Below are 141136 nucleotides of genomic sequence, written 5' to 3' on the forward strand. Positions count from 1 at the left end.
ACTAGTAATAACCCAGACTGTGTGGCCACCGGGCCTCTTGGGGCCATGGAGGCACATACCCAGGGAGAGAGAAACCCAAAACTGTGGACACAGAAACAAGACCAAGCGTGGGGAGTCAGCGGTGCTCCTCCACTGGTCACCCGGCAGAGGAGCTGAGGACCAAGCATGGGTCTGATTGATTTTAAAGGAGGCAGAGCCGAGGGCCAATGGGGTGCTCCATCCCATCAGAGCACTTCCAGGGGAGGGTACTGGAGGAAGTGAAAGGTGTGGACACGCAGTGGAGACATTTGAGCAGAAATGGAGGAGAGGCTGAAGATTTGGAAAAGCAAATTTCCCTGAAGCCCCACTGTCTGCAGAGGGGCATCCCCTCCCCTCTCCCCTCTCTCTTCCCTTCCTCTCCTCTCCCTCCTCCCTCTCTCCTCCACTTCCCTCCACTGCCCGCCCCCAAAAGCCTTCCCACACCTGCTCCTGGGGAGGTTGCCTCAGATCTGGTGCCAGTTCTCAGGACACCCACCAGCAGAAACCCGGGAGCAAGTGCCAGACCAGATGGGATGGAAGGAGCTGAGATTCGCTGAAGTGTCTGACACAGGTGCCTTGGCCTGGGATTCCCATGTTGGGATTCACAGACCTGCAGGTGCAGGTAATAAGTTACCAGGTTGACTACCTGAGGCCTGAACAAGGACTGTGTAGAGTCAATGAGGTCAAGCTCTTTGAGGCGCTGGCCTGCTGTTTGGGACAGAAGTCAAAGGCTCGGGGACACAGAAGTATGGAAATGGATCCGTTCTTTGGGAGTGACTCATAGCTTCACCCCTGAGGGGGCCCAGAGGACAAGAAGATTGCAGGGAAGTCCTTACAGAGCCCTGGGGGGTGGTCCTCTGCAGCCTGGAGGGGATGCTGGGGGGCACAGGGCTGGCACCAAATTCTGATCTCAGCAGGAATAATGGAATCCCAGAGGGGGAGCAGTGCCCCCGCCCCACCAGCCACCAGGGACCAGGCCAGCCGAACCCCTTGAGAAGGCGCATGGAGAGCAAGGCAACAGCATCTTGATGCACTGGCATGTGTGCTGCTGGCTCCTTGCTCACAGGGTCCCCGAACACGAAGGAGATGCCTGCAAAACGCCGTGTGACCTGTTGAGAAGCCCTGGTCGGCCAACAAGGAACCCAACTGGTGACTCCTTCCCAGATCCCAGACCTAAGCCAGTTTCCTACACGCTGTTCACACCTCTCATAGGGAGACACTTCACCAGGAGTTGCCCTGTGTTGGGAGTGTCATCTGTGTCCTGCTCGGATCCCAGTCTGAGGACAATGCCTTCGGGGGCCTTCCATTCCCATGGGGACAGTAGTGGTTCCACAGGCCATGATAACAATAAATACATTAGGAAGCCCTCCTTATCCAAGGACAAGGGGGCAAAGAAAAGCCACCCCAAGACAGTCCAGGTAAAACAGAAACCCGAATTCAAAGTACACAGTGAAAGCTTCAGCTTGATCATAGACTCTGTCTTGATAAAATAAAAATGATGAGCATAGGTCACCTTTACCTTGTACTTACCAAGAGGTAAATCATGCAAAATCATAGCTGCGCCCCGCCAAGATTTCATACCAAGCTGATTAGAGTTGCCGCCTTCCCCAGTGGTGGGCTTTCCCACCTCAGCCTGGAACTCCCTGATCGGCGCTAGTGGGCGGCCGGCATGACGAGACCCACGGCCCTCGCGCGGGAAGGTGACCTTGCCTGAAACGACTCTTCATCTTTCACCAATAACTTCCTCATCCCGTCCGTTTCTGCCGACAAAAGCCTTCCATTCTGTACAACTTCTCGGAGCTCCCTTGCATTTGTCAGGTGGGATGCAGCCCGGATCGTGAATCCTCCAACAAAGCCCATTAGACCTTCAAATTCACTCGGTTGACTTTTTGTTCTTTTATCGTCCTAAAATCCTTGTGATGTCGTAGGTGATAGGAGATATTTGGTGTATGACCCTGGTTCCTGGCACAAAGCTCCGAGATCTCCTGAGGGTTCCTGGGTGATAGGAGGGTCTCTTGTTCTAACAAGGTGGCTCAGGATGGCCCCCGGATGGCCTTACCTGCCCGCCCAGAACTGAGACCAAACCAAATCAGCAAGCAACTGGCATCTGGGCACCTGGCAGGAGAGCCCTGAGAGGCCGGATCCCTGGTTAGAAAGAAGGGTGCTTAGACAGGCTCCAGGCCATCCCTCTGGGTTGGTGGGGAGAAGAATGGGCGGGTGGAAGAGCTTGTCTGAGATGGGGCCCCAAAAGCCTCCTCACCCAGGAAGGCAATCATGCAGGGCAGGATGTAGCTGCCAGGACGGCTCCAGCGGAGGGAACAGCTCTGAGGAAACCAAGGCCAAGGAGACAAAGCCACGGGGCTGGCGGAGGCCAGGGGACTGCCTCGGCCTTGAAAATCCTGGAATATGAACCATTTCCACATTGGGGTCAAGAGGAATGTCATAATCATTTCATTTGAGACAAAGACATTTGGCGAACAGAAGTCTGCTGTCCCCAACATCACACACACGGCAGGCTCCGCACCTGGTAAGCTCCTTCTGGACGCAGCCCTCCTGGGGAACAGCTATGCAGTCCGCAGAAGTTACAAAACAAGGCCCTGATGCCAGTGGAGAGGGAACAAAGGGCAGCCAGCTTCTAGAAGAGAGCTGCTGGAAAAGCTGGTAAGCGGGACTTCCATTCAGGCGAACGCAGCCTGCAGCCGCACAGAGCGATCCCAGCCTCCACGGCCCCCGCCCGGCCCGAAGGGTCAGAGGACTGGGTGAGGGGCAGCCGCAGCCCCGGAAAATGAGCACAGAATCTAAGGAGCAGAAAAACCCAGAAAGGAAGACACTCAAATCCTATGGATACATCTGCCCGATTCGACGGACCTGATTTCGAGGTTCTGCTCATCAAGGACTCCGACCAAGAAAACCGAGGCGAGCCAGTGAATGACTGAAAACACGCCTCTGGTGGGGGACCTATTTCCAGAATAACGATCTTTACAATCCAAAACGTAAGACAAGCCATTTAAAAACCGGAACAGTATTTGAACAGACATTTCACAAAGCATGACATGTAAACACCCCAAAAGCACGTGCATGACCACTCAGTATCACTCGCGTTAAGCTCGAAAGGGCAGGGGGGACGCGACTGACAAAACCTGAATAAAGATGTGTGGAGTGAGGGAATTCCATCAAATCATATCAATGTGGGATTTCCCGATTTTGCTTACACGGTGGTCTTGTACGAGGATGTTCCTATTTTCATAAAATATACCCTGAAACACTTGGGCGTGTCTTACCCTCAAATGATTCTGAAGAACGTACCATCTACCGTAGCCCGCCTCCCCCGTGGTTCTACCCAGTTCTGCAGCAGTTACTGCAGTTGAGAGAAAAACCCTCTGAATTCTGAGCTTAACACCAGCTTAGATTCCTTTCTTTCTTTTTTAAAATATTTTATTTATTTATTCATGAGAGACACACAGAGAGAGAGACAGAGACACAGGCAGAGGGAGAAGCAGGCTCCATGCAGGGAACCCGATGCAGGACTCGATCCCAGGACCCTGGGATCACGCCCTGAGCCAAAGGCAGACACTCAACCACTGAGCCACCCAGGCATTCCTTAGATTTCTTTCGAAGTCAGCATGACTGTATGTACATTTTGTTCAAACTAAAAGCCTGATTTACGGCCCGCAGCCCACGCATCGTGCACTTGCTCTGTGAATAAGCTAAAGGAAAACCATCTTGTCCTTGAGATACCTATCGATGCTCCTGCTCCCGCATTCCTTTACGATAAAACTCGTGATTAGGGATCCCTGGGTGGCGCAGTGGTTTAGCGCTTGCCTTTGGCCCAGGGCGCGATCCTGGAGACCCGGATCGAATCCCACGTCAGGCTCCCTGTTCATGGAGCCTGCTTCTCTCCCTGCCTGTGTCTCTGTCTCTCTCTCTCTGTGTGACTATCATAAATAAATAAAAATTAAAAAAAATAAAAAATAAAAAAAAACTCGTGATTCCTGCCTATATGCTAAACTATGAATTTTGAGAGTTTACAGGATGAAGAAAAAAAGAAAAGCACATAACCCTGTAAAAACTGTTCATTCTCATTTCTTCTGTGCAAAGAGCGTGTTCCCTAGGCAGCTGTCCTAACCTGGGCTCGAAGAAAACTCTTCTTTCTTTCTTTTAGAGATTCTAAAAGGTTTGCTCACCTTGTGTAGACACAGCCAAACACCATCCAGAAGCAGATGACATATCATTGGAAGGTCAAAAGTAGCCTCACCCCAGGTCACAGGATGTACATCATTCACCTCGCTTCGCCCCGTCGCACGGGCATCTTATTCTCTCCCGCCGTCACAAGAAGGGTGAGCTCAGTGCAGTAAGATATTACGTGCGACAGAGACCACATTCATGCAACTTTCCTCATGCTATGTTGTTATAATTGTTCCACGTGGTTATTAGTTACTATTGCTAATCTCTTACGGTGCCTGAGTCATAAGTTAAGCTTTCTTACGTGTATGTACGTATAGAACAGAGTCTAGACAGACTTCTAGTCTTCACCAAGGGTCCTGAGATGGTACTTTTGGAACACGCCAAGGCCGTACCTTGTCAGTTGAGTTGGGGATGGGTTTGACCGTGTGGGTTTCCAGAATATATGTATGTTCCTGGTTCGTAGTAACTTCTACACGTAACTCAGTTCTTGCCACCTGCTCTGGAATAGCTCCCAGAAATACTCCTGCCACCCGTTTTGGTGACTTGCCCAGCCTTCCGACACGTAAGTATGGTGAAGTAAGTAAGTATGGTCAGACCTCCATCTCCCTTTGTCCCTTGGGGTCAGCCCCACATCTGTGGGAGTGGAGGAACGAGGTTTGAGGAGCACAGCACCAGGCTCTATTCTGTGCATATTACTTCAATCATCAGACACATAAAGTTGGACGCTCTCCTGTCCGGAACGTGATGATGCAGCATGTACAATATTGGTGCAAATCACACACAAGAGGATTTTATCAGACTGTATGTTGGTGGCGCACAATCCTGAGGCAGTTTCATGAGCCCCGAGATGTGGGATGTGAAGGTCAATGCTTTATCCCCCTCGATGGTCAGTAATTATAATCCACACTAAAGGAACAGCTGTGATGACCTCACCAATCTCCCTATGAGAAATCCTTTTTTTTAAAGATGTTATTTATTTATTCATGAGAGACACAGAGAGAGAGAGAGAGAGAGGCAGAGACACAGGCAGAGGGAGAAGCAGGCTCCACGCAGGGAGCCTGATGTGGGACTCGATCCCGGGTCTCCAGGGTCATGCCCCAGGCTGAAGGCAGCGCTAAACCCCTGAGCCACCCAGGGATCCCCTCCCTATGGGAAATCTTGCAAAATTATTGTCATAGGAAGAGGCAAGAGTATGCTGACAAAAAAAAGTACAAGTGTTAGAATATCAATATTCTAATAGTTTTCTACATGTGCTATCTGTGGATTTGCCAGCTTTTTTTTTTTTAGTGTGAAATTTTTTTTGGAATTTTTTATTCTAAAAGAGTGTCTTAATGCAATTTGATATTCATAATGCTCTGTCCGTTTTTGTATGGAGGCCTGGATTGTAACGCATTGTTCTTAAAGGGGGCCCATGTTTTGGGACCTAATGACCAGATGCAGAGTATGGTGCTGGGCACGTCAACTACAGAGAACATTCTGCGTGAACTGAAGACACCGCCCTCCAAGTGACTCTGGGGATGGAGGAGGATGGGTGATGTGAAGCTGGGGAGATGGGAGACGTGGGAAGGGGCTCTTCCAGAAGTGTGTGGCTTCACAGTGGTGCTGGGAGAGCCAGGAGGGACCCAGACAGTGTGGGTGTGGACTAGGCATCAGCCCTCCACCCATCGGGGGACCTGAAGGGTGTGCACCCCAGAGCAGAGCCATGCCTTGGGTAGCCCTGTCCCTCAACCATCTGCAGGGACCCCTGAAATCCACGCTAGGATGTTGAAGCCAAAGGAATGGGCAGGAGCGCCCCCTCCAATGTCAGCTGATGGTTTCTTGCCCAAGCCTGAAGTTTATTTTTTTAAGACTTCCTTTCTTCTTTCCTTCCTTCCTTCCTTCCTTCCTTCCTTCCTTCCTTCCTTCCCTCCCTCCCTCCCTCTCTCCTTCCTTCCTTCCTTCCTTCGAGAGAGAGAGAGAGAGAGAGAAGAGAGAGAGAGCTGGGGAGAGGAGCAGAGGGATAAGCAGACTCCACACTGAGCATAGAGCCTTACGTGAGGTTCCGTTCCACAACCCCGAGATCATGACCTGAACTGAAATCAAGAGTCAGATACTCAACCAACTAAGCCCCCCCCAAGGTGCCCCACTCAAAGTCTACCTACCATGCTGTGTTCTGTGCACGTTAAAGACAGAATTACTTTCTGGGTGTCTTTGTAGCTCTCTTGAGGCAGATTTGAGAGAAGCTTTAGTGAGTAGTTACTCTACCAGCGCAGCCAGAAGGCCACTCCCATGAGCCACCTCCTGCAGAGTTGGGGGTCCGTGACCTCTTTCTTTATCCCAGGAGAAAACAGGGCTGCACAACCACAGCCGAATAACCTGGAGACTTCCAGCTTAAGGAACCCACAGAGGATCATCCGTAAACAAAGGATGAGGAAGAAATTTATTCATATCATACACTACTTAACAACTAAAAAGAAAGAATAATAATGGATTAGCGTAAACTAGCCAAATAACAGAGCGTTTTTGTGATACGATCTCCTACTATTCCTGCTTCCTTCACCTCACTCTGGCAGCTCTGATTGTTTACTTTCCTCTTCTTCAAAACTAACAATGCCTAAGGGGAGAAAAGAACCATGAGTATATTCCAGAATTTTCTCTTTTGAAATTCTGTGTGCTAACAAATCTTTTGCAATGAATAATATTATAAATACTAAGCACTTATGGGGCCAAAAAAAAACAACGTTAAATTTTATCTTATACAGACTTTCATAGTTTTTCTTTGGTACCAGAGTTAGGAGTTCGTTGGGCAGTCAGGGAGTCAGGGCCAGGGTCCCCAACAAGAAAATACGGAGTCAGGACAGCTAAGATAAAACAGCACCGACATCCTATTTTGTAGCTAAGACGGGACCAGACTAGCATTCTGCTCTGTAGCCTTTGCAGAAGTGACTTCTGCAAAAGTCCTAAAATAAGACAATTAACCACAGATCATTTGTCAATATCACAGGTAAGAGGCAATTAAGACCTAAGCCCCCAAACGTAGCAAAATAATAATAATAATAATAATAATAATAATAATAATTAATAATAATAATTAAAATTAAAATTTAAAAAAACCATAAGCACATGGACATTAGCTTAGGTAGGTACGACTCAGCACACCCTGATGTTTGAGATAGCTCCTCAAAAGAGCTCATGAACACCCCTCAACTTAGGAACTCCAAGGGCAGCTCTCTCGGGTCCCCTTCCCTCTCCGGGAGCTTTATACTCTTGTTCAATAAACTTTGCTTTGCTGCCCAGCACTCTTCGTCTCATCTACCCCTTCATTCTCTGAAGTGATGTGACCAAGAACCCCGGTGCTAAGGGGTCACAAATCCTGCGACACCAGCAATAAACTAAACAGAAGCTTTCTCCGAAGAAACTGCTGAGGATATTCGCGTGAGAGTGAGCTCAGTAAGCACCTTTGCCTGCACACGCTGTCCAAATAGGACCAGCTTTACAAACGCGAGGCGTCACCGTGCGGCCCTTGCGTCAACGAAAAGAAAGGCAGGGACTGGCTACGTTCTGATAAGACACTATCTCAAAAGTATCATGAAATTCAGAGTTATTTTTTTCTTGTGAAGCAAACTCTGTAGCTCTCACTGCTGGCGATGAAAAGAGATCAGTAGGGTGAACCTCAGACTATATATTCCTATATAGGAATCCTGTTAAATCTTGAGTTTTTGTGATTCTCATGCGATGTTTGCTACCCAGGCCCACTGTTTACTTAGGCCCGTTTTTCATTTAAGGCACTCTGACATGTTGGCACCTGCCTGGAAGGTGCCAGTAGCACTGTCCCTCCCCTCTGCCCACTGCCCTGCCCAGCCCCCAAGTCTCCAGACAGAGCCAAGTGTCCCCCAAGGACACAGCCCAGGAGCTAAAGGAAACGCCCCTTTGCCCAGGGCTGACTCACGAGTCCGCAGCTCAGGTGCCAGCTGGTCCTGAGGGCATGGACTCGGCCCAGTTTCCCAGCCAGGCCCCAGAGACTCTCATCCTCAGTACTGCTCCCGCCTGTCCCCTCCTTCTGTTCTCACCCCTATGGCTTCTAGGTGGGTAAGGCCTCACCTCCTGAGGGAGCCCCTGCCTCCTGCCTGCCTGGCCCCAGGGCACCCATCCCCACTGTCCCCCCTCACTGCCTTCAGGGTCAAGTCCAATGCCATGGTGAGCCCTCAAAGAAAAGTCCATCAGAAAGAGGTTTATCTCCTCACTTTCTTGGCCAAGTGACCTGCCCTGCTCCCCATACGCCCCCTGTCCTCAGACTTGCACTCTCCCTGGGGGGATTTCCCTCTGGTTGCTCCCTTCTCACCACTCCAGCCTTACAACTCGCCTGAGGTATGTCCTCTCAGAAATACCTCTGCTGCTGCCCCAGTTGCTCCTTGCACCTTCCTGTACACAGCAGTCAGCAACAGTCACACAGCAGGCACACAGCAGGCACATAGCGCTCACACAGCAGGTCACCAGGCACGCACGTAGTGGGCACACAGCAGGCACACAGTAGGCACACAGCAGGCACATAGCGCTCACACAGCAGGTACACAGTGGGTACATGGTGGTCACCAGGCACACACGTAGTGGGCACACAGCAGGCACACTGTACTCACACAGCAGGCACACAGCAGTCATACAGTGGCCACACAGCAGGCACACAGCAGGCACATAGCGCTCACACAGCAGGTACACAGTGGGCACATAGTGGTCACCAGGCACGCACGTAGTGGGCACACAGCAGGCACACAGTAGGCACACAGCAGGCACATAGCGCTCACACAGCAGGTACACAGTGGCCACACAGCAGGCACATAGTAGTCACACAGCAAACACACAGCAGGCACACTGTACTTACACAGGAGGCACATAGTGGGCACACAGTAGGCACACAGCAGGAACACAGTGGGCACACAGTAGGCACACCGCAGTCAAGTCACTGATTCTCCACTCACTTCCCATCAGGCCCTTGGTGCCTCCCAATTCCCCCCAGCCAGGCAAGCACAGCTCCACCTGTCGGAAGTGCTCCGCCTCCGCCAACGTCTCCACGTATGGAGCATTCGTGTGCCATTTAAATGCTCTTCAGATGCAGGCATCCTCCACCCTCACGGATCTCAGGGCACATGATACAGAAGCAGGATGCAGGGAGATGAGAAAGAGGCCATCCTCTTTCTTTCCCAGGTGCTAACGGGAAAGCCTGGTGTCTGGCCCCTTCGCTCTCAGCCACAGGCCACCCAGCTCCCGGCACGAGTTTCTGCGCTGCACCACTAGGGTAGTCAGAACCACTGGCCAACAAAACCCTAATTCTATGTGCACCTAAAGCATTTAGATTGAAACCTGTTTTACAGGAGTTAATTATTTCGGATATTATCTTCAAAACAATGCTGAGTACGAACATTCAAACAAGAGATTTGCTCTTAATTTGCAATAGAGACAAACCAAGTGGCACGGGGTCCCTGACCCAGCAACCACTGTCTGGAGCCAGCTGTTCCCAGACCGCTGGTTCCCTCACCACCAAGATACCAGCCTTAAACCAGACGTAAGAAACTGGGGTTCAATAAGAAAGCCCTCTCTGAACTTCCTTGTGGTGCCCACAGCACTTGGAAGGTTTTAGAAGATTCTAGGAACCTGAAGCCCCAAGCAGACAGAAGGTCAATCCCTGGCCTGTGACCTGCAGATGCAGAGGCTTCTAGATTAATGGTACATTCAAGCCCACTTAACAAGGGCTGATTCCCAGCACCGCTGGCCTCTAACCTCTAATCATACTCCTGTGATCTGACCATGGTAAAATCAGGTTAAAAAAAAAAAAAGGCATGTTATAAATCTCTAGTGAGACTCTGCAGCCTGAGGCTGTTCTTTTGATAAAAATGGAAATAATTAGCACATGACAGGAAGAGAGAGGCCACGCGGGGCAGCAAGCTGTCCCCGCTACAGTCAAGGGGTTTGTCGGAGGGCCTGAGACAGCAACATCCCCACAGCCCCATGCAAGTCCTCAGCCAGCCCCTGAGATCTCGTCCCAGTCCCTGGGGTGGTCCAAGGAGGCCGAGGACAAAGGCAGGAGAATCCAAGAGCCCTTCCCAGTGCGCACCTGCCTCCTGCCCCGGCCTGTGCGTGCTCACCCTGGTCGGTGGTGTCATATCGGTAATCGTCCCGGCCGTACTCCCGGCTGTCCTCCCTGGTGGAATCTCCGTCATCCTCCCCAGGCCTCAAGGAGTCAGTCTCCCCTTCGGAAATGTCTGCCAGAGCCTGGCCCTCCTCCATGAGCTCCCCGTCACCTGCGATGAAGCCACGGGAACCGCTATCACGTAGCCCGCAGGCCTGTGTCTCCGGCGGCTGCTTCCTCACTGCCAGTGCCCCTCTCTCCTGCTGATAGGCCTCCCTCCGGGGACCACCTTCCCTGCTTGAAGTCACCCAGTCCAGCCCAGATCTGGAGATCTGTCCCCTGGCTCGGCGACGGGTTCAGGTGGGGCAGCTCTACTGCATAAAGTCAAAGAGCATTGCTCTCCAAAGGGAAGGAATGCCCACACGCAGAGACCGGAGAGCGGAGGCCTGACCCTGCCCTGCCTGGGGCTGTCTCCACCCCGACCCCTCCAGCTGGAGGAACCCCAATAAGTTAGCATTATTTCACTTGAGCCAGTTTGAGTTGGCTTTCAATCACTCACAATGCAAGGACTCCTGCCCAGTGTAACCTTCTTCAACATCCCATGGAGCCTGGGCTACGTCTCAGGAGGCCCAGTGGGATGGGGATGGAGAGCCACCGCCACGTCTTAGGAAGGACTTGTCACCAGGCTGCTCTCAGCCCTGGCCCCAACTTACACCCGCAGCCCATCACTGACCAAGGTGGGCGGGCTTTTAGCTGCAGGGCTTCCCATGGGACCAATAAGGTTGTCCATCAACCAGTCAGTCCCACTGCCCACCCCTCCTTACACCCCCCCCGGGAGGCTCTGACCCCCTCCCTAGCCCCCCCCCCACCGACCCTGACAATATCCTGCACACAAAACAGGCCCAGAGTCTAATTCCCAGAGCCCTACCTACTAGCGGCCCACAAAGAGAAGATGCCCAGCACCCCACCCCAGAAGTGCCCCGTACCCCAGAAGCGCCCATACCCTCAGCTCCTGGAGCCTCTTCTGGGCCAGGCGCCTCTGCAGGTGGATGCTCCTCAGGGAGGGTCGGGGTCCACAGAGCCAGTTCCGTGATTTTGGTGGCTTTCCATTTTGGAACCAGAGTCATCATCATCGTCTCTTCCTCCTCCTCCTCTTCTCCTCTTTCCTATTTTAAGTTTAAAAATGTCAAATTACCAACATGTGTGTAGACTCGGCATGGGATGTTCACAGCGAGGGGACATTCGGGCACTGTGACAGCCCAGTTGTCAGCTGTCCCTGGTGTGATCTGGGCTTGAAGGTGCGTCTTGGGAGCACCTAGAGGAGGCGCGGACAGGCATCGCAGCGCGGCACCCATGCGCTCCTGCTCACGCCGTGAACAGCTTCCAGGCTTGACATCCCCAGCCTTCTGGAGCCATTAAGCAGTGACCAAGGCTGCGTGTGGCTTTCAGTTGCTCAGTCACGTATTCCAGGTCTGAAGAAAGGGCTGAAAGCATCCTAGGATGGCCATGTAGCATGGAAGGGCCTGAAAACTAATGCCCTAGAATCAACGATTATGGGGGGAAGACGAGATCCCACAAAAGCAGAGTGAGAGTCGATCACCTCTAACTGGGGGATCTTTTGTAAGAGTCTAACTTCGGCAACAGCCAGCAGCCGGCACGTGCCCATTTGGCCCAGTGTAGGGGCCTAATCCCCAATCTCATAACTATCCCAAAATTCCAAAGATCTGAACATCAATCCCACAAATAAGGAAGATGTCACTGTCACGTTGAGGATCATATGTCCGACAGTGACAGAGACCCACCTATTACTTCCACTGAGTCACTTAGAAATAGATGACTCGGTTTCAAAGTTTCTGAGCTCTGTCCCCCACGAGGGGACACCAGTGCCCTAGGATCGCAGCAGAGCCCCCGGGGGCTTGTGGAAACACAGGTCTGAGCGCCTGCATTGGGATATGGGGGGGGGGGCCCTATCACCCGCGCTTCTAGCCAGGGCCACGGTGCTGCCGATGCCACAAGCCCAGGACCACACATGGAGAACCGCCCCCTGACCACCTGCTATCTCATGTTCTCTGTGCGTGTGACCCTCGGTTTATCTGCGTAGCACGACCCCGGTTGTCCTCCCGGAAAGCACCAGTGCGGCCTCAGACCTAGGTCCTCAGGGTGTGCGGTGGTTCGCAGGCTCATTCCTGAACGGGAGCAGTGCTGGGGGCTTATGGCCATATTCCCCCCTTAGGTGTCAGGATGTTCTTTCTACTCTCTCCCCTGCATCCCGAAACACTCACTTCTAAGAACTTGGTCCAGGTCAGACTAAAACTGTCCACTACTCTGCTGTTTTAGCTCTTGTCACTTCACAAATCACAATAGCAGCTCAATCTCTAACGAGACCCTAATGGCCAGATTTGGGGGGTGGGGTGGGGGAAGTGTAATAAGTTTAGCCAGCAGGTTGCTTCAGGGCCCAGTAGGGGCGTGCCAGCCCCAGGGAGAGCCCAGCAAGGACTCCCTAGGCGCTGTCACAATCTAACTACGTAGCAGTCTACTGTGTCTGTGGTTCCCAACTATGTGTGCGGAGCCCTCCCGAGGGGGAATGCGGGGAGCAGTCACCTGAGCGGGGGAGACCCATCAAATTCCTCCAGATGCATGGCCTCTGGGAGCCCCTCTCACTCAGACTACACGTCCCGGGATCCGGGCAGAAACGATCCTGGGGGGTGGGGTGGGCCTATTTTTAGCGACAGAGTCAAGCATTTGGCCACTTCAAATTGGGTAGCTAGCTGAGAAACCGACCCTCGCCACAATCCACGGCAGCTGGTCCGAAGGGACGGTGCAGACAAGTGGGTGGCATAAGGCCAGGGGACAGGCCACCGGGAGCCCACGGGGCATTCTGGCCACGGCAGAGGAGGAGGACCTCGGGGAATCACAGGCTGTTTCGGGGAACAGAGGGCCCCAGGCAGAGCGACCAAAGGAATGCAAGAGGACGGGGAGCAGGAAAAGAGGGGCGGAGGGCAGGCCTGGGCCTGGGGGTGTCCTGGGAGGAGGTGCCCAGGGAGGCCCGGGGGAGGCAGAGGGTGCTGAGCTATTTCACTCCATCGCCTGCAGATCGGGTCCCTTCATACTAACCGGGAAGCATCGAGCGAGTATTCACATTGACGTCACATGCTGGAACAAAAAGGCAAAAAAAAAAAAAAAACAAAAAAAAAAAACATGCACAGCACAAGCCGCACACCTAAAGTGCTGTCGCCAAACAAACCTGGTGGCACCACGGCCGCCGATTCCGGAGCTGGATGCCGCCCAGAGCAGGGCCGACTCGGGGCCAGCTGGCTCCTCTTGGCCAAAGCTACGCGTAGGCTCCAGCAGCAACCGTGAACGATACCGTTTAGTTCTGGAAATCCAGGTCTAAACTACGGCACGCGCACACAGGAGGACAGCAGGAAGGCTGCCGAGAGCCGTGTGACCTCGGATCGGGGGCTCGACATCCCAGGCAGCCCTCCGACCCACGGATACAGGGAACCGCCTGTCGCCCCGCCACTCACCACGTCCGTTAGGCGGTACTCCCCATGCTGTTCACATCCGACATCAAACACGTACTTTCCAGGGCCGACAGGCTACGAGCAAAGAGAAGCCAAGCAGCGCTTCACTCCTTGCGTTCCCCACCCCAACGGAGCACGCAAAATGCTGCGGAGATGTCACCTCCAGAAACACCTGCCCAGGGTCAGGGAGGGGGACACCCCATGTGTGTTAAAGAAAGCTTTTAGGAACCAACGGCTGATGGAATTGCCAAGTATAGGGCCTGTTTGGTTTGTTATTTAAGCTTTAGTTTTATCTCAATAAAAAGGATGCGTTCATTACAAAAATGTCACCCACAGGCTCACAAGCTAGAGACAGGAGCGCTAATAACACTGTGACATGGTCTTGGGGCGCCCGGATGGCTCGGTCGGTTAAGTGTCCGACTCGTGATTCTGGCTCAGGTCGTGATCTCGGGGTCATGGGATCGGGCCCCACCCGCCCTGGCTCCGTGCTCACGGGAAGTCTGCTTGAGATTCTCTCTTTCTCCCTCTGCCCCTCACCACCACACTCTAAATAAATACACAAAGAAGTAAGATATTTGTTTAAAAAAATATTGTGACATATTCTTTAAAACCTTATTCCTTATTTCTAGTATATAGATTTTTCTAAATAAAAGTTTGACCATGGGACACCTGGGTGGCTCAGCGGTTGGGCCTCTGCCTTCAGGGCCATGACCCTGAGGTCCCGGGATCGAGTCCCACATCGGGCTCCCTGCAGGGAGCCTGCTTCTCCCTCTGCCTGTGTCTCTGCCTCTCTCTGTGTCCCTCATGAGTAAACAAATAAAATCTTAAAAAAAAAAGGTTGGACCATAATTACGTACACTGACTCATACACTCTATTTTTACTTAGAAATGTGGCATAAATGAATTCCCATATTTGCAAATCGTCGTACATGATACCAATCTGTCAGCCTGGTATTTTCTCTCATTTAAGAGTTATAATCTATTTTACCCATTTACTATCATTAATATTCGGTGTGCTGGTGTTATTCTTTCACCAAGACCCCTGCAGGAGACACATTCGGAGTCACCTCTTACGTACACTTGTGAGATTTTCCTCAGGGAAGTTTTCACAAGTGGAATTTCTGGCACATACACAGACACACGATGTGTACATATATACTCACAAAATATATAGACTCACTATTTTTTTATGTATTGATGACAATGAGGCTCTAATAATTCTCCTTCCCACAACATCACTTAAGAGCCCCTTGCATTCAAACCCTTGTTTTTCCTGGGCATTAACATTTTGTCCTATCTTTACATTTTTTAAAAAATATGAAGAACAGGATCTCATCATTAAGTCACATCTTTAAGCTATTAAATCATCGATCGACGCAAGTGCTTTATACATTTATACGTAATGTTACAAATATCCTAATCCCATTGGTCATTTATGTCTTAAATTTTCTTTATAATGTGTTCTAATCTACAAGGTATTATTTTTATCTAAAAATAATAACCCAAATAACCCAATATGATATTTTAGATAAAAAAATATAGATTTTTTTTATCTAAAAAAAACAACGCAAATCTATTGGGTTTTCCTTTACGCTACTGTTTAGAAAGTCCTCTTTCAAAAAAAAATAATAATAATAAATAAATAACATTGAAAAAAAAAAGAAAGTCCTCTTTCCTCATTTTAAAGTTGATGAGCATTTTATCTGTAATTTTTTTTTTTTACATCTAAACCTTTACTCCCTCTAGTGCATGTCTTCATCTAATGATGGACAACAAATTCTGACTTTGTTTTTCTCCCAAAATGGCTATCAAGTTGTCCGAACATCACTCCTCGAGTTCTCCCCTTTTCAGGAGCTGAGTCGCCGTATGCACGTGAATCTGCCCCTAGACTTTCTAATCTGCTACACTGATCTGTATTTCTCCATCCTGGTATCTCAGTTTTAATTATCAAGCTTTATTTAAAATGTCTTTTAACAACTTGACCGTAAGGATTTGAAAAGGCAATTCCCTGAGGAAGAAAGTCAAACCAGTAGCACAAGTGTGTAAAGATGCTGGACTTCACTAGGAATCAGGAAATGCACATTAAAACCAGGACTTTTTTTTTTTTATCCATTGGATTTGCAAAAACATTAAAGACTGGTGATGTCCAACGTTGCAGAATGTATGACAGAGGCTCTCGGAGTCTATTGGCCAGAATGTGAACTGGCACGGCTTCTTAGGGCAGTTGGCAATAGCAATCATGATTCAAAATGTCAATATTTGTAGACTCAGCAATTGTGATATCTAACCTATGTAAATATTCCAAATGCGCAAAAAGATAGGTGTCTCTGTGTTTTCATGTCCTGATGTAACGTGATCCCGTTTACATAGTGACAAGCCCCGTGCTGCATGTAAGTGTGCGCAGACGTGCTGCACAGAAGAACGTGGCCGGGTCACACGCCACGGCAGGGAAGAAGCAGGGGGAGAAGGGAAGGCTGGAGCTCAGGTGGGCGGTGGAGGGCCGGGTGCCTGGAGACAGCCGACCCTTCAACAGCGCTGGTCTACACTGCACGGGTCCACTTATAGGCAGATTTTTTTTTTCAATAAATACAGACCAGTGCTGTGAATTTCTCTTCCTTATGATTTTTCTTTTTTTTCATGATTTTTAAAAGATTTTATTAATTTATTTGACAGAGAGAGAGCATGAGCTGGGGAGGTGGGCAGACAGAGAGGGAGAAGTAGGCTCCCCGCTGAGCAGGGAGCCTGATGCAGGACTCGATCCCAGGACCCTGGGATCATGACCTGAGCCGAAGGGAGACGCCTAAACCCCTGAGCTCCCAGGTGCTCGGCTTCCTTATGATTTTCTTAGTGACATTTCCTTTCCTCTAGCTTACTTTATTATAAGAGTTCAGCATATAATACATATACAAAGTATGTGGCTTATTTTATTGTAAGAATAACGTGTGTAATACCCATAACATACAGAGCATGTGTGAATCGACTCTTTATGTGATCGGTAAGGCCTCCAGGCGACGGCCCACCGTCAGCAGTTAAGTTTCAGGGGAGTCAAAGTCCCATGTGGATCTTTGCCCGGGGTCGGCGCCCCTGACCCCTGCCTTCTTCACGGGTCAACTGTACCTGCGTGTCATGTGCATAGCTTTCACTAACTCGCAGAACTAGGTTAGTGTAGGCTCGCCGCCTTCATCGATGCTTCCAGATTCGCTTTTGCCAAATTCTCTTTCCCTCCACACAACTCCCCAGGAGAATTTTGCTGGGAATTACACATGCAATTTATAGATTCGGGTCGGCGGGGGATGTGCTGCTTTACAAAGACTTGAGAGTAGAATCTGTTAATTGGGGCATGAATTCTACGTAAGTGGAAACTGAGTTTTAAGAGAGTCTGAGGCGACTTCATTAAATCAGTTCAAAATTCGCTATGCCAACTTGGGTTGTTTTTTTTAAAATATTTATTTATTTATTTATTTATTTATTTATTTAAGAGAGAGAGTGAGAGCAGAAAAGGGGCAGAGGGAGAGACAGCTGAGCACACGACCCTGAGGTCACAACCTGAGCCGAAACCAGGAGTCGGAGGCTTAACCCACTGAGCTACCCAGGCACCCCCCTCCATGTCACCTCCTAAAGCCTCTAATTTGCTCGGCAAACTCTTCAGGGGAAGTTTCTGCCCAACCCCAGCTCGAAGCCACGAGGAGCGCCAGCGTGGTGGGGCCGAGTTATGAGGGCTTCTCTGCATCCCGGCAGGGCTTGGCACAGCCGTAGAGCCCGCCACACAGAAATGACCAATCGTGGGCACCGCGGACTGGACACCGTGACACCCAAGCCCACGCCCAGGGTGGGTGGGCAGGCCTGCAGCAAGAAGCTCGTGGGTCGGCCTCCCCAGGGCCCCAGCCCCATGCCTCCCAGGGCAAAGAAAGTCCAAACACACACATGGTCAACCGCAGATGTTTCACGGCCGATCTATCTACGACGAGGAGCACATATGAGAGGCAGGATGCCCCCACGTTATAGCAACGGGATGGATGGCAGCCCAGGGAGGGTGGGGATGTCACTGACATGCGGAGAAGAGAAGCAAGTGCCCTACACCCCACCCTTTGCCAGCATCAGAGGCCTGGGGAGACGCATGGCTGCCCACCCTCTGTATTTGGGGGGGGGGTTCTCTGGATTTTTGGTATTCCTCATTCACATATTTACATAGACTGGGGGGAGAGGCTATTGTGCATTTCATTGGCACACATTGTTTCCCGCTGACTTACGTTTTTGTTCAAGAACTTGCCCTGGTATCTGTGGTTCAAGTGAATGAGCTCAGCTGCTCCCTCTTGCTGCCCGTTCACCCAGGTACCTACATACTTGCTGCCCGTCTCTGCGTAGAAATAGGTGCCTTGCCCGTGCCTGGTTAAGACAGAGAGGAGAGTGCATTTTGCTCCGACACAGTGGAAAACCTTCCAGATCTGTAAGAAAGCTATTTAAATGGAGGATGTCTACACTTGGCTTCTCTGTCTTTGCCCCACCAGAGCACGCTCCTGCTCTGTGTGCCCACACATGGGAGGGGCACTGCCCACAGGACAGTGACTGCCTCTTTGCACATCAGCCAGGCCACGGGGGTGGGGGGTCAGAGGCGGTGCTCCTGGGAGCTGTGGCCCTGTCCCCAGGAGGGTTCTTCGGTGGGCTCGTTGCCATGGGGGCTCTTGAACCAAGGACCACGTATTGTCCCAGCAAGTCTGCACCTGCCTGGCAGTGTCACCTCTGGCATGCTCACCTTCAAGCCATGAAGGGCTGCAGCTGCCTGGCAAAGCTGGCTAGTGGGCTTTTGTCATGATTGTGCTTCATGCTAAGGCATCATCCTATTCCCATTACATAAATAGGTCTACAGAACGGAAGAGAGAACGCAAACCTTTGGTGAGCAAACCACTCTCCAGTGTAGGTATCATTATTGACGTAGTAGTACACACCATAGCCATGCCTTAGGTCATCGGCCCACTCGCCTGGAAGGGACGACACAAAAGCAGGCCCGGGTGAGAGGCACGGGATGGCCTTCATCTGCTGCCTCCTCCCTCTGTGACTCCCCTCTGTCCCCCTGCCCCTCTGGCTCCATGGCATGGCATTGGTGGGGGGAGGGCTGGTTAAGGGAAGCTGAGTCAGGAGCTCACCGGGGGCAGGTCCGGGCAGGTGTATGCAGGTGGGCCACAGTCACCTGTGTGCGCCACCAGCGGGCGTCACAGTTGGCCACGGGCAGAGCTTGGATTCAGATCAGGCTTTTGTCTCCCTACCCCACACCCTTGCTGCTTGCATGTGTTTAGCAATCCAGTAACAACTTCGAAGCTTGATGATCCCTCCTCAGCCTCTTGCCAACAGCTCACACTATTTCCCACTTCATCACCTGGCTCCCGCACACCTTTCCGGCCTGGGTGCCCCGGGTGTCCCACCTGCACACCAGCTCCACGCATGTGGATGCCGCACGGTTCCCAACCACGGCCTCTGCTTGGACTCCTCCCTGACTGTCCCTGCCTACGCGCCTCCACGCAGGGTCCTGCTAATCTCCTGCCAACTTCCTAAGAAACACTGGAATTGGCAAAGGTACCATAAAATTCCTAACACCTCTACCGTAATGACAACAGCAATCTGGTTAGTGAATGTTGTCAATTCTTGAAGGTTGATCCCTGTACCAGGAGACTTAGGGCATCCTCCAATCTTACAGCTCCCAAGTGAAAGAAACTTGATAGAGGTCTCCAAAGTTGACGACTATCCTTAAAAAATCACATGGCACCGCTAAGAACAAGTTATTACTCTGAATCACACTTTTCTAGACTGTGAATAATTTTTAAAAACTAATTTTGATATGTCTTTGATCAAAGACAGAAGACAGGATTCTCTATTTTCTCCGTAGAAAGGGACATCGCAAAATTGTTGTCAGAGACACTCCATTACGAGCTAGAAAGGTAAGGAAGAGGCGTGCTGCAGGCACGTCAGACATGGATTTTTAACACTTCTGTTCAGGAGAAATCCTCATACACTTCTGTTCAGGTCGGTTGGCTGTGGTCCGGGTTGGTTTTCCTCCAGGGGCACACGGTCCCCTTACAAAGCTCCCCACGGGTGTTCACCCCACCATGGTCCCCAGGGCTTCCAGGGCTCCCCGGTCTAGAGCTCTGGGGATGAAAGACCATGTAAAATGAAATGCTCTGCGGCATCTGGGTGGCTCCGTCAGTTAAGCATCTGACTCTTGTTTTCTTTTTTAAAGATTTTATTTATTCATTCATGAGAGACACAGAGAGAGAAGCAGAGACACAGGCAGAGGGAGAAGCAGGCTCCATGCAGGGAGCCCGATGAGGAACTCGATCCTAGGACCCCGGAGTCACGCCCTGAGCCGAAGGCAGAGGGACTCTCTCTCCCTCTGCCCTCTCACCCCCGCTCATGCACATGGGCTCTCTCTCTCTTTCTCAAACGAATAAGTAAGTAAATAAATAAAATCTTTAAAAAATAAAAAATAAAAATAAAATGAAATGCTCTTTCGAGAAGCTCTCTTCCACTAAAATGCAGGTTAGTCACTGTCTGCCCTGCTGGCTCCCTCCGCTGCTGGGTCAGCTATAGACATGGAGAGACAGGAGCTGACACTGGTGGGGAATCACCCCGGTGATGGTTCCCAACAGCGACGGGCTTTGCACTGGCCGCCTCCACTGGGACACGTAATAACCGCATCACATTTTTACGGAGACAACACCCAAAACCAGAGGGATCCACGCACATTGCCCAAGGCCGCACAGCAGGACCGAAACAAAAATCTCGGTTTCTCTGGCTCCAACTTCATGCCCTCTTCACAAGCACCCCCAAGGGCCAAGTGTTCATGCCTTCCTTTGGCTCCTGCCCTCGAGAGCTTCCAGAATAGCCAGCTTCAAGCCATCCTATTATCTTATTTCTCCACAATTTCCTTACTCAACATCTTCATCTCCATTCACCCCTTGCAGCTGGCAACAGGGCCAATGCGGGAGAGGGGTGCTGGAGAGTGGTGCTCCCTCTCCTTTCCCAGGCCTCACCGACCCTCCGTCCCCACACCTCGCCATCTGCAGAGGTGGTCCACACACCCCTCCGAAGCCTGGCCCCCTCCGCTCCCCTCCAACCTCATCCCCTGCTCCGCCAAGCACCCCTGCCTCCCTGCCTCTGCCCAAGGGGCCCTCACAGCAGGGGTGTCCGCTCATCCCTGGGCTCCCCCACCGGGCCCGCCTCCTGTCTGGGAGATCACCAATGCGCCCCACACCTCGGGCTGGGGCCGAGCGCACTAGCTACCCTGCAGGAAACCACTCTGCACGTCCCTTAGGATGGCAGCCGAGCAACACAGGACTTTGAAGAAGTCAGCCACATGTCAACTTAGAGCTTTAGCTCCGGTTCACCTCAGGAGCTAAAATTAACATTGTGGCTTCTGACCCGGGAGAAGAAACCTCTGAGTAGTGACCACACCCTGCACCCTTTAAGATACAGAGCCACTCGGAGACGCGAAAACTCACGGCTGTTTCCAAAGCTGTGTGTTGGCTAACCTGCATGTTAAAAACTCCTTCCACCCCTTGTTCTGAGCATCCTTTTTATTTTTTTTTAAGATTTTATTTATTCATTCATGAGAGACACAGAAAGAGAGAGAGAGAGAGGCAGAGACACAGGCAGAGGGAGAAGCAGGCTCCATGCAAGGAGCCTGACATGGGACTCGATCCTGGGACTCCAGGGTCACACCCTGGGTGGAAGGCAGATGCTAAACCGCTGAGCCACCCGGGCTGCCCCTGCATCCTTTATATATATGCACATGTTGTTCGGCTTGTATTGACATCTAGACTAAGATAAAACATGGCAACGATGAGATTAGGGTCATAACAGTCTGGAAGGCATTAAATCAAACCCTAAATTAAATTGTCTGAAGTTCATTTAAAAAGCAGATGGTGCTCCTTCTGGAATAATTGCTCTGAGAACTATGAAACGGAGCCGCAACTCTCTCTCTTAACAGGAACGGCATTGGCACCCTCCCCCGGGGCCTCGGACCCTGGCAGTACATCTGGTTTGCAATTCCTTGGTTCCACTTCCATTTAGCAACCAGAGAGGCAGCTCCGCCTTGCACCCGAAGGACACGTCCTCATCAGGAAGCTACGCTACCACGGCGCTGCCCGGGGAAGCCCGTCCTGAGCGCTCGCCACCTGCCAGGCACGGTGCCCAGGGTACCTTCCTCATCTGCGGGCCAGAGAGCCAGGCCAGCGAGCGGGGAAGCTCCCTGCAGGAGGGCCCACCTCTTGTCACCACAGCTCCAGGGTTGCGGTCACAGATCTCCTGGGAAATCTGACCCAAACTGGATAAGTCTCAGGAAAAGTCCAGAACACAGAACCCTGCATGGTTTCTCAGGCCTCACACCCACTTCCCACTTGTCTCTCCTCCCAGGTTCACCCCTCATGGGGATCAGACCAGCACGGCAGTCACACCAGGCGATGACGGTATGCGGGGACAGCAGGGAGCATTCTCGGAAATCAGGGAACAACGATCCTCCTGAGACGTGACACTGGCAGGCAAGAAATCGTGGCAGGCAGAGGAATGCCAGCTTAACGAGGCCGAACATCTCCCCCAGCAAGAAGCCTTCAACGAAGGAACCCCCAAGTCTAAAGAAACCACGCATGTTCATCAAGAGAGGGGTGGGTCAGAGAGAGAAACAGCAAAATCAGCTTCAAGGGCAGGAGCATCACAGAGCACCTGTTTCCGGACCCCACGAGGGTCTGCCCTCCCCCAGGGCGTCCTTGCTTTTGCTGTTCAGCACGTGGGCTCACGAGGGAGAGTCATATTCCCCCCCCCCCGGGGCCAATTCGTGGGTCTCAGGGCTTTCTGGTTTCTGCGTCAGCCCTGAGAACACAGGAGCACAGCCCGTGTTTGCAGAGTGACTGACCAACCTGGAGAACTTGGAGCTCCCTCGAACGGCCCAGCATCCACAGACAAGTTCGGTCCCCAAACAAGGCTCTACGGCCCAGAAATCTGTTCTGTGAGCACGTTTTACCTTCGTATCTTGATCCATCTGGGTATATAAAAGTGCCGTGACCGTGCTTTTTATTTTTAACGTACTCTCCGATGTACCGAGCACCACTTTTAAATCTGTAGATCCCCTGAAACACATTGATTATATACGATTCATATCATTCCTGATACGTGCTCAGCCCTGCGGTGCTCGCCGCTGGCGCACTGACTGGAATAAGCTACCTCCCGGCAGCACCAGTTCTGACCTGGCCGTGTCTTTTACCGTGCTCGTAGTTCCCTTCATACGTGTCCCCGTTGGGCAGTCTTGCCTTCCCGTGTCCGTGTCGTTCGCCTGCCTCATTCCGTTCCCCGTCGTATTCCTGGGCAGAGGAGACAAGGATAATTACAGCTACTGTGTATTCGTCACTAAGGATGTCTTAAGCATCTTTACATAAAAGAGTATTTCATTGAATCCCTCCCAATCCCCAGCCCCATATTACAGGTGAGGTAGGCAACCACACCTGGGCGACATGAAGCATTGGTCCAAGGGGACACACCTAGTGCCTGTCACTGGTGGGAGTCTCACTCGCTGTCTCCGGTATCTGAGCTGGTAATTTATCATGATAATCCTTCACATTGTAAATGAGGCCAACAAATTGTGGAAAACGAGAGGCATTCCAAATTGTGTCCTTTATGGGGACGGATGTGAAGTAATACATGCAGGGGGAATAGGTCTCAGGCCACACAAATACCTCCCTGTTGCTGCCGCCAGTAATCCAGGAATTTCGAATGAAAAAACAAAAAAAAAAAACCAAAAAACAAAAAAACCCCACCCAACTCTTCCTTCAAGGATTCCTGGATTCCTGGGTGCCTGCGATGTCAGGACAGCTTTCAGCCTCAGGAGGTGTCAGGGGGAGGGGAAGCCACATGGGGAAACTGAGTCACTGGGGCTCAGTTGTCTCAAGAGTCCCCAACTCCACTTAGCTCATCTCCTTATCAAGTTTAAACTCTTTATCAGGGCAGCTCAGGTGGTTCAGCAGTTTAGCGCTGCCTTCAGCCCAGGGTATGATCCTGGAGACCCGGGATCGAGTCCCATGTTGGGGTCCCTGCATGGAGCCTGTCTCTGCCTCTCTCTGTCTCTCTCTCTGTGTCTCTCTCTCTGTCTCTCATGAATAAATAAATAAATTCTTTAAAAAAATAAATAAAAAAGTAATAAACTCTTTATCAAGAGAGTTTCAAACACTCATGGACTAATACGGTAAGATAGAAATAATTACATATCTTAAAAGTAAGTCAATAAAAAAAAAGAACCTAACACAAGCTTGTAATTCACCTGTTTTCTCCTTACCCTTCACAAAACAAACATTCCTCAAGCACCTCGTCGTGAGCGCAGAGTGCACGGAATAAATAATAAAAGGGCCGGGGCACAGAGTAATGATTTCACGTGGAGTTGGATCTGCAAAGACGTATTGCAACACAGGCTCAAACACGCTACTAGGACTTTGGAAACAAATGCTTCTGGGGTCCGCCCTTGCCTCGCACGATCTAGCCCAGAAATCCTTGCTCAGAGCAGAAGGTAAAAACGTGTGGCTTTACAGATCTAAATCACAATGTATAAAAGCTTCCCCCCACCCTTGCTCAGAAGCCCTCCCAGTGCACCCAATGCTGAGCCACTGGGGTGACTGAATAGAAGGGAACCCTTTAAAATGACCCCAGCTGTGGATTTATGGGCAACAAAAAAGTTACGAATCACTAGGGCCATCCTAGGAGACAAACTTGAAGTCTTCCTGGGCAGATGTTGTAAGTCGGGTTCCCCCGGAAGCAGACCCTGAGCAAGTGATTTTTTTTTAAAGTGCTCCCCGGGAAATCAATAAACGGGAGGGGGAAACAGATATGGAAGAGGAGCATGAGAATGTCTGGAGACGTCCCAGACTCAGCCTCGTTGCACAGGGGATTCTGGGGTGTAAATCACTGCAGTTTGTCCTGCTTTTTAAGCACGAGCGGCTGGCTGTCCTGAGAGCACGCAGATCCCGGGCTTCTGGCTCTGCCTGCCTGCCGGGCGGCTCTGCTTCGTAGAGGTGCTTGTCTTGAGCAGTAACTAGGGCAGAAGCTGGGAGACCAGTGCACAGAGCTGCCAAGAAGGTCCCAGAAGGCACCGACCCATGGGTCACAGCAAGAGGTGACAGATTTTTCAGTTAACTCGGAAACCATAAAATAATAATAATAATAATAATAATAATAATTCGGAAACCATCTCAACTCTGTATCCTGAACACACACACACCATGGCTGGGGTTCCCAACTGTCAGCCAAGAAATGGCACCCTCTGGGCTAGAGTGGATTCATCTGTGATTACATGTTTATGTGCACACGGCGCCCAGCTCACTCCACTGGATAAGGTGCACCCGGCACCGCCTCGCCACTGTCTGTCTACACCAGGGGATGAGTCCTACGACTTGGCTCAGCTCCCAGAGAAGCATTAGTCTTTCCAGGCCTCTAGGGCATGCCTTGGGGAAGCGTTCGCTGAGACCTTCTCAGCATCTCTTGAAGGCTGGCCAAGCAGCTGTCCGTCCACCCTGAGCCCGAGGAGCTGAGCTCCACTGCAGGAATGACTGTTCATCACGGCCCGGCAGGAGGGGTGGCGGCCAGCCACAGACACCGGGCAGGGAGCGGCAGCAGCGGATGCTCCACCTGGCGGGCATGGCAGGCGGAGGACGCTCCAGAGGCTGCCTCGGAACACGGGAGGGCGGATGGGGAGGAGACAGGAGGGGAGGCAGCGGCGACAAGGGATGTGGCGAGAAGATGTCAGTTGTTCTCCTTTCACCGCCAGCTTCCAGGACTGGGCGCTGCTTTGGCCGCACTGGCCTCCGGGGGTGCGCCCGGGGAGCCCCCACCCCTCACCCAGCTCTCACCCCAATATCATTCTCTCCCTCCTCCTCCAGCTCCTCCGAGCCCAGGTCCGACATGGCCTCGCCCGGGTCTGGGTCCTCGCCGCCACCAGCGCGTCTCTGTAGATCCCCACCGCCTGCACCGCCGCGTCCGCCGTCGCCATGGAGACGCGGCCTGCCCCGCCCCCTCCTCCGGCGCGGGGCGGAGCCACTGGCCGCGTCCGGGTGCTGCCATAGCAACAGGAGGGGCCCTCGGCCTATCGCCGCCCGGGGAGAGGGAGGGGACGGAACTTGAGATGAGAGGGGGCGTGGCCTGGAGCGGGAAAGCGCGGGGCGGAGCCACTGGCCGCGTCCGGGTGCTGTCATAGCAACGGGAGGGGCTCCACCAATCGCCGCCCGGGAAGAGGGAGGGGGCGGGACTCGGGAATGGAGAGGGGGCGTGGCCTGGAGCGCGATGGCGCGGGGCGGAGCCACTGGCCGCGTCCGAGTGCTGCCATAGCAACGGGAGGGGCTCCACCAATCGCCGCCCGGGGAGAGGGAGGGGGCGGGGCTCGGGGCGGACTTGGTACCCACCAGCTCTCTGACCTGGACACCCTGGGCTGGCCGGGATCCCGCCGTCGGCTGCTGGGTGATGCTGTAACGAGGAGGCACCTTTGGGTCAGGGCCGTAAAGAGGGGGTGCACAGAAGACGCACAGAGGCCAGCTCTGGACAGGGCCTCCCCTCTGCCCGCCGCTGAGTGCTGCCCCGCTCGACCCCTCCCTTGGCCTCTTGGGTCCCTCCGTGGGCCCTGCCCTCTCCTCCTCGCCTTTCTGGGCTCTCCTGACCAGTGTTGACAGTCCAGAGAAACGGGTCCGCTGACAGCCTTCCTCTTGTTTATAAACATCCCCTCCTGTCGCAGGGAGTCAGCTCTAACCTCTTAGCAGAGGCGCGTCCACACTGATTCGCTTCAGGGTTTGACACCCCTCCTCCACCTCAAACATGATGAGTCCAGTCTCCTCTATGTCTCAAGGAGGAAAGGACTTGAACTCCACGCATCATCCACCTGCTTGTCATCCACCCACCATCCATCCAGCTAGCCATCAGCCCCCACAGCACCTAGAAAAGGGTTTTTCACACAGTAGATGCTCAGCCAAGCCAGTGAGATCCAGTCCATCTGGGCCTTTAGATCCTCGGTGAGATGAAAACATGGTCGAGGTCTTTCTTCATCAATGGTACTTAAAAGAATCTCTATTTTGTTTGTGTCAATAAGGACCACTCAAATGAACAAGCAAAGGCCATTTATTCAGAGCTTGCTATAGCCGGGGAGTCAGCTGCCATCACTTGCATTTTGGCAGAGATTCACAGGTGGGCAGAGCTTGCAGTGGAAGAGAGGGGAGGCGCCAGGTGTGCCCCACCTGGGGGCTGTTGGCCCAGCTAACTAGAAGTGGGACATGCTAGGTGATTGGCTAGCAGGCTGAACCTTCTCTGGTTGGTCTTAAGCTGGAAGTGGAGACCACTCAGCTATTAATCAAGTCCTGGCCAGTTGTCATGGGGGTTATTGTTTGCTCCTAGGGCAGTTGTTTGATCCTGGATCAGACCGACTTCCTACAAGTCTGATGTACAGCACATCGGCTCCCTGGGCGGTTCCTATAGATAATGGGTTGGTTTCCTAGGCTGTGGCTTGTGGGTCAGAGTTCTGTTTTTCTATATGGTTTGGCCATTGGACATTTGTATACCCGATTTCTAATGTGTTTTTGAAAATCACACAAATAACTGTGTCTTCTCAAATCTACATATTGTTGGTTTTTTTTATTTTAAAACCTTGAACAATAACAATAACCCAATCATCTTATTTCCTTAAACGTAATATTTAAGTATTCAAAAAATTGACCTAAATGGGAGGGAAACAGGTCTTAAAGTCATCATTGTTCAATGAAAACATTACTGTCCTAGAGCCAGAATGCCTAAGTTCTAATTCTGGGCCCCATGGGTTTGGTGACCTCTGGCAATTCATCTGCCCTCTGAGCTTCGGATTCCTATTTTGTTTTTTGTTTGTGTTTTTGTTTTGTTTTGTTTTGATTCCTATTTTGTAAATTGGGGAGAATAAACTCTTCCGATCTCAAAGAGCTGCCATAGGAATCAAAGATAATATTTTATCAATGCATTATTATGATAGCTACCTAATGTCAACAATAAAAATATTACAAAGAAATCACGTATCATTAATAGAAAGTTCCTCCCATCCCCATCCCAAGGTGTGTTGTTTGTTGTTGCCCTGGAGGTAAGGGGAGGAGTAGCCAAGGAAATAAGAGTTTGATCTTGCCAACCACCTTACAGATGCCAAACCCGAGGAAGCCCCCCAGATCTTCCTGAGCACTCATACTCTGCAACCTTTCCCTCGGAAACAATGACGTAGTGGATGGTAATGATCTTAACCAAATCTCAGGCCCAAATCTTAGGCATCACTTAAAAAAAAGAAAAGAAAGGAAAAGAAAAAAGAAAAGAAAAGAAAAGAAAAGAAAAGAAAAGAAAAAAGAGAAAGAAAGAAAGAAAGAAAGAAAGAAAGAAAGAAAGAAAGAGAAAATACAAGCAAATTAACACCCAAGAACCTACAACTAGCATTATTCGTTAGATGCAAAGAAAAAAGATCATAAGGAACAAAACTTAACGGTTTTTCTTGTGGGGAAGAGTGAGGTCTTTGGGACACGGGTGATCATGATCTTCCTTATACTTCTTTATAAATGTCGCCACCTTCACTACAACTAAACATGTCTTTAAAATATTCTTGACATTTTATTATAGAGATCAGAAATCTGGAACAGTGATGATAATTCAAGTATGTCTTAGCTTTTTTCTTTTTTTTTTTTTGCACGTGAGGATGACTTGGTCTATCAATGACAGTAACTAAGGTTTGCTAAGTTCTGACTGTGTGCTGCAGTGTTTTAAGAGCTTCATATGGATCGTGTTGTTGCATCCCGTCACCCCCCCCCACACACACACACACACTGTACAGCTAAGGGAGAGAAGCCCCAGGGGGGTGAGGTCATTGCTCAGGTTCATAGAATCAGCGGGGTCAAAGCCATTGCTGTTCCCCGGGACACCCCACTGCCTTCCAAATCTCTGACTCCAAGGAGCAGCTGCGGTGTCCAGGGGGTGGCCTTAAAAGCACCTACCAAGCAGAGAACCACTGGCTCAGTGAGCTCTATTTTTTTTTCTTTTTTAAGATTTTACTTATTCATCAGAGACGCAGAGACACAGGCAGAGGGAGGAGCAGGGTCCCTGCGGGGAGCCCGATGGGGGACCGGATCCCAGGACCCCGGGCCACGCCCTGGGCCGAGGGCAGCTGCTCCACCGCTGAGCCCCCGCGCCCTCCCCCCGCCCCCGAGCTCTAGGCTGAGGAAGCCAGAAGCGGCTCAAGCAAAGCCTGGCGTGGACCCCACGCTAGCCGGCGCCGGGTGCCCGGCCCCACCGGGCCCTACCTGACCGCTGCCCCACGCAGGCTGGTCTCCCCTCCCATCTCCACTGTCCAGATAAGGCAAGAACGGGGACAACGGGCGGCCCCGGCCCTCGCAGCAGCACAGACCTGCCCCGAACCCCTCCCCTTGGAGAGCTCAGGGCAGGCGCTCCCGGCCGCGCGGCCGGTCCCAGGAGGGCTGCACCACGCAGCGGGCCCGGAGCCCGACGCACCTGGGCCCCCACTCCCGGGAGACCGAGCGCCGGGGGGCACAGCCGCCTCTCAAACTCCGAAGGCTTCCTCCGCCTCTCCTCGGAGGCTTGAGGGGCCAAGCGTGGGCGCCCTCCCCACGTGCCCAGAAAGGCTTTTCTTTCCCGCAAAGAGGGAGGAGACCTCTTCACCCCCGAAGGACCTCTAGAGGGACACGATGCCCATCACTCACCTGCAAGGTCTCCCATCATGCCCAGCGAGCCCTCCCGTCACCCCCAGCGAGCCCTCCCGTCATCCACCAGCGAGCCCTCCCATCACCCCCAGCGAGCCCTCCCATCACCCCCAGGGAGCCCTCCCATCATCCACCAGCGAGCCCTCCCATCACCCCCAGGGAGCCCTCCCATCACCCCCAGGGAGCCCTCCCATTACCCCCAGCGAGCCCTCCCATCATCCACCAGCGAGCCCTCCCATCATCCACCAGCGAGCCCTCCCGTCATCCACCAGCGGGCCCTTCCCATCACCCCTAGCGGGCCCTCCCATCATCCACCAGCGGGCCCTTCCCATCACCCCTAGCGGGCCCTCCCATCATCCACCAGCGAGCCCTCCCGTCATCCACCAGCGGGCCCTTCCCATCACCCCTAGCGGGCCCTCCCATCATCCACCAGCGGGCCCTTCCCATCACCCCTAGCGGGCCCTCCCATCATCCACCAGCGAGCCCTCCCGTCATCCACCAGCGGGCCCTTCCCATCACCCCTAGCGGGCCCTCCCATCATCCACCAGCGAGCCCTCCCGTCATCCACCAGCGGGCCCTTCCCATCACCCCTAGCGGGCCCTCCCATCATCCACCAGCGAGCCCTCCCGTCATCCACCAGCGGGCCCTTCCCATCACCCCTAGCGGGCCCTCCCATCATCCACCAGCGAGCCCTCCCGTCATCCACCAGCGGGCCCTTCCCATCACCCCTAGCGGGCCCTCCCATCATCCACCAGCAAGCCCTCCCATAATCCACCAGGGGAGCTCTCCCATCACGCCCAGCGGCCCTTCCCATCCGCCCCCAGGAGGGATTTTCCATCCGCCCCCGGTGCACGCCTGCGCAGAGGCAGCCCTCGGAGAAGGCGGGAGCGCCGAGGCGGTGGGGCGTCGGGTGAGTGCGGGCGGGGGGGGGGGGCCTACGGTTCCACCAGTTCGTGTCCCCGGAAAGGACTTATCGTCGCGCCTTCCCCGAGTGTGAGTGACGGAGACCCGCCGCCCTCCTACGAGAAGGCTGAGTGGAGGGAGCCCGGGCCGGGCTGGCCAGGCCGCTGAGGGCCCGCCTGCAGCTCGGGATGGCTGGGGGGGGGGGGGGCCTGCCCCACTGCACCCCTCCCTGACCGCCTGCCGCAGGGGGCTGGGGGTGGCAGTTGCCATGGCGACCAGCGGCGTCCGAGCCTGTCCCTGGGGAGCCCCGGAGAGGGAGAGGGCGCCCGGGCCTGATCTGCCTCGTTGGGGCGGGGCGACGGCTCGGCTCAGCAGCGGGTGAGGGACGCGAGCGCCGGCGCCGCCGCACGTGCAGGCGGCCGAGCAGGTGGACGTTTCGAAGCAGCGCCGCGGCCTCCGTGGGTGGAGCTGTGACGGCGGCGGGCGGGCTGGCCTCCGGGCGGGCTGGCCTCCGGGCGGCTTTCCTCCCCCGAATCCGCGGGCGCGCGTTTACGGTGGAGGGAGAGAGGCCGCCCCGCGGGGCTGCGGCGTGCGGACGGCGGTGGAGCCCTCGGCGGGGCCCGCTCCCCGGTGCACCTTCCGCCAGGCCTCGGGGGCGCTGTGGACTCAGGGATCCTCCGCCTCTTCAGTCGCCAGGTCTTCCTGAAGGCGCCCCGGCTGCAGACGTGCTTCGGCCAGGCGGCCGCTTGTGAGCGTCGGTGTGGTGAAGACTCGGGCTCGTGGGCGCCACGAACGCGGGCGGGCAGCCTGCGCGGGACCAGTGTGAAGCTGCGCCTCCCGCGCTCGAGGCGGCCAACACAGGAAGCCGCCGGCCGCGCACACGCCTGTTCTGCGGTGGACGGGAGGTGCACGGGGGGGGGGGGGGGCACGGGAGCTGGACAGGAGGTGGACGCGAGGTGCACGGCAGGTGCACGGAAGGTGGACAGGAGGTGGACACGAGGTGCATGCGAGGTGCACGCGAGGTGCACAGGTGGTGGACGCCAGGTGGATGGGAGGTGTACACCAGGTGCACGTGAGGTGGACGCGAGGTGCACAAGAGGTGGACGCAAGGTGCACGGGAGGTGGACGCGAGGTGCACGCGAGGTGCATGAGAGGTTGACGGGAGGTGCACGGGAGGTGGACGAGAGGTGGACGCCAGGTGCATGCGAGGTGCACGCGAGGTGGACGGGAGATTGATGTGAGGTGGACGGGAGGTATACGCAAGGTGGACGCGAGGTGGATGCGAGGTGGACATGAGGTACACGAGGTGCATGAGAGGTGGACGGGAAGTGGATGGGAGGGGCATGAGAGGTTGACAGGAGGTGCATCGGAGGTGGATGCGAGGTGGACGCAAAGTGCATGGGAGGTGGATGCGAGGTGCACGGGAGGTGGACGCGAGGTACATGCGACGTGCACGGGAGGTAGACGGGAGGTGGATGCGAGGTGTATGGCAGGTGGACACGAGGTGCACAGGAGGTGCATGGGAGGTGTACACCAGGTGCACGTGAGGTGGACGTGAGGTGCACAGGAGGTGGATGCGAGGTGCACGGGAGGTGGACGTGAGGTGGCCGCGAAGTGCATCGGAGGTGGACGCGAGGTGCATGGGAGGTGGATGCAAGGTACATGCGAGGTGCACAGGAGGTGGACGGGAGGTGGATGCGAGGTGCACGACAGGTGGACGTGAGGTGCATAGGAGGTGCACAGCAGGCGGACATGAGGTGCACGGGAGGTGGACGCGAGGTGCACGTGAGGTGGACACGAGGTGCATGCGAGGTGCACGTGAGGTGGAGGCGAGCTGCATGCGAGGTGCACGGGAGGACGCCACCAGTCCTCATCCACCCCGGACGTGAAACCGTCCTGTATATGGCACAACCAGCCAGGCAGGGAGGCCAGTGGCAGTCGGCCCCGCGGGGACTGGGTGCCTGGGAATCCGGTGGCTCCATTTGATGTTGGCCCACAGCCGGGCAGCTCAAGGGGAGAGCCTGCAGCCCCTCCCTGCACCGCACAGAGGAAGCGTCCAGTCAACAGACGCTGCTCACATTGCACCCCACGGATCACTTTGCCTCAGCACAGTGATTTTAGGCGACGCTTGGGAAAGACAAAAAAGTGGAGCGTGTCCATTTTTTAATTCCTTTTTCATCTGCTTTAGGGTCTTCTTTTCTTTATTCTTCTTAAGTCAGATTGGATTTTCTGGAGGTTCTGTGAATACACGGGTTAAGTAGTTGTCACCGCGTGCTGAACCCCTGGGTTGTGTACTAGGGACTCTGAGGAAATGAGAAAAATTTCAGACCCGTTTGGGACAAAGTCAGCATTAGTCCACACTATTAAAAAATGTACCTAGGGGATCCCTGGGTGGCTCAGCGGTTTAGTGCCTGCCTTTGGCCTAGGGCGCAATCCTGCAGTCCCGGGATCGAGTCCCACGTTGAGCTCCTGGCATGGAGCCTGCTTCTCCCTCCTCCTGTGTCTCTGCCTCTCTCTCTCTCTCTCTCTCTCTCTCTCTCTCTCTCTCTCTCTCTCTATCATAAATAAATAAATAAATCTTTAAAAAAAAAAAGGATCTAAATCCTGATCCCCTGTGGCTCTCTCTTGGTCCCTTACTCTAGATGGGATGTCGTTCTTCCCTACCAGTGGGGATGTGAGGCTGGATCTCCTGCTGGTACAGAAGACCTTGCAGGGTCGGTGGTGGTGGAGGGAGATGCCTCCGAAGCGGTACAAGGGCCTGCACCTTCCAGCGCCTGAGGACGCATCAGGTTCTCTGACGCAGCTGCAGGGCAGGAGCCTGCCAGCCGAGTGACATTTCCCAGGGTAAGGCTTGCCCTGTGCACCTTGCAGGAAGGTCGTGAGGATCAAATGAGTTCACGAGAATGAAATGCTCTGGAAAAGCCACATGCTGTAGAAATGGAACATGTACACTTACCTTGGGGTTTTAAATCCTTGACCTTCGTGTCCCCGGAAAGGACTTATCGTCGCGCCTTCCCCGAGTGTGAGTGACGGATCTCACACAAAATAGCGCTGGATCTGCACAGAATGCATGTTTCCCTGTGTCTGTGATGCAGCAGAGACCCACGATGAACACCCGTGAGCCCACTCCCCAAAACCAAGAAGCGAATGAAGGGATGACCAGCATCACTGGGCACACCTGAGTGCAAAGAGCTCTGTCCCCACCTCACATCCACTGTGCAGCACTCAGCCTCGTGGGGGTGGAGGGTTACTGGGCCAGCAGGAGAAGCAGGGAGACTAAATGTGTGCTTCCCGTGTTGCCCCCTAGGATGGCCAGCCCACGCCGCTCTCCAGCCGAGTGACTGATGCCCCCAATCCCTCGCCTGCTGTAAGTTGTTTTTCTTGTCTAATTCGATGGGCAAACAGCATCTCGTGGTGCCTTTACTTTGTATTTCCCGGATCGTTTGTGAGGATGAGCACTTTTCCCCACATCTTACTCTTCCCCTACGTTAACCGTATATAATTACTTAGATCATTTTTCCTTAGGACACCGTCCTAGCTCAGCGAATGCCGTTGTCTTTCTGAAATGCGACTCTCAGTTTCTCTACCTGGTGCACAGTTCTCCTTGCACACCTCACCCGATGTAACCCCCTAGGGGGACGCTTTCCTATGTGCTTCGAGCCCCTGGTACGTCCCCTTCTCTCTGCTTCTGCTGCACTCCTGGAGCACTTGTGACTTGTGCTTCCGTGTCCCCACGTGCCCCAGGGCCTTGGCCCCGCGGCCCAGCACAGAGCCTGACCCCAAGTTAAGGCTCAGGTTAGTAAACATTACTAAGTGCTTTTGGCAAAATTGGTAAAACGCAGTGAAGTATAAAGAAGAAGATGAAGAAGACCCATAACCTCATCTCCCGGGAGGGCTGCTCTTGGTGTTCAGACGTGAATCCTTCCAGGCCTATTTTTTTAAAAGATTTTTTATTTATTCATGAGAGACACAGGCAGAGGGAGAAGCAGGCTCCCTGCAGGGAGCGCGATGTGGGACTCGATCCCGGGACTCCAGGATTACACCCTAGGCTGAAGGCAGACACTCAACCACTGGGCCACCCGAGCGTCCCCCTTCCAGGTCTTCTAAATGCATACGTGCTTGTATTTAAATGGAATGGTTTCGTCTATCGCTTGCCATTAGGAGGTACTATCACACGGTGGACACGCCAGAACTTCTTCAGAAGTGTTCAAAAAAGGGGGGAGGGGTTAAATGATCGAACTGTATTTCATCTTGAGAATATGTCAGAACTATCTTGATTCAATCCAGTTTGATGAAAGAACAAATGGAAGTGTTTAATGCAGACTTGAAGGATGTAGTGAGTGTCATTTAAGGAGATTGTGCTCCTTTACGTTATTAAGAGGATACCGTTTCAGGGTCTTTTCTGGGTACGTCATTCACCCCTACTGTTTGATGGCCACAGAAGCACTTCCTCAGCTCTAGGTGCCTGCCGCTCCTCTCCTTATGGCTCTGGTAGCCCAGGTTGTGTGTGTCTGTCTGTCTCTCCTCCCCCGACCTGGTTTTTAATGACCGGCTGCTAGGGCAAGCCTCCAAGCAGTTGGGGACTAAATAGAGTAGTCGGGAGAGCTGCAGGAATCTTCCCTCCTCCACAAGGAACAGAGCCCGGAAGGTTTTAAGCGGGGCTGGTGGTTGAAGGCTTCCTAGGACTGGCGTCCACACCATCCAAACACTGAAACTTGGCACTCAGAACCAGGCTGGCACCCACTTTGGGCCACAATGGGCCCAGGGCTGCCACCTCCGGGCATGGCGACCACCCATGAGCTCACTGCGATTTGTTTCTGGCACTGGGTGCAGAGTGTCGGTGTAGGGACCCTAAAAGGTTCCCCACTGAAGAAGAATAGAAAGGTAAAAATCCACATTTACTGAGCAAGGTCAGTTAGGTGAAGATAGCTCCATCTCACCAGTGCGTTGCTTTGACTAGTTCCTTAGTACGTTTGAAGTATTGTTTGATTCTCAGAAGTTACAATTCCCCCACAATATATGATTCTTTTTCTAAAAGAGTTTTTACATTGTTTAAGTTGAAACTAGAGAACTTGTAACATGTTTAAGGCTTTTGGGGGGGACTTTTGTGGCTGGAAGCTCTCTGTGGTTTCGTACCAACTAGATGGACAGTGAGCTCCCTGAGGATGGCACCCGGCCGGGTTCTCTTGGTAACACGGTCGGTGTCTTATGGAACCGAGTGCTCAGCGACACTATGTTAGAGGAGACGCTGAGGCATAAAGAGTTTCAGGAACATTCCAGGGTGACATACTGAGAAAGTGCTGCAAGGACCTCAGGCAGCACCCTTGCAGGGAGACTGTGGGCACAGGCAGCCAAGCCACTCGGGTCCCCGCCCCCGACCTGGTAGCGCCTGTCCCCTCGCAGACGCTCCTGAGTTTGCCAGCAGGAGGGGGGCAGTGATGTGATCCATAGGAACTTTGTAGGCACATTTGGGTTTAAAACCTGTTAGCTTTATGCCACGTAACCAAACCTTAACGGGATTTATATTAAGGGTAGAGGGCGGGAAATCAAACTCCATTTTTATTTTTTTAAAGGTGTTTTATTTTTTAAAACATTTTATTTATTTATGAAAGACATGGAGAGAGAGGCAGAGACACAGGCAGAGGGAGAAGCAGGCTCCATGCAGAAAGCCTGATGTGGGACTCGATCCCAGGACCCCAGGGTCACGACCTGAGCTGAAGGCAGATGCCCAGCCACTGAGCCACCCAGGCGTCCCTCAAGTTCTCTTTTTAGGAGAAAATGACAGACCAACCACCTACGCTGCAGAAAGGAACTCTGTAGTTCCCTTTCACCCTGGTGCCCAGGGCTTGACCACAAGTCATTACACATTCACGTCCACCTGCTGTGCCTTCCTTGGAGCAGCCACCGCACACCTGGGACCAGGGACTCAGCAGCCAGGGTTTATCAGGTGGCTCCTGTGTGCCAGGCTCGATTCTAGGTGACAAGCGTTCACCCCATGGACAAACAGGTAAAAAAATCTCTGCCCTCGCAGAGCCCCCATCCCAGCACGTCCCGAATGATGCTTAATGCTCTTATGCTTTCTAAGCTGCGGCATTTCCAGGCTCTGAAGTCCAGACTCGCCGAGCTCCTTCCAGGGAGGCCCTCCCGGGTGTCTATTCCTCTCCCGGATGCACCTGGCCTCGCCTCCTGGTGCCCTGCAGACACCGGGCTCTCGGACACAAGGTCCTTGCTTTAAACCTTACTTCTCGTTGCAATCCCAGCTCCAAGCACGGGGCTTCTTTTGCACACAGGAGGTTCTTTCTCATGAACAACCGAACCTTCCAGAAGGTGTCTGAGTTGCCCCTTTCTCAACACGAGGGGGAAGGAGTGACTCCTCCATGCAAATCTGGGTGCAGGGGTGGGGGGCAAAACCTGACCCTTCAGGTTGGGGTCACCCACCTTTGTCCTCTATCGGTGTCACTCGGGCCACAGACACACCCACTCCGTCGCACACACAGATGGGCACTGATAGAAATTAATGATCTCATTACCCTCCTCCTGACGGCCAGCAGCACCTGCTGCCCTCCAGGCTGTGTTCCCTGCAGATTCCCTTAAACCTCTTCATTTTTCTCAAACACCAGAGGTTGGTCCCTCTTCACTTTGAGCAGCTGACCTTACCTTCTGCGCCAAAGGAACGTAGATAAGAACCCTCAGCTCATGCCCACTCACCTACAGAATGACCTGTGTCTACGTCTGTCCTTTTCATTGTCCCTTCTCCATCCCGGGGCTCATTTCTCTGGTGTGGCCTTCTTGTCTTTCTGCCTCTGGAGGGACGTGTGTCCTTCGAGCTGACAGCCCTCTTTCCCGTGCACACCGACCTGGTCCTCTCTCTGGCGCCTCCCCAGAGAGATGCCTGGTTCCAGGTCTGGGGCACATGTGTGAGACGAGCTCAGAACATCCTGTCTCACTGGAAAGCGAGGATGTTAATAAAGCACCAGGTGGAGGCAGAAGGTCTCAGGAACCAATTAGAGGAGGCTCCAGGGTGGTGCGGTTGGTTGAGCGTCTGACTCTTGGTGTCAGATCAGGATCTCAGGGTCGGGAGACGAGCCCCGCTTCAGACTCTGTGCTCAGCGCAGAGTCTGTTTAGGCTTCTGTCTCCCGCTGCCCCTGCCCCCTGCTCTCTCTTTCCCTCAAATAAATAAATCTCTAAAAAGAAAAGAAAAAGAGGCTCTTACCTGCCAGATGGGCAAGTGACATTAGTGCATATAACAAAAAAGGCAAAACAACATGAAAGGAAACTGATAACTTTTGAAAAATGCTAAAAAATCAAGATATTATTTTAGCAAGTGGCAGATGAAGGAATCCCGCCTTCATCCTGCCTTCCCTGCCTGCACCGCACCTCACAGGCAGCTAATTAGTTAGCTAAGTAATTGGTAAGAGGTTTGTCTCTGTGGGGGTGTGCTACGAATAAATAAGGAGAACTCGCGGAATTAGGGCAGCACTTCTGTGACATCGCTTCACAACTTCTGGGATTTTAACTTCCAGTGAGGAATGGACTTCGGCACGAGACCTCTCCATCGCCCCTGCCGTGTCCTCGCTGCCCAAATCTAACCGCGCCTCGAGATCTCACGGCCGAGTTCAGGAAGGGCGGGGTGGGGTGGGGGGAGGAACATGCTAGATCCCATCGGGAAGACGGAGCCAGCAACGCACAGAGTGTGGGAAACCGCAGGACAAATGGCCCGGCCTCTGCAACCACGGGAACAAAGTGGCAGGGGCAGAGAGGCGCAGGGCAGGTGTCCAGATGGGGAGAGCTGGGGGACACATCAGGGCAATACGTGTGCGATCTGCTTGGATCCCCATTTAGAAACAAACCGTATAGAGGGCAAGAACATTCGTAGGACAGTCGGGGAGGCCGAGAGCAGAGGCTGGGTATTTGATGCTCTTCCGGGATTATTCGTGTTGGGGCGAGCCGTGATGATTGGGTTGTGGTGATGTTTAAAACCACGTCTTTTAGAGATACATTCCGAAAATTTACAGACAAAATAACGTTCGCGATTCCTGGGGCAGGAAGGGGGTCGAACGGAGGAACCGTGCTTGGCCACATACTGGTAGTTGACGAGATTGAGTGACAGGTACCTGGGGCTCCGTCCTAGTGTTCTCTCAACTTCTGCACCTGCTTGAAAATGCCCAGACGTTTAAGGCCTGCTTCCTGCTCCCCAGCTTTATGCCCCCCTTCTGCCCTCCTCAGGCTCGGCCAACCTTCCTGAAAGGCTCGTCTGCTCATGCTGCCTCCTCTTCCTCACTCCCTACTCAGTCCTCCCCCACAGCGGCCTGCCCACCCCCGTGGAAGCTTCAGTCCCCCCTTTCTAGGCAAAGCCTGTGAACCCTGACTGCTGTGCAGCCTGACTCTGCAGCCCCCTCCATCCTCTCCCGGAAACCACCCTCCTTGGGCCCTTGGACATGGCCCTGTTGTGGCCTCTCCCACTACTCTGTCCGTGGCTTCCAGCCTCTCCTCCCTCTGCCCGGCCCCTAAGTGTGGGCACCCCTGGCTTCAGTGTCTGCCTCCTGCCTGGGCCAGCTTCTCCCTGCGTCCATGGCTGTCCATACCCTGCTGCCTCCCTCATCAGCCTGGGTTTCTTCCAGAAACTCTAAACCACACCTCCAGCTCCAGTCAGCATCTCCACTGGGAGGTCCCCTGGGAACAAATGCTCCAAAGCGCAAATAAATTCCTCTCCCACCTGCCCCCCCAAGTCTGTATGTTCTGTGTCCCTCTCCATGGAGACTATTAATTCCGTACCTGCCCAAGCCTGACACCTGAGGGCCAGCCCTGGCTCCTTTGTCTCCTTGCCCCCTTGCTCTGGCCTCCTAGACCTTTCTCCAGCCCGTGCTCTCCGGCAACCATATCCCCGTGGGCCTGGGTAGACACTGCTTCCTAGACCAGCCTCCTGCCTTGCTTCCTGGGCTCTCGTGCGTGCTTGCTTCCCTCTGCAGGGACCGCGTCCCTTCTCTTGGCCAACCCCTTGTGTGCTCCTGAGATGTCCCCTCCTGTGATCAGCTGGTCTAGATGAGGTGACCCTCCCTGCGGGGCCAGCGCCTGAGAGCAGCCACATCCCTACCCAGGGCCCCTCCTGTCCAGCCGCAGCCTCAGCTCCTGTGACCCTCCCGACACCCTGCACAGGCCGGTTCCACACCGCCTCCGCCCCACAAATTCTTGTCCTGCTCAGTACCTCAGAACGTGACCTTATTTGGAAATAGGGTGGCCGCAGATGTAATCAAGCCATGAAGCCGAGGTCCTGTTGGAGCAGGGTGTGCCCCAATCCAATGTGACAGGTGTCCCGGTAGGAGGGGAGACACAGACATGCGGAGACCCAGGGTGATGATACAGGTAGACGGGAGCCGTGCGTCTACAAGCCAGGGAACACCAAGGATTGCCAGCAACACCGGAAGTTGCCCAGTTTGAGGGGCTTTGTCACGGCTGCAGCAAGACGTGAATGTGAGCCCCTTCCTCCCGCTCACGTGCATCTCATCTTGAGGGGACCGGCCTATTCCTGCCACGTCTTTTGCTCCGTTGAGGCTTCTTGCTGACTCAGGCCTCCTGTGCTTGGCACGGGGCAGGCCCCGTCGGCAGGCGGTAAACACCTGTTGGCTAAAAACGAACGTGCCTCTGACTTGGTCTGTTCCCTTTACTGAAGTTACATCAGAACAAATTCAGAGCAAGCACAGAAGCTCCGGGTTAGGGTTAGAGCAGAGGCCCCACCAAGCCGGGAGCATTCGGCTGACAGCCCCCGCTGGGCCCCCGTGGGTGTTCATCCACCTGGAACCCTGGGCTGGGTCTGTGGCAGCCGGAGGGCACGCCACTTCTGGCCTTGCACACCTCGTCATGATTCTGAAACGCTGGATTTAAAAAGTTCCACTGGATTGGAAGTCATTCTACCCTCACAAGAAACTTCCGTATTATGTGGTAATGAAAGAAAAGGAAGAGCTGTTAGATTCTTCATAATTTCTACTATTATACAACTTATGATTGTAAAAAAAAAAATGGCTCTAATGTTACCCAGGGCACCTGGGTGGCTCTGTCGGTGGAGCGTCCAACTCTTGATTTCTCAGGTCGTCATCTCGGGGTCATGATCTCAGGGTCGTGAGATCAAGCACCACTTTGGATTCCTGAGTTCAGCAGGGAATCTGCTTCCGTTTCTTCTCTCCTCCTCTCTCTGCCGCTCCCTGCACTGTCTCTCTCTTTCTCTCAAATAAATTAATAATATCTTAAGACATTTCTTTAAAAGTTATCAGTGGCCCAGAGCAAGCGTCTCAGTGGTGACATCTGAGCTGTCCCCTCTGTCCTGAGCCTCCCTGCCCCTGCCTTAATCACCAAACCTGGTATGTTCATCGAAGCAACCGCAGGTTCTCATTTCAAATGTGAACTGTTTTATTTGGAAATTTTTTAAAAATTGCAGTATTTGCTCTACTTTTTTTAGGGGTTGTTTTTTTTTTAAAGATTGAATTTATTTATTTGACAGAGAGAGTGCACCAGCAAGGGGAGAGGGAGAGGGAGAAGCAAGCTCCCTGCTGAGCAGGGAGCCCAGTGCAGGACTTGATCCCAGGACCCCAGGATCATGACCTGAGCCAAAAGGCAGACACTTCACTGACTGAGCCAGCCAGTCACCTTAGGTAAACGCCTTAGGTGTCTCTTATCATTATATAGAAGCTTAATACTTTACGAACGATTCATATTTTAAGCCTCTTAAAATTAAAAGACTAATATTTTCAACAAATATCATACAGGCCCCCCAGCCCCCTCTGGTTGTCCACAGTGTGCCATACAAACACCATTTCCTCTGAGGCAGCTCATGTACAGGGGCCGCTGCCTTCTGAGTCAGGGCAAGACCCTGAGTATCTCTCCAGCTAGATTCAGAAATAACTAGTACCGAGTCACTGTGACAAGTCAGGATAAACTGGTTTCCGCGGCACCCAGGAAACGCAGTACGGGCTGCCTGAGAGGACAGAGATATTTGAGCCCAGGAGGAAAGGCTGAGGTGGGGCAGGCAGGGCAGAAACGTCAGTGTGTGCGTAAACACGCCTCCTGGAAGCCACAGAGCTGCCCTGACGCTTGGGCAGGAAGCCGCAGGAGTGGGGTCAGGCCTTGTCCAGCTACCAAGGGACCAGGTCTTGTTCCTGTGGGCCAGGGGCCAGGGGAAGGGTTTCCATCAGGAAGGACAGGGTCCCAGCTGCTTCAGGAGGGCAGTGAGGCAGCTGTGGAGAGGGTGCCTGAGGGAGAGCTTGGAGGCGGGGTGGGGGGCTGGTGCACACTTTCCGTGAGAGGCCGGGAGCCCTGGTAGAACCCGTGGGAGAACCAGAGCAGGGGTGGCTGGGGGAGAGATGGGAGCCAGACTGGGCTGCTCTGGGGATCACCAAGGACGGAGACTCAGGAAAGGAAGGAACTGGCCCACAGAGACCCAGCCAAAGTGAGAGAGAAGTTGAGAGGCCTGGGGCCGTCTCACTTGGCGGAAGAGGGGGCCCAGCTGGTGTCCTGTGGCTGAACCTTGGGGCCACCTGAGGCTGTCAGGTTTCCTTTCTGCATCGAGAGCGCTTCTCAAAAGCCAATGGGGGTGTTCGCATGGCTGTCAGTTAAGTGTCTAACTCTTGATTTTGGCTCATGGTCTCAGTCTCAGGGTTGTGGTAGGGAGCACCGCACAGCATCTGGCTCCCAGTCAGTGGAAGAGTCTGCTTAGAATTCTCTCCCTCCCTCTGCCCACCCTGTCTCCCCTTCCCCCCACCCCTCCACCCCCACGCACTCTCAAAAAAAACAGTAAAAAAAAACAAAGAGAAGTGGTGCATTCTACACAAGTGAGTGAACAGAAAAGGATAGCAGAGCGTTCTAGAAACAGAACAGGGCTCCAGGGGAAACTGTGAGGCCTGGCAGGGGAGGAGGAAACCTCCTGGCTCAAGGGAGATGTGGGGCGGAGCAGGTCGCTGTGCCCAGACCCACTGTCCCTGCAGACCTCTGGGCACTTAGCATGGGGCCTTGGATTGCTTTTAGCCATAAGCATTGTGTTAACCAGGGGCAGCGCCTTCCTGGAATTTCATCTGCAAAACGTGTTTTCTGCTTCACTTTGCTCTTCCTGGGAGGTGCTCTTCTGGGAGCTGGTAGGGCGCTCTGGGGGTGCCTGGAGGAATATAATCGGGCCCTTGGTCAGTTGTGGGCCGGAGGTGAGAGCGGGGTAGGGAACAACTGTTCTGGGTGGAATGGAAGGGTCCGTGAGGGCACCTGCGAGGTGCCAGGGGCGCCGGTGACCAGAGTCCGGCTCCTCCAGCCCAAGCGTCTGAGCTGAGCTGCGTGTCCTGCGCACACAGGCGTGACTGAGAGGCTCAGCACGGCGACCGCGGGGGCCCCTTTCACTTCCTCCAGTTTCATGCTTCGGACCCTTGAGGAGGGGCAGCGGCATGAAGGCCGGTAGTCCGGGGAGCCCTCTGCAGCGCGGCCTCCGGGTGGGGGGGGGGGCCTTGGGGAGACCACCCTGGGGCCAAGGGCGCCGGCAGGTGCAAGGACGCGGGGGCGGGGCGGCCGCCCTGCTCCCCAGCGGGGTCGCCCCGGGGCGCGGCGGCGGCGGCGGCGGCGGGCGGCGCCTTGGGGACCCGGGCGCGCCCCGAGGGGGGGGCGGGGCGGGGCGGCTGGGGGGCGGGGGAGGGGAGGGGAGGGGAGGGCCGCCCGGCGCCCCGCGGGCCGCACAGTGAAAGGGGCGGCCGGGCCGGCGGGGCCTCCGCGCGCCGCCCCAGGAAGTCGCGAGCAGGAAGCGCCCGCGGCGGGTCGGGCGGCAGGTGAGGCGCGGGCGGGGAGGGCGGGGAGGGCGGCGCGGGGCCGAGCGGGGCCGAGCGCACCCCTGCGCCCCCCAGCCCCCTGCGCCGCCGGCCTCGGGCTCCGCGGGCTCCGCGCGCACCTGCCGCGGCGGGGCCGGTCCCTGCGCTCCGGCCGCCCCGCCCGCCGGCCTTTGTGCTGGGCCTGCGCCTCGGCCCGGCCGGCTCGCCTCCCTCCGCGGCTCCGGGGCCCGGCGGCGCGGGATCCGGGATCCGGGATCCGGGCGAGCCGAGCGGTCCTGCGGGCCCCTCCCCGCCGGGCTGGGCCGCGGGGGCCGCCGCCGGGACGTGGGCGTGCCGCCGGGGAGGAGCTGCCGGCCGAGCCGCGGCCCGGCCCGGGACAGCCGCGCAGCGCCGCCGCCGCCTCCGAGCCGCCGGGCCCGGCACCCCGCGGACCCTCCGGTTAGCGTCTGAACGCGGCTCGGCGAGGCCGGAGTCCGCAGCCGCAGGTTTGCGCGTGTGGCGGCGGGAGGAATCCCGGGGCTGCCCTCCCGTCTCCGGGCTGGGGGCCGCCGCGGCGGGGACGTGCGCCCACCCGGCCCCGCAAATCGTGGGAAGCTGCCTGAGTTGCTGACCCGTTGGGTTTTGCCCCGGCTCCTTCCTGGGCCACGACCCCGGCCTTGGCTCTCACCCTGCGCCCGGCCGCCTCTGCAGCTTGTTTCGAGCGTCGCCTTTGACCTCCGGCTCGTTGGTGGGGAAGGTGCGGGTCGGGAGGGACGGGTCTTTGGTGTCTAAACCACAGCAAGAGGTAGTGGCCCCGTCCTTGATCTTTATTGTGAAATAGAGCCTTGAAAGGGCAAACCTTAGAAAGTATTTTCTCTGGAAAGGAAGCTGTATTCATTCCCCCCCCCTTCTCTCTCTTTCCAGAAAAAAAAAAAAAACTTTGGGGGAGGGGACATGCACCTCCCTCCCCATCTTTGCCTTAGAATAAGATCCGCTTTGAAAACTTTGTCTTTAAGCAGATTATTTAAAGTCTGCACAGGGCTGCTTAGATGATTTACAGCAGCGCTCCGTTCTGGAAAGGCCCTTACTTGTTCCATTACTTTCTTTCGGGCTTTGTCTAGTCTGGGAGAGCACTCAAAGTTGCTCGGGCGGCCGGGTCACCCGCGGACCCCCGAGGGTGCGGCTCGGCCATGCGTGTTTCCCTCCGGTCATTCCTTTCTAGTTGCCTGGTTTGGGCTCCTTCAGAAGATGGGTATACGTGCCAGTTAACAGATTTTGACAGAGCTGTCTGGGAGGGTTCTGAGGTCATCGTCCTTAATGGCAGAGTGACGCCGGGGGTCTGACTTCTCCCCTGGAGTGAGTTCCAGGGGCGCCTATAAAGAGCAACTGGCGGAAAGAATGTGTCTTCTTTCTATGGAATTGGGCTTTGTGCCAAACACAGGTGTCCAGCTAGTGCCCTGCCTCCTTCTCCAGTGCTCTTCGGGAGGGGACAGACCAGGCCAGAGGAAAAGAGGTGGGAAGGAGGATGGGGTTGAGAGAAGGTGGACCCGAACCCCCTGGGCGAGCCACGTTGGGAGGGAGCACCATGCCTCACGGGGGACCTCAGAGGGCCCCCTGGGCTCTGAGGAAGGAGCCTCATTAAATTGAGCTCTTAACATCACACATGTAAAATTTCTGCTTTTCCACAGATGAACTGCACTTACCATGAGAAGTATAGCACTTGCTTTCACCTATTTTACAGGGAAAGAACCTGCATTTGTTTAGAAAAAAATTCAGGTTTTCTTCCTCTGCTGATTTCCTGTGCCTTCTGGATTTTATTTTAAATTACAGGTTTTATCAGAATTGAGATTTATTGACTGATTGATTCAGATGGCAATAGAATACTCCTCCACACGCCAGGCCTAGATAAGCAGTGTTTGGACAAAGGGAGAAAGTGGACTCTGACCATCCATTTTCAGACATTATAAAACTTAAATCAGATCCTTTACTCTGAAGTCAATGTCACAAAATTTGTTTCTCAAAGCATATTGAGGCCCATTCATTTTGAACAGAATTTTAGTAAAATAGTTTTTAAAGCTAGGTTTTGAACAAAAACATTTTTTTTTTTGAAGCATTCGTGGAGATCGGTTTAACACATCTCTTGAGCACTTGCTGGGCATTAAGTTTGAACCTAAGTCATGGGAATGGGGCAGCCGCTTGTAGTTGTGGCTCCTTCTTATGGAGCCTTTTACTGAGCCTCTTCCACACACCAGGCCTGGTGCTAAGGGCTTTCCTGGGATGAGCTCCTTTCCTCTTCATAAGAACCCTAAAACATAGGTGCTATCATCCCTATTTTTTAGCCCTGCAGGGGAGCAGACAGTTGGTGGTGAACCTGGGATCACACAGCCCGAGGTCAGCTGCGGTGGGTCCTGGGTGAAGGGGGCCGGCAGCAGGCTGGCGGGCTGGAGGAAGCAAAGGTGTAGTTCTGGCTGGAGCAGGCACAGCTTCTCCCTTGCCCCCTGAGAGAGATGGAGGGGTCAGGGCCGGGGTCCTGGGATTTAAACACAGCAAGGATTTTTAATTTTTGACTAAAAGCGTGCAGGGAGACCCTTGAAGAAGGTGCAGCGTGTGAAGGGGGAAGGCTGGACTGAAGCGGGTGGGGGTCCCGGGCTCGAAAGAATTTAGCTGGAGCCTTCCCACTAAACTGTTTGCTTTGCTTGCCCGTAACCACAAGGAAGTTGTTTGAAGACGTTAAATAAATTTCAGCTGCTTAAAACTGAGATTAACGTTTACTCAAAAGTAGCTTTCTTTTTTTTTTTTTAAGATTTTATTTATTTATTAATGAGAGACACACACAGAGAGAGAGAGGCAGAGACACAGGCAGGAGAAGCAGGCTCCACACAAGGAGCCCAATGTGGGACTCGATCCCAGGTCTCCAGGACCACACCCTGGGCTGAGGGCCGCACGGAACCACTGAGCCACGTAGGCTGCCCAAAAGTAGCTTTCTTTTATAACAGTGAATTTTCAGTAAGTGTTAAGACACAACAAGCCATGCCCCCGCACGCACCAGGTCCCGTGTTACCTAACACATCGGTCCAAAAGAGTCCTTGTTGCCAAGCATAGAGGATAGACTGACAACACGCCACGAGGTTGGCTTTGGGACAGGACAGGCCTACCTAGTGTGCTGGGCATCCTTGACGATCTCAGACCTCCCATTCCTTCCTGTCTTGCTCTGCCTTCAGGCCTAACTTCGGAATGGGGTCATTTTCCATGGCCTCTGAGGTGGGCACAGGAGAGGAGACATGGAGAGGCAGACACACAGGCTCCTTCCCATCACATTAGATGCATTTCCATTTGGTTCCAAGACCACAATTAAATGATTGGTTTAATGACCTGCCACCTCATCCAGATGTGTGTGCTTCTCTGCTCGTGCAGCTCGAGGTGGCCCGGTTGACAGTGGGTAGAATCAAGCAAGTGCAGTTCCCTGGACACACTCTGGTAACTGAGCACAGGACATGACCACTGAGCACATACTGGCTTCACGTGAATACTGACGTTGGCTCCATAGAGTATTGCGGTCAAGAGCAAATGTGTTGGTCTGTAGATGCCTCCCAGGTGGGGGTGGACCCTGGGTCTGTATATCCGTCATCAGAACTCCACGTGGAAGTCATTTCTGTGATCTTTGAACAAGCTTCCCGAGGGTAGATGCTCTGCTTCTACTTCGTAGCTCTCGTGCTGGGAATTCGGGTCGTGCTGGAAGTCCAGCTTTGGTCGGGGCTGGCTGACACCTGCACAGGATGTCACTCGAACCGCGCCCTTGTGGGAACACCTGACCTCTCACCTCTCCTTCTCCTCATAGAGAGCCGAGCCTCTGCCGGAAGGAAGAGGGCAAGCGAGACCCAGCAGGACACCTCAACGCACTTTGTGGTTCGTGTGAGCTGCAGGGGCCAGAGAGAAATACTTGGAGAGCCAGGGTGATAACCTGTCCATGAAGCGTCCTCTCTTCTGACCAGAGCTCCGCGGTCAGTGTGGTGTAAATGGCTCCACTCCCCGCCGGCATTCGCTTCATCATCTCGTTCTCCCGGGATCAGTGGTGAGTGCTGGCGCACTGGTCCTTTGGCCTAGTGCTGTGCGTAGATGTGGGCCATCAGCATACAGCGCGTGTGCATGTCTGGCCTCCCCGTGTGACCGTCGAATGGCTTATCGGTGGTGGAAACTGATGGGAACGTTGCTAAGTTGTCTTCCTCTTTGGTTCTGGCAGTGACAGATAGTGTTTGGACTTCTTCCTGGTCTCTGGTAGTTTCCGTAATCATCACGGTCTCTACAGAAAAAAGGACCACTGGCTACCGGCACGATCCTAAAATGGCTGTGGAGGAAATAAATATGTGAGCACTGAGCCCAGCAAGTGGCTTAGCTGGGGCGGAATGTGCTGAGACAAAATGAAATCTAAACAGGTTAGCGGCAGACCAGAACACAAGCTCTCCTTGCGTGCTCTCACAGCCCTTCTCATAGCAGGTTCTGGAGTCCCACACTCCTTCGAGGAAGAAGAGGGCAAGTGCAGTCTAGAGCCAGGCTCTCCATCCTCTCGCCCCACCCCCCAAAGGGTGCTCTTCCCTGCTGGTCTCTACTGGGAAGGAACAAGTTTTCCTCTACCCTCTTAGGTGCTTTCCTTGGGGGCATGCAAATTAAACTAGAAAAGACAGATGTGGTCATGTGTGTACTGGAGGTCGCGAAGAACATGACTCAGAGGGCTTCTATGCCGTCTTAAAAAGAGAAGAGGAGGTGGAGAAGGGCGTGTATGGGAAAACAAATGACTTTTGGGAAGGTTAAATGGGCCCTTTGGGGACTGGATGGGAGATCTGATAGTGCTATGGCAGCATCTGGTTGGGGGTGCGGTGGATACTTCTCATGTCCAGTAAGAAGAGACACCTCCCCCGGTTGCTCCCAGGGAGAGTTTTATGGCACTTGAGCTCTAGGTGGCTGTGCTTTTAGGCAGGTGAGAAATTTCTGGAATTCAAATAGTTTCAAAATAATTCCAACTATTCAAAATAGTTGAACTATTCAAAATCGTTTCTCTGCCATAGTGGAGTCTTCTGGACCCCTTCATCTCTGCCATGACAGCCCACTGTGGCTGTCACACCGTTTCCTGCTTCTCAGGCCCCTGCTGGTTGGTGGGCACCCCCAGGGCCCCAGATGTCACCCCAGACCTCTGCCTCCCTTCCAGAGCCGTTCTCTTGTCACTTCATTTCATGTCTACCAGTAACCCGGCCACAAGCTCTAGACACTTACTTTCACCCAGTGGGTGCTTACCTTCACTTTCCTTGTCTGTTTTGTAACTGTTTTGTTACAGTTTTCAAACTAATAGAAAATTGTAAGACTATCACAAAGACCAGAGATATTGTGTGTCACACATTTCTTTTTTTTTTTTTTTTTTTTTTTAGATTGAGGCACTGGTTAAGCAGGGCATCTCACACTTCATATACATGTGCATCACCTGAGAACTTGTTAAAGTGCAAATGGTTAGTCAGGAGGTCTGGGGTGGGGCCTGAGAGTCTGCATTTCCCAGGGGATGCGGCGCCCTGAGTCCATAGACGGCACTTTGGGTAGCAAGATATACAGTATCTGTTCCATCTCTGCCTCAGACTTGCTCTTTGACCTTTACTTTCTAGATCCCTGCTTCCTTCGCTGTAAGGCAAGAGGGATGGCTTTAATGTTCCTTCCAAGGGCTTCACGTTTTTCTCCCAGGCGTTGCCCTTCCTAACAACACCTTGATTTCCTTTGGGGACCTGACTTCCCTCCTTCGTGTGCAGTTGTGGGATTGAGGCAGGCTGGCTGGGTCCCGGGAGCCGGGGGTGGGGGACCCCCGCAGGACCAGCCAGGAAGGCCCTCGGCTTCATGCAAGATAGAAATCAAACACGAGCCACCGAGAGGAAGGAAGGACAGAGTTTATTAAAGACACAGAGAGTGTGGATACAGGCCGGGCATTGGGGAGAGTCAGAAAGGAAAGAAGAGTGAGTCTTGCATTTGCTCGGGGCCTGGGGTTTTTATTGATGGTCTGTGCCTGTGTCTTATCAGCAATCCCGGAACAGAGACACGTGCTTAGCTGTCCCCTGTAAGTCACTTATGCCCTGGATCCAGGAGTCTTGGTGACTCAGTGGTCTTGGGAAAGTTCATGACGACTCCACCCGGTCACTCCTCAGATGTTATCTATTGTGCTGGGAGACTCCAAAGAAATCATTAACTCCTTGAGTTTTACGAGGAGGACATCTGTTATCTGTTCTGTAACAGCTGTGTAAGGTAGGGTGTGGGTCCTAGCAAAAATAGAAGCAGGAAAAAGGGAGGGAAAGCAGGTTTTTTTATGGGGTCCCTTTAGTTTTCCTGCCTCAGTAGGTGGGTAAGTCTCAGGACTTTCGGGTCCAGTGTGGCACCCGACAGAGGGCCTGAGGCTCTGCTCCCACGGCCTTTCTCGTACAGCCCATGTCCCCCAGGAGGCAGGCTGGGATGGCCAGGGTGGCCACTGGTCTCTGTCCTGGGATGCTGAGTCTTGGGTGGAGTAAGCCTGGGTCGAGGGTCTGTTGGATGCAGCTAGTCCAGCTGGGGCCAGGGCTCAGCCAGCAGACACACCTTCACTTTCTGCCTCATTTGCTTCTCCCTCCACCCCGTGTGTGTATATATATGTGTGTGTGTGCATGTGTGTGTGTGTATGTAGAGATACGTATACACACACACACATTTTTTTCCTGAATCGTTTGAGAATGACTTGGAGGCATTATGCCCTTTTATTTCTAAATATATTGGTGTGGATTTGCTATGAATAAGGTGCTGTCCTGTAACTGTGCATGAAGGTCAGAATCCGGAAACTTAGCATGGATGTGATACCGGGATCTAATCCACAGTCCACATCCAGAAGTCCTAGCAGATGTGCCCTGATGCCTTGTGCAGCCTCCCCTGGTCCAGGACCCCACCCACAATCACATGTTGTGTCCAAGTTGTCCTGTGGGTTTGGTCTCCTTTAATCTGAAGCTCTCTTGGCCTTTCTTTGTCTCTCATGACCTTGACACTTTTTTAAAGATTTTATTTATTTATTCATGAGAGAGACAGAGACAGAGAGACACAGACAGAGACACAGGCGGAGGGAGAAGCAGGCTCCATGTAGGGAGCTGGACGTGGGACTCGATCCCGGGTCTCCAGGATCACACCCTGGGCTGAAGGCGGCGCTAAACCGCTGAGCCACCCGGGCTGCCCATGACCTTGACATTTTTGAAGAGTACAAACCATTTATTTTGTAGACTGCCCCTTGTTTTGGACTTCTAGTATTTCCTCATGATTAGATTCAGCTCACGCTTTTCTGTCGGGAACACCACAAACGGGGGATAACTTCTCACTGCTGGTGAAGGAGCTACGAGTGTGGGTGCAGGAGGGGCTGAATGCACCAGGTGCTGTTGGCTTGGAAATAACGTTATCAGGGAGAGCTGGAGAGAAGGGCAGAGAAATAGATACCTGTGGTTGCGTGTGTGAGTGGCGTGTGTTGTGGTTGCATGTGTGTCTGGTGTGCTTGTGTGTGTGTTGTGTTTGGGGTGTGTGTGGTGTGTTTGCTGTGTACGTGTGTGTCGTGTGCTGTCTGTGTGGGGATTGTGTGGGTTGTGTGTGAGTCACAGGCCCTACCTCTGCCTGCTAAGAGGCCCATGGTGTTCCCGCAGTACCTTGGCAGCGGTGAGCACAACGGGTGCCGGATCTTGGTCTCTATGTGCCATCTCCCACGCAGGGAGCCAGGTGTCCTTGGACACTGAGCCGAAGTCAGGGCTGGGCCATCAGGCAAAGTAGGATGAGTCGGGAATATTTTGTACCAGAAAATAAGGAGATCCTAGAACATGAAGGGCTCTCGCTGGCTAAATCTGGAGTGATTTGAGATTTAAAATAAATGATACTGGTGACAGATTAGCCTGTTGAGTAAAATAAGAACCCCATGAGCTGGCACTGCTGTAAATAAGTGCATGCACGAGTGGGAGAGAGGAAGCGCCCCGCCAGAGGATGCCAGCTGCTAAATAGAGCTGCAGGGCCGGCATTGGGCCACCGTTCCATGACCCTCAGGATCGCAGCTTCCCATCAGTCTCCAGTGGACACACTCTGTGGGGGAGTCTGGAAGGACAGGGTAGCCACGTCAGCTCCAAGTATGTCCCCACAGACTCCCTGTTAATCACGTAGAGGGGAAAAAGTGTCGCTTCCCTGAGGGACAGACAGGGGCAGATAGCCCCTTACCAGGTGGTCAGTGCCAGTGGCACCGACATCGTGTCTCTGCTTTAGGATGCTCCAGAAAGGACTCACATCATAGCTGTATGTGGTTTCATTGTTCCCCAATTAAGGACATCTTTGGACTAATTTTTATGCAGGATCCTACTGCTCAGGTACTCTCACCTAAAGCATTTATTTCTCATTTGCCTGTGACTTCAATAAATAACACTGACGTGGAAACAGATACTGTGCCCCGCATCTCTCAGATTGAAGCATGCTGTTCACCTGGGAACACGTGTGATGTTCAAGAACGTGGCTAAGGGGAGTCTGGGGTGCACACCTGTCCTGTGCTGTCATCACCGAGATGCGCTTTTTTTTTTTTGCTAGAATCTTGGCATGAACCCCAGCGCTGTTCTTGTAGCGTGCTTGCGGATGTGAACGAGGCTACCGCTAGACATAAGCACAAAGCAAGCGCCATGCCGAGGAGCGGAAGGGTTCTGTAGCGCATTTGTAATCGTACGTGTTACATTGCCAGACCGAAATGTGACACCAAACAAACATGTAGGTATCAGATCACGTTAGTGTCCTGAGGCTGCTGGGACAGCACCACCCACGGTGGGGCCTCACAGGGCACAGGCTGCAAGTCAGAGATCCAGGTGTGGGCAGGGCTGTGCACCTCTGAAGGCTCCAGGGAAGGGTCCCTCCTGCCTCTTCCAGCTTCTGGGGTGCTGGCAGTCCCTGGCCTTCCGTATCATGGCTCTGCCTCTGCGGTCATGTGGAGGTCTTCACACGGCCTTCATAAGGACATCAGTCATTGGATTTAGGATCTCGTGTGATCTGAGGTCATATGTGGGTTCAGTAGGACCTCAACTTAACTGATTATATCCACAGGACTTGGTTTCCATGGTTCTGAGGTTTTTTTGGATGGACTTGAATTCTGGGGGGGGGGGGGGGGACAGGATTTAGCCCAGTGCAAAATGGATAATAGGAAATAAATACTATCCACAATCCTGCTTCATAAATGATAAAGGAAAACAAAGCGAGGATAGAATTAATTACAACGTGGGAAAACGAGTCTGGAGGGTCGTATAGGCCTCCGGTCCCATAACCCTGGCTAGTCCCGCAGAAGTGAAATGTCTGCTCACTCTCTAGGACAGGTGTATCGATGTGACTGCTGTGGTCAGAACCTTCTGGAAGGGAAAAGCTCCTGGACCGCTGGCTCTTACCCTCCTCTAATCCTACATAAACAAGATAAGGAAAGGAAGAGAGGAAGGACAGAGAAATAGGGAAACTAGGGTCAGCCCTGACACCAGCCAAATAGAAGATGGGGCTTCCTGTTTGGTAGGAGACTTAGAGTCTGTGTCCAGGAGAATTCTAGTTTGCTATGTAGGTTCACCCTTTGCTCTGACTGCGGGACAGCTTCTCTCAGAGTGCCCTGCCAGCCTGTAGGCACTTAGCCTCCCCAAAGAGGCTGATTCATCGAGGAAAGTGCAATTCAGTCCAGAAGCATGTACTGCCCCCACCCCGTGGCCCCTGTGCTCATAGGGCATCCCCCAGCAAGGGCAGTCAGGGAAACCACCTTCACCCCACTGGGCCCTCGCTGGTGAGACCTCCATGTAGGGACTGTCCATTAGAAGATGGGGACAGAGGCCCAGAGGTGAGAGTGGAGGCCCAGGTTGGCCACTAAGGCCCGAAAACTTAGACTTTACCATCTAAGAATACTGGGGGCATGAGGGCCCCTGGGGAACTGCGGACATTTTCTGGACACAGAGGAGCTCTTTATTTCTGGATTTAGTCTATTTAATAAATTTGTTAATGTATTTAATAAGAATCAAATATTTGTGCGTAGAATATTCTGTTTATGTCTAGGTAGAGACCAGAGAGTGTGAACCCAAGGCCGGTTGAAGTAGAGCCACTCTTCCGAAATCCTTAGCTCATTGATGATGAAATTCAGATTCTCCTCCTTGATAACACACCTATGAATGGGTGTCACGTAGCTTCCTTGAGGGCTCCAGAACCTTCTCTGAGACTCTGATCTGGGAGGTCCTGGGGCTGCCTCAGTCCCAGAACTTCGTTCTATGGAGGTTGGAGAAGGGAACCCTGTTGCCCGGGTGGGGTGAGCATGCATGCCTGAGGTGGGGTGGGGTGGAGCCCTGCCTCATGCCTTCTGTCGCCCATACCTCTGCCATAGGTGACTGTCCACTCCGGTGGCCACTCTGTTTGAAAGTCACTGGCCTTTTCAAGCCAGGACCAGGCAGGCTCTTCAGGGTCACGGGCTATGCCTCCTGAAACGAGGGGCTTGCCTTGCCTTCCTGGTGGGGCCCCTGCTCTCCCCTTTTGCCAAATACTCTTCCTGCTGGCAGGTTTCCTTCCCCAAGAAACACTTTTCTAGAGAGTGGTTCAAACTTTGAGGCTGGAATGAACTTTTATATTCTTGCTCCAGCATCTTCTTTTCTTTAGTCTCTGATTCACATTAGTCTTACTCATGGACTGCTTTTCACATAAATCAAGAATCAAGCGGGGCTTTAGGCGAGGCTTTCTTATGTCATCGGCCTGGTTCGCAGCATGTCTGCATCACTGACTTTCTCATGGAGGTCAGTGACATAGTTATATTCCTGCCTTGCTTGCATCCTTCTAAAAAGTTGCACAGACGCTAAAAGTAAAAAATAGATATGATCTTCAATGCCCAGGATACAGGCTTATAAGAAGTTTGCCGTTAATTCTGTGACAAACCAGATAATGGTTTCTTTCTGTCTACTTTACGAACTCTGTTCATCTTCTACATCCCAAATTTCTCTTTGATTGTAGATATTTTTTAAATGAATATTTAAATAGTTTCAATTTGCAGGAAGCAAAAATGGCAAATTTTTTAAATGTAGTATTATGGTGATGTTACAAATAGGATTAATAATTGATAAAGGGATGAGTGAATTATACACAGCATAAGACAAGTTAAAATACAGTTACAGTGTATTATTTATTTACTTTTCATCCTGTAAAGTGCACTCCTTAATCCCCACCTAGTTCACCCATCCCCCTGCCCACTTTCCCTCTAGTAACCATTAGTGTGATCTCTTTAGTTGGGAGTCTATTGCTTGGTTTGTCTCTCTCTCCTTTTTTCCTCTTTGCTCATTTGTTTTGTTTCTTAAATTCCACATGAGTGAGATCATATGGTATTTGTCTTTCTCTGACTGACTTATTTCACTTAGCATATAATACCTTCTAGCTCCGTCCATATCATTGCAAATGGCAAGATTTCATTCCTTTTTAGGGCCAATACCCCATTGTATATACATACCACCTCTTTACCCATTCATCTATCGGTAGACGTACAGCTTCCATATCTTGGCCACTGTAGGTAATGCTGCTATAAATGTAAGGATTGCATGCATCTCTTTGTGTTTTTGTGTTTTGGAAGTAAATACCCAGTAGTGCCAATACTGGGTAGTAGAGTAGTTTTATTTTGAACTTCTTGAGGAACCGCCATGCTCTTTTCCAGAGTGGCTGCACCAGCTTGCATTCCCTCCAGCAGTGTTAAGAGGGTTCCTCTTTCTCCACATCCTCAACAACACTTGTTTCTTGTGTTGATTTTAGCCATTCTGACAGGTGTGAGATAGCTTCTCATTGTAGTTTTGATTTGCATTTCCCTGATGCCAGGTGATGTTGAGCATCTTTGCACATGTCTGTTGGCCATCTGTATGTCTTCTTTGGAGAAATGTCTGTTCATGTCTTCTGCCTAATTTTATATTGGATTATTTGTTGTTTGGTGTTGAGTTGTGTAAATTCTTCATGTATTTTGGGTGCTGTTTATCAGATATGTCATTTGCAATGATACTCTGTAGGTTGCCTTTTAGTTTTGTTGATTGTTTCCTTCATTGTGCAGAAGCTTTCTATTTTGAGAACTCTCAATAGTTTATTTTTGCCTTTGTTTCCCTTGCCTCAGGAAACCTACCTAGAAAAATGTCGCTACAGCCAATGTCAGAGAAAGTACCTCATGTGCTCCCTTTAAGGATTTTTATCTCTTCAGACCAGTATCTCATGAATATACATGTGAAAGTCCTCAACAAAATATTAGCAAACCAAATCCAACAATATCAGAAATATCATATCCCACAATCAAGTGGGATTTATTCCTTGGCTACAAACGTAGTTCAGTTTTCACAAAACAATCAATGTGATATGGTGCATCAATAGGAGAAAGTATAAAAACCATATGATCATTTCAATAGATGCAGAAAAAGCCCTTGGCAAAGTATAACATCCACTCATGATAAAAACCCTCAACAAAGTAGGTTTAGAGGACTATGCCTCAACATAATAAAGGCCTTATATGAAACACCCACAGTGAACGTCACAATTAAGGGAGAAAAACAGAGAGCTTTTCCCCTAAGGCAAAGAAGACAAGGATGTCCATTCTCACCACTGTTATTCAACATAGTCCTGGAAGTCCTAGCCACAGCAGATAACGAGAAGAAATAAGAGGCATCCAAATTGGTAAGGAAGAAATAAAACTCTCACTATCTGCAAATGACATGATACTATGTATAGAAAACTTGAAAAGGCTCCTCCAAAAACTGCTAGAACTGATACATAAATTCAGAAAAGTCCAGGAAGATAAAATTAACATCCAGAAATCTGTTGCATCTCTATACACTAATAATGAAGCAGCAGAAAGTGAAATTAAGAAAACAATCTCATTTACAATTGTACCCAAAACAATAAAGTATCTACAAATAAACTTAACCAAAGAGGTGAAAAATCTATACTCTGAAAACTGCAACACACTGATGAAAGAAATCGAAGAAGACACAAATAAATGGAAAGACATCCCATGCTTGTGGATTGGAAGAACAAATACTATTAAAATGTGTATACCCCCCAAAGCAATCTAGATTCAATGCAGTCCCTGTCAAAATATCAGCAGCATTTCTCACAGAGCTGGAACAAACAATCCTAACCTTTGTATGGAACCACAGAAGACCCTGAATTGCCAAAGCGATCTTGAAAAAGAAAAAAGTGGCGGCATCACAGTCCCAGGTTTCAAGGCGCACTACAAAGCTGGAGGGATCCGAACAGTATGGTACTGGCGCAGATGCATAGATCAGTGGAATGGACTGGAGAGCCCAGAAATAAATCCATGATTATACATAGTCAATTAATCTTCAAAAAAGGAGGCAAGAATATGCAACAGGAAAAAGTCTCTTCAACAAATGATGCTGGGAAAACTGGACAGCCCCATGCAGGAGAATGAAACTGGACCACTTTCTTACACCAAACAAAAAGATAAACTCAGAATGGATGCAAGACCTAAATGTGAGACCTGAAACCATAAAAATCCTGGAAGAGAGCACAGGCACCGATGTCTCTGACAGCGGCCCTCGCAACATGCTTCTAGATATGTCTCTGAAGGCAAGGGGAATATAATGTATTCTTAATGAATTTTATTTTACGTCACCCTCTACCTACCTCTGCTTTGTGTTTCAGGTACAGAGCCTTCATTTTTATTTTGACATTTTTGCTGTATGCAAGTTTCCACCTGTCCCGAAAGCCTATCAGCATAGTTAAGGTAAGAAATCACAAAAAGCCCCCTGTTTCATATCCTGCCTGCAGTTTCTGTAAGGAGGCAGAGGTCCCTTTAGGAGCTGGTTTGGGAGAGGGGAAAGGGTGTGGGGGGGTATGGAGGGTGTTGGGGAGGGCGGTGAGATAAATGCAGGAAACAGATGGTTTAGAAGCAGGTTATCCTGCTTTGTTAGTTTCTCTTTTCTGAAATGAAAATCTTGGAGATGTTTTTAGGGTTCAGCATCGTAGAGGTGATATACTTTCAGTGACACTAGTTGGTAGTTGCAGAATTCTCAAGCTTAATTAAATATTTATTCCGTCTGTGAATTTTCCCTCTGAATGTATCCAATCTTAAACCGTTCCCCAGAGTGCCTCTACTGTTGCTGTGCTCTGATCCTAACTCTGGCTGTGGTGGGGACTTATTATTCTTAGAACCCTGAGCTTCTGTTTGAGCAATGGGTGAGGAGGAAAGTGCTCGGCAGGCATTTAACTGCACTGTGAGAAAAGAAGATTAAATTAGACGATCCTACGTGGTAGCCAGTTATAACTGGAGAAGAAGCAGGATAATTCTTTTACCCTCAGTGGAATTACATCATTTTGCCTATAAAGTGTCAACAGGCTTGACTCTTGATTGTTGAAGGAACAAGGAAATTGTCCAGCACCAAGGTTGCTGATTGACAGCTCAATTGCCCCCTCCCTCACTTAGTCATAGGCCAGGACCCAGGTCTAGCACTGGAGTTCTGACCTCTATGGCCACACTTCCTCCCTTCCCACTGGTGGTTGAGTGCTCGCTCTCGCCTCTCTGTCTTCAGGCCAATGGGACAGGCAATGCCGAGCCAGGCTTCGGCTTCTGCGGACAGTGTGATGTTCCCCATTCCCCAGGAATACCCAGTGTACTGAAACAGCATCCAGCTATGCAGAGAATCCTATAGTTCCTCCTTGGTCTTTAGTAATCGGGAAGCTTCCATGTCTTTTACGTCACTTGCAGAATCCTCAAGTTTTTGATATACGGAGTTTTAATGGCTATGGGAATGTTTGCAGAACTTTAAAAATGTGGTTTTCGAAAGAGGCACAAGAGATAGTGGGCTTTACTGCACCCAACCAGGAACTGTAACATCGCCCCAAGGACCAGCCACTACATTTATTTCTTTTTAATTTTTTTGAAGATTGTATTTACTTATTCTTGAGAGACATAGCGAGGCAGAGACACAGGCAGAGGGAGAAGCAGGCACCCTGTGGGGACCCCGATGAAGGACTCGATCCCAGGACCCTGGGATCACGCCCTGAGCTGAAGGCAGATGCTCAACCACAGAGCCACCCAGGCACCCCAGCCACTACATTTAAATATTACCACTCACTCTCCGTTTTCCTTGTTAGCGAAACATACGTACAGCTCGAGAAAAGGCAAATTATAAAAATGGAAGAGACTCTTGGAGGTCCCAGTGAGCACTGTGGGGCTGATGGAGCAAGAGGGGTTGCAGAGTCTGGGGGGGTTTCAGGATTGAGCTTGGAATGGGGAGTGGACGCCTGGAGTAGGAGGTGGAGGGTGAGCCCTCACCCTGAGGCCCCGGTTGGTGGGCAGAGGTTCTGACGGGACACAGGCAGGGTGGGGAAGGCCCACTGGCCACTGGAGGATCTTTGTGGCAGGACAGGACACTTGGATTTGATGTGACATCATGAGGGGCCTCACTCAGCCAAGAAGGGATGTAGCAGTGTTGCAGGCACCCTCCTGGCTCCTGTAAGGAGCTTGGGGCTTACCAATGAGCGGCGTCACGATGAAGCAGGGTCCCATCAGCCCCCCTGGAAACATTCTTTCAGTCCCAGGGTTTGTTGAAGCCTGTGGCGCCACACAGCACACCTGCTCATCACTTACAGAGTCCCCACAGCGGCCTGGGGACTCGGGAGCCCAGTCCCCGCATGCAGGGTAGTGCCAGCTCCGGTGAATTTTGTGGGGACTCTGCTTCCAACCTCTGTGCCCCGGGGCCTGCAGGGCATTGGAAGCACCCGAGTACATCCGCAGCCCCACAGCTGGATTTTCTGCCACACACAGATTTTCACACTTTGCACCTTAGCTGTGCTTGGACGTGAATTGGCCGCACGCACAGTTTCCTAAGATAGATAAGAATGTTCCACTATGTACTTTAACTTAAACTTTATAACACCTTGCAAAGCTTTTATGTGCTCTAGCGCATCTCATTTATAAAACTAGAGCTAGGGACGATTCTGGTGACCCAAGGAATACTTGGAATTATCTGTGGCCTGTATTGCTTGCCTGGAATTGATCACCAGTTGTTGTGAATTATAAAATGGTTCATATTTTTTAATGACATTTAAAGAGGGACATGACTTACGTCATCTTGGTGTAGCAAAAAGAAGCAAAGGTGGCAGCGATGGAAACGGGCTGGGAGCCCATGGGGGTGCGCACACAGCCCTCCTCCCTTCCCCCTGCCGCCCCAGCCCTGCCTCGTGATGCGGGGGGCTTCAGGGGAGCCTGAGCTGCAGGCAGCCATGTGCCCCTGCGGGCTGAGTGTGAGCACCCAGCCCTCTCTGCACGCCCAGAGCCTGGAAGGAGGAAGCTAGGAAAAGCTCAGCAGCAGATAGAAGACAGCTGGGAAAGCTGGCGGTGCACACCTTGGCTTTGGGTGGGAAAGCTGCTGGCTGGAAAGGCCGGAGTCCCGTGTGAATGCTTCAGCAGAAGGCAGCTCCAGTGGAAAGTCTCAGCAGTGCCTCTTTAACTGAACAAAATCATCTTAGAATTTATGTGGAAAAATGTCCCAGAGTTAATGACCAAGGAGAGTGTGGAAAATATAGCATTTTTAAGCCATTGTAATCTACTTTTTATGGTATTCCATGAGAACAGACGAAGAGGTCAGCGGAAGAGAATAGAAAATTCAGCCGGGGATGGTTGACGGGGGTGGCGGGGAAAGTGTAGGTTCTTTAGCAAAGGGCGTGAGCACAGCTGGCTGTTCGTCTAGAAGAGTAAAGTTGAATCCTTATCGTCTAAAAAATGGTTGAAGTAAAGATTTAAGTGTAATAAATTAGTAAAAATCCAAGAACAAAATTAAGTCCGTCTTAGGGGTGTGAAGTTGGTAAACCGGAAGGAGGACGGCCAGGGCGGGTGGAGAGGTGGTTCACAGACAAGGATTCGGAATCTCGCCAAACTGGATGAGCCGTGTGCAAGCTTGTGAGTGATCACAAAGGCCAGTGGAAGGAGCACTGGATTGCCTGACACCCCACCTGACCGCACATGAGCCCTGGTCACCGGCGGCACCGGATGCAGGGCTCCAGGCCTCCCAGGAGCCTTCTGTGAACACCTACCGAAAGTAAAAAACATGCACCCTTCAGCCCGCCCTGGGACTCTCACCCGTGAGAATGAAAGGGTCCGTTCTTAGAATCTGCATGGGTGCCTTCATTGTAGCGCGGCTTCCGTTAAAAAAAGCCGAAAGGAGGGGGGGAACCCTGCATATTATGTGACAGGTGCAAGTTTGAGTAAATTATGGCCAGTCTGTATTCTGACATGTGCAACCACTTAAAACAATTAGGGGGGCTCCTGGCTGGCTCAGTCAGAAGAGTGTACGTGACTCTCAATCCGGGGGTTGTGAGTTCAAGCCCCGTGTTGGGCACAGAGATTCCCCCAAAAATAAAGTAAAATAAACTTTAAAAAACTAATAAATCAAAAACAATAAAAATTAAAAAAAAATAAATCAGTAACTAAATAAATAATTTTAAAAAACAAAAAACAAGAATTAGAGCCAAACCAGTTGACACAAAGATTTCAAAAGGGGATATTTTGAGTAAGAAGTGTTAAGGTGTACTTAAGTCTGTATGGAATGATTCCAGTTTTGAAAAATTAGCAATAAGGAGAAAGCTCCCCTCCCTCGTTCTGTACCCCTGTGTAGTGAGTGTGTGTTTGCGCCGCTGCCCTATGGCACCTGTGTTCCCTCAGACCGCCTGCCACACACAGGTTGTGCTTTGGGTGCAACCAGCTGTGTGTCCTCCTCCCGCTTGTGCTGCTCTGAGCATCCCATGGACTGGGTGCTGCACAGTTCTGGAGGCTGGACGCCCCGGGCCAGGGTGCTGGCGTGGTGGGGTCCTGGTCACCGCTCTCTTCTGGCCTGCAGCTGGCTGCCTTCTTAGGTCTTCATGCGGGGGAGGCACGGGAGCTCTCTGGGGGTCCCCTCTTCAAGGGCACTCACCTCGTTCATGAGGATCCCTCCTGACCTGCTCTCCTCACAAAGGCCTCCAGCTCCTACCACCATCACTTGCAGGTCAGGTTGCGACACAAGAATTTGGGGAAAATAGGCATTCACACCACCACAGACACCCAAACTTCCTGTCTTTCAGGACTTCTTTCAGAGAATGCTTGAAAAGTTTTTGTAACCCAGAGCTTTCTTTTTTTTTTAAAAAAAAAAAAAGATTTTATTTATTTATTCATGAGAGACACAGTCAGAGGGAGAAGAAGGCTCCCTGTGGGGAGCCTAATGTCAGACTCGATCCCAGGACCCTGGGATCACACCCTGAGCCGAAGGCAGGTGCTCAACCGCTGAGCCACCCCAGGCGCCCCTGTAACCCAGAGATTTATAAAAGGATAAAGGACCCCCTCACCTGGTGAACCACAGAAAGCTGACTACACATGCCCCCCCCCATGTGGATTATGTACACTCACATGGGCACACATGCATGCATGTACTCTAAGTTCTCACCGTGCATCCACCACCCCTCTCCTGGGGTTGCTGATAAGGCCTGCATCCCACTCTGACCTGCCCTTCCCACCGTCTGTCACCTCTCCACAGTTGTGACCCCTGCCTGGTCTCTGCCCAGTTGGCTTAGTGCTCAGTCACAGAGCCAGCAGTGTGGCTGTAGCCATAGGGCCAGACGGGCCTGAGGACCCAGGAGGTGGCCCACCCAGTTGTGGAATGACTGAGGGAGCACACATAGTCGCTCTGTGATGTTGCTCGGGTTCCAAGCTTAAACAACAGTCTTCCTTAAATGTACCTCCGAGTAAGGATGTGTGTGCCTCGTGGCTATGAGGACGAGCATGTGTGTAGAACAGCGTCGCCTTGGAAGGGCCCTGTTGCCCGCTGGTCCCACGTGGTTCCCTTTCACTGCCCAGTGCTGGGGTGGGGGCAGCGGGACAGGCTAGGGCTGCAGATGGATCTGCAGAAGGGGACAAGTACAAACACCCCGCACCCCACCCTGCCCGCCCCTGCCCCCCACCCGCATTGTTTGTGGCTCCGTGGCTGTTCTCTGGCCTCCCATCTTGTGGACACCGTCCCCTTCCACCCTCACCCCACCTTCCAGTCCCTGTGGCATCTGCTGTGTATTTTGTTGCTGCTGTTGCGCCGTGGGTCACACAGACGGTGATAGATGACCTCGAGGGTCGTGTACCCCGAGTGCTCCACACCACGTACGTAGTCTTCTGATTGCCCAGCTTTTAATGACTGCCCGGTGTCACGTGTTGATGAGTTCATGTTATCTGTCGAAGCACTCCGGAAAAATTGGCAAAGGCGACTGCTTTTGGGACAGTGAAGGACTAGCCCCCTAATGCTGTCACACTGACATGCAAGCCCGTCACCTGCTGAGCATTTTTCTGATCAGTTCATCTTGGTCTAATTAATCCATAATTTTTCCTCAAACACCAGACTTGGGAGTAAAACTCATTGAAATGTGAAAACATAGCAGCGTCGTTGAAAACCAGCATGTGGTGATACGAGCATCCCCAGGACACTTTGTGCCACAGCAATATGAAGACTTGTCTTGCTTTTGTGCAGCCTTCCAGCGGCCTGGAGGGGCGGAGATCGTGCTTCCAGGGGGAGGGGGCTCGGTGGGGGCTGAGGGCTGGCTGTGAGTGGGGGCCCCCTGCCCATGGCTGCCAGTGACTGTGCCCTCCGAGCGGCCCTGGGAAGACTGGTCCCCACACCGTTCTCAGAGGCGGGAAGCCAGCCCCTTGGCACTGAGGTCCCAGCACAGAGCCCACGGGATGAACCAAACAGAAACCCTTTTCTGCTTGTTCCTGAAACAAGAAGGGACCCTTCCAACATTTTCTGTTTCTTGCTATGGCTGCTCCCTGGGACAATGACGTGATGGGAGAGGATGTGAAACCCTGCGTGGAGCAGTGGTCTGCAGCCTCCCCTGCGCCCACATAAGCCCCCGCACGAGCTCCTCAGCAGGCTGGTCCTCCCCCAGCCAGCCTGAGCTTTCTCTGTGGGACGTGAACCGGGAGGACCGTACTGCTCAGGGTCGGGCCCAGGGAAAGGCTGACTTCTGCGGGTGAACAGGAGGAGCCACACATAAAATCAGGGGAATGGGGAACGTGTGCAGGAAGAGGGGCTCGGCCTCCCCAGCCTCCCTCCATGTTCGCGGCCACATCCGACGGGGCGAGCCCGGAGCACAGGCAGGGGCAGAGGAGGCTGAGTAATACAAGGCGGGAGACAAGAAAGCTATTTTGCAGAGACTTAACTGAGCTTGTAAAGCGGAGCCCTCAGCTAATTTTTAGGGCAGAGTCTGAATTTCCAGCAGCTCGCCCAGTGCTGACGACAAAGCCACAGGACCACAAGGTGGCCGAGTCCCGTGTGCCGTGCCAGGTCCCAGCGGCATGTGTCCACGCAGAGCCAGTAGGTGTCCAGACCAGGCTGACCACAGCCCTGGCAAGGGCAGCCGTTCGGAGGTCATCAGCCTCTTTGGCGACTCCCTCCTGAAGAAACGAGTGCCAGCGAAGGAGGGCGGTAGGCAGGACTCCGGCTGCACTGCGGCGGAGCTCCGTGCCCCCTGTCCTGTGTCCCAACCTGGGGGGTGCTCCTCCTGGGGCCCGCTTTCCTCATGCCCCCCAGGCCCCCTGCCTCTCTCAGGTGGCCGCTCAGTAAGGAATGCCCTGTAGAGCCCCCGCTCCCACTAAGGACCACCTCCCTGACCTTGAGGATGTCTTCTGTCTGCCCTCAATCTGGAAGATTGCTTCCTCTGAGCCACTTGGAGTGAAAAACCCAGAAAACCCACAGCGGGTGGCAGGGAGCTGAATGGCAGACTGGCAGGTGCACGGATGCTCCCCTGTAACAAGATGGGCCCCGGTGTCGCATGGCCCTTTTCTGGAAGTGGGGCTCCTCTCCCTAAAGAGCATCCCCTGTGCCCTGCGCACGGCCCCCGTGACCACCCCTGCAACTCTTCCTGGCACCTCCAAGCCCCAGTGCCAAGGCCACTTTTCCTCGAGGGTGCCTAGTCCCAAGCACGGTGCTGGAACGTGGTGTCCAGCACCGTGGGTCCCTGTAGGAGTTCTGGGGGTGAGGAGGGGCAGCCCTGTCCGCAGGCGGGCGCACAGGCAGGGCGAGAGCGGCTTGCCCGGGCCCCCTCAGCCGTCAGCCGGAGAGCTCCCGGGCCTCGCGCTCCTTCCCCCGGAGCGCCTGTGTCCCTGGCCTGCCTGCCGGCTCCGCGGACAGCCTGCTGGGCTGGTGGCCTTCTGCGCCGGCTGTTTAGTGGTTTTACTGAGGTATGATTTGCACACAGTAGTGTCCCCAGATCTCAAGTGTCTAGCCTGTCGAATATTTACATGCTCACTCTGGAAGTCGTCACCTTGCCTAAGGTCAGGCTCCCTTCCAGCTCCGGCGCCCGTGTGCCCTGTCCCCCATCACTATGCTCCTTCAGGCGACTCCAGGTCCCACTAGCGCCACCAAGGGTTCGATGCCTGTTCTCCGGGGTCATAGGAGTCCAGCCATTGGCACTCCTCGCTTCTGTTGTTGGGAGAGTGGTCCTCACCGTCGCGTGGACCTGTGGCTTGTTCTCTTGTTTTGCTGGGCAGTGTTTGCTTGTCTGAGTCTAGCAGGACAGCACCATTCTTCACCGTGGGCAGGTGGTGCCAGGACGGCGGCAGGCAGCTTCCAGCTGTGTAGCTGCTCAGAGCCACCGTCTTCAGGGCCGTGTGTGTGTGTGTGTGTGTGTGTCGCGGAGGGTCTGACAAGCCTCAGTCCCGGGGCACTCTGCAGGTCCTGCAGGAGGGGCCTCACCCCCCCGGGACATGGTTGCCCTAGGAGGGCTTTCTGCTGTGAGCCCGCCGAGCCTCACCTGAGTGTCCTTTCTCTCTCTGGCCTCTGACACCTGCGGGTGTCCCAGGGCGAGCTCCACAGGTACTGCACTGCCCTGCACGGGGAGGAGGTCGAATTCAAAAGCCAGAGCCAGAAAGCCAGTGGCACCCCCTCCCACCGGCCAGCAGACAACGAGACAGACTGCAGCTGGGCCCCGTTTGGTGAGTTCTCCATCCTCCCCACCACCTGGCGCACTCGATTCCAGAAGCGTCCATCCTCTGGCTCCTCCACGGCTGGGTGGGGGTGCACAGAGAGCTGGGGCCCTGCTGGACTCCCGGCCTGGCCCATCCGAGCCGCAGTAACCACGTGCTCCAGTGTGACCGCCTCTCCCGGGACAGCTGTCGCCTGTCAAGTGGCCCTCCTTCCACAGCTGCTGTGTCTGTGGCATCTGCGCCGCCACCTGACAGATTCTCATCCTGGGAGATCTGCTGAAGAGACCTTGTACTTCGTCTGTGTCGAAGCTGAGAGAGGGTTTGCAGGGCATCCACCGTGGTGGACAGAAGGGGGACCCCCAGAGACACGGGGCGGGGGCTGCAGCAGAGGAGCCAGCCTCACGCCAGAGGCCGACTGAACACACCACAGGCCCCCTGTGAGCCATGGGGATTTCCTCTGACCCAGATAGTGTTTATTTAGTATTTGAAAATGTGGCAACTTTCTTTCCCTTTGTCAAGAAGCCAACCAGAAGATGTTCCGCTACATTTCCTGTGCTTGAAACGACCCCATCCTCCTCCTGGGTGCACCGCCCAACTGTACAGGGCGCGTGTTTGTTTTATGGTCCTGGCCCAGAACATAAACCAGAATTGAGTGAAAAGTAAACAGTACTCACCACTTCCTGTTGATTTTTTTCCCGTGTAGACCAGGATAACTACCAGCAGCTGCTCGGGGCCCTGGATTACTCGTTCCTGTGCGCATATGCCATTGGCATGTACCTGAGGTAGGTCCACTTGGGTTCTCTTGCTGGTTCTTGTCTGTTCGGTGCAGAACGTGTCCGCAGGTTGCTTCCCTTCCCGTTTCTTCTTAGAGACAAGGGCAAAGGGAAAGCCGGCGTGTGCAGACTTCTCTGGTGGTCAAGGCATGACCCCAAAGCTACGCACTGAGGCATCCCAGGTATTGTGCTGATCAGGGCAGACCATGCAGGGATGGTGCTCAGGGCCGTGGGCTTTCAGATGCACTGTGAACCCTGATGTGGTCACCAGAGACAGGGTGCTGGTAGCTCCCAAGGATGTTCTGCAGAGCGCATCCTCGCCTCTGGCCTCTGGGGCTGCGGTCTGTTCACACTCCCAGATCGCCAGCGTCAGAGCTGTTTATACAGTGTGCGCTGGGGATGGGCCCCAGGGTGCCCAGCTCGGCCCAACGGAGCGCCTCACTGCCCTACGTGTACTTGGGGCATGGACCCCAGAAGCATGCTGCTAGGAATGAATCCTGACTCTAGCACCAGCTCACAAGGCTTTGGGCAAGTTACTGCCCTTCTGTGGGCCTCAGTTTCCTATTTGTGAAATGGGGAGAATGGTAGCCAATTCACAGGTTTATGGTGAGGACTAAATGAGCTAATACACATAGGATTCTCAGAACAGAGCCGGCCTGTGGAGTGTTCCCAGAATCTCTACACGTGATCATTACCCCATTCTGAATTGACCTAGGAAGGTGGGAATGGCACACATGACGGCTGGTTCAAAAGAAGCTTTTGTAGGAAACAGATCTGCAGAACTTTGAGTATCTTGGGGGTCCCCGTAGGTGGTTCATTCCTTCCCTGATATCCACCCAGATTGTGGCATCATCTAGACCTGTCCCCCACCCCAGCTCAGGGCAGCTGGTGGGTGGTCGGTGCCCCCCCAGGCGGTTTCTGTTGAGGGAGTGGATGCCCTTTGCTTTATTGTGTTTGTGTAGCGCTGCAGAACGTGTTTGAACGAATGAATAAGGATGGCTTCGGAAGCCTGCTGTGTGTGGCACACAACAGAACACAAGCCCAGCTGAGGAGGAGGCAGTGTAAGCATCAGGCTTCATAGGGCAGGAGTTGCAACCAGGCAGCTAGCCACCATATTCCATCTTGAGGTCAGACCTTTACACCCCAAAGGCTACAGTCTTACAGGGCACCAATAACCTTATAGAATAAAAAGACCCAAAGGTTGGAATGTGTTTTTCTCAGTTACTAGAAAATAGTATCTACGTGTGGTTCTCAGCTGGGAGTTTGTCCCCGAGGCAACGTTGAGCAGTAAGTAAGTGTGGTTGGTTGTCACAACAGAACGGGGTGCTTCTGGCTTCTAGCGGGCAGAGATCAGGGCCACTGAGCGTGCTCCAGCACAGGACAGCCCCTCACCACAGAGGTTGAGGTTAAAAAGCCTTTAAATAAGGTGGTTTTATTGTTGCCTTTTTCTTGACAAAGGTAATTTGTCTTGCAGCTCGCTCAGGAGGGGTATTATAAAATTGTCTCTTGGTGTACAGTGGACGCCTTCCCAGCAGGTGCGGCACGGCCTTTTGTCTCCGTGTGAATCGGATGTAAGGTGGAATGGCGTCCATCCCATTAGGCGTTTCCTTCAAAAACTTTGAAGTAAAGACGAAACGTGGGCCCATTATATCTTATAGCAAAACTGCAGAACATTTGTCAGCCCTGGCCAGTGGCACGAGCTCTGTCCTGTGACATCAGGCAGGTCAGCCTGCCCCTCTGAGACACGTTTTCTCTTCCCTGATGTCAGCAAGTTGAACTGGATCACTTGTTTGGCTCTAGAGTGCTCCTGAGTCTGTCCTGTTAAGTTTCTACCCAACTTAAAACATGACCTGAATGTTCTTTCTAATTTTAAATTACTTCCTCCGCTTTAGTCATCTGCGTGGTGCTAGATAGAGCTTCCTTATTTAGGGACTTCAGAAGGGAAAGCTGGTGGATGTATTGGTTCTTGAGATGAAAGAATTTGGGGGATACTTCCCAGAGTACCGGGCAGGCAGGTGTCATTATGCTTCGTATTTATTTGACTCCCAGAATGGTTACGTGGAAGGAAAAGGAGATCAGCAGTTTTCAATGACTATAAAAGGCTCACAATCACTTGTGATTATTCTGGGTTTTGTTCACTTCCTAAGTGACAATGACAAGTTGCTGCATAGTGACACTCCTCAGGCAGCCAGGCATCTACTCCGTGTGGCATGAGGTGCGCCGTATTGAGCAGCCACCATGGACCAGGCCCTTAGCCCACTTCGGTCTCATTTGAGCGGCCTGACCGCTCCAGGAAGGAATTACCCATGAGGCCAGCTCATCATCGAGTGACATTTCTGGGGACAGGAGCATAGCAGCCCCCTGTGTCAACCCTCACGTTAGAGAAAAACTGTCTTCAAACCAGGTCACAGTGGTGGCAGCAGGAGGGCGGCTGGCAGACCCATCCAGCCTGGCGTATGACCGCAGGTGACCCCGTGACCGCTCCAGGGCCTTTTCATGATCACGTGTCTGCAGGCTGAAAATCAACATTTTTAAGCACTAGGCACACTTACTGGACGTTGTTTGTATAAAAGCAGGATTAACTAGTGGGACAAGTTTGTGGGTTCTTTTTTTTTTTTAAGATTTTATTTATCCATTTCACAGAACAGGGCAGAGCGGAGGGGTGGGGGCACAAGCCGACTCCCCACCAAGCAGGAAGCCAGACTCAAGGGCTCAATCTCACACTCCTGAGCCCATGACCTGAGCCAAAACCAAGAGTCAGACGCTCAACTCACTAAGTCACCCCCCAAGATTTTGGTGATCTTAATTGCCAGCCATCACATGCAGGTCACAGTGTTTGAGGTTTATTATTGACAGTCAGTGGCTCTTACCAGCAATAAAGTCTTAAAAGATGTTGCCCGTTGCCAATTTCTGGTTAATAAGTGCTCTACTGGAGACAGTTGTGATGAAATCTTCCGAGAAACTGTAGTGCATTCGAATTCTGGAAACTCCAAGAACAGCGTGGAAACATCCGGAGAGATCATGGGCCCTTCGCATCAGGGGTGTGTTGGTCTCCTCGTTTCTCATGTTGGCTTCTTTTTTCTCCGTCCCCAGTGGCATCATAGGGGAACGCCTGCCCATTCGGTATTACCTCACGTTTGGGATGCTGGCCAGTGGCGCTTTCACTGCCCTGTTTGGGTTAGGCTATTTCTACAATATCCACAGTTTTGGATTCTACGTGGTAACTCAGGTAAGGGCTGGGCCCATGGCTCCCTGTGGACAGGGTTTCTGTGATGAATCCAACTGTGTGTGCTGCGGGTCCCACCCCTGCCACGGGAGGAAGCTGCAGGGTGGGGGCAGCAGCGCGTCCTGTCTGCCGTCTGCACTCCATGGGAAGTGCCACTTCTGTTCCGCTCCGTCCTGGCAGGAGCTCTGAGGCCCCCTTCATCCCAGGAGTTTGCCTCTTCAAGAACCTCCACCCCCCATCAGCACCCCAGCGTGGGGAGCCCTTCGGCCTCTGTGTGGAAGACTTTGGGATTTGGTGTCCTATGATGCATTTGACCTCTCGCGTTGTGGGGACTCGAGGTGTGGCAGGGGTAGGAGGGAGGGAGGACTCTGCAGCTGCTGGCAGGATGACGGGGCTGCAGGTGGTCAGCAGGGAGGAAAGGAGAGAGCCTCTGGGGGCTCCGAGGGGAGTAGAGGCCAGGCCGTGAGGCTCTGTCCGTCCAGCTGGGCCCCGTCCTTCCTGCAGCCCTGGCTCCACACGGCCCCAGGGAGGTACCAGCTACAAGTGCAAGACGTACAGACTCGGCCTCTGAGGCTCTCTGCATAGCCTGGGGGGGTGCACTGAGATCATCAAAGCAAATCCTGTGTAATTTGCTTTTTAAAATGTCGCCACAGGACTTGGAAAAAGTTTGGCTGTTTTAATTACGACAGTGATTCACACTTTGTAATAAAATGGAAAATTAGAGGGAAGGAATGAACAGTTCGCCGGAGTCCCAGCGTGTTCCTGGAGGGAAGGCAGGCCGGGCTGAAGCCCAGGCCAGACCTGCAGCCCCCCGACTCCCGAGTGGGAGGGGGCGCCCTGGTGGACCTGGTCTCCCGTGTCATCCTGAGCTGGCCGTCCCCGCTCCTGAGACTGAAGCCAACCTGCTGCCCTTCCTGACCCCTGTACTTAGAGCCTAAGCTCAGAATACTCTTGGAAAGTGGAGAAATGCTTTCCCCGGGCACGGGGTCCATCCGGTCCCCCTACAGGGGGTCAGGATACAAGTGAAACGTGTGGTCTGCGAGTTTCACTGGACTCGGTTACTTTTGTAATTACACACACATGCACACACTCGTGTGTGTAGTTTAAAACTCATCTTTGGCTGTTGAGGCTCGCATCAGAGCATGTGTGCTGCCTTGTAGTGGGAGTCCCAGCTGTGCTCCCAAACTTGCAAGGAACAGAGACGAGTGAGCTTTTGGGAGCCTGACCTGAAGACGGGGCTCACACACCCTCTTCCGCCAGCGGTGAGCCCTCTTTCCCCTCTGTCACAGATCATCAACGGACTGGTGCAGACCACCGGCTGGCCCAGCGTCGTCACCTGCCTCAGCAACTGGTTTGGAAAAGGAAGGTGAGCAGAGGTGGCTCCACTCCCAGTAGCATTTTTTTGAGTTGTTTTTTTTTTTTTTTTTTTTTTAAGATTTCATTTATTTGAGAGAGAGATCACAAGCAGGAGGGAAGGGCAGAGGGAGAAGCCGACTTCCCACTGAGCAGGGAGCCCGACGTGGGGACTTGATCTCATGACCTGAGCTGAAGGCAGAGGCTTTAACCGACTGAGCCACCCAGGTGCCCTATTTTTGAAATCCAGATCACCTTCTTTTTAGTTATTTTTTTTTAATTTTTTTATTTTAAATTATTTATTTATGATAGTCACACAGAGAGAGAAAGAGAGGCAGAGACACAGGCAGAGGGAGAAGCAGGCTCCATGCACCAGGAACCTGACGTGGGATTCGATCCCGGGTCTCCAGGATCGTGCCCTAGGCCAAAGGCAGGCGCCAAACCGCCGCACCACCCAGGGATCCCCTTTTTAGTTATTCTTTAGACATCCTGCAGAATTCACTTTCACTATTCTGTGAAGGAAGGTGATTGAAACCTGTGGAACTTGGGCCTTCCACCCCAGAGAGGCATCCCCCACCGTGTCATGATTGGGGCGAGTCTGTCGTTCTGCACGGCTGACCCGAGCTAATCACCGGAACCTCATTCAGGTTCTCCCAATTCATTCATCGGGTGGGTCCTGATAATGAGATATTTCCTCAAATGATTGGATTATGGAAGCACGAATTTAAAGCTGGGGCCTTCCATGAGGTTCAGGGAAAGGTTTCTTTCCTCTCTGTAAGTGTGAAGTCACCAAGCCCTGGGAGAGAGGTGAGGTTATTCAGCCTGGGGTAAAATAAAAACGCCTTGCGGGAGCAGCATCCACACTCCTGCCGATTTCCAGGTCAACTCTTACGCGTCCTGGGCACCGTCCTACACCTGCCGACCCACTGAAGCTTCTCAACGTCCTTTGCTGTCTTGTGTTTTGTGTTGCAGGCGAGGCTTGATTATGGGGGTCTGGAATTCCCACACCTCGGTGGGCAACATCCTGGGCTCCTTGATTGCTGGCTACTGGGTGTCCACGTGCTGGGGCCTGTCCTTCATTGTTCCCGGGGCCATCGTGGCAGCTATGGGGATAGTGTGCTTTCTGTTTCTCATCGAACGTAAGTACACGCGGCCTTGGAGAGGATGCCCCGGGAGAGGTTTGGGGGGCAACTTGCTAAGAGAATGGGCCACATTCGTCCAGTGCGGGCCCAGGGTCGCCCTGGCTCTCCCCTTGCCAGGTAGGCGTCCTTCTTCAGGTGTAGACTTCTCCCATGAGCTGTTTCTCCCCTGGTGTTGCCGGCTTTTCTGTTGTCTCAGGTGCGCACGGTTTGCCTTGTGCTGGGAGTGTCACGTCTCCCCGAGACCTGCCACGTCGCTCACCCCCAGGGGTGCGGCGCCCAGCCCACGTGGCTGCACCTGCTCACCCGTCTCGCTCCCACAAACTCCTCTCTCACCAGCTTGTTTGCCTTCTGATAGATAGATCTGAGACAACATGATAAAATCATTGCATGACTCAAGACCGTATATCCTGAGCAGGTGGGGAGCGTGCTACCAGAAAATCAGATTCTTTGTTCCCTTCTAGACTCAATACCAAACTTGTGATTTAATTGGATTGGACATTAACTTTCAGAATAGAAATCTGGCAGGACAGAGATTCCTGGCAATTACCCCAAGCCAGCACTGCTCTGCTCTTCTAATCCCGTGAGCTCTGAGGAGTTGTATTGGGCATTTGCTTCTTTAATTTGGCTAAAAGCAAAATAACACCACACGGTGCTAGACGGCTCCCTACTGTTCCCTCCCCGGTCGGGATGCCCAGGAGCCCAGTTACACCATCCGTGCCGGGCATTCGTGGCAGCTTCAGCTTTGTGCTCCAAGCTGCCAGCTTCGTCCAGGACGTTAAGGACTGTTTGACTCCTCTTCTCGCTTCTCTTTCCCTGTTGCTGAAGCAATCCTTTCCATTTTAAAGTGACCGCTATCTACCCGTGCAGATGTGAGGCTGCGGGCCAGCCTCCGTCTGTGAGAGCGGAGGCCATGGTCCGCTGGGGCGAGCAGGGAGGGGTAGGGCTGCTCACCCCACTGTCACCATGTCCTCCAGGGGCCATCTGTGAGGTGAGCTGTGAGACGGCTGGGGCTATTGAGCCCACTTACCACCATAGCCAGCTGTGGCACGTCAGCAGGGCTGGGGTGGCCCAGAGTTCCGGGCAAGGTCCCTGGTGGCACCTGTTCTCTAGGCTGGCTCCGTGGCACCGGGGCGCTCAGCGTGTCCCTTACGCGTTAGTCACCTGGAGAACAGTGCGCACCTCTTTGCTCATGCGCAGGGGGCCCCAGGTGTGTCCTGCCCCGGGTCGAGAATCCACAGTACCTTTTCTTCTCTTTCTCTACTGATGATTGGTTGTGGGGGAAAGAGGAAATGCGGTGAGGGACGGAGTGTGCGGCAGGAGACAGACGTGAGCTTGTTTGCCTGGGATCTGAGCACCCAGACCCGTCAACTTGGTTTCCCGGGTAGGGCCTCGTCCTCCGCTCAGGGCTCGGCTCCCAGGAACAAGGAAGCTGCGGTTCGTCTTCTGTGATCGAACAAGAGCCTCCTTCCCACCGAGCTGCCCCACTCCTGTGGCTTCCGAGGGGGTGGGCCACGGCGGAGGGTCCCCCCAGGGTCTCCTGGAGCTGCCTTCCCACCCTGTCTTGTTGGGGTCCCCGTCCAGTTCCCGCAGGGACCCTGGAGCACTGCCTCTCGGCCCCGGTCATTGTGGGGCAGAAGCGCCATCCCTCAGGTTCCCCCACCCAGCAGGCCTTGAGGCCAGGGGACAGCATGTGCAAGGCTGTCCCGGGAGGCCGCTGTTACCGCGTGGGGGACAGATGCACACCTGCACACCTGCGCTGCACCTCTGCTCCCTGGGTTCTCCTTGACCGGCGAGGAAAGGCAGGGTGCTGACCCTGGTGGGAGACTGGGGGCCCCATGGGCGGGGCGGGTGCTGTGAGGTGAGGCCTGGACTCGGAGCTTGTCTCCCCTTCCCCCCACCACCCCCACCCCCAGTCACATTCCTGGGGCTGGGGTGGATTTGTGCCGAGAGTCTGTATGTCCGGCCATTGGTAGTATGGTCACTCCAGGTGACACGAGATCCTCAGTGGCTTCCCTGTCTCCCTTCAGGGCACCACCTGCAGTGTCTCCTTCCCGGCCCCCCACCCCTGACCTTCTCCTCCCACTTTTCGCGGTCTGGGGCAGGTGTCTCAATGCATGCAGGTCCCTCCAGAGCCCAGGGCCACCCGGTTTTTCTTGTCACCTGGCGCCTGCCCTCACCCAGCATCCCCCGGCGCTGCCTTGGACGGCTCGTGTCCTGGGATTGGCGGTCCCTGTTCCCCCTACCCTTGGCTACTTGCTCTTCTCCCCTGGCCTCTGCGTGGGCTGCTCCCCAGCGCCGGGCTCACGGGGCTCATGGGCACCTGACCCTGGCATTTCTCTGCCTTCCCACCGGGGGTCTTCCTCTGAGCCCGTCTCCACTGTGTGCTCCCACCGGGTGTTGGCATCTACCCTCTTGTATTAAGATCTGAGGTTTATTTGTTATTTGCACTGGAGTTCACACGCCTTTCAGGCTCTCCGAGTAATCAGGGAGCACGTGCCCCGTGGCCCTTCTTCCACGTCCTCGCAAGGACATTCTCGTGGGGGGAGGCGGCCACCACGTAGCAGGTGCTTCCGTGTCCCAGGCGCTGTGCCAGGCTCAGTGCGGTGTTATCTCGGGGATTTCCAGGGCAAAGTCTCGAGGCTCGGAGCTGTAGGTCACACAGGAAGTGCTGAAGCTGGGGCGTAACCAGGTGCCTGGTCACCCATTCAGACTTTGGCCGTGGACCCCTGGGTCCGTGGGATGTGTTCTTATGGATTCAATTAAAAAAAATTTTTTTCACTTAGGTGATAATTTTTAAAAAACAAACTTTAGGGATCCCTGGGTGGCGCAGCGGTTTGGCGCCTGCCTTTGGCCCAGGGCGCGATCCTGGGACCCGGGATCGAATCCCACGTCGGGCTCCCGGTGCATGGAGCCTGCTTCTCCCTCTGCCTGTGTCTCTGCCTCTCTCTCTCTCTCTCTCTGTGACTATCATAAATAAATAAAAGTTAAAAAAAATTAAAAAAAAAAAAAAAACTTTATGAGTTATAAACACTGTCTCTTCTCACAGAGACGACATGTGTTTGAAAGCCATCTTCCTGCAGGGGGGAGCGTAGGTTCCCCTGAAGTCTGCTTCTCCAACCTGGGTTCCCTAGAGCCCAGGGACTTGAACAGTATTCTCTGGGGCCGTGGGAACTCTTTTCTTAAAAAGCATCTGAGAAATTCCACCCATCCGTGACTTCTCAGCCACCATCTTTCCACCATGCGAGCCTCCCCCTGCCGCACGGTGGAAAGTGGGCGACTGGCCGCTGCTGGTGGGACACGCACTGGCCCCTAACTGCAGCCCCTCCTCACTCCTTCGCTCTGCGTCTGCCGCAGCCCCCAGCCTCCTCGCCTTCCCTCCTGGGCCCGAGCATCTCGGGAGAAGAAGGGGAAACACCCTTCCCCTGTGTTCCAGGCCCTTCTCTTTCCTGCCTGGGACCCCAGAGCCCGTGATAGGGTGCCTCAAAAGGAGCCATGAGGAAGTCAACGGGGCTCATGGCCCCCTCACTCTGGCGTGCAGACCAGACTCGCCTCGTCCACCCCGTACCTCTCGGCAGGGGGACCCCCAAGTAGGCCTCTCTGCTCCGATGTCGCACTCTGGGGAGCCCCCTTCCCCCACTGCACCCACCGTCTCCCCGCAGCCGTGGTTGGGAGGGGCTTCTCTGTGCACGCGGCCTTGACAAGCGCTGCCCTGTGCTCACAGCGACCCTCCTGGCGGCAGCGCCTCTAGCTGGCCTCACGGTAGGAGGCGTCCCTGTAGTCTTGGGGCTCCCCGGCCTGCTGGGGCCCGGGCTCCCGTGCATGGGTGTCTGCGACCAGAGAGAACCCAGTGCAGGCTCAGACCACTCTTGCCCTTAAACATACCTCCCGTGGCTTGTCACCGTCATGTGCACACCCTCTGCGCATTTGTACTTGTCCCGTGTGAAATCTTTCCCATAGTGCAAAGCCCTTTACACACGCACGATGGTCTGCCTTTGCCGGGGCTCCCTTCACCCAGCGTGTGTCCTGGGGACTGAAGGAGGGGTGTGCGGGGTGCGTGGCAGGGTGCTGCCACGGGCATCGTCTTTTCCTGAAACCCTTGCTCGCTTAGTCAAGTATCAGATGGGTCTGGTTTTAATGTCTTGGGTGGTGGACACGCCTGGGCCTGGGTTCACCGCTGTCCCCCTTTGATGTTTCAGATCCGAAGGACATCGCCTGCTCCTCCTCCCTGGTGGCGGTAAGGACCCCCTCGGCTCCTCGTGTCCTCTGGGACAGTGTGCCGTCGGCCGGTGTCTGAGGACTGTCACCAGCCTGGTCCAGTCTGTGCGGTGTCTGTGGGTGACAAGTGTGGGCATGGGGCCCGCCCTCACAATACAGGCAGTGCTGGAGAAGGGCCCATCGTGACCACAGCGGGAGCGGGGTGCAATCTGGGTGGCGGTGTCCCCAGGAGGCTGACGTGAGGCCGGGCCTGCCCTGTTGTGGCCGCGAGGAACTTGCTCCTCCGTCCACCTGCTCCTGCGTCTCCGCGCTCCCTCTTCCCTGTGTCGCTCCCAGCAACTGGCGTCCCCACCTTGGACGAAGCCTGCGTGGCCCTCGCTCCTGCCCGGTTCCCCACTTGCCTTAGAGCAGACCCCTGGGGCATCCCCTCCCTCACTGCACTGGCAGGGCTTCTCTCCTTCCCTCCGGCCTGCACCGTCCACTCAAACAGCCGGCCACAGGGCACCTGGGGGCTCCGTTGGTGAGCTCAGGTCATGATCCTGGGGTCCTGGGAAATCATTAAAAAAAACAAAAAACAGCCCATCACAGGCCCAGCAACATCATCTGGCCACATGTGGTCAGCCTCTGGCCCCGTCCCACTTGGCCTGTTGCTGGTGCTGATGTGATTTTTTTTTAATTTAAATTCAATTTGCCACATAGTATGACCCCCAGTGCTCATCCCAACAAGTGCCCCCCTCAGTGCCCATCACCCAGTCACCCTATCCCCCCACCCACCTCCCCTTCCACAACCCTTTGTTTCCCAGACTTAAGAGTCTCTCATGGTTTGTGTCCCTCTCCACTTTTTCCCACTCAGATGTGATTTTTCCCTCTCCCATGAAGTGCCCCCTTTCTCAGGCCTGCAGATGCCAAGCTGTCCCAGGTCTCCCATGACAGTGCAGCCGTGGCCACACTGAGTGCTTTGCTGGCCCCACATCTCTGCCAGACCCCCAGATGCACTAGCACCCATCCACGCCCTCCCTGCAGAGATCTGCGGAGGCCCTGGCGGCCAGCACCTCCCTGTGTGGAGTCCCAGCAGGGCCTCCACGCTGAGCTCCCCGTCACTCGTGCCGCTGCGCACCTGCCATCCCCACAGGGTCTCAGACGAGCCACAACTGGAGTAATCTCTCTCCACCCCATAGACTTGCTGGGCCCCAGCATTCCTTCTCATTCGGGGATCCCCTGTCCTCACTGTGGGCAGGCCAAACCCAGAGTGTCCTCCTCACCACACGGGATGTTCCCTCCACCACTGGGGCCCGGAGTACCGAGTCTCTCCTCTGAGCCTCCCCAGACAGTTGACCTTTGCTCCTCCTGGGCAGACTTTCTTGAAACAGGAGCCAGGGCATGTCACTGACTTGACACTCCCCCACAGCTCCCCATTTTTCCCTACATAAAGTTCATTTGCCCCTCTCTGCTGGTCTCCCCACTCAGGGCAGCCCCGGGGCAGGACCTCCTCTTGCTCTCCCCGCAGGCCGCAGCTCCCCAAACAGCACCTGCCGTGATGCAGGAGGAGAGGCTTTGGTCCATTTGTTTGCACTTGGAGCTTTTGAGCAAAATTAATTTGAAAAGAGGGGTTCTGGCACCTTCTTCAAAAAAATAAATGAAGAATCAGTTTTGAAAAAGCACTGCCTTGGGATCCCTGGGTGGCGCAGCGGTTTAGCGCCTGCCTTTGACCCAGGGCGCGATCCTGGAGACCCGGGATCGAATCCCACGTCGGGCTCCCTGCATGGAGCCTGCTTCTCCCTCTGCCTGTGTCTCTGCCTGCCTCTCTTTCTCTCTCCTCTCTCTGTGTGACTATCATAAATAAATAAAAATTTTAAAAAAAAGAAAAAAAAGCACTGCCTTCAGGAAGGTTAAAAAAAACGTTAAAAAAAATCATAGTTGATATTTTATAGTAGTTTAAAAGCTATTTTCCTGCCATGAGCATGAATTTCAGTTTCAAAACTTAAACGGATTAGTGTTTAGCTGTGCTGTGAATTAACCCTAACAGCCGGCCCAGCGGCCCCACTCAGAGATGTCCACGCGTCCCCTGCACGTACACACTCTGCCTTCTAATCCACCGCTGACCCAGGAGGTTGGAGGAAAATATTGCCCGATATTATTTCTACAGGCCTTTCCTTTCAGGGTCAAAAATGTCAAAGCCATGAAAGTGAAGTTGCCACCATTAGCGGCTTCATACGTCCTTTTACCTCAATCTTGGATCATTCTTCCAGGAAGGATCTTCTTTAAACATCTTTGATCTGAGGGTCTAGAGCCTCCAGTTAGCCCTTTGTTTTATGTATTTTTATTTATTTGAGAGAGAGAGAGAGAGCAGGAGCGGGAGGGGCAGGGGAGAGGGGCTCTACAGTGGACTCCTCGTTGAGCGCAGAGCCCTACATGGGGCTCGATCCTACGACCCTGAGATCATGACCTGAGCCAAAACCAAGAGTCGGACACTTAACCGACTGAGCCACCCAGGCCCCTCAGCCCTTTGTTTTATTTTAATCGTGTGTCTTACTTGCCCTCGGCAGCTGTTTTGCGAGAACAGCACAGAGCACCCTCACTACGGTGCCGTTGGTTGTGGCTGCCGGCTGTCGGATCAGTGATTGCTCAATTCTGCTTTTGTCTCCCTGCAGCCGAAGGGTTGTGAGAACGGCACGCAGAGAGTCAGACTGCAGAAGCAGATCTTCATGGACAAGAACAAGCCTCTGGTGAGTTGGACCAGCCCTGCCGCTGCGCAGAAATCAGAGCCCTGCCTCGTGACAAAGCTGAGTCTCGGAGTTCCTCTGTATAATCTGAGTCTGCCTCGTGCGATTTCTTTGGGCCGCAAGCTGGACTTTAAGTTTTTAGTCAACTTTGAAAGTGATGCACTCATTCTATGACTGTTTGCAGTATTCAGGGTCCCAGGTCAGGTCACACCCGGATCATCTGCGGCAGCGTCCCCTGCTCCCATGGACTCCCATTCTGGGGGGTAGGGGTGGGGTGCAGACGGAAACCAGCAGTTTCCCACAGCAGCTAAGTCGAGGAGTCCAGAGGGAGGGGGTAAGCAGGCTCTGGTGCAGGCCCAGTCCTGGGATCCGTCCCTGAGTAGGTGGCTTGGGTAGAGCTGTGGAGGAGGAGAGGCCGGGGTCTGCACCGACCTGGGCCAGAGGGATTCAGAGGACGCACAGGGAGGGCTGGGCATGGGAGGTGGGCCCAGCGAGTAACATAGAGTCATCTCCCAGGCCTCCACCCTGCCACCTCCACGTTCCAGACAAGGAAACTGAGGCAGCGCTGCCACCCCTTCCCTTTCAGGAGACTCCCGAGCAGTATTTCATGGGGCTCTGCTTCACAGGCCGCATTGAGCCACAGGGGCATCTCGGATTTAGTTTGACTTCTTGAAATTACAAGCTTTTCTAAGTCAAGTAGCTTAAAGGATAAGTGTACCGAATGGGCTCCTTACTTTTGTTTTTCTTTTCTGCCCAAGGAAACTTACTTGTGGTGGTTGATACAACAGGAAAGGGAAAAATGATGTTTCGTACATCTTGGTTCTTGGAATTTAGGGAGATTCAATTGGAATGCGCTCAACTCTCTCCTCACTGTTGAGTTTGAATTTTAAAAATTGGATGTCTTGGCAAAAATACCCTAGACTGGGTGGCTTAAACAGCACACGTTTCTTTCTGGAGGAAAGAAGTCCCAGATCCAGGCACTGGTGGGGCCTGGGGTGAGGCCCACTTCCTGATGGCCGCCTTCTCCTGGGATGCTGGAGAGACCGAGCACAGGGAGAGACTCTCCTTACACAGCACAGACTCTGTCCTCAGGGCTCTGCCCCCCACAGCAGGGCTTAGGACTCCCCACAGGAACCTCAGAGGAACACAGATACTGGATCCGCAGCATCAGGAGTTAATTGATGTCCAAATGGCGGTAACTCCCCTGATTGCTACTGAAGATTCACCTTTTCCTTTGAGGCAAGACCCCGGGCCCTGTGTTGCGGCCCAGCACGAGCAGTACAGCTAGCCCTGTCTTCTGAGTGTAACTTCCCTTCTTCCCCTTCCTGTCCTGCAAAAGCCTATTGACCAACATATCACCAGAGAGACTGTTACACATTGACAGGCCCTGGCAAGTCTTGTTTCTTCAGGCCTGGCCACACCACAGGCTGACTCGACATGCCCATGACCTAGCTGGTTTGGGTCCCATATCCCTCACGTGGCAGGAAGGCCTCATTCACTGGAGGTGGCTCCCGGGTCATCAGGCAGGAGTCCTCCAATTTCAGCAGGACATCCTGGTGTCCCCTTTCCCAGAATGACCCAGCTCAGGTCCCCTAGGCTCAGAGTTCAGTGTCACCCAGCCCCTTCATCGCCACCGCTTCTGTGCCAGGCCTGACTCTGAACAACTTCATGAGGAAATCCACAAGGAAAGGGGTGGGTGAAGAAACAAGTATAAGGGAAGAGGAAGAGGCTCTGGCGTTCATGGAGCCAGGAGGACCCTCTTCCATCCTTCAGGTCTTTATGGTGATTGGCTTGTGGATGGTCAGAATCTGTCACTTTGTAGTCACGAGTCTTTGCCCATCCTTGGCTTCTCTGAGGATCTTTTGATTGGCTGTGGCTCAACAAACAATGGGCACTGAGTGGATGTTTAAATACTAGAGGTGATTCCCCAAGGCACACAATGGGAATCCACAGATCTCTGGGGGGGACCTTTCAGCACAGCATAACTGCAAGCAGCACAGGGTGTGGCATGGGCTTACCACGTTTAGGTTAGTGCATTATTACATGCTTCCCCTCCCCCTGCCTTGTGTGTGTGTGTGTGTGTGTGTCTGTCTGTGTCTGTTTTAGTGGATGGAACCTTTTTGCTCTCTGACTCCTACACCCAGGAGTGGGGCGCCCTGGCTAAAGAAGCCCTGCCCCCCACCAAGGGCTCCCACAGGTGCTCTTAGATCCTATAGGGTCCTTGATGCACAGCATCCCATGACCTGGTCCACCCAGAGGGCCTCTGGCTCTGTAAGGACTCGGTGTTGCTCCCCTGGTTTGTTTTGGAAAACCCACCGTGACTTCCCACTTTCCCTTTGTCTCCTCCAGACACTGCAGAGGACTGGAATTTGGTAGCTGGAGCCCCCCCCCTCCCCCCGCCCCCAGCCTGTGCATAAAGATGAGTGGGTGTGGGCAGGAGGCCCTTTCCAACAAAGATCAAGCTTGCTTAGAGAGCTGAAGGGCCAGATCTGGGGCTTCCCAACCAGGAGGGCCTTACAGAACCAGAGAGGGCCAGGCGGGTTTCTGTATGTAATTCCTGCTCTGGGCTAGAGATGCTCTTCTCTTAACTGAGCAGGATCTGTTTTGTGTTTTCTCTTTATCTGGTTGCATGCCACCCACTGGAGAGCCTGCTTAGTGTTTATAAACACCTGTCCTAGACCTGGAACCGTAGAAATCCTAGAGGAGAGCATAGGCAGTAATGTCTCTGACTTCAGCCATAGCAGCGTGTTTCTAGATATGTCTCCTGAGGCAAGGGAAATAAAAGCAAAAATGAACAAAAATTATTAAGACTTCTCAAAATAAAAAACTTTCTGACAGAAAAGAAACAACAAAACCGAAAGGCAACCTATGGAATGGGAGAGAATACTTGTAAATGACACATCTGGTAAAGGGTTAGTATCCAAAATGTATGAAGAGCTTACACACTTCAATACCAAAAAAACAATCCAATTAAAAAATGGGCAGAAGACATGAACAGACATTTCTCCGACATCCAGACGGCCAAAGGACATGTGCAAAGATGTTCAGCATCACTCACCATAAGGGAAATGCAAGTCAAAACCACAATGAGAAGCCACCTCATGCCTGTCAGAACGGCTAAAATTAACAAGACAGGAAACGACAGGTGTTGGTGAGGATGTGGAGAAAGGAGAACCCTCTTGTGCTATTGGTGGGGGTGCAAATTGGTGCAGCCGCTCTGGAAAACAGTATGGAGGGTCCTCAGAAAGGTAAAAATTGAGCTGCCTTAGAGTATAGCAATCGCATTACTCTTTCCCCCCAGAAAACACAAATGTGCTAATTCAAAAGGATACATGCACCCTGATGTTTATAACAGTATTTACAGTCGCCAAGGTATGGAAGCAGCACAAGTATCCATTGGTAGATGAACAGAGTAAGGAGAAGTGAGGTGTGTGTGTAGGAATATTATTCAACCACAAAAAAAGAATGAAATTTTGCCATCTGCAGCAACATGGATGGAACTAGAGGGTATCATGCTAAGCAAAATAGAGAGAAAAATACCATATTGACCTCACCCATGTGGAATTAAAGAAAACAAAAGAGCAAAGGGGGAAAAAAGAGATAAACCAAGAAACAGACTCTTAACTCTAGAGAACACACTGGTGGTCAGGAGGGGTGGGTGGGCAGGGAGATCGGGGAAATAGGTGGTGGTTAATAAGGAGTGCACCTGTTGTGATGAGCACCGGGCGTTGTATGTATGTGACGAATCACTTTATTGTATACCTGAAACTATATGTTAACTATACAGGAATTAAAATTTAAAAAATAGAATATCTCATTAAAATAGTAGAGCAGCTGTATGTGTGGGTAGCTACACTTAGGTATCAATTCATTTGAAAGTAATGAATCTGCAAGTATTTGTTTTTTCCTATGGTTCTTGGTATTTTTCCACTTGATCTTTCAGAAATAGATTTCTAGATGGCTGGGTCAAAGGATTTTGCATGTTTTTAGTTAGTATTTCTTAAAGACACTTCGGTGCTTGGGATTAGAAGGCAAAGACCCGGTGAGAAGCTTACACAGGATGCCCCAAAGACCTAGTGGAGTGGCGTCCTCCTCGGGACTTCTGGCCTCACTCAGCCAGACGCCCTCCCTGGTAACACCCTCTCTCTCTTTCCTCTTTCCAATGGGCTTCGCCTCCAGGACCCCGAGATGCAATGCTTGCTACTTTCGGACGGGAAGCACCCCGTCCACCAGAACCACATCGTCGTCCTCCCCGCCGACAGCGGGGGCGGCATGGCCGCCATCAGCTTCACCGGAGCCTTGAAGATCCCCGTGAGTACGCCTGCCTGGGAGGGGTTTCAGAAAGGGGCACTTGTGCCCGCTGTGGACGATCGAGCTTAAAAAAAGAAATCCGTGGTTAGATAATCCCCGGGTTAGGACTCTACGGCATAACCCAGAAGTTGCCAACAGGCAGGCTGGGGCCTGGGGAAGGCTGCAGGGTGTGTTTGCCTCACACTGCTTTCAAGTTTTCAAAGTCGGTTGCCTCCATGTAGAAGGTCACCGATTTCATAGACAACTAGGGCTTCACACTTCCACTCAGAAAACTGGAACATCTGGAGGCAGCAAGACTGTGCCCCGGGCCCCCTCTTCTCCCCGGTGCTCCCCTTCCCAGGCCCCTGAAGACCCCGACGGTGAGCCCCTGGGAGGTGCTGTCCCAAGTTCTGCTCTGTGGTGTGCAAGCGGCCACTCGATCTTCTCTACCCTTTAAAGTGTTTGTAGGAGAACAGAGCTGGTCTATGTGAGCTGTAGGTGCCAACGGGAGGAGTAAGGGGGCGAGCGTGCAGAGCCAAGGGAGAAGACCGAGGCCCCTGGACACACAAAGCCGATGGTCTGCAGACTGCACTTGTGCGCTGGTGTAAAGATGAGGGTGCTGGTCCGTGGTCGGGCAGTGGGCCCCAGCTCCGGGCTAACAGGCTCACGTAGCACCTGCTGGCCGGCATGCTGGTATGGGATCAGGGCGTGAAAGAGGTCCAGCCAGAGATTTTTACACAGGCAGTGGTGACATTTCTCGTTGCTGTAGATTTTCTTGTATTAAATTCACAGGCTCCCTCAGAGAATCTGGGGGCCTCCCAAAGGACACGTGGAAGATGTGTTCTAACACGGCGAGCCATGGCAGGCGATGAAGGCCGAGCCCAGGGCAGAAGCAGGTGGAGAGGGGAGATCGCACACACTGCCCCCGTGGGGTAGGATGTCTAGGCCTGTGCTGTTGCTGGCCTCGTGGACCACACCTAGAAACATCTGGGCTCCTGCCCTCGGGTGGGACATGCAAGGAGCTGCCGCAGATCTCTCACATGAGGACAGCGGCCCCACCGGTGCGGGCCCTCGCAGAGAAAGGGCAGAGAAAGGGCAGAGGGAGCGCAGGCCCAGAGGCCCTTTGGCGACTGGGTGAGGCTAGAAACACAAACAGTACACCCAGGACCTTAGAATCACATCACAGAAATGAAAGCACTCCGGAGACTTCTGCTTGAGAACAGAAAGTACTGGCAGCACCCAGATGAAGCTGGGCATCCGGCCAGTGGGGAACGTGGAAGGCCAGGCCGGGACTCCCAGAGTCACTGAGGATGTGGACCGGCTGCTTTTAAATAAAAAGCTACTTTAAAAAAAAAAAAAAGATTTTATTTATTCGTTAGAGACACAGAAAGAGAGGCAGAGACGCAGGCAGAGGGAGAAGCAGGCTCCATGTAGAGAGCCTGATGCAGGACTCGATCCCGGGACTCTGGGATCACACCCTAGGCCGAAGGCAGGCCCTAAACTGCTGAGCCACCCAGGGATCCCCAAAAGCTACTTTTAAAATTGTTAATGACAGCTAATAACTTTGCCCTGCGCTGCTCGGCGGAAGGTGGGGTGCACACCGCTGCAGACTGAAGTGGCATCGTGACCTGGCCCTGCCGCCGGCACGCCGGGTGTCCCAGGCAAGTGTGTCAGCCACTCTGAGCCTCTGTTGCCTCGTGGGCAGTGGGGCTCCGTGGCTGGTGTAATACTCTTCTGGGGATTACACGGGGTCACTCAGGACAGCAGTGGGCGCCGCTCCGGGTGCGTGGTCCTCGTGCCGTCAGCCCTGCGCGCATGCTCATCCCGGCGTGGCCCCTGTGAAACACTAACACGGGTAATTCCAGAATCACGCACGTTGAGAGTTGTGTTCCCTGCCTAGTTTGGTGGGTGTTCCTGTGCGCACACAGCGTGACCCTTAGTGTCACACCCCTTTTCTCACCCAGACCTCCCAATGACATCTGGAATGGCTGTCCCGTGAGGCCACATCTTTATAAAAGTAGAGCTCAAGTAGAACACAGGACCACAGACAGGACTCTCACAGTCACCATCAGATGGCAAGCCCCGGTGTCCCTTTTGCGACCTACATCTCTCCCTGGAGTCTTCCCAGCACTCGGCTTTGTGGGGAGCAGGCAGACTGCGGGCGCAGGTGCGGGCCCATCAGAAGGCCTGTCCCGTGTGTGTCGGCTGCTGTGTCGTTTGCAGCAGTTTCTGGCAAGAGGGGAAAGAGGACCAAGTGCGCGGTGACCAGGTGGCCCTCCAGGAACGCTCTGAGAACTCTAACCGCTAAGTTTCCAGAGCGGCGTGGTGCGGGAACCAAATCAGTGCATACTTTTAGGAACTCTGATCTGACATCAAGACTTTGTGTGTCAATCTGCCAAGGTAAGACGTGCTGCCGGAGTGGCCGTGGGTCGGTCCTCACCCTTCCCTGGGCGGCATCCTGTCCTCTGCCGGCAGCATCTGCAGGTGCCACGAGCCCAGAGGTGCCGGCTGTTCTAGGGGAATGAGTAACTCATAATTCTGTTGCACCTTTAAGTAAACCTGCTGAGTACACATTTGGGGTAAAGACTGGCTCACTCTTTTTCAGGGCGTGATCGAGTTCTCTCTGTGTTTGCTGTTTGCGAAGTTGGTCAGCTACACTTTCCTCTTCTGGCTTCCACTGTACATCACCAATGTGGGTGAGTACCTGTTGCTGGAAGCACCGGTGTGAAGTCCGTGCAGTGGCCATGATCTGGACTCCCTTTTATGTGCCGGTTTCTATAGTCTGGGAAGGAAACGGCGCCCGTGATGCATGATGATTTGAGACATATTTTGGAACAAACAGTGTAGATTAGTAGAAAAATATGGGCAAAAAGAAAACTCAGATATGGAAGTAGTGCACTAATCTATAGTATAGATTAGTAGAAAAATTTAGGCAAAAAAAGAACTCAGATAATAACCTTGATGGGGCTTTAGGGACCCCGTGTTCCTTTCCAGCTGTGGCTGCAGGCTCCGTGGGGCTCTTCCTATCTGGGGCGGCCTGCATTTCAATCTAGAACTTCAGGTCACACCCTCCCATGAGGAGAGGAGGCCTGGGGATCTGAGATTGTAAATGCTGAGTAATCTGACCTGGAACTTGCTCCTTGGAGATGGGCTCTAGTTTTAGGGACAGCTGATAGCTGGCCTTATCCTAAGTCCGGCTGTGGCTGAAGCTGTAGATAGGTTGGAACACACCAGCCCACAAGCACCATACACCCCTGTGCTGTGTGGGATACAGAGGGGAAGATGAGAGGGGCACCGGCCATTCTTTTTTTTTTTTTTTTAAGATTTAATTTATTCATGAGAGACACAGAGAGAGGCACAGACACAGGCAGAGGGAGAAGCAGGCTCCATTCCATGGAGGGAGCCTGATGTGGGACTTGATCCCAGGTCTCCGGGACCACACCCTGGGCTGAAGGCCGTGCTAAACCACTGAGCCATCTGGGTTGCCTGGCACCGGCCATTCTTAAAAGATGCTTGAGTGCAGAGGCTGCAGCCATGGCTGGGAGCGGACAGGCAGGGCGGGCCCTGGAGCCTCTGGGCCCAGAAAACAGGGATTGCAAGGAGAAGGGAAGGACACTGGAGTCCCCAAGAACGTGACGACAAGGGGAGATTTGGAATGTGTGGGTTCAGAGGGTGCAGACCGCTGTCAGGGAGGAGGCCTTCCCCTGCCCTGTGGTCCTTTCAGCTAGACTGAAAATCAAAATACCATGAGACAGATGCCAGGAGAAAATCACATTTAATAGTGTGCACACAGGAAACCCACACAGATGGGGCATTCCAAAGACAGTGAGACAACAAGAAGCTTCTATGGAAGGAAAGCGTGAGCAGGGAGAGGGAGAGAGACTCTCCAGCAGACTCCACACCAAGCTCAGACCCTGACACAGGACTCGATCTCACAACCCTGAGATCATGACCTGAACCTAAATCAAGAGTCGGATGCATAGCTGACAACCACCCAGGCACTCCTTCACTCAAGATAATCTTTATGCCAAAGTGGCCTGTCTTGGGGCAGCCTGCCCTGGGCCCCGACACCACATGTTCCTAGTGGTGGTAAGGACAAGCAGAGGTGGCCATAAGCCCGAGGCAAGAAGGCTGAGTTTCATAGGGACAGCAGTTGAGGCAGTAAGGGGAGCCCCCCGACCTTAGGGGTGCAGAGTCTGTGGGACAGAGAGGGGCAGTAAGGCGCTGCTCCCTGTCAAGTGACTCCATTTGGGCAGGCAAGCCACATGCAGTGTAGACAAGCATCATACCTTCTTTTTTCTTCTGTTCCCTGTGATTGCAGAAGGGGTGACATTTTTAGGACTCTAGTCATGAATTGCTGGCTTTTCCAGTCTCAGTGATTAAAACAAAAAAATGTGCCACTGAGGACACCAGGAAAGGCTGGATTTGACCTGTGGTCCCAGATGCTCCCCAAAGCCCGCTTCTCCTGTGCCGGCCAAGCTGAATCCCCCGCAGAGCCCAGCGTGGCTTCCTCCTCTGCCGTATGAGGAGGCACAGTCCCTTCCAGATCGAGGGCCTCGGGGTCCCGTGGCACTCCTGTGGTGCCAGAGCCCCTTTGCACCAGGCAGTTCTTTGCACCAGCACCTTCTGTGCTGTGCCCAACCTTCAGCTACCCCTGGGGGACACTGAACCAGAGGGATGGTAATTAGGCTGAGCCAGGCAAATCCTCATTTCTTGCTAAAGAGTGTTTGGCTTTCGTCTTTTCTGCGCATCCACCTACATAGTGGACTGTGGAGTCAACTCAGCTGCTCCTCTGTGTAAGTCATGCTCGAGAAACAAAAGAGTGCCACGTGTGGTCTTACGTTGCTGCAACTTGCTCACACAGACACTTGTCATTTTGTTAGATCACCTTGATGCCAGGCAAGCTGGGGAGCTCTCCACCCTGTTTGACGTGGGCGGGATCTTCGGTGAGTCCCTCCCTCCCTGTTGTACTTAGACGGAAACTGCCAAGGGTAGGTGTGCACCTGGACCTGTGTTCTCTCAGCTGCTTACTGTTGAGAGGGACGCGTGTTCCCCAAAACGTTGCATCACCCGAGTGGACATATGGCCGTCACTCCAGGGCACCGTCCCCTGTCCCAGGTCTGACTCAGGAAGCAGGGACCTGCCTCAGGGTAGGCTGCACATGTCAGAGCCCCAGCAGTGAAGGGACTTGGCTTCGGGGCCAGCCTAGAACCAGCCTAGAAGCAGACTTGCCCTGCTGTCTCACTGGGAGATGCCCCCGGGTCACCCACCTCTGACCACAGCCCCACAAGGCTGGTTCACTAAGGCGCCTCCTGCTCATGGTGAACGTGGACAGGGATGTGGAGAAGAGGGTTCTCTTCTTGCTGCTGTCTTGTGTAGTCTGCTTTCTCTGGATGGGCTCTTGCCCTGGGCACCCAGGCAGTCCTGGACTCGCCCCTCTGCATTGCAGGTGGGATCCTGGCAGGTGTGATCTCAGACCGACTGGAAAAAAGGGCCTCCACCTGCGGCCTGATGCTGCTGCTGGCGGCCCCGACGGTGAGCCCAGCCCCGCCGCACCCCTGCCCTGTGTGGGCCCCGAGTCTCCAGAAGCAACCACTGTCCCCACCAGCAAACACAGTCATATCTGGCCCGAACTCAGCCACATTCATGGCTCATGGTTTCTGGATGCTGACCATGGCCTCTGAACCCCTCCAAACCCCTCCAGGCCTTCCCAGCCCACTCCCCCGGACGCCTCCCATGGCCTCAGCATGTTGCTGAGCCACCTCTTCACTCATCCCTGGCTCCCTGTGAGGTGCTCCATCCCCGTCCTCCCCATACAGGCCCTGCTCAGCCTTTAGGATGCCCCACCTCCCCAGGCCGTGCTGACCCTGCCCACTGTGGCACTGTGTACTCCAGCTTTTCATGCATTTGATGGCACATGTCCTTGGGCGGGTGACCTTCCCTCTCTGGGCCTGTTTCCTCATCAGAGAAACGAGGGCGCCAGTAGTGCCCCCTCACGGAGTGAATGTGAGGGTTTCCGAATCAGTACTGTGTAACAGTAACGATAATAGCGGGACTAATGCAGTTACTCCTCGTCTCCCATTGTGAGCACCTGCCCGTCTGCCACCCTGCTGCGCTGTGTCCTCAGAACAGGCCTAGCTGCCAGGCACCCTGGAGCCTGGGACGCAGCCCAACACAGACCCTCATAGAACCTTTGCTGAAGAAGTGTCAGTGTGGCCCCAGTGCAGGACCTCCTTGAGCAGCTACATCTGTTCGGGGAGGGGGACAGCCGTTCAGAGTGAGCCCGGGGAGAGCCACCCCACCCCAGGCCCCATCCATCAGCCGTCCACCCCCCGGAGAGTGGGAGGTGCCACCAGAACCTGCGTGGGGGGCAGGAGGCTGGGGACTCCAGGGCATCTTCACTCTGGGGTTGGCTGCCTGAGAACCCCCGGCCTGGCTTCTCAGAAGGACAGCCTCCTGGGCAGTCTTCAGCTTCCTGTAGTAACCGGTTCTCTCTTTTTACACCCGTGGCAGCTCTACATATTCTCCACCATCAGCAAAATGGGCCTAGAAGCCACTATCGGTGAGTCCGTGAGGCCTTCCTTCTTCCATACTCGGTGCTCGTCTACACAGCTTGATGAAACAAAGTAAAACATCAACACAGAGGCACTTGGCTGGTGCCACTGAGCATATGGCATGGCTAAAATAGTCCCGTGTCCCTCCCCTGGTGGGACGCCTGCGCCCGCAGTGAGGCCTGCCATACGCAGGTCTGAGAGCACAGGCCACCTGCCCCGGGGCCGGGAGGAGGCCCTCAGAGGAGCCACATGCCCCCGGCAGGCAGCGGGCAGGGCCGCAGCAGCCCGAGTCCCGCACCCTCGGCGGGTGAGGACAGGCCGGGCAGGGGACGGGCTCCCAGCTGGCATCCGTCAGCTGCCATTCTGAGAGCAGTTGCATGACACCGGAGGGCTATTTTTAACGTCCTGCAAGCAGCACTATCCGATTATGGCTCTGACACTTGGTAAATATTGTTTCTGTCTTAACAAGCTGGCAGCGCCGATTGGGAAGGAAGCAGGCTGTGTGGGATCCCGTTAGAAGTTATCCAGAAGGCAGGTTGCTGATGCGAGGACCATGGGGTTTCCTGTGACCCGTGGGTCCAGAAGCTTCTGCACAGAGTAAACCAGAGGCTAGGTTAGGAGAGTGAGCCTGGAGGACGGTGTAGAAAGCCTACATTTCAGAAATCAGCGTGTTCTGTCCTTGGGAGCTGGGCTGGGTCTCCGGGTTCCCCACAGGGGCTGCCACCAGCGGGCACTGAGAGAGCCCTCCCTGCAGCAGAGAAGGCCGTGGCTGGTGTTAGCACCCAGCCGGCATGATGACAGGGAGCACTGGCACCCCCAGGGCACATCCATGCTCAGGACACCAGGGTTCTGCTCGTTCCCAGGGCGTCGACAGCTGCCCCCCATTGAGGGTCAAGGAAATGGGAGTAGTACCAGGTCCTCCAGACCCGTCCAGAGCCTTCTGGGGAGTGTGACAGGACTTTCACACATACCCAGGCAGGTTTAAAGGAAGATGCTCACCATGCATGGCCCAGCGGTCACCACTCCCCACCCATGCGTGGCACCAGGCTGCTCCCCCACGGGTGGCTGAGGCCACGGGGGCTCTCCCAGAGGCCACTGTTTGCTACTAAATCTGTCCTTCTGGTTTCTGGTTCCCACAGCCATGCTGCTGCTCAGCGGGGCCCTGGTCAGCGGGCCATATGCCCTGATCACGACCGCCGTCTCTGCCGACCTGGTGAGTGGCCACTCGTCTCGGCACCGAGCCGAGGCAGGCGCAGGTCATCTCTGCCGTTCTCGACAGAGGTGGTCACTCTTAGTAAAACGGTGTCTATGTGGAAGCAGCTTTCTGCCTACGACTGATAGCCATGCTTTTAAGGGTCTTCTGAAGCCAGTGCAGAGCGGCGCTGCCCCCTCCGTTCATCCACGACGGTGCCGAGCCCAGGGGAGGGGCTCATGTGAGGCCCCAGGTCAGAAGCCAGCCCGTGGTGCTACCCTTGCCTAACCCCAGGGGCTGGCGAACGTGCACCCCCAAGCCCGCCCTGGGGGGTCCAGATCTGAGCCCCAGTGGGGTCGGCTCCACCTTCTAGCTGCCGCCCTCTGTGCCTGGCCCCCTGCTGGTCGGCCTTGCGGTCCACGGGGACCACTGACTCACTCTTCCCGGAGGAAGGGGCTGCTGACAAGGTGGCCTTGGACCCCTTGGAGGCAGGGCCACCCGCATCCACCTGACACGAGGGTCAGTTGACACAGTCATCAGATGCCACTGTCTATAGGGAACCAGGCTCCAAAATACAAAATCCTCTTTAAAAAGTCTTTTCCTTAAATAAATGGGAGAAAAGATACAAATCCCCTCCATAGAAGAATTTCTGTGAGTACTCTATCCTCGGAGAAGGGAACACACGTCACTCTCCTTAGGTGTGGGCTGCACACAGCGACTTCCTCTCAAGGGGAGAGGTCTCTCAAGGTCTACAGGAGAGACCTGATAGACACCCCCACTAGGGAACCAAGGTCAGCGCCGACAGTGACAGGGCGTGTGACAGCATGCACCCAGGACATGTCCCACGGAGATGGCATGTCACCTGTGGCCTCCCTCCCGGACCCCCAGCCCAGTGTCATCATGAGCAGAGCATCCCACACATCCCAGCGCGGGGACATCCCGCTCCAGGCTTTGGCATCATCAGAAACTGGGGACGTATGAGGACTGTCACAGCCAGGGGGAGCCCAAGGGGATGTGATGGCCGCACATCGTGTGGTGTCCTGGACAGAAAGAGACCAAAGTAGACGTTAGATAAGAACCCACGTGCTAGGTAATCCTAGCGCGTCCATGCTGGGCCTTAATTGTGGCAGATAGAGCCAGTGGCGTCCGCTGCGACCCAGGGAAGGTGGGTGCAGGGTGCGTCTGTGCACCCAGGATTACTCTAAAATTAAAAGCTCGTTTAAATTCATAAGCAGTCCCTCAGAGGTGGCTTGTAGTCTCGTAGGCAGGATGGCCACCTCCTCAGGCCTCTGGTCCGGCCTCCCCGACGGGCTCCTGAGGCCCCTGGAACTTTCCTGGCCTGCAGGGACGTGGCTTCCCTCCTGCACCTCTCTCGAGTCCTCCCAGAACCAGACCCAGAATTCTCCAACCACTCACTCATTCTCCTGCTGGGAAACCACGGCCAGCCACGGTGGGCCCCGCACCTGCCCCCTACCCCTTATACCCCTCCTCTCAGGGCAGGGCACCTGCCCAGCGGCTCAGTGCACTGTCCTCAGCACCCAGGCCTTTTCACGCCCAAGACGGCCAGTGGCCCTTCCCTGACAGGTCAGCAGAGAGGAGCAGAGGGAGGGGTGCCGGGGAGTCCACCAGGCCTCAGACCTCCAGCAGCAGGCCCCCCATTTGTGCTGAGGGAGTCCCCACACTCCTGTTTGCACGAGGCACAGAAAATTCTAGAAGGCCCCACACCAGACCCCTAATCTGCCCCATGGGATCAGACAACAGAGACTCCAGAAAATGTGGCTTACGGGTGATTATCCCTTTGTGTGTGCGCTTTATTTTGTATACTTCTGTGTACACACACACGAGCATCTGTTGTTACAGGCCTGGGTTTATTTGTGTAGTTTTAGGCTTCCAAGCACTGTATCTCCCGGTAATTGTTTTCCTTTATTGTCCTCAGTGTGTGCTGCTTTCTCTCAAGCTTACATGTATTGCTTTTTGAGAACCAGAGCTCCTGATGGGTTGTCATTTAGGACTCGGTGACCCTCACATCAGCCCCTTGGGGCCTGCCCTCTTCCCCATCGTCCCTGGCATTTGCCGTGAACTGGTTTTCGGGTACTGCAGAGCCATCTGGCATGTTGTCACAGAAAGCCCCTCACGGGAACGTGGAAGTGGGCGTTGATGCTGGCACGGCTCAGGGACAGGGACGAGTGTCATCTGTGTCTTTATCTTCCACATTGGCTAGTGTGGTGTGCTGTGAGTAAATATTTGCTTAAGGGAACATTCTGAGAGTTCTTTAAAGCAGAATATGTTTGGACAGATATTTCTGATGATTTCTTACTGTTGAAAACCCTTAAACTTTGTGTATCTTTCCAAAGTAAGTTTGGAATGGAGCAGAGTTTAATTTTTCGGATGGAAAACACCCCATGCTTTGAATTGCTTTGCCAAGTTACTCGAGTAAATTGCTTTAAGGAGGCGCAGGCTTGTTTCTCACTGATGGTGCAAGAGGTTTGCTCTTTGCTCACGTTTGCTCTTTGCTCTCTTCTAGGGCACACACAAAAGTCTCAAGGGAAACTCCCACGCCCTCGCCACTGTGACCGCCATCATTGACGGGACTGGCTCTGTAGGTGAGTGGATATTTTTAGCTCTAAGAGGTTAATTGTGGTCAAAGGGAAACCACATTGTCACATCCTCATTTACAGATGCCAAGGATTTCAGTTGCTTTGGTAATACAGCACTGACCTTTTTTTTTTCCTGCATTGAAACACTCTACAGTATTGTTATAATGCTTATTCTAAAAAAAAAAAAAAAAAAAAAAGATTATTGGAGCACCTGGCTGGCTTAGTAGAGCAACTCTTGATCTCAGGGTTGTGAGTTCAAGCTCCATGTTGGGCGTAAAGCTTACTTTAAAAATAAATAATGAAAATAAACAAATATTATAAATTAATAAGGAAATTTTTAAAAAAAGATTTTTGTTGAATCTTTCAAAGATTACTTTTAGTTGGATGGTATAATCATATAATTATAATATCTTTTTTGTCCACAAATGAATTCAACACTGTAACTTAAAAACACAAAGGTTGATACAGGATTTGGGCATCAGAGTCTTAAAAATGGCAGAGTTCAGAAGAAAGAGCAGCTGCCACGTGACAGTTCTCTACAGACACGGGGAAGGAAAATGTAACGAAGACTTACAGAAACTCCCTTTTCTTAGTTAATTTTACAAAGGGGACTTAATTAAAAATTTAATCTTCATACATAATAAATATGTGAAATCTAACTTGACAAAATGGAAAACTCACATCATGAATATGGTACTTATATGTGCTTAATAATACTAATAGTTTTTACTAATAGAAAAAATATAGTATTCATAATTATTTAGGGTTCAGTTAGTATTTCAGTGGAGTTGCTAATTTATATTAATAAGTTATTATAAAAACCAGCTAAGGGAAATTTGATTAATGTACTTGCCACAGAGTTCAGGTAATTGTTACTGACAAGTTTAGATCACTTAATGTAAAAAGAAGCGCTAGATGTTGTTACTGTGAAAACCCAATCTTTTCTAAGACCAAACCATGGTGTGTGCACAGACCACAGGAGAGCTCGTATGTGCGGCCAAGGGGTGAGGGCCGTGGGTGGGAGGGTGAGGACAGCATCCCACATTCAGTGGAGGGGCTAGACCCTGCGTAGCAGAACACCGGCTCACCGTGATGCAACCATAACATTTCTGGTACATTATAGAATTTTCATCAAGCAGATTTTTAAGATTTCAGGTAGAAAAACATGATTTCAAAATAAAATTTTCAGATCTGCTTCAATATTCAAAAAGTTCAGTCCCCATTCACAAACAGATAAACAGCATATTTATAAGACGAATAAACTTTATAAATAAGTTTTTTTTATAAATTTATAAATAAGGGATTGACTGGCCTTTGTAAAATATGAGCAGATGGAAAGCATGCGCACATCTGGGGGAAGGGGCCGCGTAGGCGTCTGTCCGCTGGTCCGATGGCTCCAGAGGAAGGACAGACGGGACTCGTTGGCAGTACTCTGCCTCTGCATGAAAGAACACGTGCTCGGGCTTTCACCTAAGCCACCTGTCGGCCCATGGGCCGCTGGTCCCCTGTTTATCACTCCCATTTCAAGATGGACAGGATCTTAACCAAACACAAAGGGCAGGAACACTGATAGGTCCCCAGGCATACAAGATTCAGGTGTTATCAGCCTCATTATGGTTCCTTTTTTTTTAAGAGGCTCGTTTTGGGGGGGGGTTATTTGTTTGTTTGTTTGTTTGTTTGTTTATTTATTTATTTATTTATTATTATTTGAGAGAAAGCACTACCAGGGAGAGGGACAAAGAGAGGAAGCAGTCTCCCACTGAGTAGGGAGCCTGACGGGGGCTGGATCCCAGGACCCATGAGATCATGACCAGAGCTGAAACCAGGAGTTGGAGGTTTAACCGACTGAGCCAATCAGGTGCCCCTCGTTAGAGTTCTTGAAGCTCATTCAGTAGCATTTTCTGGAGGAAAGAAAGGTGACACAATAAGCAAGTCCTTCACTCAGAGACAGGCAGATGGGAACTGATACAGTGACAAGTGTGTTCTTACTGGCAAGTTAGAAGGCTGAGGGCAACATTCTTGACCTTACTTGAGCCTTCGTGCAAGGAGCACGTCCCTGTGACCGCTCCCTGCCAGGGCCCCTGCCCTGCACCCGGCGCCTGTGATCCTATTCTGGTCCCTCTCCAGATGTGGGAAGCTGAAGCTCAGGAGGTTGGCTGGTGTGGCACCCATGGCTGCCCGGGAGGATGTTGGGTTGCAGCCCAGGTCACCTGCTGCCCCAGACTCCCGCAGCAGGGCGACGGTGAGAGAGGGCAAGCCAGGTGGGGAGGGCCACCTGGGCATGTGGGACAACCTCATAGCAGTAGAACCAAGCCCTTACCAGACTCAGGTGGCTCCATAAGAACACAGTTCCCCCTGAGCCTGGCACCTGGGGCTGTCCTGCAGCACTGTTGGAAGCTGAGGTTTCTCTCGGTGGTGCCCGTGGCCCTGTGTGCTAGCAGGATAGAGACTGCCACCGTCCACTCCTGGACGCCCACTGCTGTCTTACTGATGGAGAATCTGAAGTCCTTCCCGCCGCTCTCCAGAGCCACGCGGCCTCCCTGCTGCTGCTCACAAACACCAGTGTGTGCCTGTGCAGGGCCCTTGCACGGGCTGTGTCCTGGGCCCGAGGAGCGCCCCTCGGGGAACCTCCTGCCTGGCCCTTGGAGTCTTGGCTCAGGTATCACACCACCCTCTCCGTGAGAACTCTCGGCTGTCTGGAAGGTGGACCCACGTCACCCACACTCCAGGCGCCTCTTCCCTGGTGTCTCATCTCCACAGCACGTTCTGCGTGTCTGCTCCGTGGACCTGAACAGAAGCTGCTGCAGGTCAGGAGTCTCTGCTCTGTGCTCTGCTGACATCCCAGCATGGAGAAGCACCTGGAACATAGCGCTCACTCAGTAGAGGAGTGTGAACCGAAATGCCTGGCTGCTCGGACCCCCAGGATGGCAGCCGGGGCCAGGCTGCCTCTGTCCAGGCTGCTGAGTTCACACGGAAGGGCCAGCTCAGAGGGGCCTGGGCTCCCCGCAGCTCGCACAGCTCCCCACACCTCGCTGGGACAGAGCCACCCACCTCTGGGTCACAGGAGCCCCACCACGCCCTGGCCGCCGTTCCCAAGGGCTCCCAGCTTGCTTCATGTGACAGATGCCGCTTGTTCTAAAATGCACTAGGCAAGGTCACCGTTGTAAGGGGGCCAGGCTGAGCCTCTTTTGCAATCTTTGGATTGGGGGTGACTTTGAATTTGGGGGGCAGTGTTAGAAGCCACTCTCTAATGTTTAAAGTGAGACATTCCCCTCCTGGGGCACCTCTTGGGGGCTGGGGACGTGTCCAGAGAAAGGGAGGTGGTGCTGGGCCCGAGGCAGGTGTGTACGAGACAGCACAGCACCCGTCACGTAGCAGGGCTGGGGCATGCAGGCGGAAGTCCGGACGCTTCTGGGTGGAGCTCAGTTCTCAGGAGCCCTGTGACTTTGAACCACCTTCTGTCCCCAGAGGACATCAGCCCAACTGCCACCATGAAGCCGTTTTTAAGCTCACTTGCACCTCTGTAGCAGCCCCGAGAGCTGTTTGATAGCAGAGGGTGACGGTTTACAAGGAGGGCGATTGAGTTAGGTGGAAAACCACATCTTTCCTGATATTCTTCGCAAAACAAGAGGGAGTGGAGGTGCCCAGCTGAGGATGGAGAATGCGTCTGAGACTCCAGTAGAAACCAAGGTACAGCTCTGAGCACCGTCCCCCCACGAAGGGCGGCAGAGGGGAACCACCTCCAACCTGGCCACTGACCTTCAGCGCGCTGGCCACGGGGCACCTGCGCCTGGGGCCACGGGGCACCTGCAGCTTTGCCAGCCCCCGGCCCGCGGGCCCCCAGAAGCAGCGGCGATGGAGCAGGCTGCCCCTCTGCCATTTCTCTCCGTACGTGCTGCCCACGCTGGACAGAAGAAGGACCGGCTCGAGCTGAAATGCACACCGGTCTGCAAATACTTTGCCCACGGAGCGTTCACCTGGACTCGTTTGCTCGGTGTCGTAAATTCTGGTTTTGACACAGGCAAAGCTCAGCTCATAGTAAACAAGCCAGTGTCGTCTTGCAGCTCACTCGGGCCATGCAGTTCCAGTGACGCGGTCCACCTGTTAGGTGCGTTCCCAGGGTGCTTGGAGTCACCTCCCTGTGGGACACGAGGCTTGTCGTGTCTGTATGTCCGACACGGAGCAGGGCTACATAGAGCCCTGAGTTCTTTCCAGCTAATTTTCATTTTATCAAAGTAAAACGTGATGTAACTTTCGAGACCAGGTAGCCCTGCGAGCTAATTATGTCAGTCCTGGAAGCAGTCACGTCGGCTGTTCCCTCTGATCTGACTTGCGTACGAGTCGACAAGCCTCAGTCCCCGGCCTGACACCGTCTGCCGTCCTCCTAGGAAGGAGGCTGGGGCTCGGCACTTGTGCCCCGCTCCCCCTTCCCCATCCTCCGCAGTCAGTGCCTCGCGTGGTGTTAGCTGTGCTCACTCTGAGCCAAGATATATGCTTTTTGCTGTCATGCTTGCTCCTTTGTTTCCCATCACCCCCTTCCAACCGTCAGCAGTGAGGGACTCACTGGCCCCATTGCTCCCGCACCTCACCCCAGAGCCTCTTCCCCCAAATCCTGCGACCCCTTCCACCATGTGCCCACATAGGACCCATCTTCTAGCTCCGTGTCTGCTCCTCTTAGGTGGAGGAGACTTCCAGTGGCTTCCTGAGTAGTAGCTCATGGGAGGTGGAGCTTGGGGGCTGGGAGTCTTCGAGGTCTGGATCCTGCTCTAACTTGCGGATACGAATCCCAGGCTGAAAGTCCTTTTTCCTCAGGATTCCAGTGTCTTGTAGCTTCCATGGTCTCCGTTGAGAAGGCCATTGTCGCCCTCTCCCAGCCTTCGTTTCTGCGCTCCGCCTGCTTCCCCCGGGAACCCCTGGGTGCCTTCTTCATCCTCTGTGCCCAGAGCCCGGGGGGCCCACCCCACCCAGAGACACATGCCCTTCCTCTCTGCAGAATTGTGCTCTGTGTTTTCTTTGATGAGGCTCCCCTACTGCTGCCTGGTTTTAATTCTTGGAAAACTGATTAGTCAGATGTTAACCTTTCTGGGTCAATCCTTCAATTTTTTTTCTTTCTTTTTCCCTTCTTTACTGTCTTTTTCTCTTTTCTCTGCTTTCTCAGAGATGTTCTGGATTTTATTTTCCAACCTTCACTTTGGTTCTCACACATTAGTGTTTTTCTGCCCCCACAGTGCATCACACTTTTTGTGGGGTTTTTGTTTTTTTTGTTTTGGGTATTTTTATTTTGCAATTTTGTGCCGTTATTTGACAATCAGCAGTTAGTTCTCCTCCAGACTAACTGTTGATTTTTGAAAGCGGTGACAGCAACGTAGGTAACCAATGTAGAGAGCTTGCTTGGAAAGTCTTCATCCATGTTACATTTTCTGGACAACCGCATGTGGATACAGTATGGAACATTCCTTATTCCTTTGGCTCAGACAGCTTAGTTGAGCCTGGTGTCAGTGTGCACATGTGGGGCTCACCTCTCCTTCATGGCGAATTTCTGGATCTCTTTGAGTGCCTGGGGGCACAGGGGGCACACTTCCTGAAACCATTCCATGGATGCACTTGTGAACATTGATGGTGTGTTCTCTGGTCACTGCCTCAATGACGGCCCTCCTTGCCACTCTTCTTTGTAGGAGCCATTCTGTGGGGCCTGGCCGGAAAGGAAGAGCGAGCACAGGGTGTTGTGGGAGAGGAAAAGCCTGGTGCATCCCATCCTTATTTCTTGGGTGCAGCTTGTGTTAGATTGAATCGTGAAATTGGTGATACTGGTTTTTGGGTGTAAACGTGAGAATATCATATGGTTCAACTTAATTTTCTAACAGTTCTCCGAAGGTGTTACAATTTCCTGACTATTTTCTCCTCCTTGGTTTGTTTATTTCCTGTGGTTTCCCCTCCTCCCCGCTTGTGTGCGGCTTTTTTCAGACACAGATGAATGTGGCCAGCCCTTCACAGATTCGTATTTAAGAATGAGCCACCAAGCACTTACTAGAAACCCTTTCTGTGTGGGATGGCGTGTCAACACTGGTCTTCACAGTCGTGGGATCCACCTGGAATCTGGAGGAGGAAACCCCCCTCAGTGCCTGCTGGGATGTGAGCCTCACACCAGCATACCAGCCATCACGTGGGAGGGTGGGCACCTGCTTGGTGGAAGTGGTGGCCTTCCCTCCATCCCCTGACTCGGTTGCTGCCTCATCTCCACCCGAATCCCCGAGCCCAGTACCTCTGGTTCACAATTTCCAGGCTGAGGGGCTGCTGTCCTGTGAGCATTGGTGGCCGGAGTGGGGGTCCCTGGAGTGATGTTGAGGAGGAGAAACCTGGAATCAAGAGAGTGGAGGGACGGACCTAATGGTTCATTATAAAAAATTCTCACCTGCTGCCCACCTTCCCTCTCCTTCCACCCCCACCCCCTTGCCTCGTGTGCGTGGACAGGCCTGCCTGTGAACAAGGAGTCCTCTGGCCGTCTCTCTCTGAGCAAGAAGACTGGAGCCCATGCCCTTGTTGTGCCCTTGAAAGTCCATCCTCCCCAGAATGGTCCTTCTCCCATCTGCCCTTCTCTTTGTGGGCTTATAAGTTGTTAAATTCATTTGTGGCCCATTCTGTGGTGCTGGGACGTGCCCGGATAAGCACACGTGAGCAGTGTACCGTGTGCACCTGAGAGCTCCTCTGAGACTTAAAACACACACAAGCGCTTCTCAGGTGTAAAAGTAGTAAGGGCTCCTTGTAAACACTTGGGACCACATTAGTACGTACAAAGTGGCAAAGACCCCAGAACTCCTACCTCTCAGGGTTAAGTGTCAGGATAAGTGGGTGTAAATTCTTCATACTTCTTACCACGCCGAAACGACGACCCATCCTATGCACGGGCCATAATCTTTCACTGTCACTCTTAGGACAATAAATACCCAAACTGCTGCCGCATTCTTGGATATCTTTGGGCATTTTGAAGAATATTTGCTTTCTTTCATCTTGATAGTGTCTCAAAAATCATTTTGACATAATTTTAGACTTACAGGAAAGTTGCACAAATAGAACAGAAGATTCGTATATCCTACACATCATCTTTTTTTGTGCACACACACATACTTGTAACATGCGTTGCACGTACATGTAAGAAAAGTGTATGTGCATATTTTTCCCCAAAACCCCTTAGGGGCAAATTAGGGACATGCTGCCCCTTCTCCAGGAACTGTGTATTCAGTGAGTGTTCCATAAAGACAAAGGATCCCGCGGTGCAACCACAGCACCTGATTATCAGAACGAGGGCGTTAGCGCTGATGCAGTATCAGCACCTACAAGCCTTACTCATGTTTTACCAAGTATACGTTTCGTAACATAATCATATCTAAGGTTGTGCATTAGATTGATTTCTTTAATAAAGTCTTTAATTGGTATTGTTGGATCAGAAGGATGAATGTTTTAAGGTCAGAACATATTTCTAGATTTGCTTCCAGAAAGAGGTTTCCCAGCCACGCCCGCACGGTACTGGGTATTTGTGAGCTTTCTACCCCCAGCAGCCTGGGTTTTTGTGGTTTCAATGTGTTTCTTTAACCTTAAGCACGGTCTGTACTCAATGGGGCCTGGATACTCCAGTCAGCCACCTTCCAGAGTCTTCCTCACACGGCTCACATGTGTCCCTTTGCCCCTTTCAGGAGCAGCCCTGGGCCCCCTGCTGGCCGGGCTCCTGTCCCCGTCTGGATGGAACAACGTGTTCTACATGCTGATGTTTGCTGACGCCTGTGCCTTACTGGTAAGTCTCCCTGGTTGTTGTCTGAACACTGGTGGTGCTGCTTCCCGGGGACCCGCGGTCCTCAGGGAGGCTTGGCCTGCGGCAGAGCCTGACTGCCCTGAGCGCTCGTGATTCCTCTTTGTGGTCTGAACAAAACGTTGTCTGAACTAACGTCAGAGCAGACGCAGGCCCGACCGTGGCTCTGCAGCTTCAGGCAGCATGGTAGTGACACACAGAGCAAGGGGCGCCCTCGTGTGGGACCCCAGCCCTGTCGTCTGTGGGTGGGTGTGCGTCCACCCGCTATGTTCTGCAGCTCCACATTGGTTAAATGGGCATGACAACAGCCCCCAAGACAGGATTATTGAGGGGACTGGGGGAGACAGCAAGCTGAAACCCACCACCTACCTGGTCATCCCTGTCGCCCCAGCACTTCTCCTGCATCCAGCAGCCCCCTGGGGAAGTAGCCGACTCCCAGCACCCAGAGGGACGAGAAAGAAGGAGCAGAGGCTGCGGGTGCAGGCACCTGGTGCTTCTGTTGGCAGCCCCAACTTTCTGGGCAGCTGCACTAAGACCCAGGGGTGCTGCAGGACAGAAGGAGCGGGCACAAGCCAGAGGCATGCAGCACACACCTGAGAGTGGCTGGTGTGCACAGAGACCCCGACCTGGGGCCAGGCGCCTCCTCTTGCTTCACCAGAAAACACCTGAGGAGAATGACTTCAGGGTTTGGAAATATCAGCTCTGTCGAGCCAATGAAAGTCCTGTATTTTGATTTGGGGCTATTACACAGCTCCCCGTTTCATACAGAAACTCATAGGCTGTTCCTCAGAGGATTTGTTCTAGGGTTTTAGTTAAGTCCCCACATAACTTGACCTAAGTGGCAAGGAGACTTCCATCCATAGGGCTGTTCAGAGACTGGAAACTCTCCCTTACCAATGCCGGGGAATACGTACCACGCTTCCTTTTAAAAGCCCAGCCAACCCTGAGGAAAGGGAGGGTAGCCGCAGGCCCCAAACCCAGGCAGCATAGATAAGTGCTAAGGCTCTGGCTGGAGCAGCTGGGCGAGTCGTCAGTCTCAGAAATGGAGGGTCCAGGGGTTGGGCCCCCCAGGGAGAGGAGGTGGGGTGTCGGGCCTGCACCAGGGGGAGCTGGACACCAGGACCCTTGAGGGCTCCAGTGGGCAGCTTATTAGGCAGCACTGGCATGTTGGTCCAAGAAGACAGGATCAGATAGACGTAAAATGAGCATACGTGATGCTACGGAAGATGTCGGAGAAGGAACGGAGTTCGTGGGGGCAGCAGGAAGCCCCGGGGAGCAGCACAGAGAGGGAGGCGGTGGGCAGCATTAGAGAGAGACCAAGGACAGGACAGACCCGACGGGTCTGCTCGGAGTCCCTGGGTGGGGGGGTCTGGAGATGGGGATGGGGCTCGGTTGATGACAAAATAGCTGACAGTTTGCGGGAATGAAAAGCAGGGCTGTGCGGGCGGAACCCGGGTGGGTGCACACGTCCAAACGGGTCTGTGAACGGCCTGCGCCGGCCCGCCAGCCGCGGGGTTCGCAGAGTGGACAGCACATGTGACACGTCACAGTTCAGGAAGGACAGGAAGGGAATGTGAAAATACCCGGCAGGAGAATAACAACCGGCTGTCCGGGTTAGGTGAGAGAGACCCAGACGAAGAGGTGTCAGGAGAGGGGCCGTCCCACACCTGGGGGGGAGTCGGGAGTGGCACAAACACCAGACATACCCCTCCAGTCTGCTGGTCAGAGACCAGTTGCACCTCCCAAGTCAGACTGGGAACCCCAACAACTCAGGCGGGTCACCCGTGGGGTCAGACCCAGGCACCTGCGGGACTGTCCGTGGAACATGACAAGCACCTGGTGGCCATGCCGTCACATGCGTAGGCTTACCCCTGCAGACCCGTGTCTCGGGGGCGCCGGATGGCTGGTCCCACCTGCAGACACAGCACGTGGTCACACGCTAGCATATGACCTTTGATCTGCAGGTTCGTCGCTACTGCAGCGTATTTCATGCCACGCAAAACACTAGTCATTTTCTCCCCTCTTCCCTCCTGTGATCTGCTTAGCAGAACCCTGGGCTCCTCCTGCTGACCCTTCACATGTGGCACTTGGTGGGACGTGTATCGCTCAGCTGCCAGCTCCGGCCGAGCAGCCTAATGCTAGTGGGCCGGAGGCTCAGACTCCAGGGTCAGCTTGCTCAGCAGAAGTGTCACTGTCGCCACCAGCCCCGTACTTAGCACCTGACACGTTCCCCGCTTCCCCTGACTGTACGCGCACAGGACGGAGCACAGCAGCCGACTGCACCTCTCTGTGGGGGACACACCTGTTCTCTCTAGCCTGAACTCCGTCTAAGAGGGCCTCCTGGGCTCCTCCTTGAAACTTGAGCCTGAGGACAATGCGTGTCCCCGCCTCCTCGAGCTCTGGCCTGAGGCTGGGTCCTGTGGGGCTGTGTGGGTTTTAACCTGTGCTGGGCCTCTGTCAGCCCACTGGGCCCTCCTGGGCCTGAGGGCACCTGCTGCCTCGTAAGGGAGCCTCCTGTGGGGCTGGCGTCCGCCTGCAGAAAGACCAGATCCACAGCCGCAAACACCAGCTACCCGGAGGGGCGCTTTGTCGCTGGTCTGGCTCTAGGCTGACTCGGCCCCGTGAGCGTGTAAAGGAGCTCGAGGGAAAGGTGGCAGGTGAGGCAGAGCTGTCCCTGGGTTACCCCCACAGTGGCTGCGGGGGCTGCGAGCAAAGGTCCCGGTGGAGCCAAGTGCTCCCCCAGAAGCTTCCAGATGAAACTCGGCTGCTCCAAAGACAGCCTGGTCAGCCTCCGGGTGCCGGGCCCAGGAGGTGGTCCCCTGGCTTTCAGAGTCCGGCGTGCGGCTCTCCAGTACCCCCACCCAGTGTCTCCGTGATCATGGGCCACCTTGTCTTTCCTCTCTGTTTCCAATCTGGATATTTTATGATCGGACTCATTTCATTTCAAGGCTATCTTGATCCGGAAGGTTTTAGGCTGAAATCTGTCCTAATGGCCTTACCTCTAGACGCGCGGCCTCAGCGGGACTCACAGGCCCTCAGCCCCACCCAGGGGCCCGGGCCTCAGGCTCCCGCTGCCCTGTGGGCCTCTGAGCCCTTTATGTCCAGAAGGAGCCCCCCTGCTCCCCACGTGGCAGCTGGGCTTCCGAGGGCGTGGCCGGTTCGCCCGACGCAGGCTCCCTGCCGACAGTAACGGCCTCTCCTCTTCGTTTTGGGTGCAGTTCCTGATCCGCCTCATTCACAAGGAGCTGAGCTGCCCAGGGTCGGCGACTGGGGACCAAGTTCTGTAAGTGCCCCCCGCACGGGTCAGAGGGCAGCTCTAATGCCGCCCTGCCCACCTGCCCTCCACACCTGGCCTTTCCTAACCCGACAGAGGACAGAAAACCCACCCGCTGCCCCTGACCTTGCACATCTCGGTCACACTCATTGCTCCTAATAAATGCCTCGATGCGCCTGCGATCGTGATAACCCTCCTCAGAACCTGACACCAGCGTCAGGGAAATTGCCTTCCTTGTGGTCTTTGAGCTGCAGCTTTGTCAGAACAAAAATAGCCCCAGAGCCAGCCGGGCGCCCTGCTTGCGCTCCTGTCTTCCCTCCTCAGTCCCCCAGGGCTGCGGGGTGGGCCAGGTGGCTTCGGAAGACCCCAGCGGAAGGGTGAGAGGCTGGCCCTGGGAGGGTGTGTGCGTTCGGCAGACTCCGCGTCTGTCCTGTGACCCTTGCCGGCTGTGTCACCAGCTGCTCCTTTATTCCCTTCCAGATCCAAGGAGCACTGACCACTCGCATGCCCTGGAGGGAGGCTGGGCCCGTCCTTCACAAACTGTCAAGGAAAAGTTCAAATAAAGGATCCTGTGTTGGAAAGAATGATTTACCCTTGCCTTTTGCACACACACCTGGAAAAGACCCAAAAGCCACCTTGAGAAGTCCAGGTACTATTTCAGGAGAGCCGTAGAGCCTACGACAGCGGCAAGGAGGTGCATGGGAAGTGCTGTCGCCACAGTCGTCATCCCACTGTCACACTTCCACTGTCGTCCCAGTGGAGCCTGGGACACACGGCAACTGCTCGGGGGCTGGTGGGTGGTGCTTGGGTGAGCCTGCGTCTCTCAGGTGTTGCAGTTTGTTAGAGCAGGTGAGCCCTGCACCCACAGGGACCTTCCCAGGCGTCGCCTGAATCAGCTGTGTGGGGACTGGCTACCCCCACGGGCACGAGAACGCAGCCAGCTCAGAGCCCCGCCTCTGGGGGGACAGGAGAACCCTGACACCCGGATCCGAAACCAGGGTGGGCCTCAGAGCCCTCACGTCACCCGGGACACTTCCCCACCACTTCTCTGTCTACACGGGCCTGAAAACCAGGCGTCGAGAAGCGAGCAGCCAGGAAGCCAAGGCCCGGGGACATGCCCGACGTCCGAGCTCCAAGGCGGCCGCCACTGCTCGTCCCTGCAGGTCTCGGGGAGGACGTGGTGGGGGTTGGCGGGCCCGGTGCCCCGACGTGTTTCACTTCTCGACGCGCCAGGCACCTGGAACTCTCTTTAGTGACGTAGCACCAGTGTGGGTTTATTTATTTAAGATGTGGTACGTGGTTTAGAAGTTTAAGAAATGTAAATGGCATTCTGTTATTTATTAAGACAAACTCTGATTGTCCTCTGGCCACTTGGTTTCCCACTTATTGCCTAACAAAATACTTAACCTGCTCTTTGAAATAAAATGTTTTTTTTTTTTTTAAATTCAAGCAGCGTGTTGACTGTGTCTGCTCACGTTTCCATTATGTTAAAAAAAGAACTTCCAACACTACGTGTCCTTGGTTTTCTCGTGGTGGGACACACTCAGCAGTTCTGCGCACTAAAATTCTAGAGCTAAATGTCTGAGAACTAGCACTTCCTCCATGGACACGCGGGTTCCTTCGTTTGTTAAGCATCAGGAAGAAACCCAGCGGCATCAAAGTCGGCTGTCACATTATATTACCCGCCCGCTCCTTGCAGGTGACAGGTCCCGGGTCCGCGGACCCAGCAGGCCTCACTGAGCTGGCGCTGTACCAGGAGGCACGGCCGAGTCCTGCGTGGCCCACACATGGGGTCGGCCTGGGGGTCTCCATCCCGCACCCACCAGCCTTGGCCGTGGCTCCGTCCCCCCACACCCCCATGACCCTGGCAGCAGAACGTCCATCAGGGCTGCCACACACACGGGTGGGGGGGGACATGTGCCACCCACACGGGCCCAGAGGCACACTTCGCCCTGACTTCCCCGGGGAAGGACGCCCTGTGTAACCTGAGGCACCGGCGCCCATTTCCCAGCACGTTCGGAGTCGCTTGCCGTGACCTGTAAGAGGTAAGTGCCCGCTGTGCACCACTGGGTGGCGAGGGGCCCCAGGTGTCGCGGGTCGAGGCACCAGCTAAGGGACAGAAGGCAGCTGTGTGTAGATCCTTCTGGTTCCTGGACCCACATCCGCCTCCTTCCAGGGCTCAATGGGCCAGGAGATGGGGCGCCGGGAAGGCGATTTCCAGCCCATCCAACGAAGGGTCTCCGAGAGCTCAGGCGCTGACCGGCGGCAGGAGCAGTGCTGACGTGCCCACGCGCGGTCTCTCCGCGTGCACGCGTGTCCGTGCGCCCCCTTCCTGCCCAGGCCGAGGCCCCTACGCCGTGGTCCTGACCATCCTTTCCTCCCTCTGCTCTCTGGATCTTACTGACTGGTGATCTCCCGGGAGTGCCTGTCGGCTGGCAAGCAGGGCTGGGACACACCGCGCGACCCACGGGTGGGTTTAGACTCTTGCTTTGTTACTGTGAGTAAACTAAGCACATGTCCTAAAACAGGCAGATAGGCCTGGCCAAAACATGTCCTTTTGCCTCAAAACAGCGGCGACTGAGAGCCCCGCGTTGGTCCGTGCCTTCCGCACCAGCCGCGGGTGCTCAGGTGGACGCACGAGAAGCGGGTGGCCTGTTGGAAAGCCGAGGGGGCCGGTGCTCACGGCATCCCCTTGTCTGACCCCGCAGACAGGTGCGTCCTCTCCGCCCAGAGAACCAGAGCCAGGCCCGGGAGCCCCGGCGGGTCACAGATGATCATTGCGTGGCCACGGAGCCAGGATCCAGCACAAGGAATAAAGCATTAGCAGCACCCCGAAACAGCCCCGGGCCCCCCGCCCTCACAAGTCAGCGTTGCTCTGGCCGTACTGGTTTGCACTTAGCCCGGCGAGGCAGGCGGAGCGTCTTTCCGTGTCCTGTGGGCCACACGGGCTGCACCCTGCGCCATCCTCGGCTGCGCGACGGTGCCCTGCTGGCTGGCCCATCGCCGCCCCCTGACGTGCAGACCACCTTCTAGACCCGTGGCTGCGCTGCAGCGTCAGGTGGCCGACGCTGACCCAGGCGCAGCTGGAGGACCTGGTGGCGTGTGGACATCTCCCCTCTGCTGGAGATTACCTTCGACGCGCTGGGGCGCCGCGACCCGCCCAAAGGCCTGACGAGCAGCACTGAGGTTTTCCTGACGGACAAGAGATCCTGCCTGTGGACCGCGGGGTTGGCTCCTGCCCGAGAGCGAGTGCATGTGTGTGTGAGTGGTTTGCGTGTGTCTGTGTGTGTGTGCATGCATGTCTGTAGTATGTATACGATGTGTGTGTGCATTGTGTGGTGTGTATGTGTGTGCATGCATGTCTGTGTGTGCATTGTGTGGTGTGTGCTTACATGTGTGTGCATGTGTGTGCATCTGTGTATACGTGTGGGGGGTGCATTATGTGTGTCTGTGTGTATACATGCCTGTGTGCATGTATGTGCTGTGTGACCAGCGTGTATGCATGTGTGTGCATACATGTCTCTGTGCACGTCTGTGTGTGTGCATGTCTACATGTATCTGTGTATACACGTGTGTGTGTGTGTGTGTGTGTGTGTGTGGTATGCGTACATGACCCCTACTGCTTGTTTCTCTGTTGGAACCCTGACGTAGACGTGACTTCCTGTGTTGTCCACATGTCTGGACGCCGACGTATCTTATTTTTATAATCAGAAAAAGTAACAAAACTAATTTTAAAAGTTGGGGCTAACACCACAAAGTGAAGAAAGCTGCCCCGCAGGCTGTTGTTTCCTGGGAAGCTGTGTTTGCAGTGTGTGTTTCCAGGAGGCGGTGTGGTAGCGGGCCTGCTGAGCCCGGCTCCCCCCCAGAAGGCCTGCTGAGCCCGGCTCCCCCCCAGAAGTCCTGCTGAGCCTGGCTCCCCCCCAGAAGGCCTGCTGAGCCCGGCTCCCCCCCAGAAGGCCTGCTGAGCCCGGCTCCCCCCCAGAAGGCCTGCTGAGCCCGGCTCCCCCCCAAGCAGGTCTGCTGAGCCCAGTACCCCCCTTCAGTGACCTGGGGCATCACCAGCCCTACAAGCTCTCCTTTGGAGCCCCTCGTGCTTGAAACCCAAGCCCCATGAGGGCAGCTCCCAGGAGCCTGGAGGCAGGATTTCAAACCTGACAGGTCGACTGGTGCCATCCATCCAACCATCCCTTCATTCATCCATTCCCTCAACACACACACGTTGCCAAGTGCTGAGCGAGTGTGCAGACGGCAACAAACAGGGTGACCCTGGGCCTGCACCCACGGGCTGCGCTTTGGCGGGGGCACCCACCCCAGTTCAGGGAGGCCAGGCTCTAGCAGCAACTCGCTGGGGTGAGGGCGCCGCAGAGGGCACAGCATTCTCCAAGCCAGATGGCCTTTGTTGGGGGGGGTAGTTGAGCCAAGAACTCAGTGACGCGGTGAGCAGACCCAGGGCAGCTGGCAGGCCACCAGGATTGGGGTTCTCCGGACAAGCAGGGCCAGGGGAGGGAAACAGAGGGGTGTAGGGATGGGGAGGGGTGGCGTGAGGGTCGAGACAGCCCACTGGCTTCAGAGAGGGCTTGAAGCCCCGATGGAGGGCAGTGGGGACAGGCAGACGGGAGGTGGTGGCCAGCGGCCCCGGGCACAGACACCCTGGGGAGGGTGCAGACGTGGGCATGACCAGGGCGAGGCTGCTGATGGCAGGCCAGGGGCCGCCCCCCCACCCCTCCTCCGGGGCTGGCGGGCAGCAGGGCTGCTCCCACGCAAAGGCTGGGCCCAGGATTGGTTTCCTTTTGTTCCAACACAGGCGGGATTCTTTGCCGCCACCAGAGGGCCCCCGGCGCTGCTCCACAGAAGGACCTGGGGAAGGCCGCTCCCCTGCAGGGAGCATCCGCCCCGTTAGGGGGTCCCGCTCCCCAGCCCACCCCTCCCAGCACCTTCCTGGGGGTGTGGGCTGTTCCCTCGGCCTGTCAGTTCGGCCTGTCCTGCTTCCAGCGACCCAGAAGCCCAGAGGCCTGCTGGATGACGGGCAGGGCGAGCGACCAGGCTCAGGCAGGGTCACCCCTCCCCCTAGTGAGGAATGCAGGAACTCGGGTTTGCACCATGCGGAAGCCAGGGGTACCCCCCCCCCCGCACCAGGGCCCCAGCCTGCAGCCACCTCCAACTGCCTCCCACCCGAGCCCCCTGGTGACACTCTCATCAGGGACACGAAAATAGGGGTCACATCAGGAGCAGTCACCGGCCTCATTAGTGAGGGGAGGGAGTTCCCTGGGTCTCAGGTCACCGGCCGCACTGGGAACCCAGCTGACCTGAGGCAGGTTAACAGGAGACAGAAGACGAAGTGTCATTACCTGCTCGCGAGGCCCAGTAAGGACATTGAGGCCCAGGAAGCAATCGACGGGCAGTTTTTACAGCTCTTCCAGGAGGAGACCCTGCAGCCCAGAGGGATTGGCGGGACAAAGAAACCACTCTGGGAGCCCCGGGCTGTAGGGGACTCCAGCCAGTGGGGGCTGGGGCACTGCATTAGCAAAAAAGTGACCAGGGCATTTGCACAGCCTTCTGGGCTCTCGAGGCCCCACCCCTGGTGACAAGGAGGGGTCCCCTCCCTCCTGGGACAGTGAAGGCACCTTTACTTCCTCCTTCAGGGGACACGGTGGGGGAGGGGCGGGGGTCTGAGTCCCTCCTGCACACGCTGGCTCATGAGGTACTTACTTCTATTCAAAATGATCAATACCCCAAAGAGGCCCGTTTTGGAGCAGTGTGTCCGTGACCCCTGCACCTGCTTCACCTCCACCCGGCAGGTCATGGGAGCCCCAAGAAGTCAAGCAACTGCACACGGCAGGTTCCCCTGGGGATCAGCTCCAGGGAGCACTCGGGGACCGGGTCCAGCCAGGTGACCCATCCCAGGAGGGGAAGGCCTGGCCTCCGCCCCCAGCCGTCCCCTAGCAGCTGGACCTAAGCAGAGGAGGGGACACAAGTGCCAAGAAGGAGCCCAGGGTGGCTGGTCGCCCGCCCATCTCCTCAGTGGCAAGATTTTATGAATCTAATCGCCTGCTGTCAAAGGGAAGAGAAATGAGTAAGAAACTCAAGTTACCAGTAACTTTTATTTTTAGAAACGGCAGCATGAAATGAAAAATGAAGTCTCTAGAATACCAAGTAGGGGAAATGATAAATCGATGCCTCCAAGTTATATGAAATGCAAGAAAACCGTCCAAGTGCCAGTGACTCAGAGTAGCCCGGGGGTGGGCTCTGAGCAGGTCCGGGAACTCCTGGAGGGCTTTCAATTCAATGACAAGCCGAGGGTGTTCGTGACGCCCCCCAGGACAGATCCCCCTCTCCCCCAGAGCTTCCCGGATCATTTGCAAGTGCAGCGTGGGGAGCCGGAAGGAAGCCTTAGCGCTCCTCGCTCCTCAGGCTCCCAAATCCAGCTGTGACAGAGATCCAGGACCCGCTCCCGGAATGGGGACCCCGGCGCGGGTGGCAGAGGGCGCCCTAAGGGCTTTCAGGCCCCGGCCAGGTGCGGCGGGTGGAGGGCGCGGCTCGTGGGACCCACGGGGCACAGTCGTGACACGCTGTGGCCGCCCCTCCGGGGGTTCGTCGCCCGCCCTGGACACCAGAGCACATACCCGCCCCCCTTTGAGCCCCCTTCGTGTCTTGGGGCCTCCATAGGGCCTTTGGGGCTTCCCGCCAACGATGCCCCATGTGCTGAGCACAGGCGGTGGCTGTTGTCCCCGGCGCCCTGCCGCATTGGGCCTGCGCGCCCTGACGGTGGGGACTCGCGTCCCCTCGGGGCTGGGGCATCTAAGGGCCCGCGCTCGGCCCCCCAGGGCTCTTCCCCGCAGCCAGCCACCGGAGGGGAAGAGGAGCCCCCCGGGGTGCCAGCGCAGACCCCACAACTTGGGAGGGCAGGGGCCGCCGTTCCAGAGCTGGCTCCTGTGAGTCCACGGGTGGGGGTGGGGGCCCCGATTCCAGGAGTGCGCGTCGTTTGGCTGAGGGAGCCCGGGAGAGGTTTAGATGGCAAAGCTGAGCCCGGAGAACAGCGATGCGCTCGGCAAGCGGGTGAAGGGGTGCAGGGGCCCGAGGGCTCAGAGCCTGCGCGGAGCGGAGCCAACGGCAGGGGGGCCACACGGAGAGGGGCCACGTGCCGCCAGCCCGGCCCCACGGGTGACACGGATGCGGCCACCAGCAGCATTTCGGGAAGGACACGGGGACGCAGAGGCAGGGCCCGGCCCGGTGAGCTCCCTGGACTCCGGGGCCGCCCACCGCCTCGTCCCGCCTCCTTCAGAGGCAGGCACCCCCGAAGGAGCCGCACACCTGGGCGACGGTCGCTTCTCGCCGTGCGCAGCAGCTCTATTCTGGAAACATCTGCGAGAACGCTGAGCTAGCCAAGAGCGAGCCCCCCCCCCCAGCTCCCCCGGGGGAAACGCAAGGCCGTGCCTTCGGGCCTCTGGTCACAGCGGGGTCATCCGTCAACACCTAACCCGGTCGATGCGCGCCTCCCCTAAAGACACGTGTTGCACGCGCAGTGTTGGTGCGTTGACGCTGAAGCCCCGGCGGGAGGCATCGCCACGTGCCCCCGAGTGACGCCCGTCTACACCCGCGCTGTCGCTGGGAGGCGCGCCCCGATCGCCTGCCCGCCCGCACCTGCCGCTCCGCCAGGGGCCATTTTACACGGCGGCCTCGCCAGCAGAAAGTGCAAAGACGTGGAACACACGAGGTGATGCCAGACCCTTGTCTCCAGTGGGGACGAGACGAGGCGGGGCCTCAGCCAGGAACCCGTGGCTCCTCGGTGGGCGCCCCCGACTATGAACAGCCCCTGGGTCCCTGCAGGGCCGCTTGGGGGCCCCTTGGGAGGGCCTGGAAATCACCCCGGGCCCGTTCCCGTGGGAGCAGCAGGCAGGCCGACATCCCCCAGCCTCGGGGGGGGGGGGGTTCCCGAGGCCCAGATCCGGCGGGAAGGGCCCCGAAGGGCAGGGCTGCGCCCAGAGACCTGGGCTGGGCACCTCCCGGGGACCAGACTCGGGCCCACTCGGAAGCGCGGCCCGCCCGCCAGGACCCCGGGGTGGACTCAAACCTGCGGCCTCTGTGTTGTCACTGTGCCCAGCTCCAGGCGGGTCACGGCCACCCACCAACAACCCCCCCAACACCCCAACAACCCGCCCCCACCTTGCAGGAGGCACAGGGAGACAGCGACATGTCTCTTCCTCTAGTCCATCGACACCTCAAGAGGCAGCCAATCTGGGCCTGGTGGGGACCCCTGGGCATCCCCCCATCCCCCCCCCAGTGCAAGGACCACCCCACGGCACCCAGAGAGCCTGGGAGTACGGCGCCGGGCTGGTCGGGCACGTCGGGTGCCAAGGGAGGGAATGTATTTCACATGTGAGGCGCGGGAGCTGGGAGCAGAGGGGCAGACGCGGGCATCAGGGTGGCTCCGGGTGTCGCCGGCAGGTTCCCCGCAAGGCAGGTTCCCGGCAGTCAGGCCCTGAGCCGGAGCCCCTGCGGAGCCTCAGGACGTGCATCAGGAGGTTCCCTTGGGACCAGCCGCCCAGGGAAGGCGGGGCCCCGGGAGAGGTGGAGCTGCAGCGCGGAGGGGACGCGGCCTCAGCACACACCCCGCACCCCCAGATCCCAAGCAACCCCACGGGGCTGGGACATGGGCCACAGCAGCCAAGCCTGCACTCCCTCCCGGGTTGCTGGCACCCCTTCCTGGCGGGTCATCTGTGGGACCCTTAACCTGCCTGCCCAGGATTTCCACACCTCCTGTGCCCCCCAGGTGTACCCCCGGCCTCCGCTGCACTCCTGTCCTGCCCTCTGGCCGGTGGCTCAGGGGCTCAGGTGCCTCCAGCCCCGGAGCTCAGTGTGTGGCTGCCCAGGGGCCCCAAAGCCCTGCCCGCGGGAGGCCGCTCCTTCCCCTCGCTCTGTAGAGGAGGACGGAGTGGGGCTGGAGGGGGGTCGCCACGCCCCTGAGGCCGGTCCCACAGGTTGGATGGCCCCCCGTCCTCCAAGCTGGGGCTTTTCCTCCTTCCCCAGCCCAGTGGAGCATCTCCATCAGGACATCCTGTACCCCGGATGACGGGGGGCGGGGGGGGTGCGGGCAATGCATGGCTTGCTGGCCCTCTGCTCCCGCCTGGAGCAGACACGCTCACCTGCGGGGGGCTGTCTCTGACCCCCACCCCCACCCCCGACGACCACGGCAACAGTGTGACAGAAGCGGGCCCGCCCCGAGCCCCCCCAGGCCGCAGCTCATGGGCAGCTGCTCTTCACAAGGCACAGGGTGCTGCGGTCCTGCAGAGGGCCTGGCCGTGACCCTTGCTCGCATTATTACCGCCCCCCCCCGACGCCCATGGTAACCTGGGGTCTCTCTGGGGCTGCAGGGCCCCCCTCCCGCTCCGGGCACCCCTGCAGCCGTGGCCTCCCCGTCCCTCCAGGCCTAGCACAGCCGCCACCGCCAGCCTGGGCTCTGCCAGTCTCTTCATCTGAGGACACACAAAATGCAGTGCGTGGTGCTTCCCTGGGGGGGGGGGAGTCCCCGTAGACCCCCGGCTACGGGGTGCGACTAACGTGGCCCCTCCCTCAGTCTTCTTCGGGCTCGTCTCCCACCTGCTGGAGCTCGGGCATCTTACCAGCACTTCCAGTGGGCTTTGCCACTTCTTGCTTATCTCCCTGTGGCGTCGTGTCCTCAGTGTCACGTCAGTGTCGCAGCCCAGTGTGCTGTTGAGATGCCCAGGTGACCCCCGGGCTATGTGGGGGCCCAGCCCTGAGCACAGCACAAAGGTATATTGTCATGCATCCTGGGTGACTGCGGACTGCTTCCCCATGGGGAGAGGAAAGGAGGCGCTGGCCAGCTGGGGGGGGGTCAAACCGTGGACCTGAGGGGGGGTCACCGGCTGCACCTGTCGGGCCGGGGACAGTGGAGGCTGCCCCTTGACGTAGCTTGTGGGGCCTCCTGTCGTCCTTTCTCAGGATTCTCCTGCTTTCTGCAAGGGCCAGGGTGGCACAGCAAGCAGAGATGTGAGGGGGGCCGTTGCCCACCCCCTCCCCGCGCCCCTCACCCCCACGCTTCAGCTCCTTAAGCACAGAAGCTAATTCCCGCCGTCACCCTCCGCCGGGACACATGCAACATTGTTTGTATTTCCCATCCTGCCCGAGGTCAGGGGTGTTTTCAGAGGCTTCCATTTGTCACACCCCCCCCCCACTCCATGACAGTTGATTTTTACCTCCAAGGGTGTCTGTCCTGACTATAATTTGGGGATGGGGGACACGGCCTCGCGGGCAGGGGTGCAAACCCCATGCACCCGTTATGAATCAGGGCTTGGGCAAGACGACAATTACTGCCTGGCGTCCTCACACCCCCGCTATTTCAATGGGGACCTATGAGGAGCCTTGGGTCCCGAGGGACCAGGACAAACCAGCCCTGGACCCAGCAGGCTTCAAGATGTCTGGGTGTCCCTCCCTTCCCAGCGTGTAATTACCCCAGTAAATGCCCATCCGTCTCACTGGGAAGGAACGGGACGGTTATCACCAAGCTCGCCGGCTGTGTCTTTCGTCGTCCTTTCCCCCTGGGGATCCAACCTGCCCTTTAGCCACGAGGTCCCAGTGGTCCCAGGCTTGTAGACAGGACAAGGAGTCGTGACTCACGGTGCACCCCCCTCCCCCTCCGATCACCCACCCTGGTTTCTTCTCTGGTCTGAGCTGAGGGCTACCCTCGTCGCCCTCCGCGGGTGCTGCATCCCGCTAGCTGTCTTCATAGAGCTACGAATCGGGCTTGCCACGCCAGCCTGCCCGCTGGCCGCAGTAATTACACCCGGCTGTCCAGCGACAGCTCGGCCCGGACGGAGGCCCCTGTGGATCTAATTTCTTTATTCCCACTGTCTCCGTGAGCCGGGTTCCCCGGGGCCCCTCCCGTGGTGAGCCCGTCCCAGTGGCCTGTCCTGCAGTGAGATGGTGCACCGAGGAGAGGAGGCCACCACCGACGTCTCAGTGGGGCTGGTGCCCCTCCCAGCAATGCACTTCACGAGCCCACGGTCAGTCGTGACACCAGCAGGACTTGCTGTGGGACCTAACCATCTGGCAGGCTTTTGGGTTTATGCAGCATGTCCATTCCAGCCAGCCCACGTCCCGAGTCTTGGAGAAGGGGGTGGGTTACTTCGTCCACCACCTGCTGTGGCAATTGTGGGTTCCCGTCGCACTCTGCGTGGCCTGTGCCTTTCCAGCCTTCCGGGGACCATCCTAGTAGATGAAGTCCGGGACGTCTCTTCCTAGGTCCTCGCCAGGGTATGAAATTCTGATGCTTGAGAGAACACTAGGGAGTCATCTTACTTTGTCCTCAAGCAAGCAGGGCGGGGGGGGGGGGGTGCTCGGGGGGCGGGGAGCAGGGCTAGCATCTGACCTGGGAGGGGCGGCCCACTTGTGCAGACTCAGAGGGTCCCGGGGAAGTTCGGAATTGAGGATTTTCGGGTGCGCCAATCTGAAAGCCCCAATTCCATGCGCCACGGTACCATTTCTTCCCAACCAGGGCCCCGGCCTTGGCATAGCAGACCTGCCGTGCTTGGGGTCAGGAATCTAACCTTCTTTGGAGCTCGACTGTCATGACGTTGGAGTCTTGGCTGTGACTCAGCTTTCTCTGCCCTTCTCTGTGAGCTGTGAGCTTAAAGACGGCCTCAGCCGGCTTCCAGGGAAGCTCTAGGTAGGTCCCACTGGGGGGCCAAAATGGTCAACGCTTTCAGCCCCTGCCATGGTTGGCCACGGAATGCGGGTGCCTGGGAGGCTCGACCTTGGGTCTGGTGACTCCCCGAAGCGGAGACAGTCACTGAAGTGGCTGCGGGCTGCAGACTGGCTGCCGACAGCCTTCCTGGCATCTGAGCCAACGAGTTGGTAAATGGGACCTCGGGGTGCCTCTCTGTGTTTATTTCTGTAGAGAACATTTCCAGAACTCCTTCTGCTTGAGTGGGATCACGTGGCCAGTAATGGCCCAGAGTCATGAGCGGAAGTGCTATGCATCATGTCGTGCTGGAGCCCGTAATTGCTAGCGCGGGATGCTTCCGAGCCCTGAGCCCCAGTGCCGTGATCCCGGACGCACACCAACACATTCATTTCTCATTCATACTGCGTGCCGTCTGCGGCAGTTTGGAGGCTCTTCTCCACACCCCCAACTCTGGGGTCCCAGCTAATGGAATCGCCACCACTTTGAAGGTTGGGAGAACCATACCACAGGGAACAAGGGCTCGGACACGCTTGGAGTCACGGCTCATGGCCACAGCCAGGCACGTGACCCCAGCAACCACAAGGACGCCTGGACACTGCACCTGTTTCGGGGCGGGGGTGGGGTGGGGCAAGGCCAGCTTCCCTGGCACCGATCATTCACTGGGGTTACTTGGAAGTACCCAGGGAGTCCGACTTCTCAGAAGGCACAGGGCAGGGCGTCCAGTACAATACTAACAGACGCGACGACAGCCACCATCATGGTCTCGTTTCCAGGCCCCAAGGACCACTTGTAATTCTGATGCTCGCTGGAGGGTTCTTGGCATCCACTTTATCAGACGTAGGAAGCTCCCTCCTAGCCTCACTTGCTCAGAATTACTTTTTTTTTTTCTAATCACACATGAATGTTGAAAATTTTTCATACTCCCCTCCCCTCAATCTATTGAGATGATTTAACCATTTCTTTAATGGCTGTAAGACTATTCACATTTTGGGGGATCCCTGGGTGGCTCAGTGGTTTAGCGCCTGCCTTTGGGCCAGGGCATGGTCTTGGAGACCCGGGATCAAGTCCCACATCAGGCTCCCGGCATGGATCTCTCTGCCTGCGTCTCTGCCTCTCTCTCTCTGTCTGTCTATCATTTTTTAATATAAATTAAAAACAAAATCTTTAAAAAATAAAGACTATTCACATTTTATACCTCTTATTGTGTTTGTTTTGGTAAGTTATTTTTCTGGAAGTGTTTCTATTTCATCTAAATTTTCAGATTTACTGGCATGAGGTTGCTCATAAAATCGTCCTAGTACTTCTTTTCTCTTTTTCTTTCACATCTGTGTCTGTGGCAGTGTCCTCTTTATTTCTGACATTTGTTGCTGTAACATTACTTTTTTTTTTTGATCAGTCTCAGAGTTTTGTCAATGTTACTAATCTTCTCAATGATTTTCTTTTTAAAGGTTTTATTTATTCATGAGAGACACACAGAGAGAGGCAGAGACACAGGCAGAGGGAGAAGCAGGCTCCGTGCAGGGAGCCCGGTGCAGGACCCGATCCCTGGACCCGGGATCACACCCTGAGCCAAAGGCAGACGCTCAACCACTGAGCCACCCGGGCGTCCCCTCAACGATGTTTTCTGACTTTGTTGGTCTTTTCTATTTCACACTGTTTGTTTTGACTATTTTTGCTCTCTTATTTATTTACTTCTTTCTACTTTGTGTTTTTCATCCTGACTTCTTGGAAAAATTCTTACTCATTAATTTTCCATCTTCCTTCTTTCCTAATGTATATAATCAAGCTATGAATCAAGCTATTTAACTGCTTCCCAAAGGTTGTCTTTGAATTCAAAATATTTTGAAAGCTTTCACTGGTATGTTTCTTCCAAACTTTAAGCTTTTAGAAGAATTTAATCCCAAACATGGGAGAGATTTTCTATTTTTCTTTTACTGTTGCTTTCTGGCTTAGTTACATTCTGGCCAAAGAACATACTCTGCATGACTTAGCTTGAGAAGCTTGTTGAGATTGACTTTATGGTCTATTCTGGTAAATATTTCACATGTGCTTGAAAAGAATGGATATCTAACAGATTCTGGTGCAGTGTTCCACGTATATATCTATTATGTCATTTATTGATTGTATTAAAATATTCTGTATCATAACTGATTTTCCTGCATGTTGTCTACAAGCAATGAAGGAAGTGAGTCAACATCTCCCACTATCACTATAATTTGGATTTTTCTACTTATTTTCGTTCTATTGAATGTTTTTATTATTTTTATTTTTTTAAAGATATATTTATTTATTTATTCATGAGAGACACTCAGAGAGAGAGGCAGAGACACAGGCAGAGGGAGAAGGAGGCTCCATGCACGGAGCCTGATGTAGGGCTCGATCCCGGGTCTCCAGGATCAGGCTTTTGGCTGAAGGCCGCACTAAACCGCTGAGCCACCCAGGCTGCTCCTATTGAATGTTTTTAAAATATATTTTGGCATCGCATTATTAAGGGCATACAAATTTAGAATTGCTATATCTTCCTGATGAATCAAAGTTTCCATCTCTGTCTCTAGTAAATTTGCCGCTCTAAAGACATTATGTCTAAAGTCAATTTTGTCTGATATTCGTATATATACACTAGTTTTCTTTTTGTGTTTACATGGCATTTTCCCCATTATTTGGGGGGTTTTCCCCCAATACTTTGCTTTAAACAGTTTTTATCCTTACATTTCAAATGTTGTGGGATGCAGGAGAATAATGTTTAGAGAAAAATGTTGAGTCTTAAGTGTCTTTCTTCAATTAAAAAAATTCTTAGCCAATATCTTTGCAATATTGCTTCTTCCAATTCTTTTTTTCCTCTCCTTTTCAGACTCCAGCAAATATTTATAACACCTTTCACAGCATCCTCTATGCCTTTTAACCCCTATTTTGTATGCTCCATCCTTGTATCTCTTTCCATACTTTATTCTGGATATTTTATTTTAACCCACTTTCAAATTCATTGATTTTCTTATTAACTGATATAATTTCAACCCATCCATTGAGTTTTTAGTTTCAATAATTGTATGTTGCAATTCTCAAATTTGTACTCCGATATTTCATATATATTATGTCATTTTTTATAGCTTTCATTTCTCACCTATTTTAATGTTTTGCCTGGCTAATCACAATATCTAGAGAGAGCCCCTGAAGCTCTAATTTTATAGTCCTTTGTTTCTGCTGGTTCTTGTCACCACTCTTTTCTCTTTATGTGTTTACTTATTCTAGATTATGTGCTGGACATTGCATTTGGGGGAAATTGTAGAAATAATTTACTGATAAAATCTTTCTCTGGGGATTCTTGTGGCTGCCAGGCACCTGGCTGTATTAGCAATCTGGAATCATCTTAATCTAACTTTATGGACTGAGATTTTCCTGGACATCCAGATGTCTTAAAACGGGACTGAAGTTTTTGTGAGCACTTGTTTATTTCCAGTTCACCTTTTTCTTTAGGTGAAACACTTCAGAATCCCCACCAAAGAAGAAGGGTTGCTAAGACCTCCAAACCTGGAGGAACTTGGATTTTAATTTTGTCCTCTATCCCTGTGGAACAACACAGGGCGCTGCTCCACCTCTCAGCTGCCTCTTCCATGATTTCCAAATGCTCCCAATGGAACAAACGCCCTGGATGTTGGGCTCATCTTTCAAATTCCTATCTTCTCCCTAATGCTGGCCCCATGGTTTTCACTGTCTGATTTGTTCATCAGCATTCCAGAGTACTTTTTTCAGATAATTTGTTCAAATATGTCTAGTTGTCCTCAGAGGGAGGGTTGGTCCAAACTGCTTAGCTCACTATTACTGGAAGCAGAAATCCATATGCGTTATTCTCAGCATAAATTTTAATAATAACTCGTTCTTCCGACACCAAGAGATCAGAGCTTCCAATATGCTCACTTTGGCAGCCTGACTATGTTGTCCTATACTCTGAATACAAATGGGAGAAAACTCAATCAAACTCTCCAAAAAGTTGAGAAACTTGAGTACAGGCTGACCTAAAACTCTGAATAGGTTGCATTCCAAAGTCCATTTGTAAGCAGGTTATCTAGAGTTCAGAATGTATGTTCCCCTACAGGACAGGCCAACCCTCAAGAGCCCCATTGCAAGTCCGAAGCACTGAGGCCCCAGCCGTGGCCTGAATTTCCATTCTGTGGAATCTGGGGGTGCACACAGGAGGAGAAGCACCAGGGGAAGAGATGTGGCATGTCCCCTCTTCACTCAGCAGGAGGAAGGCCCAAGGGGAAAGTGTTAAATAGGCTCTGCCTTAAGCATTCACCCTTTGTGTCCTAAGGCCCCAGGCTCCAGGCACCCTGTGCCTTCCTGGGGTCCCCAGTACCCACTGGAGAGTCTCATCTAGCCTGTCCCTCACTAAGTTCTCCATGTTCCCAATTAATCTCATTGTTCTCCCTGTAACAAAACTTCAAAGTCTTTTGCAGGCCTTGTCGGCTCAGAGCTGAGGGCAAGACACCTCTGTGCCTAGTGCACTCGAATACCCTGCCTGTCGTATTTGAAGTTTTTAAAGATGCACCTGTCGTAACAAGTGACCCTATCATCTCAGGCCAGGTAGCAGAGAGAAAACTTGCAGGACACTTGGTGAAATTATTTTGGGAAAAGAGAAAACAGGAGAAGGCTAATGAGGAGTCATGTTAACTATTCAGTTCCCTTCTTTGGGTGTTACTTTTCCAGCTCCCTCCCTCCCATCGATTCTGATGCACAGGACTCTCTGAAAGCTCCAAGTCTAGATATCTTTCTGTTGGCCCTATAATGCAGTGCTATCAGTGTTGTATCAAAGGGGACCAGTGATAGGAGATGGGGGGTAGCAGAAGTCAGGGCTCCCCTTACACATCTGTAGACCGGGATTCTCTGGAGTCCCACTTTCCAGTTTTTGCTTCGGATGAATCAAATATGTTTGTGTACAGCGCTGCTTTTCTTTTTCCCTTTTTGCTATCAGTTTAAAGACAAATGAAAGTCAAGTTTTCTTTCCTGGCAGGATCGGCTTGCCTATGCTTTACATTAACGGACAATTCCACTGCACTCAATTTGTCCATAAAACAGGTCACTTTCTGAGTTTCTTGAGGCCATGAGAGGAGCACATGTTATAAGAAGGTGGAGGATCATTCATTGCGGCACCTTGGAGCTGCGCGATTCCTTACACCTAGCCAAGTGTGACCCTCACCCCACCCCCTGGACCATCGATGGGGCTTTCCCCACTTTACACACAAAAGAAGTGAGGCTCACAGAAGCCAGAATCCCTTCCAGGTCACAGCTAGCCAGCCCAGGGCTCCCGACCCAAGTTCAGCATTTCCCTTGAGCCGCACCGCACTATCGGCATTTCTCTCTAAAAGTTTGCTCTCATGTTTTACAGGGTTTTTTCTAATCCAAGTGTCTGTAGTAGAAAACCGCATTCACCAAGGGGCTATTTTGGGGCAACCAAACTTTGGAATATTGTTTCCAAAAGGAATTTCTCTGGGCTTCACAGAGATGAGGGGATATTTGACATTTATAATCCACCGTGGGTCTGGACAAGAGTTCACGCCCTGACAGTTTGGCTTCTGAACACAACTCGGCAAAGCTCCCAAAAGGGCGGCCGTGAAAGGAACAGAATGATGGAGACGAAGCAAGAAGTAAGCCCTCTGTGAAACAGACACCGAGCACGGAAGGGTGATGTCGGGGAATCTTCTCGAAGCCTTTTAAGCAACCTGCAAATTTAATGTGTTTAAACTTGTCTTTAATCTTTGCCAATTTGAGACATAAAGCCTGATGTCAGATTGTTCTTTTAATTTGTGTGCACAGAATTTTACCAGCGAGGTGGAAGATGTTTTCACAGATCTGTTGATGAATTCACTCCTCGGCACATTCCTTATTCTTCGGCACTGCCCCATCTCTGCACTTTGTCTGCTGAGTTGAAAGTGCTCTTTGCATCACATGCACTGCAGCTATTTACACGTTTTTGTCATATTGCCATTGGTGACATTATTTCTAGGTGTCCCAGAAATGCGTCTGTGAGCCCCTATTGGTCAGTGGAGTGATGGCCTCCGTAGGAAGGGTCTGACAGTGGACAGTGTTGCTTCAGCCCTGGGCTTCCTGGCAAGTAGGAAAGAGGGAGACAGTGTACGCATCCCACAGCTGCAGGGAGGGCTGCTGGCCCAGGGCAAGGGGCATAGCAAAGGGTGCCATCTTCTCCAAAGAACTACTGCAGGTCAAAAGGGGGCCTCACCTCACCCCTGCATCAGGTCCTCCTCCGCCCCTGCAGCCACGGCCCATGGCCGGCCCACGGTCCAAAGCCAGCCCAACTCAAGGGCGGATGAAGTGTGTGGAGCAGTTTTCACTCCTGGGCTCCTCTGTGGGTGTCAGGCTGCAGCCAGTCCTCAGCTGAGAGCACGTGGCTTTCCTGGCCCATCCTGCTTTCCTCCTTCCTCTTCTGAGAGCATGCCCTTAACACATCACCTGCACAAAAATCCCCACCTCAGACTCTGCTTCTTGAGAACGTAGCCTGAGACATCACCCTGAGTGCTCACAGAGTCCTTTTTCCAGAAATCGGGATGGATGTATATTGATCTTGCCACATTTTCCTACCGCCTCCTTGTCATGGGCTGAATGCTTGCATGCACCCAACATCCACTGATGAAGCTCTAATCTCCAATGTGGGTGACATTTGGAAGCAGACCCCCACACTGAAATTCATGTTTCTATAAGAAGACACCAGAGCCCTCACCTCCCCGCACACAATGAAGAGGTCACGTGTGCACAGTGAGAAGGTGGCCATGCGCAGGCCGGGCAGGACCTCCCAGAGAGAACCGAAACTCCCGACACCTTGCCCCTGGACGTCCCAGCTGCAGAGCTGTGAGAAATATGGGTTTGCTGTTTACACGCCCAGGCTGTGGGGTTTTAGTCTTCGAAGCTGGAACAAAGACCCTCCTGTAACGTGCAAATATTTGTAAAATGTGGCTAGTGGGGTCTCCATGTCCCCGGCTCATTCTAGATGAGCCTAACACAGGGAGGCCTTGCAAATTTGTGACCTATAAGCTCTCAGCTTAGCAGCTAACCCTGACATCAAACACACACACACACACACACACATACACACACACACACACACACACACACGAGCCATCAGGACTCGCAGAATCATGGAGCCCAGGCTCCCCCCACTGCATCTCCAGCCTGCTGTGCGCAGAGGGTGAGTGTGCCCTGCCCACAGTTGCACAATGTCTCCCACAACAGCAACACCACATGCTCGTGCACGGCATCCACAGTACGAAAGGCAAGGAAGCAAAAGCCATCTTCACAAAGCTCTCCTTTTTTATTTATTTATTTTTTTGAATTATCAAGGAGAGAACATTTTCCCAGAAATGCTCCAGTTGACTCTCCGTACATCTCATTGGCCAGAAGTCGGTCACATCCAAACTTGTAGAGATGGTCACTGGGACCCATGGTTGGCTTGGATCAGAAAATACTTAATCCCAGGGCCAGGGAAAATTGCACTCAAAGAAAATGGAGGATTGTCAGCCAGGAAAAAAAGGCGCTAGTAGTTACAGTGCCTGCCCACATTAAAGAATTAAATTAATACTGAAGTAGAGCGTCACCACTGGTGGGAGAACCTTTGACAGGGCTGGTCTCGTAGTCCAGGTTTAAAGATGATATTTTCGTATCTAAAATAACTATTCACTGCCCAATGTTATAATTCATTCTTCTGATTAACATTTATTGAATACCTGTCATGGGATTTTTTTTTGAAGATTTTATTTATTTATGATAGTCACACACACAGAGAGAGAGAGAGAGGCAGAGACACAGGCAGAGGGAGAAGCAGGCTCCATGCACCGGGAGCCCGACGTGGGATTCGATCCCGGGTCTCCAGGATCGTGCCCTGGGCCAAAGGCAGGCGCTAAACCACTGTGCCACCCAGGGATCCCTGTGTCATGGGATTTTTAAATAGTATTATAAAAACAGTGGTCTTTATCACGCCTCCTTACTTGGGCATCCTGCCTGTACCATTCTTCACAGCCACAAACAGTCCCGCCAACATGCAGGAGTAACTAACTTCATTTCTGGGTTGCAGCCCAACCTAAAGGTGATGATCCACGTCTTTTACTCTTCAGTGGTTTATTAAAGAGATTTCTGTCACACAAGTGCTTTCTTGGGGTTACCTGTATCATCAGAAAGAGGGCCACGGCCATCGTCAAAGGGAGAAGAAGGGCTCCCAGCTACTCTCCACACTGGCCGTCCCCTGTGTCACAATGCAACATTCCATCCCCCGGCACGCTCATTACCTTCAGAGTGCGTCTTGGTACACAGGCTCGCATCTTTGCCACCAGGCATCACCTCTTGCAAAATGATTAGGAAGGAGACACAAATTACAGTGGGTTTCACCACCGCGAGACCACATGTCAACGGCTCCAGGGATGTGGAATCCCTCCCATGGGGGCACGGTGTCCCCCACGCTCACAGACACCAGCCCTCTCTTTGCTTAGTCTACTTCCTGTCGCGGGGGATCCAGACGAAACATATATTTTAAGTTATCTGACGTGGTTGTCTTCAAGATGGCAGGGTGTCATATGCAGACAGGACCCCGTGGAGAATCAGGAGTGTACGTGAGCAAAAAAAATCTCCACTGGGCCCATTTACTGACTCAGACAGCTGAAAACGGGGGGGGGGGGGGGGAACGTGCACATTGCCTCATCACCAGCAGGGGACAATGTTGTTCTCTTGGGGACAAGCTCAGACTTGACCTGTTGTCACAGCAGAAGGCCTACTGAGACATGCCCAACAAGAATGTGATTCGTTCAAAGCAGATATTTTGGAGAGCCCCCATCTTTGTCCAAAGGAGTGCAGAGGTGACGATGGATCGGCCATCACCCAGTGGAATCATTGACCACTCAAGTTGACAAGAATTAACCCAAAGCCTCCCTGAAAACGGCGCCAGAGTACGGAGCTGTGCCCTTTGAATCAGATCGCCTGTCTCCTTTCTAATACTTTCATGGTGCGTATAATGCTGGTGGAAAATCTGGTCTGCGTCTCTACTTCCAGAAGATTACGAGACACTGGTCTGGCAGCAGATATCTGGTAGAAATAACAGATCTCAGGAATAAATGTAAGCATCTGTTTCTAGACACACCATCTCCCACATGGACGCGTCGGAGCACATCCAAGAATTTAAACCGTCCTTTGTATTAGTGTTCCAGTGAAATGCGATTAAAAGCTACAAATAAAGAAACGTTGACCATTAAAACGCAAGGACATTTAACAAGGCGACAGCAAGTGTCCCAACGCAGGGCCCGCGCGTGCTCAGGCAAGTCAGCCGTTGCTCATCGGCAATTTATTAGGAACTTCCTGTAAACAAGGCTTGGGTTAGAGGGTAAACACGACCGAATTGGTCACGAGAGACCCGCTCACCATCCTCAAGCAGCGTACGCTATTCCTGACTGCGGGGAAACCAAGACAAGCCCATTTGTTCTTGTTGCCCAGGACGAGAGATTTAGCCGCATTTCCGAGTTGTTCTGTAGAAGGAAGATGTTTTCTTCCAACTTCATCACAAACTGGGAGTGCGATACTCTTGTTTGACAGACCCGTGGCATCAGCTCTGCTTGGACGCTCTGGAGGCCTGCACCTCCCCACCCCACCCCGGGGCCTTCTCCCCACTGGCCTTCTAAAATCAACACCATTCAGCCAGAATGTTAAGTGGTCACAACGCCAGACGGAAGAAAGAGCTCTCCCATCCTTGTCCTAATGCCTCCGGATTAGTAGTGTCCACGTGCTGTGGGCCGTCCCCTTCCCAGGCAGGGTCTGTCTCTCCTCCGAGTCCCCACGTCCCTCCTATACCACCTTGATCCCTCCAGTGGTGTTGGAATGTTCATGTCCACGTTACACAGAGGCCTCTACGGGGACAAGCTGTGGTTATAGCTCGGTGCCTGGCACGTACTGGTGTCCACACAGCACTGCTGAAGGGGCAAGGGCGTGACGCCATGTTGACGCCTCCACCTTTCTGCTCTCATCCTTCACAAGGGCACCACGCAGGGGTCTGAGACTCAGGACCCAGCTGCCATAACATGCTCATCGCCGTCTACCTTGAAGACGTGGCTTCCCCCCACTTCCTTGTGCCTCCCTTCCAGCGCAGGACGGCTCTCTGCCATGTTGAAAATGCCAACTGGCGTGTGCCCATCTCCCTGGTCATCCTGGGGCAGCAGGAGTCTCTCCACATCCAGGGAGATGTGCCTCCCGCTCACCCCACAGAGGCTGGTTTCATCTTCTACGCCCCAGACATCGCTGACTGAATTCCTGTTATGAGTCTGCCATCATGCTGGAAGCCATGAAGACAACTGAGGTGGGTAAGACGTAGTCGGGCCCTGCAGGTGTGTGCAGCCCACTAAAATGTGATTGGAGACGGGGACGCCAGCAGGGACAAGGCCAGAGGCTATGATGCCTCTCCCTCGGCACAGCTGAGTCACGATTTTACAGCGCAGCTCACTCCGGTTCCAGGCCACGTCGGCTTCCTTTCCAGTGCAAGCTGTGCCTCAAAGTGTGGGGTCTTAAAAATACTGATTATTCTATTTTAATTAAGCTTCTGTCATCTGCCTTTCCATTTTGGGACAAGCTGTCAGTCACCACTTCCCTGAAATGCATGTGGATGTGCACAGGCTAATTTAGGGGCAGCTGGCTAATGACTCATATTGAAGAGGAGCTAATGAGAGCTTGTCCGCACTGAGATGCGTGGAGAAGGGGTTGGCCCAGTTAGTGTTTGTCAACTTGATCAGCTCCCTGCAGGGCAATCATCAATCTGGACCAAGGGGCAAAGAGAGTGGGGGTTTCCCACCAAGCCTGGCTACGGAGGGGGCCCCACTCCTCACCAGCATCACCCACCCTGCCCCCTGCACCTGCTCAGCCCCACCTCTTACACCCAGTTGACTCTGGCTTCACAGCAATCAGAAAGCTCTACGCAGGGGATCCCTGGGTGACTGGGCGGTTTGGCACCTGCCTTCGACCCAGGGCATGATCCTGGAGACCCGGGATCGAGTCCCATGTCGGGCTCCCTGCGTAGAGCCTGCTTCTCCCTCTGCCTGTGTCTCTGCTTCTCTCTCTCTCTCTCTTTGTATTTCTCATTAATAAATAAATAAAATCTTAAAAAAAAAAAAAAAGAAAACTATGCAGTGGCTTTCAGCTCCCACCCAGGTGCTCTTCTTAAAAATAGATTCCCAGCCCCACCCTCAGAGTTTCTGGCTCCTCTGGTCTAGAGTGGGGCCCGGGCATCAGCATTTTAAAATACTCCCCAGTAGGCACCCATGGGCGCCCAGAGTTGAGAACCTCCGCTGTGCTGGAAGAACTTTCCTCACACTGAGGATCCCAAGTGCTCACAAACTGTCTTCTCCTGGACTCAGCTTCTTCCCAGGTCTGGAAGAACATTCCTCAGAACATCTTTGCTTCAATTAAAATATTGACTTCTCCTGAAATTCTCGAACTAATTTAGCTTATTTCACGTGAGAGGCTATTACCTCTTTTCTAAAATAAAGTAAGAAAATGGCTGTTTCTTGTATCTACAAACATATAAAGTGAGATTTTGTATTAAACGGATACCCATACTGGTCATAAGATTAACCAAGTCATTTGGTGCCTAGTGGTATATTTGACACCTGCAGAACAAGGAACCTGAAACCCCTCTCTCTCTCCCTTTCTCTCTCAGAGCTGGGATCAACAACACGGTGACGCAGGAGTTGTGCCCCACAACCCCCTAGTCAGAGGAGCTTGCTTCACACCCACTGTGGTCTACACTCCACAGACCCTACAAAAAAACCTCATCCCAAGACTGGTTACCCCAGTCTACGTGGGTGACACACAGACCAGCAAGCCTCTGCCACAGAGCAAAGAAGCTGCTACACCTTTGATGGCCAAAGCCTTCTGAGCACATGTGATGGGAGACCTTCAAGTCGAAAACGTAATTGGATCCTCTGGATGTGGAGTTGGATTATGGATTCCATTTGGAATATCGCTGATGTTCCCAGTTTGACCATTTTTGGTGCTAAAACTGCAGTATGTCTTTCTGTCCCAGGCAATGGCTTCTCCATGCCCTAATTCATTGTTTCTATTTTTGTCTTGTTTTGGTTGATGATATTCATGAAGAACTGGCCATCCTTCATGACGAGTGTGGCAGTGGTCACAGGCTGACCCAGAGGGGGAGGAAAGCTGAACCATGTGGTCTCTTGGCAGAGTCCCCAGCACAGATACCCTGCTGGTCCCACAATCCCCACTTCTCAAGGTCACCCACACCTCCTTTGCCATTAGCTTTCCCCCTGCAATACTCAACCTCAAAGGAAGAGCATCGAAGGAGACTTTTGATCCTGAAACAAATGTTTCTCCCTCAGATTGGCTGTCATCCTGACATTGGGCATCAGCTCCCATTTGCTCCTGTCCCCTTTGGGCTCACAGAGAATGGTTGCAAGCTGATAGCCTCGCATGCTCCCAGATCTGAGGTCTGGATGCCATGCCTCTGACACGTGCCCTGTAGAGCGCTGACATCCTGACCATTGGTGCTTTGTCTGCACCTAGCCACCACCTGGTGTCGGGGAGCATCCCCTAACCCTTCCTTCAAGAAGCACCTATTAAGCTCCTATTTATTTTTCTAAGATTTTATCTATTTGTGTGAGAGACAGACAGAGAGACAGAGAGAGCATGAGAGTGCACAAGGGGAGGGGCAGAGGGAGAGGGAGAGAGCCCAAAGCAGACTCCACACTGAGCACAGAGCCCAACATGGGGCCCAATCTCACAACCCTGATCATGACCTGAGCCAAAACCAAGAGTCAGACACTTAACCGACTGGGCCACCCAGGTGCCCCAAGCTTGTATTTAATATAAGTACACATTGCTAGATGCCACCCTACCCCCCAACTCTACTCCCAGTCTTCCATGGCAGCACAACCAGGCCTGTTGTATATAGACCCAGCTAGGTTGTGCCTCACACAAAGGTACCAGCATACAGGCGAGTGGGGCTAAAATCCAGCTGATCCCAGAGCACTGTCACCAAATCTTCAAATGGACACACTCTGATCTCCACTGAGAAGAGGTACCCGTTGGTCTCCAGTGTGAAGGGCTACTTGTTGGTCTCCATTGGGAAAGACGACTCATTGGTCTCCAGTGAGAAGGGGCACCCATTGGTCTCCATTGGGAAGGGCCACCCATTGCTCTCCATCAGGAAGGGCCACCCATTGGTCTCCAGTGTGAAGGGCCACTCAGTGGTCTCCAGTGTGAAGGGCCATCCGTTGGTGTCCAGTGTGAAGGGCCACCCATTGATCTCCAGTGTGAAAGGCCACTCGTTGGTCTCCATAGGGAAGGGGCACTTGTTGGTTTCCATAGGGAAAGGATACCTATTGGTTTCCATCGGGAAGGGGTACCTGTTGATCTCCATCAAGAATGGGCACCCATTGATCTCCATTGCTGAGACTAGGAACCTGAGCCTGAGCCTGAGTTAAATGACTCCCTGGTAGCAGTGTGCGTATCTGCGTGTGAGTTCGTGTCACCGCAATGCCCATGCAAGCGTGTGAACACATTTGTAAACGGACATGCACACATTTCAAAAAGCAAGGGGCCTACCACAGCATCTTCTCCCAACCCCGTGTGGGTCAGCTGAGAGGCCTGCCGCCTCTTCCCTAACAGCCCTGCTGCCTGAGTGCAGGACACTGGTGCCTAGTTCTCAACAGGTCAAAGTGGATGGATCCTGGGCTCAGACCCAGTGAGCAGGAAAGGCCTCTCTTTTTGGTGGCTTCAAACCACCATTAGGAATAATGTGTGTCAACTGCACTGGGCCAGGGGGTATTTGGCTAAACATTATTCTTGGTGTTTCTGGGTGAGAAGAGCACTCAAATTGGTGAGCTGAATAAAGCAGAGTGCCCCCTCCCAGTGTGGGGGGTCCTGTCCTGTGTGGTCTGTTGGACCCTAAACAGAGCAAAGGGTAGAGAGGGAAGACTTGCTCTCTGCTTGGCTATTTAGCGGGGACGTCGGACTCCTGCCCTCGACTGGAACGCACACCACCTGGGCTCTGGCAGGCCTCAGGCCTTTGGACTCGGCCTGGATCACACCACCTGCCGCTTGGATCTCCAGCTGCAGATGCAAGTCTAGGGACTTCGCGGCCTCATGATCACGTGAGCTGATTCCTTATCTTAAACACAAATACATCTGTTCTCCCGAAGTAGCCTGACTAATGTGGGCACCCCGCCTACATTCTGTTCAATCTGCCTTTGACCCCAAGTCTGCCCTGCACCCTGTGAACTGGGCCCCACGCAGGGTGGAATTGGAGAAGCCTGTTTTCTTGCTGCGCAAGAAATAACAGAAGAGAGCTCACCTGGAAGCAGGTGTCACCCCCTCCTTCCACTCAGAAATATAAGAGGATTGCCAGGGCCTGAGGAACTGCAGGAGCAGCTCCCTTCTCCTATCCGGCGCTCGTGGAACATTCACAAAATCAGCCAACCACGGATGGCAATGACCAGCAGGAGAAGTGCCCGCCTCTCAGACCATTAGGACAGAAACTCCAGGGCAACTGAGTGCCCCACCGATATGGTGGGGTTCGCAGGACTCAATCCAAGGCAAGGAATCCCAAAACAACCTGGTCCTAAAAGGCAAAAAGAGCCTGAAGGTGAAACATGGCATTTCTTAACATGAAGAGCTGCCCCACTCTGGAATCGCCACCTCAGGTACAGGCACAGGTGTTCTAACACCTTAAGGGTGGGAGCAGGGCTTCTGTCACCTTGCCTGCAGCAGAGAAATGAGGGAAGAGTCCGGCTGACAAATGAAAGGGGGTATGACTGCGTAAACTCACAGGACAGGAAAGCCAGCGGGACAGGCAGGTTGGAGAAGCCTGTGCATGGCCAGCATGGTCCCAACAGTCATTCCTGGGCCAAGGCAAGGGTGTGTGGCTTATAGGAAAAGCATCTGGGGCCTCACAGAGCTGGAGAGGCTATCTGCAGTCTCCTTTGACTCCAAAATTTGCATCTCTATCATGGATGGTGCCCTTAACCCCTCCACACTCAGTGGGGGGAGACCATGGCTGAAGGAGGCCATGGCAGCTGAAGTAGGGTCAGACAGGAGACGTCCCTGGGGAATGAGGCCCTCACCATCCTGCCAGGAGGAGCTGCTCCCCTTTTGTTATATGAGTCTCTGAGCAATGAGTTATTTTATGTTGTGACCCTGACCTCTGGGTGAAAGACTGTACAATAGATTGTTTAAATGATGAGTTGGTTGTGGTTGACTGGTTGATTGGCTGGTTGGTTTTAGTTGTTTGGTTGTGGTTGGTTGGTTGGCTGGTTAGTTTTGGTTGGCTGGTTGTGGTTATTTGGTTGGTAGGTTATGGTTGGTTGTGGTTGGTTGGTTAGTTGGTTGATTGTAATTGATGAGTTGGTTATGGTTGGTTGGTTAGTTGATTGGTTGTGGTTGGCTGATTGGTTGGTTGTGGTTAGTTGGTTGTGCTTGGTTGGTTGGTTGGTTGGTTGGTTGGTTGGTTGGTTGTGGTTAGTTGGTTGTGCTTGGTTGGTTGGTTGGTTGGTTGGTTGGTTGTGCTTGGTTGGTTGTGGTTGGTTGGTTGGTTGGTTGGTTGGTTGGTTGGTTGTGGTTAGTTGGTTGATTGGTTGTGGTTGGTTGGTGGGTTGGTTGGTTGTGGTTAGTTGGTGGGTTGGTTGGTTGTGGTTGGTTGTGGTTGGTTGGTTGGTTGGTTGGTCTGAAAATATGCTTTTGTGTTGAGGAGGATAGGAAAGTCCTTCAGGCTCAGAGAGAGCTCTGTGCCAAGTGCCTCTGCTTTCTTGGGGGAATAATTTGTCTTAAACCCACCATCCCTCTCCCGAGTAAGCTCAAGCCTGTGCTCAGAGCACATTGTTTTCCAACAGCTTGAAAGGATGTGGCACTCTTCCTTAAATGAACATGAGGTACAGGTCCACACCCCATGCTGCAGCCCCTGTTTCTGTAGATTCCAGACACCTGCACTCTCCTTTCTCTGAGACAGGGAACCTTGTAGATGCCTCTATCAGCCCCCCTCCAACCCACCACCAAACATCCCCTCTTCTCTGGCACTCTGCTAGCACCCCAACATGTCCACATTATTAAAGAAGTGGGGACACCAGCACTTGCCACTCTCACAGCCCCTGATGAAGACCTTTGCACCTGCTCAAGGAGTGTCCTCTGGGAGTCACATTCAGACCATAAGATTCCTCCAGCAGCCAGATATTTGTTACACAGCAACTGCTGACTGATTCAGCCTCAGGCTTCTCTCCAGCTCTCTGTGGGTGAGACCTGGCCTTCTCACAGATCCTGCAGTGTACCCCTAAAGTGGCCTAAAGTGGCCCACGTTGAACTTGACAGGTCTGAAAACTGTCCCTTGTGCCCCAGGGTACCTAAAGCATCCCCAAACTCATGCCTCTGCCCCCTGCCATTTTCCCTTCCAATCCCTGTTCCTCAGTTGTCTGATAGCACCAGGCTCCAGTAGGACGACCCAGGATTCAAAGCTCATTCCCCACTGAGGAGCTGTATGCCTTCAGGCAGTTCCTCCACTTCCTTGGCCTCAGTCTCCCTTCTTGTAAAAGAAGACTAGTAAATGAGGATGCTGTTTTAAAAGGTATATAAAACCCCTCAAACTGCCAGGTACACAATAGGTTCTCAATAAATATTTTTCCTCTCCAACAGCTCCCTTCTCTGCTGCCTCAATAAACCTTCCTAAACTACCACCAGCTGTGGACTGACTTGTGTCCCCTCCCCACACCCAAATTTATAGTTTGAAGCCTTCACCCCACCGTGGGTGTATTTGGAGTAAGGAAGTAATGAGGTTAAATGGGGTCCTAATGGTGGGGCCCTGATCCCGCAGGACTAGGGTCCTTGTGAGAGTGCAGCAGAGAGCTTGCTTGGTCCCTCCCCGACCCTGCCACAGTGTAGACACTGGAGAAAAGCCATGTGTGGACACAGCAAGATGGTGGCCATCTGCAAGCAAGGTGCACTCTCACCACAAACCAATTTGCTGTCATGTTAGCCTTGGACATCCAGCCTCGGGAACTGTGAGCAAATGAACGTCTACTGCTGAGTCACCCAGTCTATGGGATTTTGTTTCAGCCACCCATGCACCCTGACAGCATGGCTCTCTTCCTGCCCATGGTTTTTACTACATAGTAAAGTCAACCGTGAAGCAGGCAGTGAAGGCTTGCCCAGGTGTGGCTCTGAGTGCCCTTCTGGTATCATGGCCCCCCCATCGCCAAAACCCAAGGATCCAGCCACACCGGGCCAAGCTGATGGCCGATCATAAATGGACAAACAGACACAGGGTCTAAGGGGTCCTGAGAGGAAGGAAACTCAGTACCTTACGGCCACAGAGATGGGACCAGAGGGATGGAGTGACAGCAGGTCACCGTCAGTTCTTGGAGGCGCTGAGGCTCAGCCCACGAGCTTCTCCTTCCTCGGAGCCACGCTCTGCTTTCCTCTGCAGGTGAGCGATGCTGGCAGTCACATGCCCAAGTTCCCAGCGTGAGGGGCACTGGCTCTCCTCTGCCCTTAGAGTCGAGGTTTCCACTAGAGCTATACTTCACCTCTAGGGCCCCTGAATTATTGTCTTACGTATTCAGTTTTCAACCTAGGCTGATCAAGAGGACACTGCTCAGGAGGCTGGGGGCCACCAGCAATTGAGGCTGACCCAGCCCCTGTCCTCCCAGAACCTAGACTCTGATGGTCGATGTTGTTATGGGACAAATGCAGGAGGACAAGCCGTGAAGGACAATCTTCAGAAAAGATCTTTCAGTCTCCTTAAGGTTTATCAAAAGCAAGCCTGAGGTGTTGATTTTATCTTTATATAGGCAGCAGTCCTGTATAATCTTGCAAGCCTGTCTCATCTTACAGGCAGCGAGGCTTCTGAAAGGCTGAGAGTCAACTTTCCCCCATATTTCAAAGGCCCCTGCAATGAAACATGAGCTCTAAAGTCACAGTACAGGGGCAGCTGCTCCTGGGGATCTACAAAAGGCAAGCGTCACTCAGACAAGGAGCTGCGGGGAAACGTGTTCCACTGTGACCTCATGGACATCAGCTCGGTGGAGGAGGATGTCAGGTGGCCACAGGCCGGCTGATGAGCAAACAGCCTCCAGGCCTCAATGTTCATCTGAGACCAAAGAGTGAGGGGAGCCAGGCTCCTTCCTGCTGCAAAATCCCTCGTCCTGTGGTGTGGCGCCACGTGGCAGGTGCAGGTGGGAAGAGCAGACACCCGGGTCCGAGTGTCCCGCAGGCTCTGGCCAGGCTGGCAATGCACCTGCCCCCACATCGATGAGCTGCCTGTGTGCTTCAGGGGAGTCTGACCAGGCTGGGGCCCCGGGACTCTTCCCGCGGAGGGAGGACTCGCCTGGAGCCACGAGCCAGTGCGCAGGGGAGGCAGGAGCCAGAAGCTCCATCGAGATCCCCACCAGGCCCGCGGGGCATTTCCCACGAGGTCACTGGAGCCCTGCCCTCTGCCCGAAGGGCCGCAGATGTGCTCAGGCCGCCACCTACCAGGCTCCACTTGGTTGCCATCACATCCCCTCCCTCCTCCTCCCGAGCACTTCTATGGGATTTTCCATGATGGTTTGCTCTCGTCGTAGAGGTTGTAACCCAACAGGGGAAAAGAAGCAATAAGCCAGGAGAGACGGGCAGAGATGATTCCTACAGTGCATGGCTTCAACATCCCTAAGAAAGGAGAAGGGTCGGGAAAGGAACTGCAGGAGTCCATGAAGTTCGTGGGGACGGAAATGTGCTTAATATGTTATGTTACTGGAAGTTAAAGGTGGAGACAGAGGGCTCCCTGTTCTCCCTACTTCTGTATGAATTTGGAAACTTTCATAATTGTGTTTTCCTGAGCACCAGCGATGGGGAGGTCCTAAGCCACCTGCAAGGGAGAAGCAGCAGCGACCGTGGGACCTGAAGGCTCCTGAGCGAACAGAAGAATCTGGCCAGGCTGACGTAAACCTTTGGGATATGAAAACGACACAGAACTCTTAAAATAAGGGATTTTTTAAAAATGAAACCACCCCTTTTATAGACTACAAGCAGAGCTCAGCATGCCCAAATGCACTATCGGAAATAATTCACTGGTCATCACGGGGACACAACCCGACTGTCCCCAGAATGGTTTGGGGATTTGTCACCACCTCCTTAGTGGCCTTTCTCGGGATCACTTCGTAGGACCTCTTAACGGCTGACGTGCTTGGAATCGTGTAGAGAAATTTTAAGAAAACCAAACTCACAATCTATACATTCACAACGAAAGGATTTACAGATAGTTGGAGTTTGCTGTGTTCATAATCGCAAAAGGCTGTGCCTGGTTTTTTTATTTCAATTAAGACAGAAGTAACTGATTTAGGCCGGGAGTGTTAAGTAGAAATTTTACAAAATTTATTTCCAGCATGGGAACGTTGAAAAGAACTCGAGAATCTCTATTTTTTTTTAAGATTTTATTTATTCATGAAAGACACAGAGAGAGGCAGAGACCCAGGCAGAGGGAGAAGCAGGCTCCCTGCGGGGAGCCCGATGTGGGACTCGATCCCGGGACCTCGGGGTCACACCCTGAGCCGAAGGCAGATGCTCAGCCCCTGAGCCACCCAGGCACCCCAAGAATGTCTGTGTTTAAAAAGTGAATTTCTTAGATAATCGGATCCAACAGGCAAGTCCGCTTTATTAATCAAATAACTGAAGCCGCCACCAAGGGAACCCACTGTGCGGAACTAAGGAATACGAGAGATTCCCGGTTTGCTCGTATGGATCAAAATCCTCCTTAAACGAATCGCTTCCGGGTACCCAACTACCAGCTGAACTTAAATATAAGGAAGAACTAGTTATTCAAATTCTCCACTTTAATAAAACGGAGATGACTTTTTCAAAACGAAACGCAATTTGTGAATTCTGTTTTCTGTATAAAAGCCAGCCTGGAGAGCGCCCAAACCCTCACATTTAGCACAAGAGAGGAAATGCAGGAAGAAGCTGCTGAACTGTAAATGTGTCGGAGCAAGAGCTGAAGGGCAGTGGGGAGCCGGCCGGGGTTAAGGGGGGCTCAGGAAGAGGGCCCTCTGACCACCTCTCCGGCCCCCTCAGCTCCCCCCACCAACCTGCCACCTGCGTGCGGGGGTGGGGGTGGGGGGCACCAGGGGAGCACCCCGCAGCCCCCACCCCGGCTTGACCGCACCCCTCCTGCACCCTGCTGCCCCTTGGGCTCCCCTGCCCCAGCTCCTACAGAGAAGAGCCCCCGGCTCCCTCCCCGCCGGCCCCCTCCACAGACATCTGCTGCCTCCCAGTGCGTCTCTCTGTCTCTCAGTCTCTCCAGTCCTCACGGGCGGGGGGTCAAGCACAGACTAAGAGGCCGAGGGGGATGAGGCCTCCGACCCAGCCTGCAGAGGAGGCGAGCTGGGATCTTGCCCTGCCACGGAGCCCCTCGGGGGTGTCAGCGGGACAGCACCCCAGGGCCCCCCGACACCCAGGCCGTGGGGGCCCCAGGCTGGGATGGGAGCAGGGAGGTGGGGGTTAGGGGGCTGGCCAGGGCGAGGCCCTGAGCAGGGGGACTCCAGACAGGCAGAGGGGACGGCGTGGGCATGGCAGCTGCAGGGCCCGGGGTGCCCCTGGGAAGAACCAGCTGGCTGGGGTGGGGGCCACGTGCTCCGGGGGGCTGGTGGCAGGCGGCACCTAGGATAGGTGTCTTCCTGGGCAAGGGGTGCAGGGCTGGCTGAGGGACAGCGGCTTAGCTGCTCCTTCCCTGGGCCGTAAACTGTCCCCTTCCAGCCATCAGGGAGCAGCCCCCCCTCCCGCCCCTGAGGCTTTGCTCCGGCCCCTCCCTGGACACTTCTGTGCTCCTCACCCACCCACCAGGGTCCCCTGAACCCCCGGCTCTTCTCCTCCCTCAGGAGGTCCCTGCCACCCGCGTCTGCCCCGTGAGCTTCCAAGATGAGGTCCCTCCTCTGGAGTCTCTTGGTCCTTAGGCTGGGGGTGCTCGTCCCCCCACAACTCCGCCAGCCTCGGTGGATGAGGCAGGCTCACAGCGGCTCTCATGCCCCGTGTCAGGGGGCCAGCACCCCCAGGCCCCCAGAGCCTGCTCCTGCTCCCCGGGCAGGGCGCCCACCCTGCATGCCCACACCGCCCTGAAATCACACCTTCCGCCCACCGAGGGGCAGGGCCCAGGCCAGATTCGGAGGAGAGACAGGGAATGAGTCAGACGTTCACGTGCTCCCCGGGGGACACTGGCCGAGGGTCACCAGCACCTGTCTGCACCCCAGAGCCTCCGGGGACATCTCCTCCAGTGAGCACGCAGACTGAGCGGTTTCCATGGCCTTCCTCCTCCTCCTCCTCCTTCCTTATCATCCTCCTTCCTCCTCCCTCCCTCCTCCTCCCCGTCCCCTCCTGCTCCCTCCTCACCCTCTTCTGCCTCATCCTCTTCCCCTTCCTCCCTCTCTCTACTTCACTCTTCCTCCCCCTCCCTCCCGCCCCCTCCTCCCCTCTCCTCCTTCCTCACCCTCCCTCCTCCTCCCTCCTTTCACCTCTTCCCTCATCCTCCTCCCCTTTCCTTCCTCTCCCTCCTCCCTCCCCCTCCTCCCTCATTCTCCTCCCTCCCCATCTTCCTGCTCTCCCCCACCCCTCCTCCATGCCTTCCTGGTGACAGTGTTAAGGACCCGAGGGAGAGGAGGTGTTTCAGGGTTTACCCACACCCGACTCTCTGTCCTCCCCCCACCAATCCCCAAATTCATCTCCTCTTTTATTGTATTTTATTTTTAACTCTTTATTGATGTATATAACCTGCCTAAAGCTAAATGTACAAATCATTAAGTATTTAGTCTTATGTATTTTTACACTGTGAATGCACCTGTTTAACCAGCGGCCAGGTCGAGCAAGAGGGCATCACCCCCGGGATGCCGCCTGGCCCCCCAGTCACCGCACCCCCTCCAGGGAGCCACGGGCCCCACAGCCAGCCCCACAGAGCACCCGGCGCTCCCTTGAGTAGGTGGGGTGCTCGGGGCTGTCCTGGTCCCCTGCCCCCACGTCCTGCCTGCGCTGTTCTGCGGTGACGGCGCCCGAGCCTCGGGACCCACTCTCACCGCTGCGCGGGCCGCCCAGGCTCGGTCCCCAACCCTGCTGGTCATGGAGCTTGGGCAGTTCCCTGCTGGTGGCTGAGATGAGCTGTGGCACAGCGTCTGTGTCTTGGGTTCCCTGGGAGCATCTGTAACAGGAGGGGACTGCTGCGTCCCGGGAAGCTCCCAGGCTTGGGGCTGGCCGCTGAACCGTGTCCTCGAGCCAGGTGGCAGCCGGGGGGCCGGCCCCGCTGTCCGTGCCACACCCGGTGTCTCTTTCACCATATCCACCAGGAGGGTGATTCCGGACCTGAGTTGGGCTCCTCTGATGACTCATTAAGTTGAGCATCTAGAGGATGCAGTGTGATGGCCCCGCACAAGTGACCCCTGGCGTGAGGATCCCAGGTCCCAGACAGTGGGACACTGTGGCGCTTGGCGGCACATTGGAGGTCCCAGGCCAAAGGACTCCCAAGCCTCGGTGTCGGATGCCAGAGGGACTTCCAGCTCCCAGTTCAGTGGAACAGACAGTAGGGGAAGCGGGGTCAGTGGTGCGGCCGAAGGGGCCTGCAGGCCGGCCACCAGCACGGTGTGGCGCCCGGTGTGTCCTATCAGCCAGGCCCTGCACTCCAGCTGCCCCGGGCTGATGTGACCAGAAAGGGACTGTTGAAAGGACACTGGGCAGCTCGCTCCATCTGCAGGAAGGCCTGGAAAACGAGCCGAAGCCAAGCGAGCGGCCAGCAGGAGCCAGAGCCTCAGACCTGGTCTGCGGAGGACGCTGCTGCGACTGCCACCTGGACGCCGCGCACCACCGCCCCACAGCCTGGCAGCCCCATGCTGCTGCCTCCTCCCCTGGGAAGGAGCCCTCTCCTCGCTGCTTGTCATCCACACTCGGAGCCCAAGGTCCACGTGAGGGCAACCGGAGCCCAAGGTCCACGTGAGGGCACCCGCGGGGCTCACCTGTGCTCACGTGGCCCCAGCTTCTGCAGGGAAAGTGGCTCAGGAGGGTCTGAGCGTCCCAGAGGGACTGGGGAGTCGCACCACCCCGGCACGCGTGCAGCCTTTTACAAACGGTTTCTACCGAAGCATGCAAACAGAACGGGATTTTATACACCATTTTTACATGCACGTGAGCATATCGGCTGCAATGAGAAAGAGCTAAAGCCCTGACGCCGCGTGTGGAATACCACCGGGGGAAGGAGCAGAGGCTGCAGGCAGGTCGGGGGCACCGCGTAGCCCGGGGCCCGCCTCTAACGGGCTCTGCAGAAGCACCTGGACCCGAGGCCCCTGGAGCAGCGCTCGCTCACTCCCAGCCTCCATGTCCGGGATTTGGGGCCACGGCTCAGCCCCATCCAGCGATGCTCGCCCACCCGACCCCACACGCATGCCCAGGCTGGGTCTCTGAGAGGCCCCTCCAGTTAGGACCTTCCCACCCCTTGAGGGGCGCCTGGGTGGCCCAGTCGGTGAAGCATCTGCCTTTGGCTCAGGTCATGATCCCAGGGCCCTGGGACGGAGCCCTACGTCTGCACCTGCTCAGCAGGGGGCCTGCTTCTCCCTCTCCCTCTGCCCCGCCCCCTGCTCGTTCTCTCTCTCTCTCTCTCTCTCTCTCTCTCTCTCTCTCACCTGGGCATGCTCTCTCTTTCTGTCAAATAAATAAATAAAATCTTTAAATTAAAAAAAAGACCTTCCTTCCCCCTTTGAACAGGACCGATACTCTAGGTCATAAGTAAAAGTTAGATTTTTAGAAATCCTTTATTTTTTTTAAAGATTTTATTTATTTATTCATGCAAAACACAGAGAGAGAGGGGCAGAGACACAGACAGAGGGAGAAGCAAGCTCCATGCAAGGATCCTGATGCAGGACTCGATCCCGGGACTCCAGGATCACACCCTGGGTCGAAGGCAGGTGCTAAACCTCTGAGCCACCCAAGGATCCCCTAGAAATCCTTTAAACACTGCATTCATTTCCTTGGGCTCTTATAACAAAGGACCATAGACTTGGGAGCTTACAGCGACAGAGATTCATCTTCCCCCAGCTCTGGGGGCCAAAAGCCCAAAATCAGGGTGTCGGCAGTGTTGGCTCCTTCTGGAGGTTGGGGGACACTGTTCCCAGGCCTCTCCCAGCTGCTGGGGTCCCTATAATCCTTGACGCTCTTTGGCTCATAGACACCTGACTCCAATCTCTGCTCCATCTCCATGTGACATTCTCCCTGTGTGCCTGGGTCCCCCTCCTCATAAGGACACCTGCCATCGGATTTGGGGCCCACCCTAAATCCAGGATGAGCCCACGCCGAGATCCTCAACTTTGCAATTACATCTGCAAAGACGCTTTTGCAAATAGGGCCATGTTCACAGCCGCAGGGTGGACATGTCTGTTGAAGGGACCACCCTTGAACCGCGGGTGCTAAACCTGCCCTTGGAGCCCCTCCTCTCTCAGTGGGGCACTGGGGTCCACGCAGAAGTTTGGCTTTCACCAGAGTCGGGGAGCCCCAGAGCCGATCACCACGGCGGGGTCCCCAGCCCCACCTACCATACTTCTCTTCCCAGGATCTTTTCATGCAGACACTTGGGGCCCAGTTTGTCAAATCAGGAAGGAGGCCTTTGCTCAGCCTTTACAAATCCCACAGAGAGGCAGATCGAAGGTGAAAGCTGTTCACATTATATTTTCTCAGCGTGTATTTACGTAAAAGTCCCTGTGATCCTTCCCCACTGAGGACCATGAAGTGACTCGCGATGTCTCAGGCCCCCTCATCTACGTGATGCTCTGAGGGTAAGACATCACTGGTGCCCCAGGAAGCTGAGCCCAGACGGATGGCCAAACAGAGGTTTTGGGGGGACCCCACACGCTGGGGCTTGGCTCTTGCCTGTCTCGGGCCCTGTCAGGGCCTCAGCTGTGGTGGTTTGATGGGGGGGCCACCCAGCCGCAACGGGAATCAGCCGGGCTGCTGTGTCTGTTCTCACAGCCTCTAAGGCCTTTAACCGTGGTGAGGTCCTTGTTCCTCTGCAAGCTGCCAAGCT

General features: G+C 53.9%; 2 protein-coding genes across 5 annotated transcripts; one reads left to right on the forward strand and one right to left on the reverse strand.

Moving 5' to 3' along the window:
- Nucleotides 1-6743: 6743 nt before the first annotated feature.
- On the reverse strand, nucleotides 6744-25763 carry RSPH1 (radial spoke head component 1). 2 transcript variants are annotated; one of them, XM_055313729.1, is made up of 9 exons: nucleotides 25710-25763; nucleotides 23064-23177; nucleotides 22841-22946; nucleotides 18719-18809; nucleotides 18081-18216; nucleotides 13834-13905; nucleotides 11310-11472; nucleotides 10323-10478; nucleotides 6744-6796 (listed from the first exon to the last, which is right to left on the reverse strand). In XM_055313729.1, exons 1-9 carry the CDS (start codon nucleotides 25761-25763, stop codon nucleotides 6744-6746), a joined length of 945 nt encoding a protein of 314 aa, XP_055169704.1. The 2 variants fall into 2 exon arrangements, with proteins under 2 accessions (XP_055169704.1, XP_055169705.1); XM_055313730.1 differs by lacking the exon at nucleotides 23064-23177.
- A 16719-nt stretch (nucleotides 25764-42482) lies between these two features.
- On the forward strand, nucleotides 42483-105800 carry SLC37A1 (solute carrier family 37 member 1). 3 transcript variants are annotated; one of them, XM_055313773.1, is made up of 20 exons: nucleotides 42483-42650; nucleotides 47077-47310; nucleotides 56934-57015; nucleotides 65109-65241; nucleotides 65936-66014; nucleotides 69099-69234; nucleotides 70521-70597; nucleotides 71557-71723; nucleotides 75923-75960; nucleotides 78593-78667; nucleotides 82844-82975; nucleotides 85560-85650; nucleotides 87838-87900; nucleotides 88404-88489; nucleotides 89468-89516; nucleotides 90648-90721; nucleotides 93225-93303; nucleotides 100989-101086; nucleotides 104320-104384; nucleotides 104856-105800. In XM_055313773.1, exons 2-20 carry the CDS (start codon nucleotides 47255-47257, stop codon nucleotides 104869-104871), a joined length of 1596 nt encoding a protein of 531 aa, XP_055169748.1. In that variant the 5' UTR covers nucleotides 42483-42650; nucleotides 47077-47254; the 3' UTR covers nucleotides 104872-105800. The 3 variants fall into 3 exon arrangements, with proteins under 3 accessions (XP_055169748.1, XP_055169750.1, XP_055169749.1); XM_055313775.1 differs by lacking the exon at nucleotides 42483-42650 and adding an exon at nucleotides 43180-43259; XM_055313774.1 differs by lacking the exon at nucleotides 42483-42650 and adding an exon at nucleotides 43658-43744.
- Nucleotides 105801-141136: the final 35336 nt, after the last annotated feature.

This window comes from Nyctereutes procyonoides, unplaced genomic scaffold, assembly GCF_905146905.1.
Source record: "Nyctereutes procyonoides isolate TBG_1078 unplaced genomic scaffold, NYPRO_anot_genome, whole genome shotgun sequence".
In the NCBI taxonomy this organism is placed as follows: domain Eukaryota; kingdom Metazoa; phylum Chordata; class Mammalia; order Carnivora; family Canidae; genus Nyctereutes; species Nyctereutes procyonoides.

Bases quoted from the DNA above. Each gene is read 5' to 3' on its own strand.
- RSPH1 (XM_055313729.1), bottom strand. From the start codon at position 25,763: ATGTCGGACCTGGGCTCGGAGGAGCTGGAGGAGGAGGGAGAGAATGAT. The intron at 23,178-25,709 runs GTGAGAGCTGGG...TCCTCTGCCCAG, and splicing joins AGGGAGAGAATGATATTGGG to GAATACGACGGGGAACGGAA. The intron at 11,473-13,833 runs GTGAGTGGCGGG...AACTTAAAATAG, and splicing joins AGTACCGCCTAACGGACGTG to GAAAGAGGAGAAGAGGAGGA.
- SLC37A1 (XM_055313773.1), top strand. From the start codon at position 47,255: ATGGCTCCACTCCCCGCCGGCATTCGCTTCATCATCTCGTTCTCCCGG. The intron at 57,016-65,108 runs GTAAGAAATCAC...CGGGTGTCCCAG, and splicing joins AGCCTATCAGCATAGTTAAG to GGCGAGCTCCACAGGTACTG. The intron at 70,598-71,556 runs GTGAGCAGAGGT...TTTGTGTTGCAG, and splicing joins AACTGGTTTGGAAAAGGAAG to GCGAGGCTTGATTATGGGGG.